The sequence below is a fragment of the Pseudorca crassidens genome, chromosome 14 (assembly GCF_039906515.1).
Source record: "Pseudorca crassidens isolate mPseCra1 chromosome 14, mPseCra1.hap1, whole genome shotgun sequence".
Taxonomy (NCBI): Eukaryota; Metazoa; Chordata; class Mammalia; order Artiodactyla; family Delphinidae; genus Pseudorca; species Pseudorca crassidens.
In genome coordinates this window covers 76,560,117-76,682,353 of record NC_090309.1, presented here as the reverse complement: position 1 = coordinate 76,682,353, position 122,237 = coordinate 76,560,117, and the positions used below count along the sequence as shown (strand labels likewise).

The 122,237-nt window shown below is 39.5% G+C and overlaps 1 protein-coding gene and 2 pseudogenes across 3 annotated transcripts; all 3 read right to left on the bottom strand.

Annotated features, from left to right (window-relative positions):
• Positions 1–9,975: 9,975 nt before the first annotated feature.
• Positions 9,976–105,051, bottom strand: LDAH (lipid droplet associated hydrolase). 3 transcript variants are annotated; one of them, XM_067703610.1, is made up of 8 exons: positions 104,960–105,031; positions 98,590–98,658; positions 93,485–93,640; positions 82,980–83,123; positions 70,983–71,152; positions 38,376–38,610; positions 25,688–25,770; positions 9,976–12,513 (listed from the first exon to the last, which is right to left on the bottom strand). In XM_067703610.1, exons 3-8 carry the CDS (start codon positions 93,636–93,638, stop codon positions 12,322–12,324), a joined length of 978 nt encoding a protein of 325 aa, XP_067559711.1. In that variant the 5' UTR covers positions 93,639–93,640; positions 98,590–98,658; positions 104,960–105,031; the 3' UTR covers positions 9,976–12,321. The 3 variants fall into 3 exon arrangements, with proteins under 3 accessions (XP_067559711.1, XP_067559710.1, XP_067559712.1); XM_067703609.1 differs by lacking the exon at positions 98,590–98,658 and having other exon boundaries at positions 104,960–105,051; XM_067703611.1 differs by lacking the exons at positions 82,980–83,123; positions 98,590–98,658 and having other exon boundaries at positions 104,960–105,051.
• Positions 41,190–42,464, bottom strand: LOC137205770 (nuclear pore complex protein Nup88 pseudogene; annotated as a pseudogene).
• On the bottom strand, positions 42,547–44,235 carry LOC137205769 (nuclear pore complex protein Nup88-like; annotated as a pseudogene).
• Positions 105,052–122,237: the final 17,186 nt, after the last annotated feature.

Below are 122,237 nucleotides of genomic sequence, written 5' to 3'. Positions count from 1 at the left end.
AGGAGTGGATTGTGTGATTGGCGAGTCACCCGTCAAACCCCAGTGCGATGACTTCCCCCTTGACAGCTCTCAGAGGTGTCGGCCGGAGTAGAAACCTCGCTTCTACCAGTGCTCAAGGGAGTACCGAGCACCTTGTGGATGTGATCCCAGTGTAATTCAAACCCTACAAGTCACTTATCCTGATCTCAACTTCATTCAAACTCAAAGCAGAAAATAGCTATGGACTGTAGACAGATCTTCTTAAAGCAGGGAGAGGAACCGAATGCTTTTCAAGAGCAGCTTGTGCACAGAGTCAGACTCTTCCCCTCTTGAATGTGCTCTCCAGAAAATCCAGTGAGAGGAAGAGAAAGCACTGCAGCCATCTCTGCGCCACAGATTCTCAGGACACAGAACCTCCTGCAGGTCCAGAACGCAGGGCTGGCTCAGTGGGCTGTGGGCCCGAGGGCCTCTGGGGGATGCCGGGTGGGCTGGGAGGCTCTGGAAGGCAGCAGTTAGAAGGGGCCAGGGGCCGGCATCGTCCTCTCAGAGAGGGCCTGGCCTGGGCAGGGAGGAGTCAGTGGCTGAGTGAACCTAACAGCTAGAGGACAGTGGGAATGGGAGGCAGCTAGACCCCTCTGAGGGGCTGTGGGTGGCGCTGGCGGCCGAGCCCACCATGGCCTCCTCACGCCCAGGACTGAACTGCCCCACCCGGCACGGCCACCGCAGGAAGCCCGCTCCACAAGGCATCTCTGCAGAAGCCACCGCCCTGCTCAGAGCTTCAACTTCTGCTCCTATAAAATGAGGAGCGCTCAGGTCCCATGGTACTGGGATTCTCCTTTGTCCCCAGAGCCCACTGACGTCATTCAAAGGCAGAGCAGATGTGACTTTCTGGAGAAGGTTCCCTCAGAGCCAGTCCCAGAGCCGCTCTCACAAGTGCTGCAGCTTTTGCCTGTGTGTGTGTGTGTTCATTACACTCTTAGCCTTTGCTGGTGCTTCCTGGATGGTGCTTTGATTTCCCCCTGGGGCAAGGCAGGCGCGGGGGAGGCCACGATCTTGCTGGGGGGGGGGGGCAGGTTGGTTAGGGCTCAGCCCACCAAAGTCACGACCTTTCTCACGTTGTGTCCCAGCTGAGGGGCGCTGCCAGCGCTGCTTGAGTTCTGCCTGGACTCACACGGGGTGGGTAGAGCCGCACTCGGTCTTGGGCAGGCGCCCATGCTGCTGGTGCCTCTGTGGGAGCAGAGGAGAGAAGAGGCTGTGCCTTGTTGGCGAGCCGGACTGTCCCAGAGTCCCTGGATGAGGCAAGCCAGCCCGTCTGAGGATGAACTGCTCCGCCAGGCCCCCACCCGCCCCTCAGCTACCTCCCTGCCATGCCCGTGTCCGACCCAGCTGCCGGGGCTGCCACCCAGGGCCAGGTACCAGAGAGCTACTCTTTCTCTTCTTTTCTAGGCCCTGGAAAATGGTGGCAGAGTTAAACACTAAGGAACACTAGAAAGGAGGGGGCAAAAAGATGTTACTTCTGATTTTTCAGATAGCTCGGCCTTCGGTACCTGGAGCCTTCCGGGCCTTTACTGGAGCAGGCTTCTTCCTCCCTTTGTGTTGTCCTGGACTTTAATCTGTGCCCAGAGCTGAAAACTGCACGAACAGTTAACTTGCAAAGAGGCGTTAGGCGAGAGAAGCCTGTTCTTTCCAGGAGGGCCACCATCGCAGCCTTGCAGAGAGCCACCTGCCTGGACGCAACTGCAGGGAGAGGGATGGAAGTCAGCCTAGTCAGTCAGCGGGGGTGATCGAGGATTTGACCTTTGTGGCACGGGCTGGTCACTCATTCAGGGCTGCTGTCTGCTCGGGCCGTTTGTGCACCCGGAGCTCAGCCTCTTCCCACCCGCCCCGCAACTGCCGGCACCCTGGGTGCCCCGGGCCTGGGGCTTAGCCATAGGCAGTGTTCGTGTTGGGGCTTCATGGCAGCAGCAGCAGCTACAGCAGAGCCATCCAGGCCTCCCAGGGTGGAAGCGAAGAGTGTGAGGTCGTTGAAAAATTAGTTTGCATTTCAAGTCATGCTTACAGTTGTTGAAAAGTACAAATGCATCCCCAGAGCAGCGCAAGCAGTGAGTGGTGGTCCGCTTTTTTGCCTGTGCAGACCTTCCGGGAGCGGGCCTGCAGGCCCCTTCTAGTACATTCTAGTATATACTGTGTGTGCCGTGCTGGCAGAAGAAAGGACTGGCTTCTCTCACACGCACCCCGCCTCCAACGTAAGAGGGCTGCAGTGTTCGCAGACGCTTCCTGAGAGGTGTTTCAGCAGGCAGGTAAGTCTGTAAGCAGGGCAGCTTAGCCTGCTGGTGTATGAAACACAGTTTTCACTCTTTTTTCCTGATGAACTTCCTCCTGCTAGTTTAGGGCAGTGCAGAAATTTTTATCTTCTTTCTAAGTCAGTAATGAGATGTGAAATAAATTGTCTAAAAAAACACGGAGAAGCTTCTGATGGTCAAGTCCCAGGCACCTTTAGGCCTGGTGGCACAGTGTAGCTTTTGCATTTCTTTTTCACTGTCTTTTAAGATGCAGGCAAGCAGGAGTGTGGTGGCGCTGTGATTGGAGATCTGGCCGGGCGGGGGCAGGCCAGCGGCTGTCTCCTTTGCAGCCACTTCTTTTCGTCTCTGTACTGTTCCACCTGACCAGCGGTTATTGCATCAAGAGGCGGGGCGAGGTGTCTGCTCCCAGCCTGGACTCTGCTCAGACACTTCCAGAATCTAGAACCTCAGCTGAGCCTTCTGGGGCTGAGGTGTGCTCGTGGCTGACCGGGACCAGACCCCACCCTGCCAGGCTTATTCACAGGAGTCCTGCTGAATTAGAGGTAAACACAAACCCGTCGGGAGCACCCAGGCTGAACCTCCCTTGAGCACGTTCCCTGGGCCGCAGGATGCGGAAGGGCAGCCTCTAGCTGGTGGTTCAGTGCAGCTGCACACAACGTGTGCCTGTTGTACATTCTTTCTGATTAGCTTGCTTTCTCTCAGACCTCTCACCCCTGAGCGGCCCTCACCCAGATTTTTCAGTGGGGTCAGTGGGTCTGAATAGCACTGACAAGGTGTGTCAAAGGCCTTTCCTTGTCTGCATGTTTATCTCTGAGTGACTGAAGGCTGCCAAGGGCAGAAAAAGATGCACGTATCCCCGTGGCTCAGGGCAACAGCAGCTTGGCTTGAGGTGAGCAGGCTGGCTTGAGGAAGGGGTGCACGCACGAGTCGGGCTTATTTCTTTGCAACTTATATTTCCGGGTCAGGACCTTTCAGAGTCAGAGCAAAGTCAGCCATTCAGCATCCTGTTTAGAAAGTGATGATACAGTTCAGGGAGAAAGCAAGCTCGTGATAAAATGTGTTTTCTGGCTGGGAAGTACTCAAGTTCCAAGCCAGGAACAGAGGCTCTGGAAAGGGGAACTTCTCGGTCACGCTCCACCTGGATCAATCATGGATTGAATACGAGCATCCTTAGAGTAATTGTTTTGTTTTTGGTGTTTCACTTTATGCTGTAGTGTGAACAGCTTTTATGTTCTTTACGACAAAGAATCATAATCGAGTCACTTTAGGTCTTTTAGCTGCAAATATTTCACCCCAAATGAAAAGTTAATGATTTTTTACAAGGATTTTTTTTTTTTTTTTTTTTTTTTTTTACGATTTTTACTTGTCCTTTAGCAGATGACAATAGGGGATTCTGAAAAGTTTGGATAGAATTTTTTTTTTAATATATGAAAGCAGTTCTTCTCACCATGAAGGCTTCTGCAGAAGTCCTGCACCAGCTTACCTGCGGTGCTGTTTAAGCGGGCCCTGGGTGGACAGTGGCATCTGACGTGATGGGCACCCTGCCCCTTGACAAACACACACACTCCAAACTCCAATACTGTGATTTTAAGGAAATGGGCAAAACTCGAAGTGACGGTGATGCCATCACAGTTCAATGACACACCATTCCCTCAGCAGCTGAAGACAAAATTAATTATTGGGGGGGAGAAGTCCCTTTCATTTTGCAGTGACACTTAGTGTTTCTCAGCTTGGCTTGGGAGTAAGGTGGGAAAGGGGGAGAGGTTTTTAAACTCATTTAACACAAGCTGGAATCTCCTTTGTCACCTGTTTTCCAGCTCTGGTTCGGCCAGGGCAGAACTCTGAGGCTTGGGGGCTGGAGATCGGGCCAGCTCCCTGCTGCCCTGCTTGGCCACTTGGGCAGTGCAAGCTGACGTCGTGAACGCTGCCCCCGTGCCCAGGCCGGCCAGCAGGGAACTCTTTGAGGGCAGGTACAAATCCACTGTGTATATGTATTCTCAAATTTAAATAGATGTACATAATGAAATGTAAATGAACTGTAAAACAACCGTCTCTATTTTTCTTGACAATGATATAGCAATATATATTTGTTAAACATGCTTGTGTACTCTTCATTAACCATTTTAATATTTTGTACAGATAAGTTGATTAAATATTTTATTGATAAAACTGCTCCTGACTGGTCTTTAAAGAACTACTTTTTGAGATCCGGCCTTCCCATGTTAATAACAGCCAGCCAGCCACTGAGGCATTAGGAGTGACTGCATTGAAACAGGGGTTCCGGGCCCATGAGTCTTTAAGGTAACCACTCCCCCTTGAAACACCTCAGGCTCTAAGTCCAGGAGGACGGGGGCCCCAGGCATGGGGCTGCTGCTTCCTGGGTCTTTGTGACTGGTGTGACACTGCATAGGACGCTGTGCAGCCCCATACCGTATGAAGACACTGCATGGGAAGGTAGAAGAATCCAGCTTGGGTTCGGGGGAGAAGAGGCCAAAATGCAGTGGAAAACATTTTCTCTTTGGAAAACGAGCGCCGGCGTTTGTCATGAGTGATCGTTGCCATTCCAAGCGCAGTGTGAGTGGAAAGGTTTTCTGTTTTCAGACATATCGAGCTGCTGCAGGATCTAGAAAGCCTGGGCACTCCCACTCTGGAGGCTGCACAGTTGTGCCTTTGAATTCCAGTGGCAGAAGCCCAACTGCAGCAGCGTCCTCGGCGAGGCCAATTACATATTCTAGGGAAACCAACAAAGTCCTACAGCGAATTTGGCAGGATACCTTTGCTCAGTATTCTTCTGGACAAGTACAAAGATCTGTGCTGTGTGATGCTGTCTTGGCTCCTTCAGCATCTCTCCTAGACCAGGCAAGAGAGGACCGACCACACGGCCTTGCACTGCTGCCCTGGCTCTCACACCTGTTTCCTATGGTTGAAGGAGAAAGCTATTTCATCCGTTCCCAAGTATTTCTGGGAGAGGATAAGTGATGGAACAGCAGTTGTGGGACGATGACAAGGACTTGCCCTCACTAATGACTTGTTACCAGGATCACCTCCTCTGGGATATGGATCGGGCCAGTGTGACACACCTTTTTGCAGAGCGATGGCAGCACACGTCCGCTGTAATCCAGTGTTCCTGCAGGGTGTTAATGCCTGTCCCCTTGGTCATGTGTCCTGCTCTGGTGAAAGGTAAATCAAGAAAGTCTGCTCCTTTTTGCTTCTTACTTTCATTACTACCAAATAAAGGAGTCTCTTTCTTTGGAATAAAAATGCACCTTGTAACTCCCTTGGCAGGTTGCTGTAAACATAAAAGCTTTATGACTCTGCCATTGAAAAGCGTACAGTCTTACATTGCTTTGCTTTAACGATCCTTGGTCAGTTCTTCATTTTCTTATTTTTCACTCTCCACTTGACCTACCCTGGAATTCTGTGGTTGGAGGAGTACACTTTCAGTTGAGAAGGGCTAGTTACAAGGAGAAAGGAAAGTCAGGGGTGGCACTTAAAATTTTATCCTATTTCCCGAACACTGATGCGAGACGGTCTATACGCCCTGCACAGACTGATGCTAAAAGGAGGCGAAGATTGACTTCTCCGCTCCCCCGGCCCTGGTGTGCCCTGGAATGCCCGCTCTTTGCTCACTCCAAGGCAGGTCAAAGCAACGATGCCACCAACCGCTGCCCTGCTGAGGGCAGAGCTGCCTGACCTGGTTGTGGATGCCTTGTGCTCCTGTATCCCTGGGAAGCTCTTCTGCTCAGAAGGAACAGTGATCTGGGGAGAAACTCATCCGTTGTGATGTGTCACCAGTGTGCAGCCACCGACCGTGAGGCTGGGGGCGTCTGCTGAGCCCTAATCGCATGCAGGTGCGTGGCCCTGCAGCCGCGGCCAGCGGGAGGAAGCCCAGATGTTCTGCAAAGCCCGACGAGAGTGGGTTTGCAGAGGTGGGATCCTGGTTCCTCTGTGAGGGAGGGAGGCCCTGCAGGTGCACCGCACTCCTGGCTGTCATGGACGCCCAGTCACAGGGTCACATTCCCATCCCCAGGAAGAGGAATTTTCCCATAGACTCACCCAGCAAGGAAGTCTGTCCCAGTGTGGGGCGGTCAGCACAGCCCCTCTGCCAGAGTGTCTGAGGAATGCGATACAAAGTGAAAACGCTCTGCTGCCCCGGAGCGGGCTCTCGTGTACGGTTGCTGTGATTCCCACTTGGGGTGTTACACAGGGCTAGGGCTCAACAAGTAGTAACCGCATACTTGGTAGTTGCTAATACCCAAACTCCAGAGGTTTTCTAATCATAGAAGAACGGAAGTAACAGTTGCAGCCGGACGGGCTGAAGAATGGGCCGCGACGTGCCGTGGCCTTGCTAGTGCCAGATAGTGAACAGTCTCTGTCCTGGAATCTGTCTGACCCAACTGTGCAGAGCAAGGCTGAGGAAATGCTTAAGGGATAGAATAGCAAGTCCATGTCATACAGCCAGTTACATATTCAGTTTTGAGGAACAAGGAGTCCCAGCGACGTGATTCGCTGCTGGTCTGACTGAGGGAACTGTATTTCTGAAGACGTTGCCTATTAGGCAACCTATGCTATGTTGCTGCCTATGGCAGGAACTTTTATTAATTTAGGAAACAATATTTATTGACTATTCTGTGTGACAGCCCTATTCTATAAGCCCTGAGAACAGAGAGGTGACTAAGATACAAGTCCCATCTCCTAGGACTCTTTTTAAGGGCAGGAAGGAGTGTTGATAGTGGGGCAGGGAGGATAAAAATCTAATTCCTGAAATAATGGCAAGTACTTCAATAAAGACATGACCAGGGGACTGTGAGGGTTCAGACGGAGGGAGGGAGGGGGAGAGATAGAGACAGACAGACAGAGAGACAGAGAGAGACAGACAGAGAGACAGAGACAGAGAAACAGAGAGACAGAGAGAGACAGAGACAGACAGAGAGACAGAGGACAGAGACAGACAGAGACAGAGAAACAGAGAGACAGAGGACAGAGACAGAGAGAGAGAGAGACAGAGGACAGAGAGACAGAGACAGAGAGAGAGAGGACAGAGACAGAGAGACAGAGAGGACAGAGAGAGAGACAGAGAGAGGACAGAGACAGAGAGAGACAGAGAGAGAGGACAGAGACAGAGAGACAGAGAGAGAGACAGAGACAGAGAGAGAAAGAGAGAGAGGAGAAAGAGAGACAGAGAGGACAGAGGGACAGAGAGAGACAGAGAAACAGAGAGAGACAGAGAGGACAGAGACAGAGAGACAGAGAGGACAGAGACAGAGAGAGACAGAGAGAGAGGACAGAGACAGAGAGACAGAGAGAGAGACAGAGACAGAGAGAGAAAGAGAGAGAGGAGAAAGAGAGACAGAGAGGACAGAGGGACAGAGAGAGACAGAGAAACAGAGAGAGACAGAGAGAGAGACACACACACACACACAGAGGACAGAGAGAGGACAGAGAGAGAGAGAGAGACAGAGACAGAGAGAGAGACAGAGAAACAGAGAGAGGACAGAGACAGAGAGAGAGACACACAGAGAGAGAGGACAGAGACAGAGACAGAGAGAGAGAAAGGACAGAGACAGAGAGACAGACAGAGAAGACAGAGAGACAGAGAAAGAGAGAGACAGAGGACACAGAGAGACAGAGAGAGAGAGAGAGACAGAGACACAGAGAAACAGAGAGAGACAGAGAGAGAGAGACACAGAGAGGACAGAGACAGAGAGAGAGGACAGAGAGACAGAGAGACAGAGAGAGACAGAGAGAGACACACACACACAGAGAGAGGACAGAGAGAGAGAGGACAGAGAGAGAGACGGAGAGACAGAGAAACAGAAACAGAGAGAGGGAGGACAGAGAGAGACAGAGAGAGAGACACACAGAGAGAGAGGACAGAGAGACAGAGAGGACAGAGAGACAGAGAGAGAGGACAGAGAGACAGAGACAGAGAGAGACAGAGAGGACAGAGAGACAGAGAGAAAGAGAGAGAGGACAGAGACAGAGACAGAGAGACAGACAGAGAGGACAGAGAGAGACAGAGACAGAGAGAGAGAGACAGAGAGAGAGGAGTGGGGGAGAGAGAGAGAGAGGCCACTCTGTGGGGCAGAAGCGGTTGTATTTTGGGGAGGGGTCGAGGCACGGGCACTCTCAAAGCTGGAGCGGTTGATCCCAAAGGTTCAGGGCACAGCACAAGTTTGGAGGAACAGAGGGAAGTAAGTGCGTCTGGAGCACCCGGTGGCCGTAGCAAAGCTGCCTAGACCTGAACGCGGGACTCAGCCCCCGCTCTGACCCGCACAGGCCGCTGCCTGATACGCACCCCGCACCCCAAAGCCGCATCTGTTGTATCCTCTGTTCTTCTGACGCTACTCAGTTGTTCCCAACGCTCTCCTCTTCCCTTCCCCTGACAACCTGGCCTTCGCCGGCCCTCGCGTGACCCCTTCCCCAAGCCTCCACTCCTCTGGCCGCCTGCCCGCTGTCCCCTTCAGGAGGCAGCACGGTGCATGGGAAGGGGTGAAGCCGTGTCGCTGGGGCAGAGCCCCGCTGTCACTCAGTAGCTGTGAGGTCTTGAGCACGTCACCTGCTTGGCACCCTCGTGGTAACACACGACTGTGAGGCCTGAATGAGACGCTGTGAAAGTGCAGGGTGAGCAGCACGCTCTTTCTCTGGACTTGTTCTCTTCTCTTCCAAACCCACCCAAGTTCCACCTGTCCTCCTGGCACCAGGAGCAGCCCTGCCACACCCTCCCTCCAGCAGTTTTCTCTTTACAGAACTGTGGCAACCCGGAGCCTTCCCCGGCCCTCACCGTTTTGCTCTGGAGATGCCTTCAACCTGCTGGAGAGGACAGACCCATGTCCCCCATTGGCTCCCCACGTGGGCCACTGTGATCACTCACCTACACCTCCAGGGCACAGAGGCAGGAATCTCAGCCCCTTGGGAACGGAAATCTTTCCTGTCCTCGGCACTCCTACAGGACAGCTTCAGCCTTAAGTCCTCAGAGATGTACTAGTTCACAGAGCACACTCAGGCCCAGGCACTGCCTGCTCCTTAAGCCCCACCCAGCAAGGAAAGGAGAAGCCCAAGGACATCTCTTCCCTCTGGCAAGAGGGGGCCAGGAACAAAGATGATGCCTCGTGTTATTTAAGAAACACTTTGCTTCCTACATCTTTTCAAAGGACTGTAAGCTCCTCGAGGGGATGTTTGGGTGTCCTGGGCTGTGTGTGGGAGGCCTGCAATGGCCTGGGGTCAGAAAGCTGTGTCGGGTGAGCGAGTGGCCTCCTCCTTCACCAATATGAACCAGAAACGCTGAGACGATTAGAATCAAATTTCAGGCTGGGTGAAACACTGCAGAAGCTGGGACATCGAGGAGTCCTCCATTGCACCAAAGAGAAGAGAGTGTAGAAGACGAGTTTGCTATCCTTCTCCTTTAGGTACCATTTAATAGAGCATCTACCAGGCAGGGTGCTAAATACTATATGCAAGACCTCGTTTGACCCCATTAAAGACAAACAAAAACCCTTCCGAAGTCCAAAAGCTAATGCAAGTACTTCTGTAGATGAGGGCCAGTGGGGGAGCGAAGGAGAGGGCTCGGGGAGGTTAAGCCTCTGAACATCACAAACCTGACAAATGACAGATTCAGGATTTGAACCCCAGTCTTCATTTACTTCCTAGAAGAAGTAATTCACTTTCTGTAAAAGAAGCAATAAGAGACAGATGCAGAAGGAGAGTGTATTTTTTTAAAAAATAATTATTCGTATATATTTCAAAATCATCTCAAACTTACAAAAATGTTGCAAGAACAAAGAACTTATTTTTCTCTGAACCATTTGAGAGTAAATTGACATAATGCCCCATGGTTCCCTGGCACTTGTGTGTCTTCAGTACAAATAAGGACATTTTCCTACTTGTCCACAATACAACCAGTGAAATCAGAAAATTAACACTGGTCTCTTATTCCCAGCTAATCTTCAGATCCCATTCAATGAAGTTCTGCAAACTGTCCCAACAGCTTTTTTTAATAACAAAAACATCTAATCCAGAATCAGGTATTATATTAAGTTGTTGTGTCTCCTCACGTCTGGAATTAAATTTAATTTTAATATAATGTAGGATAACGAAAAATCAAGCCTTTGGAGGTCACTGGCTCTCCAAGGGTTGAGTGGAGAGGCCAATGGTGAAAGGGCTGCTGCCTTGGACACCTGGCCACAAAAAGCCACAGGGGCTGCCTCTGGAGATTCTCCCCCATGGTCCAGAGCAGACTGAGAACAACTGGTCATGATTTCCAGTTTAGGCCTTTCAATCAGCCCTAGATAACCCCAGATGAAGTTATTAAATCTTTGACAAGGGCCATTCAAGTGGCTGACCGGGATATACAGGCAGAAATGCTTCTGGAAAATGGATTTCATCCACTGCTTACCAACTTTAGTCTTTTATTTTTTATTATGATGATGTTTAATAATAATTATTATTAATATAGCCAGTCTTTATTGAGAAGATACTCTTGGTCAGGCATTGTGCTAAAGGCTTTTATTTAATCATCCCATTGAATTCTTCAACAATATGAGGTACATATTATTATTAATCCTATCTTATAAATGAGGACATTGAGGCATGGAGAAATTAGATGAAGTTGTCTAAAATCACACAGACAGTAAGACCTCCAGAGTTCGCATACCCTATCACCTAATACATATGCACGGAAACATTTTTGCTTAATTCCTAATGAAATACAATGAACTTCAATCTCCTGAAATCTGATTCTTCCTTCTCTACAAGAAGCACTGAGAAAGTGGCTTTTCAGCTTAACAGAGAGACTCTGACCCGAGTCTAACTCAGGAGGATGCTAGGATTGTACCCCTCCTCCCCCAACACACAGAGATCAGGCCAGGCAAGGTCAGAAAGTGGGGGTAAAACACTTATTTTGAAAATTCATTTGGTGCTTAGATGATAAACAGGAAATTTACTTTATCATTTTACTTCTTATCATTTTTTAAGCTCTGGTAACCTTTGGTTTATCAGACATAATTTCATACATGTGGACTCCTGAAATAGGAAGCAATGTTGTAAGGTCACGCTAAAAGGAAAGCTGGGCGTGTTACTCTTCATTCCAGCAGCATGACGTACCCAGTACTTGCTTAGTACTACTGAGCATCTCCTATATGCAAGGCACTTCAAGCCATGAGACCGAGCTCCTAACATCAGATTTCTAGAAGGCTTCCCTACACAGTTGCCAATAAGGACTCTGTATGCAGCCTTGCGCCAGAGGCTTAGGCATCTACCGGCTCCTTTCCGGGGCCAAGAGCACTGCTTGCCTGGAGCGTGGCTCCTCCCCTCTGAGAAGTCATTTGCTCTGACATGGCAGCCACGCCAAAGGGTCATAACTCATACAGTGCTCACCACTGGGCTGGCACATATCAGAGGTGAATCTTTCATCAGGGGGCTTTAGGGTTTGAGAAGAAGGACAACATCCCATTGTCCTTAAGGAATGGGACACCGTGAGGGATTTCCTCTAGGAGAAAATGGAATGTTTCTATCTATCATCAACCATCTCTGCAGTCAGCGGGACTTGAGTGTATCCTTCTCATGATCTCACATGCTTCACATATCCGACAACACACTTAACATTCAGCGGTCTCTTACATTTTCTAGTAGGTCTTTCATAATTTTCTCTAGGGGAGCCTATTCTACATCGTAACTCAATTAAAATCAACTAAATTTAGATTTCCTTTTGTCTGAAAGGATCTTGCCTACCAAAATAAACTGTATGGTGCCACTGGGCATCTCGTGCAAACATAAGAGACTTTGTTTAGATCACTGTGTTCCCTGAGTCTTGGAAAATGTGTTGTTAATCCTATGGAATATTGATCAACTGTGTTTATTTCAGTCTGTAGCATGGGGAGCTGGGAGCTGATAGTTTTTAAGCCAAGAGGGTCTCACTGTTTTTCTCTTCTAATATCCAACATTCAAATTAAACATTTACCTACTAAGTATACTACTTACTACTAAGTACACCTACTGCCTTTATGTACTAGCTGTCAGTGCTTGCTCCTTGTGTCAGTATTTATATTTTGGACAGATCATCCTTTAGCCAGTCAGCTACCATATCTGCCATTTCCTGGTAAAAATAGAGGATAAAATCATGAGGTATTTTTTTCTCACAGAGTCGAATATCTCCTTCTGGAAAATCTTTCTTCATGTCTTCATAGTACTCTTTTGGACACCAACCATCTATAGTACCATAGTAAAATGTAAGCTAGAAGACAAGACAAAAAAATTTATTAGAAAACACTTCCCCTCCCAACACGGATACGACACCAGCAACCTGTAATGCTTTGAAAACAGCCCCTGCACCTGGCCCTATAAGCGAGTCCCAAGGCTCCCTCCGGAGAGTGGCTCTCAAGGCAGTGAGCTTTCATGGTTTATGGGAGCGAACCTTGGCATCTGATGGAAAGGAACTCATGCAGGGAGAGCCTGGTGTGATACATCACCCATGATCCACTAAAAGGACTCGCCAGCAAAGTTGTGTATGTTGAGGTTGAGATGGACACTGGAGAGATGGCCGATGAGGGCAAGGAAGAGTTATTGAGACATAATCACTGAGTAACTAGTAACCATTCATTATGCACTTAATAGTTTTCATACAGCCACATGTAGGCATATGGGACATGTTTGTTGGATGTATGCAAAGATGAATCAGATGGACTCTGCTTCTTAATGTAGCAGATGAAATGTTATCAGAACTCTGAGTGTCTATGACATTTCTAGGAATAGGCTCCAGGTAGTAGGAGAGTGTGCTGATTCAGTGGGAAGGTGTTACAATCCTACTTCAGGTGAAAGCAAGCAGGCTGGATGGAGACAGATCTTCCTTTGAGGCATCACTAAGACGCTTATTGACTATTGATCTGTACCAATCTCTGATACACACACACACACACATGTTCATGCATACACATATATGTATATACACATACAAATGTGTACATATGCACACATATGTGTACATATGTATGGGCACATAAGCATATATACACCACCTATGTATATATAAATATGTATATATGTGTATGTATGTGTATATACACATATACATTTATAAGCGTATACACACACACATCTTTATCTCTACGTCTAGCTCTAAGCTGCTGTTCTTCACTGAAAAACTATGTTTTACTTCTGTATTTCTGACAAAAAAAAAAAACGCAACAAAAGTGAAATCCTATTCAGAAGGGTACATACTGGTAATTTCTACCAAAAACCCCCCAAAACGAAATTTTAAGCCCCCTCTGACATCTGTTATCACTGAAAACAAAGAGTTATGCCATAAGTGGCTAGTTACAGTCTCTTGTAGTTTCCATAACACACCAAATTTGTTCACTCATTCAAACACTTAATCATTAATCTATTCAGCAAATACTTACTGAGCATCTACTCTGTATTAGGAACCTGGAAAACAGATAATAAGACAGTCTCTGGGGGAGGGAGGGACTGGAGGCACCACGTCCACAAGATAATTAGCCCAGATAAGGGCATCGGGTGGGAACCAGTGGGCAGGAAAGGTTCCCTAGAGCACTGATGTCCAAGTTGAGTTTTCAAGTTGGGGGAGCACACTGTGGGGAGTATACCAAGCAAATAAAAAGTATGAAGGAGCATGGCACGCTTGGGAATTGGAAGTAATTTAAAATGGCTGGGCTTCCCTGGTGGTGCAGTGCTTAAGAATCCGCCTGCCAATGCAGGGGACACAGGTTCGAGCCCTGGTCTGGGAAGATCCCACATGCTGTGGAGCAACTAATCCCGTGCGCCACAACTACTGAGCCCACACGCCATAACTACTGAAGCCTGCATGCCTAGAGCCCATGCTCCACAACAAGAGAAGCCACTGCAATGAGAAGCCCACGCACCACAACCAAGAGTAGCCCTCACTCGCCGCAACTAGAGAAAGCCTGCACACAGCAACGAAGACCCAACACAGCCAAAAATTAATAAATAAATAAATTTTTAAAAAAAGGCTGGAATATCGGAGATAAGTCTGGAGAGCTGGTGGAGAGAGATGAAATCATGAACAGCCTCTGTGCCCCACTAGGGAGGTGGTACCTTGTTCTGAAGTCCACAGGAGCTAACAAAAGACTTCACACAATGAAGTGACGTGATTAAGTCTGTATGGTAGGAAACTTACTCCAGCTGCAGTGACGAAGAGATTGGAGGGGATCAAGCAGAGGCGGGAGGAGGATATGGGAAATACGTGTTATTGCCCACTGGATAATTTTCTACTTGTATCATTAAATCCATTATCTGAATACGGACAGGTGAGATCACTCTTATAAAAATACCAACTTTTATTACAGTAATGTTATGATGTAACCAACATTTAAAGAGATGGTTAATTAAAAAACACTTTAAAGAGGAGAATATTTAATGTAGTACTCCAGAGAGTCAATTACTGACAAATAAACTTTGAGTTGTAGACTTATTCCAAAACACTTCATAGGGATTTTTCTGGCTTTCACCTGGGCTTTGGTTTTGAAAGCTGCAAAGGATCTGTGGCTCACAGATTTCTCACTGAATTTCCTCTTCCTACTCTCCTGTTTTTGTCACTACAACCATTCCTGGGCATGCCAAAGGTCCCAAGCCACACTTCATCTTGCTAGGGCTCTCAGCAGTGTATGAAGTTCCTCTTGATTCCTGGAGAACAGGAGAGCCTGGCAGTTGCCTGGTTCCTTCTTCCTGGTGCCGGTCTCTCTGTAGCTCTAAAATGCTGCAACCTCACAACCAGTGGGTGACTATTCTGGCCAGTTGTGGAAAAAATAAATTTCTCAGAATTCCTCAGCAACCACCCTGCCAGCTTCCCCTTGTAATACTGCTGGGAGTACAAGCTGTCTGCAGGCATTAAGGATCTACCAATAGGGCTAATAACTTTAGATTCTCTCTAAACCACTCCCTACTCTTAGCACCAAGAATCCTTTAAATTATATCTAGGAAATAGCATCTGGAACAGTCATTATGCACAGCTGTTCAACACTTCCTCAGAGTATGAAACAGTGTTGAGAAATCTAGAAATGCAAAATTCAGACTTGGGCTTGTGTCCATCAGGTCTGTTCCTCTGCTCCACTGCACCCTTGCCCGAAGACACTAGGACACTGAGAAGGGTACTGTGGGAGTCCTCACACCAGTACAAGCTACGGTGGTGAGGTCTTATGAAAAACCCTAACACAAAAGGGTCACCTAGAAGGAAAGCAAGGCAGGAAAGACCTCCCCCAATGAAGTTGCTTTGACAAGGAGGAAAGCATCACTGTGGCACCTGCTGTTACTTTCCGCCTAACTCTTCAAAGACGATTTCTATGGAGCGTTTCCTTTTCAGTGAGGCGATTACAACTGGAACCATCTCTACTGAGAAATCCAGCTTGATAAGCCTGAGCACTGGGGAAGCGCCATTCCTCCCCTCATGCATGAAGGTATCAGACAGTTGAGCAGGAGTAATAAATATGGATTACAGGAACCCACCCCTACCTTCAGGTATCAAGAGACAAGTCCTGTCCAGGTAGTTATGGGGCATGCGCTGCCCAAGGCATATGCTAGGAACCTCAACACAAAGTGATGTCAGTGTTCAAGACGGCATAACAGTGAGGATCATAGGTTTCCCATATGTTCATCTGATTTCACCTCTCAATCCTCCACACTGTAATCATTTTGAGGGGGCTGTATTTGGTTACATTTCTAAGTGATAGTGGGGTAAGGTCTTTTTGTTTTGTTTTGTATTGTTTATTTAAGTTCTTCTTCAGAAGAAGGGCTCTGTAAGAAAATCTTGGCTTACAAGTCAAACACGTGGTTATTTCTATTGCCTTTACATAATACACTGGCTCAAGATACTTCCTGATCCCTACAGATTATAAGTCACAGGCAATAGATCCGAACAGAGGACTCTGCACCTGTAACCTGAAACAGGAAACTGGAAAAGTATGGGGTGTGTGGTGGTAGTGGTGGGGGAGGGGGAAGGACAGGTGAAGTATAAAGAAAGAAATAATCGGACACCAAAGCGTAGTGGTGAAGAGTGTACACTACTACTATGTCGATATGTAAAAATGATTCGCAACAAATAACGATGACCTGATGAAAACTGAGAATGATTTGCCAGGCTCTATGCTAAGTTTTGTATTCACTGAGTCCTTATAATAATATTCTGAGGAAGGTATTTTATTCCTGTTTTACAGAAAAGAAAACTTAGGCTTAGAGAGACTAACTTGCTTAAGTTGAAGCAATTAGTGAATATAACCCAGTGAAAAACCGAGTTATAAATCCAGAGATGGCATTCCTAATCAGTACCTTTTACTACTATTTACAATTAAGAATAAACTGAACCATGGTATGAAAACACAAACCTGAAGACTGAGAGGTCTTAAACTGGTTATGAAAACTACCTGCATGTGACAATCACCGACACGCACAAAGTTGATGTATACAGTTCTGGGGTGCTGCATGCCACAGGGGTGATGGAAATACTGGAATTGTTAACCAAGAATCTCAGGCTATCAGAAGGATGTTTAAATCAAATGTTTACAAGAAAATAAATTATTTCCTATAGCTTATTTCTCCTTGGCACTTGCTTTGATATGCATGAGAGTTGATAAAGAGTATACATTATTGAGATGAAAATTATTCTATTTCCAAATTGTTACGTTAAGTAATCGTTTCTCTATTAAACACAACATTTAATTTTCTCAATTCTAGGTTTTAATTGCCCAGGATTTTGCTTTTCTCTGTGTACCTTCTATAGTAAGGTGGAATTATGGTTACTGTGATAACCATAGTTATCACAGATAGTCTCTGTGCTCACAGATATATTTTCCTTTAACTCTTCAGTTGCCCCTAAGGATACATGTCCCTGTTAAAATGTCCCTGCAAATTGCTGCAGCTTGCCCCCATAGAGCAGCCACAGTTGTCTTTTCCAATGGCTTTTTTTTTTTTAACTTTTTGCTCCTGAAACTGCAGATTCCCAGCATTTCCACCCAAAATGACTCTAAACCTATCTCCCATCTGGCAATGGCTAAGTGGTTGAAATTCAGAAGTAAGACAGCTCTGCCCTGGAGAAGCTCCAGAGTAGCGAAGAACTCAGGCATGTACAAGCTGGCCCTTAAACACAACAGGCAGAGAGAGGTACGAACAAAGTACTGTAGGAGCCAGAAGCAGGAAAACCTGACTTCTGCCCTGATTGATGCAACAAAGCTTTGTTTTCGTATTCACTGAGTTGCTGGCTTTTATGCATTACTAATAGAGGATTTATTTTAAGAACAAAAGACATATTAGAAACCACATTATGGTACAAGTTTATATATTTGATTTAGCTAATAACTAACAAAAATCACTTCCAATGATATAACAACATCGTAAAATATTAAACATGAAAAAAGCCATACACAGAAGTCTCTATCTGGTGATAATAAATATCATTCAGCTATAAAAAAAGAAGGAAATCCTGCCATTTGCGACAACATGAATGGACCCTGAAGGTATTTTATGCTAAGTGAAGTCAAACAAATAAAGACAAATATTGTATGATCTCACTTACATGTGGAGTCTAAAACAAAAAACCGAATTCACAGAAACAGACTGGTGGTTACTAGTGGCAGGGGGTAGGGGGTGGAGGAAACGGGTGAAGGTGGTCAAAAGGTATAAACTTCCAGTTATAAGATAAGTAAGTTCTGGGGATGTAATATACAGCATGGTGACTATAGTTAACACTATACTGTAATATTTGAAAGTCGTTAAGAGAGTAGACATTAAAAGTTCTCATCACAAGAAAAAAAAATGTAATTAAGTGAGGTGATAGATGTTCATTAAACTTGTGATAATCACTGGGCAATATATACATGTATTAAATCATTATGTTGTACACTTTAAACTAATACAATGTTATGTGTCAATTCTATCTCAATAAAACTGGAAAAAAAATCTCTATCTGAATTACTTCTTTCTATTCAGTAGCTGACTAGGACTACAGGCATCATAGGAATTGCTGGACAGGAGCAACAGGCTGCTGCTTCTACCCTCCCCGCGAAGTCAGACACTTAAGCCTCGACCCTGCAACCTTAAAGGAAACCTATTCTGTAACATAAGCATCTCCTTTCAGTTATTTGAAAATCCCAGCCCTCTCAGGAACAGAGAGGTAGCAGTCACAAAGCTTTAACAGTTCACTGCAGCCTTTCTGAGCAACCATTTTTAAGAACTTGAACAACTGCTGAAGAAAGGGAGATAGTTCAGAAAATTCATTTTCCGATTTACCTTGTTTCCTTTCTTTCTTTTATCTAGAACTGGCTCAATTTCCATTCTTAAAAAAATGAGAATCAGGGCTTCCCTGGTGGTGCAGTGGTTAAGAATCCACCTGCCAATGCAGGGGACACGGGTTCGATCCCTGGTCCAGGAAGATCCCACATGCTGCAGAGCAACTAAGCCTGTGTGCCACAACTACTGAGCCTGTGCTCCAGAGCCCGTGAGCCACAACTAATGAAGCCTGCGCACCTAGAGCCTGTGCTCCGCAAAAAGAGAAGCCACTGCAATGAGAAGCCTGTGCACCGCAAGGAAGAGTAGTCCCCGCTCACCACAACTAGAGAAAGCCTGCGTGCAGCAACGAAGACCCAAGGCAGCCAAAAATAAAATAAATTTATTTTTTAAAAAAGGGAACTAAAATCCCTAAAAATTAAAAAAAGTGGCTGAGGACAGAGGTGAACACACAATCCTTCACAAGCACCAAGCCCTGCTCCCCCTGAAGGCATCTAGGGGAGCAGTGGGAATTGGGTGCGAAAGGAGTAGGAAGTCCAAGCAGGTTAGGGACTGGGCTACTCTCCAGTAACTGGAATAGTCATGCATCAAAAGCCCTGCAAAATGGGGCTCTCTTCTTTCTGCACGATCCAAGTGTAAAGGGCCAGAACCTGTTCATTCCCAAATGTAAGTCACTGCTCCTTCCAGAGCAACTAGCTTCGTCTCTTTCTTACCTGGGTCTGGAGTGAGAAGCTGACCCAAGGCATCTATCTTCCTCTGGTGAGGCAGCAGAGTATGAGGCACTGGGAGCAAATTTATCCTCCTGTGCTTCTGTTTCTCCCTGGTTATATGCCTCAGGAAACTGGCAGACGTGCTGGGAAGGGTCTTGCTTAACTAACTTAGAGAAATGGCCAATTCCAGCTCATCTGAATTCTCCGTACTGGGCCCAAGTCCTGGTAAAGTTTAAGTACTACTGTGTCTTCCTTCACTGCTGTTCCTATACAACATCTCCCTTAGGCATTTTATGGGAAGCAGTGGCCAGAATGGGATTGGGGCATTCCAGGGTCACTTGGCTTCATATTTAATATTACCAAAATCTTTCATTAAAGAATGAAAATATCTGAAGGGGTGCGCAGGGGGAGGAAAAGATAGCCAAAGTCTTTTTAAAGTACTCAGAGGCATATCTAGGATATAACTAACTTTGTAATAATAAACTTTTATTGAATGCTTAGTACATGGCCAGACACTCTTGCAAGGTCTTTATATGAATTGCATATAGCATTATAGTTTTGGAACAACTGCGTGAGAATAGATAGTATTATTAAACCATTTTATTGATGAAGAAAGGAGACACAGTGAGGTCAAGTAAATTAACCAGGGTCACATAAGTAAGCAAATGGTGGAGCTGGAATTTGAAGCTCATGCTGTACCTCTGAAGATTCTGCTCCCCGATCACGCTCCACTAGAAAACTCAAGGGTATGCTGCCACAAATGAGTGCCTAAAATGAAGCTCTCAAGGTCAAAATGATTGAGATACAAACAAACCTATCTATTTCCAGGATGATTATGATATTCTGAACAGACTTCAAATTAAACAGGCAGAACTAACCATCAGTTTCAGACCGAGGTTGGCGGAAAGGCCGTCTTGGTTAGCTGGTCCAGAGAGCACATCCTATGCTCCACTAAGCGGGACGTGTGCATGTCCGAAGGATTTGCATGCCCAGATCTGCAAACAACTGTGCAAGGTTTGTTTGTTCCCAAAGGCAACATGCGCCTCTGGGCTCAGGCGGGCTAAGCAGGATGGGGAGAGCCGTAGCAGAGGGGTCTCTGTTCCTGAGGACACGCTGCCCCTTTCCCAACCACACTGTTGGCCCCAGGCTGGCCCTCTGGGGGCAGGGGCAGCACCACTTTGCAGGAAGTCCTTCCACCGCTGCCTACCTTCATCAGAAAGCAGCGTCTCATGTGCTCTCGCTGGGAACAATTGCAGACCCCTGTTGACTGATAGTGATGTTCAGATTTGGTCTGGCAGTAGCACACACCAGCTGTTTCCATAAGCCTAGGCCAAGGATGGTCACGGCAGTTTAGAATTTCCCTCCTAAGTGAGTTTTAAATGAAAACTTCAAGTTTCTAAACCAAACACTAATTCACTTTTCTTTGAATGAGACTATATCCCCTTATAGCTGAGAACAATGACAGAATGGGAATGCTGACCTCCTATTTGCCTCAGACACACCAGGTGCCTCATAACGCACAGCATACCCCAGCGGCTCCCGGAAGGACTGGGACCGGCGTGGTGAAAATGCACAGTTGATTCTCTTACTCTGCTTTATTCCATCCTGGTTCTCATTCCCGTCCCTCCCCCCTCCATTTCCGTCTTATTCATTAGTTCCTCTCCTTCCTCCCAACCTTTAAATGTGTTCCCCAAGGGTCAACCTTTAGATGTATTCTCTCCTCATACTACATACTTCCTTGGGTTACTATTTCCATGCTCATGACTCCAAATATATCCTCATCATTCCCAAATCAAAATTCAGCCCAGATTCCTCTTCTAGGCTTCACACCCATATATCCAGCTACCTGCCAGACACGTGTCCCCCGGATGTCCCACAGGTATCTCAAACAAAAGTACCAAAATGAACTGCTTTCTCAACCAGCTCCCACAGCGTGCTGGCGCTTCTTCTCCCATATTCCCTATCTTGTTACAAAATCCAAATACAGAGAACTAACCTTAGACTCCATCTCCATTCTCTCATATCCTATGGGTACTAAGTGTCTTTGATTCTACTTCCTAAATCTTTCCAAATTCTACCCCTTCTTTATCCCCAATTCCACTGCCTTAGTTCTTGTAAAAGTCTTCTAAACAGTTTTCCCACTTCAAATTTCATTCTTTTCCAACATTCTGATACACATTTCCCCCCAAATAATCCCTCTCATTGGTTAATCTAGCCACATTCCTAGGACTAACTGATATGAACTGGCACCTCTGAACTGGCTGTTCACAGACGGCATATGTTCTGATGGGTCAGTGGTTATGTCATATGGTTGTCAAACATTCTGAGTATCACCCTGATTATTACCCCCTTCCTTAAATCCTTCAATGGTTCCCTAACAACTCAAAATAGTCTCTTTAGTGTAGCATATCATGGCTTCTTGTTCTCAGGCCAGTGACCAAACCACAGTACGATACTCCCTAACCTTTTCTAGTGCCTCAAAGCAACTTCTTCACCTGGGATCTACAGGTCCACGCAGTTTCATGGGTAGATGCAGTGGCAGTTGAGGGGAGCGGAGTAATGTAAACTTGGATGGGAAAAAGAATATATCATTTTTTTTGCTAACCTCTAACAATAATTTAGTATTTCCTTCAATTATGAACACAGGCAACAAACCACAGAATATTAGAAATACCTATCTTTTGTCATCTATAAAATTACTGAAAATTTCAAATTACAGTAAAATTGTTTTAAGTAACTAAAAGTTTATGCATATCACTACATATTTACAATAGTAATTCTGACTGCTATTATATCTCATTATTTAGTTTGTTAAAGATGCACAAATTATATATCACAAATTTGCTTTTAATATATTTTGATAACTATACTTCAATATAATTTTTTTTTGGTAATCTCATGTATTTATTTCATGCGCTTAAAAAAATTATTCTGAGAAGGAGTCCACACACGACACAGCTGGAGAGATCCACGGCACAAAAAGGCTTAGAATCTGTAACAGCGTCCCTGTCCGTTCATCTAGTACACATCTATTGATGGTTCACCAGGTATCATGCATGGTGTTATGCCACAGGGATACCAAGATGAGAAAAACCTTCAAGGTGGGTGAGAGGGGAAAACCGACTGTTTAAATACTGTGTGATAAATGCAATATGATAACTTTACATATGGAGCCATGGGAGCCGAGGGGAGGGACTTCTAACCAAAACCAGGGGCTGGGGAAGCCCTCTTAAAGACGACAATGGAGGGCTTCCCTGGTGGCGCAGTGGTTGAGAGTCCACCTGCCGGTACAGGGGACATGAGTTCGTGCCCCGGTCCGGGAGGATCCCACGTGCCGCGGAGCGGCTGGGCCCGTGAGCCATGGCCGCTGAGCCTGCGCGTCCGGAGCCTGTGCTCCGCAACGGGAGAGGCCACAACAGTGAGAGGCCCGCGTACCGCACAAGAAAAAAAAAAAAAGATGACAATGGAGCCAAGTCTTAAAGGACAGGTAGAATTTAGTCAGGTGAAGAAAGAACACAACCTATGATGCCACAGGCCCTACTATATTCTTTTGGAAACAACTGAGTCTGACATATTTGCTTCAAGAAAGGGAAATAACCTTATGTAGTGCTGCAGCAGTGTCTGACACTGTAAAGTCTCTAGACCTTGGAAAGAAGGAAGGGAGACAATCAGCTCCGGAGATTTTTCAGAGTTAAAAAGGCACATTTCCCTCAAGAAGATAAAAAGTTCTCTTCATGTGGAAATTCAGTGGTAAAAAATTTGAATTTAGAACCAAAGTCTGCTGATTATGATATAATAGTTTTTTAGAGGAGGAGAAAGAATCCAAAGCCATCCACATGTGGTAGCAGAATGACTGTTTTTAGACTAAATCTCCTGTGGCTTCCTGGCTGGATGGCACAAAGATACATTTTCCAGAACCGTTTTAAAAGTTGAATAATAGATACATTTAACGATTCTTGCAACGAAATGTGTGGCTCAAAACATCTTTACAATGGACAGTCCTGGAGAGGCACAAGGTTTCTGAATGCTTGTATTTGGGCAGAAATGAGACAGAGTATCCTTGACTAGAATATTTAAAGTAGGGATATGTCTAGTCTTGGGAACTGATTTTCAAGTCTGACTAATTATCAGGGTTGTTTGGAATGCAGGGGAAAATGCCCACTATTTTGCTAGAACTATGTGCCCTTTTAAGTTTCCTTACTTTCTCAAGCAGACTGAGATATATGTTGATTCAACTTTTACCAATATTAAATTACAGCATGTTTCCATTTTTTTTCATTACAGAAACAAAAAAATTGCAATAAACTTCTTGTCTTTCTATACCTCGTTTCACTTAGGAATTGGAATTGTATTATTCTAGTGGAGAGTTCAAACTTAGCTGGTAGAAAGGACATTCAATTAATCGCAGGTAGTTGTGCATCATTAAACTAAACAATGCCTTGCTTTCCCAAACTCCACAAGTACGTGTCATGTTATCTTAAAAACAAAATAAAACCATTCCCTGTAGTTGGAAAAGTTTAGTCCTGTGACCGTGTGTTAATATTAACCTTGAAATGCCTGCCATCTACCATTATACCCCCATATTTCTCCCACAAAAGTGTCAGTAAAGTACGGTCCTGACACAGTTACCATGAGCAGCCCTCTATCTGGGAATGATTACACTTGCATATGGATTTAACTTAGGACAGGAATAAGTTAGCACCTTCCTTTGACCTCCTTCTGAGCACAACATACAAACAGAATCCAGGAATGATGAGTACTTTACAGCAGCTGGCTTCCACAGGTGGTAAGACAGGCTTTGACACATGACGGGTCTAGTCATTCAGCAAGTGTGAATTTTGGAAATGAGCATCTGCCAGTCTTATTATTAACTGGGAACTGAGTTGTTTTTATGAACTTCCAGCCTTGAGAACTTAAGCACAGCTTTGAAACAAATTCACTTATAATTTAACTAAAAAATAAAATACTGTTTTTCTTGCATTTTCACATACGTCAATGAGTGGAAACAGTTGAAAGCCCTGGAAAGAGGGTCCTTATGAGGCCCCAACCTCCCCCATTCAGGTAATGAGGGTTTCCTCTGTCTTCAAAATTTCAATCTCTGGCCAACTGCTATTTTAGAAATATGATGACCACTATGGCCGTAAGACAAACACAGACTGGCACTTTCAAAAGTCCTCTCTGGGTGAAGCTACGATAGATCGATATTCTAAAAATATTGTTTTAAGAACATATATATTTCTTGCTTTAAGATAATTGTATTGGGAGGTTATAGAAATATGAATTAACACTATAGGCAAGTTTAAGTCAAATGTCTCAAAGTTTATGAAGAGATTCTAAACCCAGCAGGATATCTAAGATTTTACTTGCAGATTGTAGGTTCCTGGGCCCTGTAAGAGTTGGTCACTCAGTGGGGCTCGTTTCATTGCATCCAGCAGATGTCACGGTTCAGCACTGGACTGCAAAGCTCTATATTAGCACAGTCCAACAGAAATACAAAGGCACACTGGTAATTTAAAAACTTCTACTAACTGCATTTTAAAAAGTATAAAGGAACGAATGAAATCTCTTTTAATAATATATGTTATTTACCCCCACGTATCTAAAATATTATCATTTCAACAGGTAATCAATATAAAAATATTAATGAACTATTTTACTTATTTTTTCGGTACTAAGTTTCTGAAATTCAATGTGTGTTTTACACTCATGGCACATCTCAATTCAGAGTAGCCACAAATAACCACATGTGGCTAGTGGTTACCGTGTTAGATGGTACAGCTCTATCCTATTCAGCTGTACAGACAGACAGCTGTATGGACAGACAGACAGATGATGCCATGGGAGTACCAGGGCCACCTTAATTCTAGGGTGCTTAGACATATTCTAAACCATGGCCCCTCACAGTTTCAGAAACTGTGCTTCCAAATACGCCTGTGTTAAGATTCTAGCACTTACAGCAGCAACTCAAAAATGCTAAATATTTCAATTGTTGCCTTTCTGCACCTGCTTGTATAGAAAACTCGCCTTGGTGTCAGCTGGGCATTCCTACTCTAATGCATTGGAGAATAAGAGAGACGGGCTCACTGGATCATCAGATCATAGGCATGTTAGTTCTTTTCCAATGTTTCACTTATATTTTAATATAACTCATTTCTTCCATAAATATTATTGAGAGTCTTTTCAGTACAAAGCTCTAGAGAGAAGTATCGATCCTAAAAATAAACCCAACAAAAACAGGTGGCAAAACATATTTAAGTAACTATGTAGTCAGCTTTACTTACTTTCTATGCAACTTTCAAGGACTGCCTTAATGTTAACTAGAAGTAGAACTTGATCTGAAATTTACAAACCCATGAGGTCTTACAGAGTCTAACCAACTCTAGCCTTTCATCCTCAGTAAGTATTGCTGCCCATCTACTTACCTCCTTGTAGCACTAAAGTGATTACCTTAGATAAATGTTCCTTTATGGTTTCATTGTCTCTCTTCACCACCTCCATCATTTCTTGGCTCCCAAGGTAGGCAGCATTAACTACATTAAAAAAAAAAAAAAAAGGCAAACAGTTAAAATATATAGAACAAACACAAATGTCAAATTAATTGTAGTATATTCCTGTTTTACTCTTTTCTTTTGCCAAATGCTATGTGATGTGAGATATTAGTGAGGCCAAGAGAGGCATGTGAGTCAGCAACATGCACTGTCTCTGGAAACAAGAGCATGCCCTGTGGAAGAACCTCTCTCACCCTCGCCTGGCTTTCTCAATAGCAACGTTAGCAGGATGATGGCCTAATGTCAGATACCACAGCAGATGTGTGTAATCATACCTGATCAACGCATTTTTATGATTTAAGGATTAGAATCACAAATTTTGACAGATAAATCATGTATACCAGGGAAACCACACATAGTTATGAACATGAAACCATCTCGATAATTTTTTAAAAAGGACACAACTAAAAAGACTGTTTATTTTAAAACAGGTTTAAGTGATCTTTAGGAGTTGCTTATGAGGGTTAGTTCTATTATACTGACTGTGGAATGAGCAGAGTGACCCTCATTTTCGAGATGTCAAATAACTGAGAAAAAGGAAGAACGCCAGAGATAACATGAATTGATGTGATTTTCTGGTACTGCTACACAAATTTTCATTTGATTCTTTGTGCCTTGAATTCTACTTTGATTGGTGTTATTATTGTTACTTTGCTTTCTTTTTGGCATCATCTGCCTATTTGTCTTTTATTTTTAATCTTTTGTCATATGTTATGTCTCTTGAAATCATAAGTAGATTTCTTTAAAAACAAAATTTAAAGTCTCTCTCTCTTAAATAAAGGGACTTAACATACTCACGTATATTGATATGAAAGATATTTGGTCTGACTCCAGTCAGTAGGCAGAATAAAGTAAATAATAAAGTTCACAGCAGGAATTAATGAAATAGAGACCAGAAAAACAATTGAGAAACTAAATGGAACTAAAATTAAGTTCAATAACTGATAAATCTTTAGGCAGACTGATCAGGAAAAAAATGTGAGAAGACATAAAACATTACCAGTATCAGGAAAGAGAAATGACAACCCTTCAGATAATACAGACATCAAAAGGATAATCAAGTAATTTTGTGGACAACTTTATGTCATGAAATTCAATAACTTAGATGAAACAGCCAGTCTGCCCAAAGACACAAATTTGAAGCTTACTTAACAATAAATAGATAACCTCAATCGTCTTATATCTATTAAAGAAATTAAATTTGTAATTTAAAGCCTCTGCACAAAGAAAACTCGAGGGCAAGATGAATTCATTGGTCCACTCTACCAAACATTTAAGGAAGAAATAATATTGATTTTAAATAAATTCTTCCACAAATGACTACACATATATAGATATTTAATTTTTGACAAAGGTAGCATTTCAGAGCAGCAGAAAACAGGTGGTCTGTGGTAGGCAGAATTCCCAGATGACACAAATACTCCTTGCCCTTTACAATCCCTCCCTTCTGAGTGTGGGTGAAACCTGTGAGTGTGATGACATATTACTCCCATGACTAGGTTATGTTATAAAGTTGAGACGACTTTAAGGGAGATTATCCCAGTGGACCTACCCTGATCACACGAGTCCTTCAAAATTTGAGTTCTCTCTGGCTAGTGGCAGAAGAAGTCACAGATTCAAGGCACTAGAAGGATTAAATGCACCACTGTTGGTTTGAAAATGGAGCTCATGTGAAAAGGACCTGAAAGTGACTGACCTCCAGGAGCTGAGAGGGACCCCTGGCTGACAGCCAGCAGGAAAATGGGGACTGCAGTCAAAAAGCCACATGAATTGGATTCTGCCAACAACCTGAATGAGCTCAGAAGTGGATTGTGGGATATGCAGGGGTATAAAAGAGGCTTCTGAGATCCAGGCAATGGTGATCCTTGAGCTGGGAGGGAGTTATATGGGAGCTTGCTTTCTGATAATTCATGGAGGTAAACATTTACATCTTAAGCACTTTTCTGTAGTGTTATTCTTGAATTGGAAAAAATATAAACATTCAAAAAACTTGTAAGGAATCTTACATTTCTTAAAGTAAATTTTTCATCAGGGAATGTACCTCACCTCACCTTTATTCTTATTCTTGTTTTTCCTGGTAGTTTCCCATCTAAGTGTACTTTTTTGTTGTTTTTAGAAAGTAGAATACCAGTTTCATTTCCAGTAATTGCTCCAAGGAAGCAATTATCTTTTTCTTTCCTCAAAAATGCTCATAGGGCTTCCCTGGTGGCACAGTGGTTGAGAGTCCGCCTGCCGATGCCGGGGACACGGGTTCGTGCCCTGGTCTGGGAAGATCCCACATGCCGCGCAACGGCTGGGCCCGTGAGCCATGGCCGCTGAGCCTGTGCGTCCGGAGCCTGTGCTCCACAACGGGAGAGGCCACAACAGTGAGAGGCCCGCGTACCGCAAAAAAAAAAAAAAAAAAAAAAAGCTCATAACACAGCACAGTGGCCAAAAACAATAATACTAAATAGAAGTGTAATTTCCTAAGGGGAAAACACATTTCTCCTGGCAATGACTATCAACAGCATTCCTGGAAACCTAGCAGAATTCAGTTTCAAGCACCACAGTGAAGGAAATATCTAGTAGCAGGAGTAATGGAAACAAAACACGAAGGGAAGAGAATGGTTTAGAAGAATGGTACTTATTTACTTTTATTTCCTTAAAAATCTAAATACAGGTGTAATAAAAACCTCACTGAGTCTAATGTTCTATTTTACTTGCTACCATCATCTTCTGAAATCTGCTTAGCGTTTAAAGATCACTACAGGACATCAACTCCCAGTGGAGTGGCTGAGGAACGAAATGAGTGAGGGCTAAAGTTGGAAGACCAATAAGACATTCATCTCCCAGGCTAAATGGTGCCACTAAATTCTCCAAGTACACATAATCTACAATAGAAGGCTGCCTTCTGTTTAACTCAATCACCTATCTTGATGCCATTTTGTCTGTCTGGAAAATTCCCAACTGATCTTCAAGTCCAAATTCATTTGTCTTCTCCCTTACTTATCTAGATAGAACTAATTTCTCCTTTTCTTGGTACCATTCCTGACCTGTATCTGTATTTATAACAGTCGTAAGTGTGATATGTTAAAATTCTTCACATTTATCTCCCCTACCATGCTATATAAATATATATATATATATATATAAATATAGCAGCAGCTATATTTCATTTATTGTTCTCTCCAGTGATTATGCAAGTGCTTGGTTCATGGCAGCTGTGAGTTAAGGGCTGTTAAATAAAATAAATGGGAAGGGACTCGGCCAGTGTTTTCCTTATTTGCGGGCGTAGGAGGGAAACAGGTCAGGAGGAAATACCTGCTGCCTTCCTTGAAGTGGTGCAAGAGCTGACATCACAAGAGAGGCCAGAACACTGACATGGTAAGCCAAGCTGGCAGATACTCGTATAAAACTGGGACAAATCATTGCAGGCAAGAGTGGCAATCTAAGAGCTTCTGTTGAGACTGGCCCCAGACTAGGCCACATAAAGCACTGGCCATAGCAGTGAGGGAAAATGCAGAGGGAAGAAAAACCACAATGAATGATACAATAGGAGGTCTGGGGGAGATGTACGAACAGTTTTCTGAAGTAGAACTTGGGGGTTGGAAGCCAAGTTGCCCTGCTGTTTTGGTGGCATGTGATCCAATGCCATTAGCACAGTTTCACAGTAGAATGCCCCAGTTTGTTCAGTTTTGCCTTTATATTGGGGAGGGAGGATTGATGGTGCTGAAGCAAAGGGAATTACTTGAACTGGGCACAGTTTAATTAGGGCAGGTGAAATTTGGAGGTAGGAAATCTCCCATACATGGGTGTGTACACTGCAGTGTAAAATGTTATTGTTACTCCTGGTCTGTTCTGACCAAGATATTATTTCTAGTCACTTTAATATTCTTTAAAATGGCTGTTAGGTTCTGTATGTCCAAAGTATGCCATAAGGTTTAGAAGAAAAAAACCAGTCTCTTAAAAAAATGCTCCTTACAAGATTTGCTGGATTAGAAAGAGGGTTTGGTATATTTACCTCCATGATGGGAGGGTGGCTGAGGACAGAAGCCACTAGGAAGCACACAAATAGAGGTAAACAGCAAAAAGTTTTCATTTAAATTCTCTTTAAAATAATAAGGGTACTACTAATAATCACGGGAACCAAGACAGGCTCTCCTGTGGATAGGTGCATCTAGACGTGCTTCCAAGAGGGTCTCCCATAAATAAACTGCAGACCCCAGTCTGAGGTGGTCTTGTCAGGGCTTGAGAAGCCCAAAGACATTCTGGAGGGGGCATGGATGTGGTAGACTTTAGTTATGGTGAAGAGGATGGAGTTAACTGTCTAGGTTACTAGTTAACTAGTATGGATGGAGTTACTAGCTAGGTGTTTGGTAGGTCCATGGAAGATGGGTAGGTAGGTAGGTCCAAGACCATCTTGAAGTAGGGATGTAGTAAATACTAGTACCTACCCAAAAGCCAATACAAACCCCCTCATTTCCTTGACTAGAGACATGGGAAAGTCAAAACATATGGCTTTTCCACATCCCTTATAGCTAGGGATATGGCCTAGTGTTGGCTACTAGAGGCAATGGAGAGGCAAGGTTCCTGGGGGAGGACTTCTCTTCCTACATAAGCCAAAGCCTCATCAGGAATAAGCCTCTGCTTTTGCCCCATTTTCCTTAATTCCATCTGAATGTCAGGCATGAGGCCTAGAGTAGAAGTCATCATGTGATCACGAGATGACGAGCATGAGGATAAATGTGCTGAGGACAGAGTGGAAATCCAGAAAGAACGCACATCGTTGATGGCACTGTTGAGATACTATTCATCTCTGGACTCTCCCCTTTATATTTCTTGGTGCATGAGAAAAATATCAATAGATCCCTATCTGTTTAGGCCACTGTAATTTAGTTTTCTGTTATCTGTAGCCAAATTCAGTCTTAGCTAATAAAAGCAAATAAAAATGGGGTCTCTCGATTTTCTGGGTGTTTTTGGTTAACAGGGGTTGATGTTGTTGTCAACTTCCTATCAGATTCTGGTACTTGAGTAGGGGAGGAGGGTGGCATCAATCTTTATCTATACATACTAGATCCTCCCTATAGGAGGGAAGAGGTAGGAGCTGACTGCAAAAAGGCCGTTCCAAGGATAGCCCCTCCTAGCACATCTTCTAACTGGTCCTGAGGCTGGCAAGATGTTACCAAATGTAGAGGAGTTAGGTGCGAGCCAAGCAGGGCTGCATGGTAGCAAAATTCTTGGGGCCGAGGACAGACTGTGAAACTGGATAGTCCTGGAGATGTGAGTATCCCACGCTCCAGCAGAGTTCTGTCCAGAGCTGCTCAGGCAAAGTTCAGGCTAGGCAATCAAGAAGCATAAACCAGGAGAGTTTGTCAGAAGTTAAGCAGGATTACACATGCTCAGAAACCCAGATGAAGTCTTACAAGGGCCAGTTCTTTGGTAGGTCTTTATTTTTTTCCCCGATCGTTTTCTACAGTTTCTATTTGTGCCAATTGTGGCTTTTAACAATGTAAAAACCAGATCTAAAAAAGTAATTCTCCCATTCTAAAATTTCTGCGTAATTTGGAGTAATGTTTACTATTCACGTGTTCCTCCATAAGCCAAGACCTTCGTTATTATAACCATTGATTTAGTCTGCAAACAGATAGTCTTATCTATGTGATATTGAGTTCACCAAAGTGAAACACACAACTCAAGGTGTATGATTTTTTAAAAAATAATACAACTTTTAGAGTGGCAGATAATTTAAAGATATATATAAATTTCTATAGAAAAAAATAATAAAACCTTCACTGAGTCATTTACTTCTAAACCAGAGATGATATTCTAGTACTGTATCTAATCACCTTTTGCCCTAAATCCTGATACTGACCACACACACACAAAATCTTTTCCTTCATTGCTGAATTTTAGGCTAAACTTCCATGAATAACTAAAGCTGAAGTTGGCTTTTATAAATGGATTTTCCTAAGCTACACACATAAATGAGAGAATAGGTAACATGGCAGTCTGGTTTTGTCTTATTCAAAATATTATTCTGGGATTAAGTCAAAAATATGCTGAGAAGAAATTTGTGATTTTTTAGTGAAGCTTATGTGTCAGTTCATTGAATAGTTCTGTTCATTTCATATCACTGTATATGTTTTTAAAAGTTATTTCCATATTTGATTAAGGAAAGGAAAGATTAGGAAAGTGTCTTTTACAAGAATGTATGCAACAGAAGTAACGTAATCTACCAGGAATGCCCTTTGTCTGCACTATGTTTTTCTAGTTAGGTAACTGAAAGGAATTAAAACATCAATTTGGCCTAACAAAAAGACCCTAGAATATTTTTTAACATTAATTATCTTGACCTGTGATACTGCTAAGCTAAAATATATTTGCTTTTAGCTTTGATCAGAAAATCCAATTCAGCTGTCTCCCTCAAAAATTTATTTCTCATGAAACAGAAGAACATCTATTCTAAAGAAAATGTGTAGTAGCAAATATTCCAGATTTAAAATTAAAGAAAAAAACCATATATTTTCTTTAAAAATAACATTCAAAACAATCTAGTTATATCAATTGATCTAATGAACACTGTGGTAAAGTTTATGAAGTACCCTAATTGAATTAGGGCTCCTCTATCCTGAATGCTGGATAGGAAAGGATGTTTCACTCAGTCTGCTGAAGAAGGCTAACACATAGCATCTCAGCCTCTAAGAAGCACCATTTCTGCCAAAAGGACAACAGCATTTGAAATACTTGAATAATTTGGTTCCTTGAATTTTTCAGACCTTACTACAATAAAAAAATATGTGTATAAACTAAAGGATACAGAAAATCAGTTTCTATCCAGATAGGTCAGGATTTATTATCCACTACTTGGACTGGCAAACTTCCTCCATTTGTTTCCATAAGATTTCTGCTGAAGCACAGACATTACATAATGTGAAAACACCCCAAGTCCTCCTAAAAGTCAAACTGGTACGCTAAAGGTCATTGTCTGGATGACAGTCAAGCCACAGAGAAGCAGGTCTGGAGGAGGAAGGTCCGGACGGCATAGATTTGACCACTGAAAATGATCTCAGACCTAGTATTCCTTTCCCCTAATGACCCCTATCTTTGTGTAACATGAAAATCATGTCACCAACTCAAGTGACTGGTTTGAGTATCGATTACCCTTCACCATTCATGGGATATAAGCTCGGGAGGAGCGCACTAATCATCCGCAAGGGCCAGGGTCTTATCTGATGAGTATCAGTCCCTCTCCGCAGGGGCCTTCTTGCATTTGTCACAAGCAAGGGAACAGGAATCACTAGAGGCATGGCCAGGGCAAGCCTGGGTAAAGGCAGGTTCTGTGGTAGCTGTTGCAAGAGGAGGCAGGGGCGACACGGGACCCAAAGGGGAGAGGTATAAAGAGGCCGGCTAGGATGATTGCAATGCTTGCTTAAGGGTTAGCCTATGGTCACTACTAGGAGACTGAACTAAGTTCCCATGCAGAGAATAAACCAAGAACACAAAGCAGCAAGAAGACAGGTAATTCTTGCCTCCTTTCTCTTTACCCAAGGTTATACAGACAGGGTGGGTAATGGGGAAACAAAAGAGACTACTGAAGTACTAGTTACTTGGATATCAGAAAGGCAGATCCAGAAGGAAGAGAAGAGAAAATCAGAGAAGGAAAGGATGTCAGAAACATAAGGGCTGTGCTCCAAAAGTTTGTTTGCAAGTTGGTTGTTTGGAACAGAGATAAAGCAATGTGGCTGAGTGTTTAGTCTGGTCTAAAAGTCTATTTTGCACACAGTATAACTCTACTATGAGAAAGAAATCCCAGGGTTCCCCAAGCAACAATGCAGCTGGAAGGCTCTGGTTGCCTTGAGTCAGGGAGGGGACTGTGTCCTATGCCCAAACTGTCTTGCTCCTTGATGCCTGCACTTGCAGCTCCAGGAAGACTCAGTAAGAGGTCAATCACTGCAGCTGAAAGGAAGATTCCCTTCTCTCAAGTGCAGCCTATGGAGCCTACTTCTTCAAGAGGGTGTTTACAATTCTGTTGTAGAAAAATTGAAAAAAAATCTTTATATAAGTACCCATTTTAATGAAAAAACATTAAACACGTCATATGTCATATGTGATGTGTTACATAGTCACTAAATATATATAGAAAAACAAATAAAACTTTCTTATATCCCATGTGCTGATTTGGGTTTAGAAAATATTTCCCTATCTAATGCCTATCAGAAACCCAGATGTTTTGGGTGGAGTGTTCTATAAATGTCTATTAAATCCTGTTGGTTGATACTGTTGCTAATTTATGTATATCCTTGCTAATTTTTTCTGTTCTATCATTTGGCTGATTGTTGAGAGAGGGGTGTTTAAGCGTCCACCTATAATTGTGCATTTGTCCATTACTCCTTTCAGTTCTATCAGTTTTTGCTTCATATATTTTGCCGCTCACTTGTTTCATGCATACACATTTAGAATTGCTATGACTCCTTGGTAAATTGAACCTTTCATTGTTATTATTATGTATTGTCACTCTATGTTCTTGGTAATTTTCTTTGCTATGAAGTTCACTTTATCTGATATTAATATAGTCATTACTAGTTCCTTTTGATTAATGTTTGCATGATGTATCTTTTCCCATTCTTTTACTTTCAGTCTACCTATACGATTATATTTTAACCAAGTTTTCTAAAGACAGTATATATTTAGGTTCTGTTTTTTAATCCACTTTGTCAATCTTTATCTTTTAATTGGTATATTTTGACCATTTACATTTAATGTAATTATTGGTATGTTAGAGCCTGTATGCCATTTTATTATCTGTTTTCTGATGGTTGTCTGTTTTCTATTTCTCTGTGTTCTTTCTCTGGCCTTCCTATATTTTTTAATAAATGTTTTAGAATTCTATTTTGATTTACCTATAGTGTTTTGGAGTATGTCTATTTTTATAGATTTTAAAGTGGTCATTCTAGGTATTACATTAGATATGTAACTTAATACAGTTTACTGGTGTTGACATTTTACCAGTTCAAGTGAAGTACAGAAGTATATTACTTCCCTTTATGTTATTTTACCCTCCCCTATTTATAATATAATTGCCTTAAATACTTCTGTATACACTTAGATCATATCAATGTTATAATTTTTGCTTCAACTGTTAAACATAATTTAGAAATCTCAAGAGGAGAAGGAAAAATGTAATTACCCACATTTTTTCTTTCTGTTCTTTCCTTTCTAAACGTTTCAAGATTCCTTCTTTGATCATTTATTTTCAGTTTAGAGAACTTCCTATAGGTATTCTTTTAGGATAGGTCTGATAGTTACAAATTCCTTTAGTTTCCCTTCATTGGAGAGTGTCTTAATTTTCTCTTCCTTCCTGAAGCACATTTTTGCTGGATATAGAATTCTGTATTGATGGTTCTGTTCTATTTACACTTGAAATATATGCCATTTCTTTTGGCCTCTATAGATTCTGAAGAGAAAGTAGTTGTCACTCAAATAGATTTTCCTCTATAAATATGTATCATTTCTCTCTGGCTGCTTTCAAGATATTTTCCTTACTTTCGTTTTCAAATGTTTATGTGTCTTGGTGTGGATTTCTTTGGGTTTACTTATTTGGAGTTCATCTAGCTTCTTGAATTTTGTAGGTTTATGCCTTTTACCAAATTTGGGAAGTTCCTATTTTTATTGTTATATCTTTATGTTCCCTGGTTCTTTCCTCTGTCTGCTCCATTTTATTGTTGAGCTCAAACACTGAGTTTTTAATTTGGCTATTATATTTTTCAGTTCTAAATTTTCCATTCAGTTTTTCTTTAAATCTTCTCTTTCCTGAGACTTTTTTTTTTCATTTTTTCCAACATGTTTATTAATTGCTCATTGAAGTATTTTATAATGACTGCTTTAAAATCTTTGTCAGAAAATTCTAATATCTCTGTCATTTGGTATTGGCATTTATTATCTTCTTCCATTCAAATTGAGATTTTCTGGGTTTTTGGTATGACAAGTGATTTTTAACTAAAACAAGGACAATGGGATATTATGATACTCCTGATCTTATTTAAACTTTCTATTTTAGGTGGGGTTTTTTTGGTTTTTTTTCCCTGACACTTCTTCAGCAAGGGAAGTGGGGAAGGAGAAGTGCCATCTCACTACTGCCAGGTGAGGCAGAAATCCAGGTTCTCCATTTGGTTTCTATTGACAACCAAGGGGTGGAAGGGCTCCTCATTATTGCTGGGCATGGGTAGGAATTCTGACTCCCCACTAGGCTTCCATTATTACCATCCCAGCCAGGAGAGGCAGAATTGCCTTACTGCTTTTCCCATATGATCCCCACTGATCTCCTAGGAGTGGTGGTGGTAGTGGCCTCATTACTGCTGGGCAGTGGTGAAAGTCCTGCTTCTCCAACCAGCCTCTTCTGGACACCACGCTAGTGAGGAAGGAGAGGTGTGCCTCATTACTGTTGGGTGTGGGGTAAAGTCCAGGCCTCCCACTTGGCCTTTGCTGATTTGGGTAGGGATAAGGCCACGGTTTTTACTATGGTGCATGGCTAGATTAGGGCAGTCATTATCCAAAAGTTTCTTTTAGAAAGGCTGTCATTTTCCTGGTCCTCTGGCTATAGAGTGCAGGTTTTTTTCAGGGCTTTTTAAAAATCCACACCCATTGGTATTTCTGGGTCACTGGCTCCAAGTCTAGGATACATGTGGTAAAAAGAAAACCCAGGGAACTTACCACTGTGTTGCTCTGTGGGTCCCAAAGTCCCTACATAGTCTGCTTTCTTCTCCACCTTTCAGAGTCTTATATTTGTTTTACATATAATATGCAGGATTTTTAGCACTTAGTAGGAGAAACAGGGAGACGAATACATCTATTTCATCTTCCTGGAAGCAGAAGTCCTTGGAGGAAAATGGATTCCTTAACTAGAGAATGCTTTTTTAAAATCCTTTCTAAGGGTAAAAAGAAAAAGATTAAAGAAGGGGAAAAAAAAAACCTTGTAAACTGTAATGACTTATTGAAGTATACGTGGAGTAGTTTTATATATGTTTGCCAGAATTTCAAATGATTTCCATTTGATCTCAATTTCCAAATGTGTCCAGTCTAACTCTTGATTGGATCAATGACTGAGAACCAGAGAGGGGAAGGGACTAAATTGAGGCCGCAGAGGGAGTCTGAGGCAAAACCAAAATGAGAGTTGAGGGTTTCTGACTTGTAGTCAGTGCCATTTTCACTTACTAGGCCATTTCTTTCTCTTCTATGAGGGAAAAATAAGGGGCTGGACCAGAAGGTCTTCAAGGGACATCTCCAACTTCAACGTTTTGTGATTTTTATGACTGTCCTGAGCCTTGCTTCCCTACTCCCTATCTCATCTTCTGCTGCTACTGTGCTAAGCCTATAACAAAGAATGAGAGTTGGGGAGAGCATAAAAATCCACAAATACAGAAAATATATTGAACTTTGTATTTGTGATGACTGCTTCTTGCTACACATTTAGAAAAACACCTCCCATACAATCTGTAGCTGTACGATTCTAAAGGCAGGGCTGTGACTTGCTTCTGGATTCACTGTGCACATGATCTCATGGCACTCGACGTAGGTGAGCATGGTAAACTTTACTCAGGAGTCCTGCTTTTATGACTGAAAGGAGCAAAGAGACAATAATAGCAGCAGCTATGGTAAAAGGAAGTTTAACACCGTGGCATATTGCTGGAGTTCGAACACTACCCACTAGTTGTGTGACTTCAGGCAAATCACATAACTTCTCTGAACCTCAGTATCTTTATTTGTAAAATGGGGACAATAATAATACCTAAACCTTATTAGTTCTTCTGAGGACTACAGGTTAAAGCTTAGAACAGCAGCTATTAGCTGCTGCTGCTGCAACTGTTGTTATATCATTCATTGGAGGCTTATTATAAATAAAATACTAGATAGACACTTTGCATATATTATCACATTTAATCCTATAATAATCTTTTGAGGTATGGGATATTATTATCCCATTTTATGGATTAAGAAAGTAGCATATTTTATTATTAAAATCATTTGTAAATATATAAATTAGTATTAACTAAACAGATAAATTACATTTAAAAACAGCATTTGAAGCCAAGAAGTAAAGTAGCAAAAACATTCCCTGGCACATTCAGAAACCAAAATCAGTAACGCATCCAGTGTTACATTACCATGACTATTATTTATTATTAGTTTTATAACTCAGACTTCTCCAAAAACTTTTAAAGAGCAAAGTAAAATCATAGCCTGTTCACTCTATGGGAATATTAGGCCTGATTTCCTTGGGCTGATTTTTGCAAAGTTCACATACTGAGCTTAACAGGGCACACCCTGGATTCCTGTAAGGACTCCATATATACTCGATACAGAAGAATTCTTTCTCATCATCCTGTAGCTAGAGTGGAGAATCAGAAGGATAAGGTTTAAAATTAAAGCTTGATGAGGCTTTTCTGTCATTTAGAATACCCCCCACTATTTTCTTTTTATTTCTAGTTTTAAACTTTTGGGAGAAAAATACAACAAATAATTCCTTGCTTGATACTCATCTACTGTCTGAGCTTATTCTCTTAACACTTTCTGATACAAGAATAAACATATACATTTTAAAATGTGCTTACTGAGGCAGAACGGTTCCAACATATTCAGAAACGAAAATTCACTCTGTAGGTTCATCCTTCGAAGGAGCATTCTGATCACCAAGGATTTGATTTTCTCAGGCCACGGTTTAAGTAGTAAGTAGCCAGGAACATAGAAAGCATATCGAAACCAGCACAAAAGTGGAGTGGCGAGCTTGCCTCTGGGTGACTCAGACATTCGCTCAATTGTTGGAAAGAGCAGAAAAGAGCGAATTACCTACAATAATAAAAAAAAAACAAACACACTTTGATGAGACGTTTTCTTAAGGGATAAGTCATTGCTTTATTGTTTCTTCTATATAGTATCTACAAAGGACTGGGTTTTATAATATGGCTAACAATCTATTCAGACTGAGAAGAAGTACCACCCACTGCCTTCTCAGCCCTCAACCAACCTGGGTAGGATATAAGGATGCCCCTTAAGTTGCTGGGGTTAATTTTCAGGGTGAGGAGGAAATCAGATTCCTAGATAAGTTATTGATTGTGACGGCAACTCACAATCCCTTTGAAGGATTGCTGAAAGTAGAAATGAATGTACCATTTCAGTAGTTATACCAACTTGACTGACTAATGATGTCAAAAGAGAATAAAGCTACATAAAAGACTCCATTTCTGGTCAGAATTTCTTTTATTGATTATATTTGGAGATAGTTCACTTTTGAAAAGCTCCTCTATTCCTTAATCTTACCAGCCAAAGATAATCTTTCATAGGACCAAATATATTTTTAGCAACTGATTCAACCTCAATAAAGTGTAGGCCAGGGACAAAGGAAGCTGGGAATTTCTACCTATGTGGGAAAATGTTTAAGGACAAAAATATCATTTCAACTCATCAGAATATCATGAAATATATTTTAATAATACACCAGATGAAAAGAGCATCGCTAAAACATTTAAAATTTACCATTATTTACCATATTAATATTAAAAAATTAATATATAAAAATAATTTATATGGGGATCAGAAAAGTCAAAATAGTTAAGTATAATCCATATTAATAATAGGATAACATAAATGGAACAGCTCATCAATGTTAACAGATTGTAGAACAGGAAATGAGAATGGACTTTAAAAAAAACCTTTTTTTTTTTACTTTAAAAAAAACTTTAAAAAACTTTTTTTACTTTTTAAATTGTTTTAAATTGTTAAGTATAACATACAGAAAAGCATATGAAACATAAATGTTCAATTTAACAAATAATTTATAAAATGAACAGCTGTGTGGGTCAAGAAAGAAGACATTGCCAGCATGGCATCTTCCCATCACAACCCCTTCCTCTGCTCACATCTTAGGTAATCTCTATACTGATTTTCTTACTTTACTTTATATCAATACTTATCATTCCTTAATACTATAATCACTTCCTTATTTTGCTTTATATTAATGCTTATCATGCTGCTATAGACTGAACTGTGTCACCCCCAAATTGATATGACGAAGTCCTAACTCCCAAGGTGACTGCATGTAGAGAGAGGTAATTCCGGTTATATAAGGTCATAAGAGTGGGGCCCTAATGGATAGGATTAGTATCCTTATAAGGACAGACACCTGAGAGCTTACTCTCATCCCAAGAACACACAGAGAAGAGGTCTGGCGAACACACAGACAGAAGGTGGCCATCTACAAGCCAGGAAGAAATTTCACTGGAAACTGACCATGCTGGCATGCTGATCTTGGACTTCCAATCTCCAGAACTGTGAGAAAATACATGTCAGTTGTTTAAGCCACCCAGTCTATGGCATTTTGTTATGGCAGTTCGAGCAGACTAATACCTATCCCTTAATATCATAGTTAATTTTTGTCTGTTAATGAACTTTATATAAACGTAATCATGCAGTATGTTTTTGTATTTTACTTGCTTCACTCAACATTGTTTATAACATCCAACCATGCTGATACATGTAGCAATAGCTCACTATCTTTGCTATACAGTTTTCCACTGTAAGAACATAACACAATTTATTTTACTGACAGATATTTGTGTTGTTATTACAAATATGCTGTTATAATATTTTTACACACGTCTCTTGTGCATGTGTGCGTGTATATCTGTTGACTATATCACCTCGAAGTACAAATATGGGGTCATATGGTTGCACACGTGCAGCTTGAATAGGTAGTTCCAATTTTTTTTTTGAATTTTATTTTATCTATTATTTTATACAGCAGGTTCTTATTAGTTATCCATTTTATACCTATTAGTGTATATATGTCAATCCCAATTTCCCCAATAGTTTTTCAAAGTACTTATACCAATTTACATACAGAAAAGCATATAAAACATACATGAGGGTTCATATTGTTACATTTCCTCACATTTGGTACTGGCAAACTTTGTAATTATAATTGACTAACCTGGTGTTTAGAGGTATTTCATTGTGGCTGTAACTTGTGTTTCTCTGATGACTGATAAGGCTTTTATATGCTTTTTGGACATTTTCTATATATCCTTTGCAAATGTCTTATTTAAGTCTCACATTTTTCTATTAGACTGTCTTATTTTTTATTGATTTGTAGAAGTTGCTTTTTATTTTAGATACCAGTCCTTTGTCATGTTGCAGTTCTTGGCTTGCCTGTTCAACCCTTATTCTTTTTTTTCTTAATGGAGATAAGTTCTTAAGTTTGATGCAGTTGAATTTAAGTCTTTTCTCTTACAGTTATTGTTCTTTGTCTGTGGTTTAAGAAATTCTAGAAGATATTTTTTCATGCTACCTCTTATCTGTTCTACAGTGTGGATTTAAGCCTTGGGCTGTGTTTAACTTCAGCTGTGAGTCTGTTCCTTTGATTTCAGGCATCAGTGATTTGCCACTTCCCTTATGTATTTACATTCTTCCTCCTGGATGAACTTGATGCACTTTTCCTGGTAGGCCCCGACAGTAAAGGTGGGGTTTTGTGGACTCAGTCTCTTTTTTACCTTCCACTGTTGACAGTCCTTTTTCATAGTAACCTATTTGATGGCACTGACCAAATGTTAAAGTTGATCAGGTAACACCTGTCATTGTGCCTTCATGTCTGTCTCACTAATAGAGAACAGGGATTTGAGGGTGAAAACTGTGGAGGACTCTTCTTTCTAATCATGGTATCTTCTTGTTCTTCCTTGGTCGTATCTATCAGCTAAGTGCTTAGCCATTTCCTGCAGACCTTTCCTTTTCTCTCAACAATATATGAGATATTTTAGTTGTTTATTTTTGGTCACAGTAATTTGATCTCTACTAGATCTCCTCCTCTGTCACATAAGTAGGGTACTGTTCCCCGTGGCCTTGGTGTTCTCTGGGAGCAGGGAGGCACAGCCTTTTCAGATGATTTTAAAATGCTGGGTCAGTAACAACACACGACAAAGCGCTCATAATGTGCTTTTTGAGTGAACGCTGAGTTTCACCCAGAAGGTGGGAGTTTCTGCCACCTTGGCATCTTCTCAAGCACAAAGCAGAGGAGATGCTGCACGGACTGTGCTTAATAAAGGCCTTTGGGGCCTTTATGGGGCATTCATGGGCACTTGTGATGCAGATCTGTGGGCTCCAGAATGTCAGGGATGATCCAGAATCTTCCAGTCAGAGCCAGCTGCCTGCATTACAATGGGTTTATACAAAGGTTATATATAAAGATTCACACAAAGGTTACAGGATCTCTGGGAAGTCTGACTGGACAAGAAAAGTCAGTTAAAGGAATCATTCTCCCTGGATGCCAATTTCAGTGTGAACTCTAACTCAATGCATTTGTCTTGGTTTTTTTTTACTTTTATTTTATTTTTGGCTGCGTTGGGTCTTCGTTGCTGCGCATGGGCTTTCTCTAGTTGCAGTGAGGGGGGTTACTCTTTGTTGTAGTGCGTGGGCTTCTCATTGTGGTGGCTTCTCTTGTTGCGAAGCACGGGCTCTAGGCACGTGGGCTTCACTAGTTGCAGCATGGGGGCTCAGTAGTTGTGGCAGGCAGGCCCTAGAGCACGCAGGCTTCAGTACTTGTGGCTCATGGGCTCTAGAGTGCAGGCTCAGTAGTTTTGATGCACGGGCTTAGTTGCTCCGTGGCACATGGGATCTTCCCGGACCAGGGATCGAACCCACGTCCCCTGCATTGGCAGGTGGATTCTTAACCACTGCACCACCAGGGAAGTCCCTAACTCAATGCATTTGAACACAAACACAGGAGAAATGAAATCAGCTTCGGGATCCAGGGACATTTGATACTTGGTCACCTTCTTCTTCCCCTTCTAGCATAACACAGGGACACAGCATTCCTGATTCATCAGTGATGCCTATGGTGTTGAGGACACAGGATAAGCAGAGTATGTAGCGTGAGCATCCTGACTGTAGTTACCTTCAGTCTTGGGAAGCATAAGTAAAGAACCTGATCGCTTCCTGATGTCTCCAGGGTTCTTGAACAGGTCTCTGTATTCTCGTATTCCATATAGAGTGGGTATGCTACTGCTTCACCTTTGCCTTTTCTGTCCAAAGATATTCTTCAGGACTGCTCCCAATGGCTCAAAGTCAAATAGGGCTGCTGTCTCTCTTGGAGATATGGAATATACCCTTCAGACTGGCAAAAAATAAGAAATCTAACAATACCAAGTACTAATGATGTGGATCAGCAAGAACTCTTAAACAATATGGCATTAATTATTAGCCTTTCTTCTTCTGTTTTCGAAAGTATGATCCCTTTGGTGGGTGTCTGGAGCTCACATAGAAAGTAAATTTTATCATATCATCTAATGTTAGCAGTTTAATCCAGGGATCTGGCATTTCACTTGGATACCAAACAGCACGCTTTAAGACTCTGAAGGGTAGAAACAATAAAAATCTTTTAGCAACTGGAGTGGTACTACAATTAACCACTGACTTTTATACCTTCAAATTCAGATTTCTTCCTCTATCTCTTGACGTAATTCTAATATCATGAGTCCTTTAACTCCTGTAAGTGCTACCAATGTTCTATGGGACTTAAGTCTTGAGAGATTTCAAACAGGGGTGGATTTGTATAAAGCAATCTTTGGTATTGAGAGAGGCAGGGTTTCTCACTGCCCTGCTGAGGCCTCCCAGCTGAAGGGCTAAGAAGGAGCTCCCTTCCCCACCCCACAGGAAGAGTTCTCCCTCGATGCTGAAGAGCAGGTTTCTTGTTAGCAGCTGCAGTGGCAGCAAAGACAATGATGAAGAAACTGAGTTCTCAGCCTCAGCTGGGCTCTCCTTTGTCACTCCCACCTGGAGCTATAGGAACACGATACGGTAAGAAAGCCAGGTTGGCCGCAGTTCACAGTCACTGCAGGCTCCTTGGCAGCCAATGTTCTTCAATAATATCTCTAAAAGCTCGACGGCTTAGTCTTTCACTTTTTGGTTCATAATCTACCTGAAACTGATTTTTATGTGTGGTGTGAAATATGGGTCTAATTTCATTTTTTTCCATATGGAAACTCAACTGTTCCAGCACTATTAACTGCAAAGACTGCCCTTCTGCAGTGACATTTCTGTTGTAAATCCTGTGTATATGTGAACAGGTCCTTTCCAGGGTTCTATAATCTGTCCTACCGGCCTACTCTTCTAACTCTGTGCCACGAGCACACATCTTATTTACTAAAGCTTTATATTTTGGTATTTGGTAGAGTAACTTAAACCCCATTTTCTTGTTTTTCAAAAATGCCTTGAGTATTTTTGGCTCCCTGCATTGGATACGGATATGAGTTTTAAATGGATAAAACCCATATATGGATACTGAGTTTTATAAAATACCTTTTCTGTCCCTATTGAAATGATCGTATGATTTTTCTCCTTTCATTTATTAATGTGGTAAACTATCAATTGATTTTCTAATGTGAAACTAACTTTCTATTTTTGGGATAGACCCACCTGGGTCATGATACATCCTTCTCATGTTACTATATTACTATATTTGGTTTCCTAATATTTTGTGTAGGACTTTTGCATGTTGATAAGTAAGCCTGGCCTATAATTTGCTTTTCTTATATTATTTATTCCAGGTTTGCATGTAGGTTTTGTTAGTTTGAGAAAACAGAGTTGGAGACTATGGTTTCCTTTCCCATTATTCAGAGGATTTTGTAATATAATAGAATGATTTATTCTCTGAATATTTGATAGAACTCACCAGTGAAGCCTAAAGTTTGTTTGTTTTGTTTTGTTTTGATTTTGCCACACCACACAGCTTATGGGGTCTTAGTTCCCTGACCAGGGATTGAACCCAGGCCACAGCAGTGACAGCGCCGAGTCCTAACCACTGGACCACCAAGGGAAATCTCTAGAGTTTTATTTTTAGAAAGATTTGACTATTGATTGATTCAATTTCTTTAAAGGCTTAGGACCATTCAGGCTTTCTATTTCTCCTTGAGAATCTGTTTTGATGTTATCTTTTTCTAGGGATTTATCCATTTCATTTAAACTTCTAAATTTATTGACATGAAGTTATTTATAATATCCTGCTATTATACTTCAATCTCTGGACCACCAGTAGTGATATTACCTCTTTTATTCTGTTATTGACTATTAGTACCTGATAGAGTAAACCTTTTATAATTATGAAGGAACTCTCTTCATCTCTAGTAATGTTTTTCCCTTAGGGCTTATTTTGTTTAATGTTAACATAGCTATACCAGCTTTCTTTTGGTTAGAATTTGCAAGATATACCCTTCCCACCCTTCTACTGTCTACCTTTCTATAGCCTTATATTTAGAAGATAGTTGGATTATTATCTCTATCTAATCTGACAGTCTATGTCTTTTAACTAACATGACTAATACATTTACTACATTTTCACTTAAAAAATACCAATATTTTGGAGTTAAATCTAAAATCTTATTTTGTGCTTTCTAGTTTTTGTATCTCCTTACCCCATTTTTTCTTCTTTCTTACCATGTTTCGCATGAGAAAGATATAAGTAATAAAAACATAAGTGACAGTAAATACTAAATAAAGAATTGAGTAAATGATATAACAATGAATAAAATGTGTATGTTAGTAAGTCACAATGATTAAATAATTAATAAATAAATAATAAAATGATTAATAATTTTAAAATAATTATATGACAATCTAAGGAATGAATAATTATAAAAATAAAATAATAATAAGTAATTAAGAGATGTATAATACTAGTAAATCTCAAATCCTATGGTGGGGTAGGAAAGAAATAAGATAATGAAAAAAGACCAGGAGTTGCTGGAAGTGGTGGTGTAGCTCTAAATAGGGTGTTTACAGAAGGCTTCAGTGAAAGGTGACATTTGTGCAAAGGCAGTTATGGAGTGGGCTGATGATATTTGGGAAAAGAGTTTTTCTGGGAGAGGGAGGAGCAAGTGCAAAGGCCATAAAACAGAACCTAATTTGGTGTTTGAGTAAAAAGCAAGAAGTACAGTTGGAGCCGAGTATGTTAGAGGACAGCAGCTCAGGCTGCGGCAGCTGTGATCACAGGGGCAGCAGACAATGGACTGTCCAATAGGCCTCTGGTTTTCACTCTGAGTAACTGAAAAGCCTTTGAAGGGTTTTGAAAACAGGGGTGATATGTTTGACTTCCATCTTAATAGGATTACTCTGGTTATTGTATTGTTAATACTGTCCTAGAAGTACTATATCAATGAAATTTGACAAGATTTTTAAAAAAGTAAGAAATATTGGGAAGGTAAAATTACCATTATTTTCAGCTTATGTTTTAAACATTATTTTCAGCTTATGTTTTAAACATTAACAAAATCTCATGTATAAAAATAATAGCTAAATACCACTGTAAAAAGAAATGTACTACACTTATATAAAGAAAACTTTAAAATCCAAAGGGACATTTGTTCTTCCATTGCAAAAGAGATATAAATTCTCCCACAAAGTTAATCAATTCAGTTCATTCAATACCAATTAAAATACTAAAAAATGATCTTTATTTTGAAATTTGACAAATTATATTAATGTTCATCTGGAAAATGAAAGGCACTAAACCTAGAAATTCTGAAAAAGAAGAGAAAGAGGGGAGATTAGCTCTACTAAACATTACACATATTATTAAGCTACAGTAGTTAAAACTGTATGATCAGAAAAGGATCACACAGCTCAACAGAACAAAAAAGAGTCTAGAAACAGACCTGAATATATATGAGAATTAAGTTTATGATAAAGGTTATCAGTGGAGAAAAAAAAAAAGAGCTGTTCAATAAATGCAGTTGGGAAAACTGGAAAACAGAATTATTTAGAAGAGCAAAAGACTGGAGATGAATGTCCATAATTAGGACTGGTTACATAAATTATGATATATCCACTTAATGGAATACTACGCTATAATGAACAGTAGGCAGATTCGCATGTGCTGACAATGAGGGTGTCCAAATTCTGTTTCTTCTTGGAAACCAAATAGTTGGAATTATGAATAAAAGGGAATTAGCAAGCTTCAAAGAAGACATTCTAAGCCTTGGGGCTCATATGTTCTCCGAACTTTTTATTCTGAAAGGGCAAAGGTAATTTTGCTTATTTTCAGGTTCTTCAACTATATCCTATAAGTGATACCTGGAAAATTAGATGTCACTGAATAATGCAGTCTCCACTGACTAGAATTTAACTATTCAACTCTCAAACCTTCTGCATTTATAATGGCACCAGAGATGATAAGAGAAAATATTCATAACTAGGACTCTTAGGTGTTACAAATTCTTCAGGAAAGTAAAACTAAATTATGTTCTATTGTACTCTGCTTATAAAAGCAGGAGAATATGCTAAAACACATTACAAACACTTAAAAGGGGAAAGTTCGAAAGAAAAAGTTTTTTTTTTTGCCTTTTTTTTTCCTGGCCAATCCACAGTTAACCAGAACAATCAACTAATGAAAATAGTCTGTTTTCCAAGAAGTCTGGTAATTGAGTCCGGTATGGTAACTCATTGCTCATTTTAGTTTCAAGTTTATTCACTTCAAAATAACGGGCTTCCTTGTGTTTATTAAAATGTCCTAAAGGATTAAATGGTTAATACAGTTACTGTCATACTAAAAAATGTACCATACAGATTCCATACTAGTTATGTAACCCACAGTATCTAAGGAACTTCAGGCTGATCAAATCAGTTGGCAGAAAGAGGAAACAATCCGTTACTTTGTATAAACGATCCATTACTGTGACCTGTGTTAAACAAAACTGCATGCAAGGAAAAACTCTAAAAATACACGAGGAACTACAGGGTTACATTTGGTTGATCTATATCAATAATAAATTGAGAATTGAAGTGCACTCTGAAATCATGGGAATGTACTGAAACAATAAGGAAGTTCTAATGTGTACTCTGAAGGCATCATTGCCTCTCAATAATACAAGAAAACCAAAGATTGTTTATCACAACTAATAGTTGATGAAACTGGTTTTCCTCTCTTGCCTTTGGAGAGCAACAGTTATTACCTGTTGGGTGAAACTTATACTTTTCCTAGATACCATAACAATAATTTCAGTGAAATTTATAGTCCAAATATGATAGGTTAAAGAACAGTAATAAAAATTTCTTTTATTCATATAGACACCTACTGGCAAAAAAATCACTGAGGTCAAGGAAGTATACCCAATTTTATAACACAGCTGTGCAGAAAAAGTTTCCAAGTCTGTGTACATGACAAAACGTTTTCTTATGTTACTGTCTCATTAAAGAAAGAACTTCTAGGCTGGCCAATTCATTCTACTCTAAGGAAACATTTTTATATATTTCACATTCTCATTTGAAATCTGAGTCACTTTTGATAATGAAGTACAACCATGTTTTCTTGACTAGTATGGGAAAGCAAATATACACAGTGGGACTTTTTATACAGGGTACGTTTGGGGAATTGGAGACAGTATTTTGATGTTTATTTTTCCTGAATTTATTATTATTATTAATCATTTTCCAGAAAGGAAGTTAGGAAACAATCTGAAGTATAGCCATAAAGTAAGGAGTATGATGTTCAGGTGTGGTTTTTGTACAACCTGTTTCATTAAATAGGCATTTTATTTTTAAACAGAGTAAAATCTAAAAAATATCTTCAATACACTTATACTGTTCAGATAGCTTACTTTTCTGGGGTGCAGCAATTATGCCTGTATGTTATGACTAAATGAAGCCATGATAAACAGTACTTCAACATCTTTGAAAGAATGGCATCACTGCTACTTTCCCTATTTGCTTATCAGCTGAGCCCACCTGCTGCAGTAATGGCAGGATACTTCCCTACTATAACAAGCTGAAAACAAGAAAACACAGCACATAGTTTTTCCTTTCGTATGACTGCCAACATTGTTAAGACATGTCAGAGAACATGCAATATAAACCAGGCAGCCTTCAAAGATAAAGCTGTTGGTAGTCAAAACGCAGACCTAGGAATAATCCTAGTTTAGTTTATCTCTTCTCCCCAAAAGGCCATGTTTTCCTCTCTTTAGGATGAGACTATTCAGCTTATTGAATCATATGTATTCAGTTTATAAACTGCAAATTCCATTCTATTTTAATGATCAAGAGCTTGCTTTTTGAGATCTTCTATTCTGTCTTAACAATTTCATACATTAGTAAGACAGGAATATGCCCCACAGTAGGGAACTGCTTGGAATAACAGTAGTAATGATAGCTTACTATCTTCTAGGAACTAGGCTGATGTACTTTATATACATAATCTCACTTAATATGCATAACCACCTCATCAAGTAAATGTCTTCATTCTATAGATGAGAAAAGTGAGGTTTAGCTACTAAGTGATAAAGACGAAGTATGGACCCGAGGAGGGTAACTTCAGAGCCCATGCCATTAACCATTAATTACACGGTATACTTGCAGACAAAAGAATTTCTTAATAATTATTATTGTTTGGTGACATACTTGCAAACAAAAGAATTTCGTAATAATTATTGTTTGGTGACATAATTCCCTGTGGTTTAAACAACTGCTACCATTATTGTTAGAGATAAGCCAATATTTCAATATTTATAAGTGTTTCAAATCATTCAGCTTCAGAAATAACGTTAAATCCTAAGAAGGAAGATCCTTCAAAATTGATACTGAAAAAAAATTATGCCACTTCAATATGTTTTGCTTAAGATAGATGGCATTCATGAAACTGACCACTTTTACCATTTCCCATTCATGTGAATTATACTCAGATCTTCTGGGGCAGAGGTTTTTCTACACTTTAATTACCTGAATGTAAAAAAAAAAAAGCCATTTCATGCATTTAATCTACATGTCAGGGTTGTTAATTACAAGGAACGCTGCATATTTGCAGAGATATTTGCATATGATTACAGTTAAATATTTGAAACATAGCTTCAAAATCTTCCTATAACCCATTCTTCTCAAGCTTCTGTCATTTTATACACTTCAGATTTATTTTATTTTGAAAGCAAAATGCTCTCCTCAGCTTAAAATCTCTTGTAATCTACTTCCTTTTGAGTCTTTCAGATTCAGAATCACTAAGAACTCCAACAGAAAATTAAGGAAGCTCAGCTGCTCTGGAGTGCAGCAATCTACTGCAGAGCAGCTGTTATTCCGCATCGACCAGTGTTTTCCAGGCAGCCTCAGAATTCAGCGAATGGTGGCAATAACAAACCCATCCTCACGTCTACAGCGCTGATATTCTCATGTAGCTACTATGGCCTTCGGCAACATCAGCTTTCTCTTGGTTAATAATGGCAAAGCTACACAGAATCTGAAGGAATAGCTTTGCTGATCAAGAAACTGTTATCTGGCAATTCCTTAGACTTGGAGCTGGAATGCTCTGTGTGAGTCAGGAAGCAAGAAACATGAATTATTTGACAATGGGGTTGGGACTTTTCTAAGGTAGAAACTCCAGTCTTTAAAGGTTAAGCCACTTGAGAGGGAAGAGTCGTTCATTGGGTTTACTGATTGTTTGTTAGTTTGTTCATTTGTTCATTCATTAAAGATATATTGGCACCTACGATACACCAGATGCTGTGGTGAGTGCTGGAGACGAAATGGTGAAAGAGCCTCTGCTTTTAGAGAACTTAGAGTCGAATGGGAGAGGTATCTACAGTAACGCACGATAGGTACCATGCTAAGGGAAATAAAGAGTACCATAGAAACATATAAAATGGGCACGAGAAACCTCTTATTCATCGTGGTGTATGTCAGCTACAAATTGGCACTTGCCATCTACCTCTACATGGATTAAATCATGTGCTGCCGTAGCTGCTGACTTCCAACACCCCCTGAAAGGAGTTCAGGGTGGAGAGCAGAAATGAGGCACTCTGTGCTCTGGGAAAAACTGGCAGGACAGGTCTGCAGATAGTTAGGTATTTTCAGGAGCTGATTTTATGAGCCCAATTCTTGTATCTCCTCAAATCTAGAAAAGCACTAAAATCCTTCATGGTGACGTCTGCTCCTTGTGACTAGCAGTAACCTTCACGAGACTAGCAGAAACCTTCTGCAAAAAATATGTGCCTGATTGCATGTACTCCCCCATCACCAAAATCACATGTATACTGACCTTCCCCCCTACCTCTTTGGAGCAGTTTCTCAGAGCTATCTGAGATGCTGTTTCCCGGACTATAGTCCTCATTTTGCCCCCAATAAAACTTAACTCACAACTCTCATGTTCTGCAATTTTTTTAAGTTGGCACCTAGGAACCTTTGAAAAGGGCCATGGAAAGAGAAACTGTTTGACAAACATTCACTGAATATCTACATAAGCAAAGTGCTGATGACAGACCTCAGGGTTATCCAGGGAAATCAGTAAAAAAGATTCTTCCCTGTTTAACTTTGCTGAAAGACACTGTGAAATGTATATGCTTCAGTTCAACACACTAAAATACCACTTTCATACCTGTACGAAGACCAGGCAAAGTTATCCATCACAGGGCTTCAGACTAGGGAGAGTGAGACAATGAAAGGGCCCATGGCAGAGACACACACTGGGTGCAGGCCAAAGCACCAGATAACGAGGGGTTTCTGCCACAGAAGTTGTCCCAGTAAACACTCCTAGCTTCTCAGAAGTCAAAAGCAAGGCACAAAGTACGGCAAAGTATGTCCCATTTTATCTGACAGCAGGCAAATCCAACAGTTAGGGAAGCTAAGACCCGTGAGATACAGATTAAAACTTGGGGAAAAAAGTAGTTAACTCACAACAAAAAGTTAGGCCCAAATAATTGAAGAAAGTCCATAAACCCTAATACCAGCTATGATAATGAAACAGGTAAGAATCTGTCCTCCTTTCAATTCAGGAAAAAATAAAGATGTATCAGAGATGTACATATCTTAACATATCTTTTCCCTCACAGGTCTCTGAAGGGGGTGCTTCCTCTCCCACTGTCACCCAGACGCACCAGCTCCCTGAGGGTAGCAACCCTCTTGGCGCTGCTATGATAACTCCTAGGCTTAGCCGAACACCGCACTCGCTCCTGAGTCTTACCTCTGCCTCGCTGGGATTCTGAGGCCTCGGCTTCTACAGAGCTCAGAGAGTGGCCAAATGCCCCTGGGGAGGCCCTACCTTCCCTAACAGGATTGGCCTGCATTCCCGAGAGCCTTTAAACATCTCTGCCAACTGTTACGCTGCACTTGGCATACAAATATGACAGTCACTAATTTATCAACTAAAAATGTCCCATGGTATCTGAAAATACTGTATGATGAAAATGGGAATCATATACTCTGTTACCAGTTCAAATTTTAGCCACCAACTAAAAACATTCATTCAGCTCAAAGGACCATGATATATTTAACTTACTCTCAAGTAGTTCAGAAAGAAATATTATATATATATACATTTATATATACACATATATATACACATATATATACACACACACACACATATATATTATTTATATGTATGTGTACACACACACGCACACTTACTCTCCCTACCCCCCTCATATATATGCATGAGAGAGACAGAGAGAGCAGTAGGGGGCAGAAGACGGAGAGCAAATAACAGGTAAGATGAGGTAAAATATTAACAACAGCCAATTGGGATCAAGTGTATATGGTGTTCTATGTACTATTCTTATTCTTGCAACTCTTCTGTAAGTTTTAAATTCTTTCCACATAAAGTATTAAAAAATAAAGTCCAGTCCACCACTGCCCTCTATCCCCCAGCCACGGCACTTCTAATCCCCGCACCTTGCTCCACTTTTTATCAAGGCAGTCTCACCTTTGAATGTATTAATTTTTATGTTTATTACCATCTCCCCTTAGCAGACTATGACCTCTGAAAGGTCAGGGCTTTTTTCCTGTTTTGATCATGGGTGCCTTCAAGTCCATACCAGGTGCTCAGTGACAGTGCAAGGACACAGCAAACTGAATAAATGAAAGCCAGGCTAAGGGGCAGGGTCTCCATGTTGACTGCCTCATCCAGTACCCCCAAGCAGCTCCTCCTCCGGAGCTGCACCTCGGGAATGGAGGTTTATCGTGTACAGAAGTTGAAGGCATAGGGAATGGCTGGGGAAAAGGGCCATCAATGGAAAGGAGGATTAAGTGAAAGCCCAACATGAATGCTGACACTCTCACAAGCAAACACCAGCCTCTTATGGTTCACTTAGATGATGCTGCTCTCAGGCAGAAGATCTGAAGATTTTAGGGGGAGAAACTGAATGGCTCTAGAGAAAAAACATACTAATAGTGACACTGGGAAACAACACCAAAAAAGAAAGTCAGGACCCCTGTCCCATGACCCTGCGGTGAAGCTGCCTAGCTGACAAGGCCCACTCCCCCACACAAACCTCCTAGGATTTCCAATGCTTCATTCCTTAAATGTGAATAGATAAAAAGGAATGTTAGACATCTGAGAAACCTTCTATTCTAGATCAACATAAGCAAAACGTGAAAAAGAAAATTCAGAATGAATAGAGACAGCGCAAGAATACAGCAAAACGCCCAAAATTTGCTTTCCTCAGAGACAGAGAGGGAGAGAGAAATACCCATGAATAAAAAGGACTGTACAAAAACGGAACAAGGAACAAGAAATTATCTTAGAAACTGTTTGTATGAAGGCTTGAAATAAAAAGTTTAATTAGATGAATTCCAAGATAAGGCTGGGGAAAATATCCATTTCTCATCGTATAGAACTTTAAAGGAGAAGAGAAAGATGAACAACGGAAAATGAAATAAATCAAGAGAATCTTTTCTGGAGGTTTAACACATGAACAATCAGAAAACAAGTAGAAAAAAATACGAGAAAAGTTTTCAGTACGTAAGGATGCCAGTTTCCAGATTAAAAAGGATAAACAGTCCAAGGAGTATCACCACAAAATATAATGGAGATAAAGTGAAGATTCCAAAACTGTCCAGAGAAAAAACAGGGCACATAAAGAACAAAAAACGCGAAATGGAATACTTCTCAGGGCAAAGCCTGAAGAACTGGAAGCTAGGCAGCAGTGGTAACGGTGGCCATGGGGAGTGGGCGTGGCAGGCTAGCCTACTGCAGAGCCATCTGCCTGCCAAGAACAATTAGAAAAGCTGGAAAAAGCATTTTTTTAAAGTCTCTTTGGAAGCATCAAAGGCAGAGGAGATTTGAAGGGCCAAAATTCTAGAGAAAAAGGAAACTTTGAGAGGTGTGCTGAAACAGTTCTTCTCAGTTATTTACCAATTTGCAAGCAATGGCTATAAGGCCAAGAAGCTGAACAGTTTCTGAAAATCTTCTGTGGCTCAAGGGTCAAAACTCGGGCGTTTGGTGCCCATTAAAGAGAAGGCACCTGGGCTCTCTGTGGGAACTACTAAAGGGTTATCCCTTAGAAGCAGTGATGAACCAGGCCTCACAAAGATAGTTTTGATTCAGTCCAATTCCTTATCACATTAAAGTGATGGATCCTCACTATAACTGCTAGTCAAAAGCAAAGGTAAACCCTCTCTGGAGGAAGACAGAAGCCTCACATTGTCTTAATAATTTTTCGTATATAATATCAGGTATTCAATTTAAAAAGAACCTTACCAAGCAGTGATGGTTTATTTTCGTTGTCAACTTGACTGGGCCATGGGATTAGCAGATATTTGGTCAAAAGTTATTCTGGGTGTGTCTGAGAGGATGTTTTGGATGAGATTAACATTGAATCAGTAGACCTAGTAAAGAAGATTGTCCTCCCCAGTGTTAGTGCACCTCATCCAATCAGTTGAAGGTCTGAATAAAACAGAAAGGTTGAGTAAGAGAGAATTCCTTCTGCTGACTGCCTTTGAGCTGGAACACCGTTTTTTTTTCCCTGCCTTTGGACTCCAACGGAAATACTGACTCTTCCTGGGTCTCGAGTTGGCCTGCTTTTGGACTAGAACTTACACCATTGACTCTCCTGGGTCTCCAGTTTACTGACTACAGATCTTGCCTTTGTCAGCCTCCATAACTGTGTTACCAATTCCTTATAGTTAGTCACTTTCTATGTATACACACATCCTATTGGTTCTGTTTCTCTGGAGAACCCTGACTAATATACAAACATACTGAGGGACAAGGCAACATGACCAAAAAACAAAGAAGGAAAAAGCAGAAAAGAAATGTAACTGCAAGAGGCTTAGACACTAGAATTATCAGTTATGATTTTCATTTATTTTTATTTCAAATATGTCACCTCTGAATTTTATTTTTTAAGAGTAAAATTGTACTTCAAAAAATTGTTGACAGTACAAAGGAGAATAAAGTCAGACATGAACTTCAAAATAACAGTGATTAATACGATCAAGAAATTAAATGACAAGGGCTTCCCTGGTGGCGCAGTGGTTAAGAGTCTGCCTGCAATGCAGAGGACACAGGTTCGAGCCCTGCTCCAGGAGGATCCCACATGTCGCGGAGCAGCTTAGCCTGTGCGCCACAGCTACTAAGCCTGAGCTCTAGAGCCCGCAAGCCAGAACTACTGAGCCTGCGTGCCAGAACTACTGAAGCCTGTGCGCCTAGAGCCCGTGCTCCGCAACAAGAGAAGCCACTGCAGTGAGAAGCCCACGCACCACAGCAGAGTAGCCCCCGCTCACTGCAACTAGAGAAAGCCCATGCACAGCAACGAAGATGCAACGCAGCCAAAAATAAATTAATTAATTAAAAAAAAGAAATTAAATGATGAGATGTAGAATTTTAGGAAATGGTTAACTATAATAATAATAAAATGGAAATTCTATAAGCAAAAAATAGAATGAATGAAATTGAGAATTCAACAGATGGGTTTAAAAGGAGTTTATACATAGCTGAAGTGAGGGTTAGTGAACTGGAAAATAGGACAGAATAACCAGATTGAAGCAGGGAGAGAAAAAAGAGTTATTGTGTGAAAGTTACACCTTAATTTTAAAAAAGAAAAGCTCAGGGCTTCCCTGGTGGCGCAGTGGTTGAGAGTCCACCTGCCGATGCAGGGGACACGGGTTTGTGCCCCGGTCCGGGAAGATCCCACATGCCGCGGAGTGGCTGGGCCCGTGAGCCATGGCCGCTAAGCCTGTGAGTCCAGAGCCTGTGCTCCGCAACGGGAGAGGCCACAACAGTGAGAGGCCCGCGTACCACAAAAAAAAAAAAAAAAAAAAAAAAGCTCAGCGATCTAATAGGGAGAATCAAATAAATATGCAATGCCTGTAATACAAGGTAGAATTTTGAGAAAAGGGTTATAAGGGAAGGACAGTAAAAACTGGGAAGAATCAGGAAAGAGCTCACACAGAAGTTTGCACTGAGATGACTTGAAAAGGTGGATAGACGCCATCTGTTAGGTGGTGGTAGGAAAAACAGAAAGGAAGTGGACGACAAGAAATAATAATATTTAGGAGGAGTACTAGGTATGTACAGGGCAGGTGTAGGGACTACGACCGAAGGGTACAAGTTGAGGCCATCTCCCTCAGAGGACCTTGAGGAGAGCTCCCCTGGCACCCAGATAATCAGAATCGTCCCTAAGATTTTATGAAATCACTTCTGAATCACTTTCAATCAACATTTGTGTAATATTACTGAAGTCCTAGAACCTTTCTCCTCTGCAATAGGAACAAGAAACTCCTCAGCATTTTTCTGAAGGTAGTACGTTCAGAAAGAGGAAAAGCCTGAATCTCTAACACTCAGTTTGGCTTATACAGAAGTTCCCACAACTATACTGGTGAGGAGATAAAATTGTTGAAATGGAGTTTCTGGACTGTCTACAGACTTCATTCATGCATGTTTCCTCTGGTCTCTGTATGACTGATAATGGGAAGTGATTTATTGTCTGGTTTCCTAGGAACAGGTTGTCAGAAATGATGCTGGCTTCAGTCTTCATCCGTTTGTCAATATACCTCCCTGATACCTGATAATCTGGCTTCTTCCCAACCAAATACAATGGCTCTGAACTGGCTCGGAATGTAAGGTCTCAAAGCAACCACATTTCATTCTTGTGAAGCATCTTTCATTTAGTGCCTGCTAGGCTTTTTCCACTTCAGGGAATTTTTTGTGGCCTACATTGCATATTGTTCACAGATTTTCCATACTAGCAAGAAGGGAGGGTAGAACAGCCTCATGCACACAGGGTAACCGTGTTAGAGAGTCTTTTCCTTCCTTAAAGATCATATTCATAGTTCTCATCTCCACAAACTGATAGGCCTGAAAAGAATCTTCTGGCTGGAATCAACAATAGCCACAAAAAAACAATTTCACAGAATTCTGCTCATCTGTTTCTACTTTCTTCTATGTTATCCCTTTTCTGACTGCTATGCTCCGTCCACTGAGGCTCTGAGAATCTGCTCTTCTGTGAACATCCAGTTCATTGGCTGAACAAGGTCTAAATGTAGCAAGGCACAAGCTATAGTTTTCAGACCTGTATCCATCCAACTGCCAGGGTATTCACAAATACAACATCTCTGCCTTAGCATGGGCCACTCACTCACTCACACCCCAGACCCTCTTGAAGTCCTAGCCACTATGAAACTTGTAGTCCAATGAGATCTGAATAAGGTCTGCTTCACCCTAGCAGTAGGATGAATGATGATGCTAATCCCAACCTGTGGGTTTTTTTTGTTTGTTTTATTGTTGTTGTTTTTTTTTGCGGTACGCGGGCCTCTCACTGTTGTGGCCTCTCCCGTTGCGGAGCACAGGCTCCGGACGCGCAGGCTCAGCAGCCATGGCTCACGGGCCCAGCCGCTCCGCGGCATGTGGGATCTTCCCAGACCGGGTCATGAACCTGTGTTCCCCGCATCAGCAGGCGGACTCTCAATCCCTGCGCCACCAGGGAAGCCCCAACCTGTGGTTTTGTTATCACATTCAAATAACAATCGTGAGGCAGGCCATCAAAATATATACCTAACGACAACCCAAATTATTTTGTGAAGTGGGGGAAGGCAGGGTTTATAAAGAATTGCAAGGAAGGGGAAAAGCCTCGCTAATTGAGTAGAGAAGGATGAGTTAAAAGGCTAGGATGGCTGCTACTGCCAAAGATGCTGCTACAGACCAAGGGCCACTGCTGGTCTCAGGGGTGGGTTTTCCTGCAGAGAAACCGTGAAGCTGACATTACATTACCCTTTTACTTTCCCCTTGTGATTGTTGTCTCTTGCTGTGTAACAAGTTACTGAAAACTTTCTCTCTCCTGAACCAACTTTCTGTTATGAAGTCATAAAATCAAACTGCTTTTTAAAAAAGGAAAGAAAATACATAACCATTAAATCATTATAAAAATATATGCCATTAAAAGAAATTTAAAAAAAAAAAAAAAAGAAATTTTAAGGACAAAAAATAAATAGAAAAAAATCACTCCAAAACTCACCACTCAAACATAACCACTGTATTCATTTTGGTCATTTTATTTTCAAGCTTTTAAATGTATGTTTTCTTTGACATATAGTTGTACTCTATATTCTCTTTATATTTTAACATCCTTAATATTCTACAATTAACTTTCACGTATTACAATGTCTTTTGAAAATATAATTTTAATAGTTGCAAATTCCATATTCAAACTTTCCTTTAGAGTTGGACATTAGGATGTTTACAATTTTTTGATACAATAAATAATGTTTGTACACAAATGTGTTCTTTATTTTTGAGATTAGTTTCTTAATATAGATTCCAAAGAAAAGAATTAGTAGGTTCAGGGCTTCCCTGGTGGCGCAGTGGTTGAGAGTCCGCCTGCCGATGCAGGGGACACGGGTTCGTGCCCTGGTCCGGGAGGATCCCACCGCGGAGCGGCTGGGCCCGTGAGCCATGGCTGCTGGGCCTGCGTGTCCGGAGCCTGTGCTCCGCAACGGGAGAGGCCACAACAGTGAGAGGCCCGCGTACCGCAAAAAAAAAAAGAGAATTAGTAGGTTCAAAGGCTATGAACACTTTTTATAGGAACTTTTTTTTTTCTGGTAACACATGGTCATTGTAAAAGAGTAGAAACAACGTAGAGTCTCCACCTCCTACATATACCCTTACCTCTAACCCCCAGAGATAACCACTGTAAGCCACCTGGTATTCACCTGTTCAGACTTTCTAAAAATGCATAAAGTATACACATACAACACTGAACTTCTTCAGTTAATAGGCAGACATTATTAACTACTACCAGACACTAGTTTATTAAGCACTGTGTCATACATTGTGCTAAGTACACATTTTTTGATAGACTTTATTATCTAGCTCTTCTTCAGTGAATTATCTGTTCATGTCCTTTGCATCTTTATCCGAGAAGCTGCTGTTCTTTTTACTGATGTCCACAAATTCTTTATAATAAGAAATTAACTTTTAGCCTAGTGGCTAAGAACATGGACTTTGGAGCCAAACAAATGTGGATTCAAATCTCAGCACAGCCCCTTATTAGCTGTCTAGTTGAACAAGTTACTTCTGTCCTTCTAAGTCTCAGTTTCCTCATGCATAAAATGGGAAAAGAATAACACCCTTCAAGAGCTGTTGAAAGAATAAGGTCCTTAAATTATAATTATAGTAATATAATAAATAATAATTATAGTAAAATAGTTAATAATAATTTAACCTTTAATTATGCTAAATATCTATAAGGGAATTAAGTATCTTAAATACACCCTAATAAATAATAGTGCAAAAACATCCCACATTTTCCTTTTTTTCTTATTAAATAAAAACAAAATTGAAAGGGGTATTGCATTATCCTCTCTGTTCTAAGCATGAAAACTCAAGGAGCAAATTAATTACTTTTAAAATCATGAACTCTTACATCAAATTTCTTTGTAACAAATTATTCTCAGACCCATTGGTACTTCTTTAAACAATTTCACATTCTGTTTTAATAGGCTACTTGTTGTTTTATAAAAGCAATTTGTGGTAAGTATGTTATGTCTCTCTGGATACTACAGCAATCCTCAAAGGCACATTTACTTTTTTTTACTGCTTTTCCTACCTTCCTGAAATTTACAAATATATTAACTTTTATAATTGGAAAGAAAAGCCTCTAATTTAAAGAAAGATCTCACAAACCAATTGTAAAAAGACATTCTGGGGACTAAGAAAATCTGAATATGAACTGTATTAGACAATATCAAAGAATTACCATTAATTTTGCTAGGTGTGATAATGACATGGTAGTTATATAAGAAAAAGTCCTTTTTAAAAGATGCACAATGAAGTTTTTAAGGGTGAAATATTATGAGGGCTGTAATTTACTTGAAAGTATTTGAGGAAAAAAATGAGGTAAAGATAAAATATTAGTAGCTATGTTAATCTAGATAATGGGTGTCTGGAGATACATTAAACAATTTTTTTTGTTTGTTTGAAACTTTTCATAATAAAAATTTTAAATGATCAATTAAAAAAGATGTCTCTTTTTCCTTTCCATTGATATTAGCTTAGATAGCTATATTCATGCTTCTGTCAAGATGGGTTGCAACTGAAGACATAAACCTTAAACTGCTTAAACACCTCTCCCAGGCTATACCTAAGCTTCACCCTTACAAGCTGGGGCACCAGTGATCAGCCAGAAGTCCACTTCTGTCATCAGGAGAATATTCTTAAAATTTGTTACAATGCCACATACACAACTACTTCAGTGCCTAAACACAAAAATACTGACACTGGAGTTTGCTGGAATGCAGAGGGCCCTTAACGAAACTTAAGATTAAGAACTTGCCCATAAAAGAGCAGGGCTTAAATCAGCTTCCACTGACAGACCTCTGCTACCTTGCTGCTTAAATCTTGGATCGTAAGACTTCAAAGAAATGAGAATGAAATATATGGTCCCATCCCAGGCTTGAATTATGGAAATGAGAAAATACGTCTTGGTAGTGCTGTTTCCCTATATCAACATCTTTACTCAAGGGGGCTCACTGTGCTTGTGGTAAGGTCATAGGTGCAAAGAGCTAGAATACATGAAACACAGAAAAGAAGATCTTTCTTTTAGAGAACTTGATAAGTATTCCTCCTGCTTCCAAGGAATGATATGAGAAGACAGAGATGACATGCATGGAAAGACCGAGGACAGATTTAATTGTCCATAACATCTCAGAATATTCTACGTTCCAAGCTTTTGGAAAAAGTTCTAGTTCTCAAACTAGAGCATGCATCAGAATCACCTAGAGTACTTGTTAAAACACTGACTGGTGAGTCTCAGTCCTAGAGTTTGATTCTTAAGTCTGGGTGGGGTCCAATAATTTGTGTTTCTAACAGGATCCCAGGTGATGCTGATACTGGTTTGAGAACTACTGGCTCAGATATATGAATCAAATACCTTATGTCATCAAGTATACTCTACTCACAACTACTCCTGGGCAAGGAAGAGGTGGTGATAAAATACGTTTAGGCAGTTAATGTAAGGCTTTCTCTGGCTAGTAGCCACTTCACATCATTTGTCCTCCTACCTGTCCCTTTAAACACATCTCACTAACTCCCAATATATACTGAACCTTTGAGAGCATGGGGGGAATTTTCCATATCTAACAGTCTATTACGGATACACATATATTAAAATGGCTCAATATTTAAATCTGAAAAGTGTTCAGAAATTCTCAGATGAAATGCATTAGATAAAGTACTAAGTATTAACATGCATGAAGAACGTTCTATTATAAACCACTGTTTTCATTTTCTTGCAGCTTTCCAAAAAATTAGCCCTTTGTGGTGAAATTTTCCATGCTTGGTTTCAGCCCAAAGGTGATTTTTTTTTTTTTTGCAAAGTTTGAGAAAAATATATTAAATAGTTTTTGAGTTATGAAAAATGAAAAAGCCCACACAATTTTTCCACTTTCAAAGCAATTTCAGGATCTTTCTTTAATATGCAGATAACTAAAAAATGGCTGAAGTTGAAAAGTTGAAACTTTCCATGTGTCTAGTTTTCAATAAGGTAGTCTGTGGGTAATTCAGAAAAGATAATGTGTTTGTGTGTACACATAAACAGATAACATATATATAAATAAATGCATAAGTGATTAGAAAAATAGCATTTCATCATATTCAGTACAAACTTTCCTCAGAATAGGGGATTTGTTGTTTTCTGAAATGAAGAGTCTTTCACAAACCAGAGTAGTTGTCAACTGCCTGACCCCTGTGGTTTTCGCACACTGGGGTTCACTAATGGGTTATGCAGACACAACTGTAGACTATTGTGCACTGTGTTTGCAGAATCTTCCAGTTCCCTTCACATTCTAATCTTCCTTCTGCCCCAGCTCAATTCTAGGATTCTGATTCACTGTCTTCGGAGTTTAATTTCTGCCCTTGGTCCATACCTCACTACCAGCTCCCTTGATCTTCTATGCTCCAGACACTCAAGACATGTTCTCGTTTCTCCCAATTCTCTCTGACCTCCCCCGAAAGCATGCACTCATAACTGCTAAAACCCTCCTTGTGTATCCGAAGACCTCAGTTCTTAAAGAAATAACACTAGAAACCTTAAGTTTAGGTTAAATAGGTTTTGATCGTTTGTCGAAGTAACTTGCTCTAATTATTTATAATCGTAACCTTCGTAACTAACTCACCTGAAGGCTGATGTTGGAAAAGTTAGAGAACAGAATAGAGAGTCCTAGTTCTGCCATTTACTTAGCTAACTGACATATGGATAAGACACATAACTACTTGGAACTTCGGTTTCATCTGTAAAATGGGAAAAAATTAGGTTGTTAAATAACCTTGTTACATATGAACATGTTTTATAAATTTCAGATGCATGTATAACTGTTAGTAATGACACTAACCTCAACTTTTAACTGTTTCAGGTTTCTGGGCTCAAATGAAGAACCAAGTATAAGGCACCAAAACACCTTTGCAAGGATGTGAAGATTAAGAAAAATCCAATTTTCCTGGTTTTCAAGTGTGCAGGCTTAAAGGACAAAGAGAAGGAAATCTGCTCCGATAAACATTTCTATTTCTTTTTCATTTTCAGCATCTCTCTCTCTGCATGGGTTATTCCCCCCAGCGTATGCTAAATTCTCTCCCACTTACAGGGAAAAGATGTTCCTTTAACCAGCTTCTTCCTTAAGTTATCTTCTTGTCTTCTCCCCTTCACTGGCCAATTCCTGGATCACCTAACTTCCTGCAAGCTCCTTCTCCCATTATTTCACTAAAAATGTTCTCTTCCAGGCCATTAATGGGCTTCCGATCACCAATAACTGTTGGCAGACCTGGTTATGTGACTTGCTGTGTCCAGTGCAGTATGAGGAGTGACAAATGTCACTTCTTCCAGGCAGAGGTTTTAAAATGCTGCATGTAGTTCACTACTTCCTTTTTATTCTCTGCCACGAGACTGGAATATTCCAGATAGAAGCTATTCCATCAATCTGGATTCTGGAATAAGAGTGCATGGAGAGAACTACACAAGGGCAGCCTACCCTTAAAGGACTTATATCATGAGCGATAAACAAATCTTTGTCGTTAAAAGCCACAGACACTGTGTTACCATGGCACCGTCTACTGCATCTTGACTAATCCACTAGTTGCAACCCACTGAAGTGAATTCAGGACCCACCAATAGAGTGCAGCCAACAGCATGGAAAATTATTATACCTTTTGCCTTTTTCTCTGCTTCCTCTTCTTCATCCTCCTTTCCACCAAATAAAGTCACTCCCCTAATATACATCTATGACCTGTTTCTTTTCTCTCTTAACAATTTCCCTGGGCAAATCCCATATACTGTCTTCATTATTTCTCATTTGGACTAGCAAACTTGCCTATCACTTGGTTGTTCACTTTTTACTCTATACTCTCTCTCCATTTTATTTTCCTTTTTTTTTTTTTTTGCGGTACGCGGGCCTCTCACTGTTGTGGCCTCTCCTGCTGCGGAGCACAGGCTCCGGATGCGCAGGCTCAGCGGCCATGGCTCATGGGCCCAGCTGCTCCGCGGCACGTGGGACCTTCCCGGACCGGGGCACGAACCCGTGTCCCCGGCATCGGCAGGCGGACTCTCAACCACTGCGCCACCAGGGAAGCCCTTATTTTCCTTTTCAATGAGACATTAATTTACCCAATGAATGACTATTATTATCACAGATCCTTCAGTGGCCCCTTGCTGTCCAGAAAACAGAGTGCAAACTCTCTTGCCTTTCCACTCTATCAGCCTAGGTTCTGCTATCCCACTGCTCCCTTCACACACACTGTGCTGCATCGAAATCCGACCACCCACTGCTCTCTTCATGTGCCCAGTGGTAAAGCCCATTTCTCCTCTCTTCATACATTTCCTACTGCTTAGAAGGCATAGCAACCCCCACTCCCCAAAAAAACCCCATCAAATTCTGCTTATAAATACTTCTAAATACTGACTCATCCTTCCTCTGTTCAAATACCAGCTCTTTAATGATGCTTTTTTTGATCTTCCCAGTTAGAAGCCATCTCTCTTTTTAAAACACTCAGAGCCTCATGGTACTTCCTCATTTTGCCTTTGGCTTCTTATCAATTAATCTAGGGACAGGACTCTGACAACAGTTACCCTGACAAATGAATTATCTCCTATTCTTCCCTCACCTCCAGATTATCTTGATTGTTGAACACAACTTAGTGACGTCATATAAATGTTTCTCACAAGCATGTCTAACTTTGCAGATACGCAGGTTCATCAGAATAGTGTAAGTACACCACAGGCTCAATGATCTCATTACTTCCAGAATATTTGAATCTATTTTTTTCCTAATTTAGATGAGATGTACTCCTGACTCAACACATACATGATCTAACATACTATTTTGACTCTTTTGGTAAAGTTTTTCAAGCTTCTCAGCTGTACTTATGGTGTGTTTTGAGTCTCTAAAATTCTGAGTATGTACAACACCACTGGGGATCCCAAAAGAAACAAAAGAAAATTTTTTTTTTATTGCTCTGAACAATAACAAAATCCATTTACTAAATTTTGTAATTTTACTCTCGTATCTTCATTTAAGACATGTTCATTCTTACCTGAGACAAAATTCTAACACGGTTATCTGTTTTCTCTATCTGCAGCAAATTAGTAGCAACAAGGTGTAAGTAGGGAAGAGAAATGTCACCTAACACTAGGAGAGGAGATGGAAAAACTATAAAATAAACAGACATGAGAATTCTTTTTTTTTTTTTTTTTTTTTTGCTGTACGCGGGCCTCTCACCATTGCGGCCTCTCCCGCTGCGGAGCACAGGCTCCGGACTCGCAGGCTCAGCGGCCATGGCTCACGGGCCCAGCCGCTCCGCGGCATGTGGGATCCTCCCGGACCGGGGCACAAACGCGCGTCCCCCGCATCGGCAGGCGGACTCCCAACCACTGCGCCACCAGGGAAGCCCGAGAATTCTTTTTAACGAAGCACTATCACCTAAGAAATTTCAGGACATAGGCAAAATCCCTTTAATTGTATTTTACCGTAGTATAGTAACTATCAAAATGATGTCCTTGAATCATTAGGGAAAAATTCTTCCATAATCAACCTACATTGTCGAAGAAGGCAGATAAGTAAAAAATATATTTTAGACAAATTTTTACCCAACTGGATAAAATAGTCTGGGGCTTAAAGGAGTCAGTTTAAGTAATCTGGAAATTTCATTTAGGGAGAAGATATTTTTGCCAACCAGACAGACAAAGGAAGGTCTATGTTATTGTGCATCTTCCCGAAGGAAGTCCAAATAATATAAAAAATTAAGTTTTGAAGGATCTGATACCCCTGGAAGGGGAGGAAGTATTATCATTAAATGCCATATAAATTCTTAGAGGAAAATAATAGTTAAGTTACTTGAATTTCACTTCATGACTTAGTGCAGTGCTCAGTTAGGAACTGAGGGCTTTCACAACTACTGAAGCCCGTGCTCCGCAACGGAAGAAGCCACCGTGGTGAGAAGCCTGTGCACCACAACGAAGAGTGGCCCCCACTCGCCACAACTAGAGACGGCCTGCACGCAGCAACGAAGACCCAATGCAGCCTAAAGTAAATAAATTTATTTAAAAAAAAAAAAGAATTGAGGGTTTCAACGCGCAACCTTGAACTTTATGCAATTTATTGGCAAAATCAGATGGCACATTTTAAACATATAGAGGATTGAGGTTGAAGGAAAGAAGATTCTAGATAGTGGGGGTAAGATGATTACTTTTTTATTCCCATGTCACCCCATCTGCCCCCAACTGCTAGAACAGTATTCATGGAGTCTCCTACTCCCTGAGCTGCAATGTAATGAGTCATGTGGAGCTAGCTGTGAACACTCCAGGAACACGCCATACTATCTAGAGTCTCTGCCATCATCCAAAGGTTGAGAAGACCATCAGATATCTTTGTAGACTGTCTTTATATCCACAGCTAACATAACCATACCCCACCCCTAGATTAAGACAGAGCCTTGGCTGGATCCTGGCAAGGCACTTTTCTCTCAGTTTCTACCTATAAAATTAAAGATGGGACTAGACTGTCTCTAAAAATCCTATGAATCTGAAATTGTGTTTATTATTTTAAGTCATGACAGTACTATTTAACAATCTTCCGATTATCTATTTTCTTAAGTTTCTTTTTTAAGTTCTTTATTCTGGACACTACTGTCAAAATATATGAAGACTTTCTATAATTCTATGTACCAAATTTGCTTAAAGAAACAAACAAAATTTTTAATACCAGATTTTTAAGAGTCAATTATTTTCTTCAGAATATGAAAAAATAGGTCAGACATTATGTCTAAAATACGCAGTAAGTCTCTTAAAATAATTTTAAGACCAAAGTTTCCTATAATTAGTTACAAAAATATTATAAAGAATTAAACCAAAATAAAACCAAATAAACCAGCTACTAAACTACACATATGTCCTTAAAATCTTATAGGAGTCAAATATTCCAGTAAAAATAAGAGAGAGATGGAAACACAAGTTTCTTATTATCACACTTCATATGTTGTAAAACCTAACAGCTAACTTATTTTTGGCAAAATGATTAGGGATTGCAACACTCTGGCTAATACAAACTTATTTGATTGTCAAATGCATCTTAAATGGAGTATGTCATGGTAACTTCAGGCATGCAGGCACTGTGCCATCTTAGAGTAGCCCAGAGACACTGAAATTTCAACACTTCAGCAGGGGTCACACCACCAATATTAACTGGGCCAGGTGTTTAAGCCGGGCGGCGGGGGGGCGGGCGGCGTGGACTTCAATAATGTAGTTAACTGAAACCAGATAAAGCTTTTGAATAATAAAAAAATCATACAGATGTTCACCCTCCTCCCCGGGTAACCTTTGTGGACAATTTATTATATGCGTTATTTTCTAGAGTACACCCTTTTTAAGAAAACACACTTTCTCATGTCTCTCTGAAAACTCTATAATCACAGTATGACTTATGTCTTCACAATTAGACTAGGTTAAGCTCATGTTTCATCTGCCTTTTTCCTTTTCACCACTATTCCTGCCTTAATTAGAAAGTTATAGAGCTGAGGAAGCTATAAGAAGCTACATTAACCTTAAGATGCATTGTACTTCTTTCCCAACAGACGCTGTGAACGCGAGCCAAAAAAGAGAGATGGGTTCAAAACAAATGTGTTGAACAACTGTTTTCAAGTATGCATAAGAGAAATTACACATTACATGCAGAATGGATGTGGAGCAAACAAACGAAAACCAAAAGGAAAGATCTCTGATTAAGTTAACAAACTGAAGGACTCAAATGGTTACTTTCTTCCCTATGTTTAGAGTAGTGTATTTGTCAGGGTTCTCAAGAGAAACAGACTATATATACGGATATAGATAAAAGGACACTTACTATAGTAATTGGCTCACACAATTATAGAGGCCAAGAAGTCCCACACGACATGCCATCTGCAAGATGGGAACCAGGAAAGCCAGTTGTATAATTCAGTCCGAGTTCGAAGGCCTGAGAACCAGGGGAACAGATGATGCCGAAGGCTTGAGAACCTGGAACTCCACTGTCAGAGGGCATGAAAAGATGGCTGACTCAGCTCAAGAAGAGAGAAAGAATTTGCCCTTCCTGGGACTTTTTGTTCTATTTGGACCGTCAACAGATTGGATGATGCCCGCCCACAATGGTGAGGGCAGATCTTTTTTACTCAGTCCAATTCAAACGCTAATTTCCTCCAGAAAAGTACTCACAGACACACTTAGAAATGTTTTACCAGCTATCTGAGTATCCCTTAGCCCAATCAACTTGACATGTAAAATTAACCATCACAAATAATAATGTTATTATTATTTCAAACATGCAAGTACTCTTTTTAAAACACCTGGAACAACTAATAGCCAAAAATTATATGTCATATCAGTTTGCAACATTTTATTTGACAGGACCAAGTTACTTCCTACACCAGGAAATAAATTCAGTATTTTAACTTATATATTGATATATACCTATATATCTACATGCTTGATGGTACATCACACAAGTGAAGTCCTAACTGTAGTAGTGGTGGGGTAGGCAGCCTCTGACATGGCCCTCAGTGATCCTCACCTTCTAATATTCATGCTCTAGTCTAATCCCCTCCCCTTTAGTTTGGGCTGGAGCCAGTGATTTGTTTCTAACAAAGAGAATACTGTAAAAGTAATGAGATATCATTTCTGTAATTGGGTTACAGTCTGTGACTTCCATCTTGCCAGCAGACTCTTTCTCTGGCTCTCCTCCCAGACTTGCTCTCATGGGGCGAGTTAGAAAGGCCCACATTCTAAGGAACTGAGGGTGGCCTCCACCCAACTGCCAGTGATGAACCAAGGCCCTCCTCCGTCCAACAACCCTTGAGGGAGTGAATTGAGGCAGATCCTCCTCAATTCAGATCTTCACGTGAGACCACAGCCCTGAAAGACACTTTGATTACGGTCTTGTGAGATACCCTGAACCACAGAACCTAGCTAAGTTGTGACCAGTCCCAGGTCCACAGAAACTGTGAGAGAATAAATGTGTATTGTTTTATGCTGTTAAGTTTTTTCTTTTCTTTTTTTTTTTTCTTTTTTTAACATCTTTATTGGGGTATAATTGCTTTACAATGGTGTGTTAGTTTCTGCTTTATAACAAAGTGAATCAGTCATACATAAACATATGTTCCCATATGTCTTCCCTCTTGCGTCTGCTGTTAAGTTTTGAGGTAACTTGTTACACAGCTGTAGATTACTAACACAGTAGTTAACCTAATTACTGAGTCATTTCCATTATAATAATAATAGCTAATACTTATATGGAACTTTTAAGTTCTAGGCACCATTCTTAATTCTTTATATAATTCCTCACAAAAATCCTCTGAAGAACATATTACTATCCCCCTTTTACAGATGAGGAAACAAAGGTACAGAGACTCAATAACTTGCCCAAGGTCACCAAGACAAAGTATGACAGCAAGTATCTGAACGTAGGTGTCTTGTTTCTAGAGTGAGGACTTGTGGCAACTGTGCAAAGAGAACCGCTAAGGGCTAAGACTGGACACTATGAAAACAGTAACCTCATAACGTGGTACCAGAGGAGCTTTAGAGGCACAACAGAGATTAGAAGCCATGCAAAATGCTAAAAACAAAAAAAAATGCTAAAAGGAAAGCCCGTTTTCTTATTAAGATGCCTTATCTAGGGGGAAAAAACCAGAGAAGAAGCAATAATATAGTGAATGGAATGCAATCTAGAATTTATTGAATTCACACTTAGAAATGAAAAATATACTTTCTGATACCCAATGTAAGAAATTAACAGCCTCCATTTGGTATTAAAAAGCACACCCAAGGACGCTATAGTTGTACTTTTCCCAAAGGCAATTAATTATAAGTAAGAAGTAAGTGTGTCAAGCTGGAGGGGAAAGAAGCAAATTCCTTGTGAGCTCCAAGACTCCACTGAAGATATTTTACCACATGGAGTGAGAAAAGTCAATATCCCAGGATAGGGAGATTCCAGGAAGGAATCACTTCCTATCTTGTATTCAGATTACCAGGTTAAATAGCACTCCTTCATGACCTCACACACCCTCTATTTACATAAGAAGTAGGTATCACACCTATGGGTTAGTCTGTGTCCTCCCTTAGACTTCAGGCTCTCTTACCTCAAAGACTATTTTATTCACTGGGATGTCTTCAAAACACAGCACAAGGCCTGATACATGGCAAGTGCTTAATATAAGTTTGTTGAATGAAGAAATAATTTATGCTGTGAATCACATTCATTTAATGGGTCATTTCAATGGTATATGTCAGTGAAAGTATGAGGTTTTGTTTTGTTTTGAAGTGTTGTATAGTTCACTAGCTTTCCTGGCACTTTAAATAGGTCTTTTTTTTTTTTTTGCGGTACGCGGGCCTCTCACTGCTGTGGCCTCTCCCATTGCAGAGCACAGGCTCCAGACGCGCAGGCTCAGCGGCCATGGCTCACGGGCCCAGCCGCTCCGTGGTATGTGGAATCTTCCCGGACCGGAGCACGAACCCGTGTCTCCTGCATCGGCAGGCGGACTCTCAACCACTGCACCACCAGGGAAGCCCCTTAAATAGGTCTTTATATCTCCAGTGTCTCACTTAATATCTGGCACATAGTGGCACCCAGTAAGTATTTGTGAATGAATGAATGAATGAATAAATGAGTGTCTCAAAAAGGCTGCCAAGCTATAGAACAGATAAGGATTCAGACTTATGACTAAATAAAGATTTAATGTTCCTTAAGAATAACTGTTTGCCTATCAACAATGGTGATAATAATAATTTTTCTTCCTTTTGAGAGGAGGCATGAATATTTGCATAATACTCTCCCTAGACAAGATTATTGCCTCAGCCCTAGTTGGTGACTGTTTTTAAATATTCCTTTACAGGGACTTCTCTGCTGGCCCAGTGGTTGAGAATCTATCTTGCAATGCAGGGGACGCTGGTTTGATCCCTAATCAGGGAGCTAAGAGCCCACATGCTGCGGAGCAAATAAGCCCACGTGCCACAACTAGAGAGAAGCCTGCACACCGCAACGAAGAGCCTGCGTGCTGCAACTAAGACCCAATACAGCCAAAAAATAAATAAATAAATATAAAAAAAGAAATATTCCTTTACCAAAGACAGCAAGTTGTATGTAATTTAAGAACTCCAGATAACCCTAGATTAAAAAGCATTTGTTCAAATAAAATACTGTAAATTAACTATACTTCAATTTAAAAAGAAGAGGCATTTATTCAGAAAATTCCCACCTCCTTCAGCGTTATTTTTTGAAACATTATGGGAAATGTATGAACATACGCTCACACAGGCCCACAGTAATATAGAGATAAGGATAAAGGCAGCTAACAAGTATCCCTCTCTGTGTTTTATTTATCAATTCAATACGAGACAAAAAAGCAAAGGAAATCTGGGAGGATTTGTGCAAGTGCACAATCGAGCACCGACAGTCCCCTCCTGAGGCGTACTTACTGGGAGCTCAGGGGCATGCTTCAGAACCTGAAGGGAGAAATAGCAGCCTATGGAATGGCCAATGACCACAAGTTTCATTTCCTTTGGCACATGAGTTCTCAGGAAAGCTAGCTTGTGTTCTACTTGACCACGGAGTCCATAGATGTCCTTAATTTCTTGAGCATTTGGATCTAAAATAAAAAATATAAGTTATGTTTTCATTCAATAAGTGAAAGCAATCACTTCACTGGGGAAAATATCTAAAAAAAAACAAACCAATAATAATAGCAGTTGCTATCATTTATTGAAAGCCTACCATGTGCAAGCCACAGTGTTGGCACTTTATTTAAATTATATCTTCACAACAACCCTGGAAAGGAAGTATTCCTATCTTCATTTTATAGATGAAAATCCCAAAGCTCACGGACGTTAGGTGATAGATTGGCAGTTACATACCTGTTAAGTGCGACAGGTGAGATTCAAACCCAGGTGTCTGTCCTCAAAGCCCATGAACTCTCAACTATTCCATCAACTACTACAGTTTAGGCCACTGGTTCTCAAACTTGAGTATGCATCAGAATTCTCTGTAAGGCTTGGTGAAACACTCATTGCTAGGCCTCACCATCAGAGTCTCTGATCCAGTGGGTCTGGGCTGGAGCCCGAAAATTTACACTTCTAAGCCTCCAGAAGATGCTGATATTGCTGGTCCCAGGACCACACATTGAGAACCACTGGTTAGGCTAGGTTACATGATTAATATATAACCAAGAAAATCCATGACACTGCTTCATTATTTTAGATAATCTTTGTTTAAAGAAGTCAAGACTGAAAGGCATAAGTAGAAATGTTTTAAACTGTTCCTTTTAACCAGCACAGTCCTGACCTGAAATATCCTTTCTTCCTTTCACAAATGAACGTCTTTAAGATTCTTCAAGACCTACTCAAAACTTTATCTAGCTAATCTTCAAGAAAAATGAATGAGCATTCCTTTGTGTTTAACTAGTATTCACTTCTTATTATAGCACTTTATCATATTTGTATAACTGTCTGTTTCCTCCCTGAGACTGCGAGCTCCTTGAAGGCAAGGTCCATCTTTCATTTCTGTGTCCTCTGTGACTAGCACACAGTAAATATTATTGTTGAATGAAAATATGAAATGACTAGACAATCTGAGGATGCTGCCAGCTCCAATATTCTATGAGCAGAGAAAACTTCAATAGGCTTTCCCTATGAACATATATACAACCCCAATGACAGGGTGTAATATTTCAAGATATCACAAGGTAGTCAATTGCCTTCAAGGTACTGACGCAAACTATAACAAAGGTACCCAAAACTCATTAGGAAGAACTGCTCTTCAGTTTTATCTGTACATGCTGGTTTTTCTTCCTTCAGTGCTCAGCTCCCCCTTGTTAATCTGGCTAACTCCTCTTTATCCTTCAAACTCTCAACAAGTGTTACCTCCTCTGAGAAGCCTTTTTATGATTCAGTAGATGAGGAGTAAAGTGGCCTTCCTTTCAGTTTCCACCACATCCCATATTTATCTCACCACACTACTCCTAATTTACTTCTGTACTTCCTGTCTTGCCTATCTCTTTCTCCAATGCCTGGCATACAGTTATTGAAGGCTTTTTATTGAATTAATGAGGCTTAGTTCCCCGTTTCACTGGTACTACTGAAACAGGAGATTTCCCAGGTGAGACATGTTCTGCTTTAACCCTTCTTCCCAGGTCAGCCTAGAATTCATTCTCTATTTAACAAGGAAGTTCCCCATAAAACAGAATTGGGAAGAGACAGAATCTGGAAATTTGATTTTCGTAGGGCCTCCGATGGCTCCAAATCCAAGCTTTTATTTATTTAATATTCTATTTAAGTTTGAGTTGTTCATATTCCACTACTGTCATATATCTTCTCTGATCACTCTATCCAGGAGTGATCGTATTGTTCTGATACCCCAAATACCTATAATATTTGCAACCCAAGTTCTTTATTTTTCAAAATATACAGCTTTTGAAAATGTTGAAGTCTTCCTTTCTTTGGGACGGTATGGTATAGTACAAAGATCAAGGGCGTTGGAGACAAGATAAACCTGGTTCTAACTCCCAGCTAAGCACCTTACTATGTGACTCCGTGCAAATACTTTAAACTCTGGCTTCAGTCTCCTCATATATAAAACAGAGATAGTAATTCTAGCCTCCGAGGAATGTTGCTTGCGTAACACTTTAAAGCACATAGGAAGTGTCTGGCATAAACTATTTGAGAAATGAAACTTATGACTGCTATCATTTCAATTCCTGTCATTTAAGGCCTCCCTCAAATACACATTTATATGGTTAGAGCAAAGAGAAAGAAAATGAGCTAAATACAATAAACATTTAGAAACTTCATTGATTCTAGAAATAAGGCCCTAAAACATATTTCAGATGAACTTTAATGACCATTATAATTCAAATCATTATCGAAGTGAATATTTCAGAAGTAAGTCTGGCTTTACCTCTGGGAATTGCTCAGTAGATTTCCAAGATAAACACACTACTTAGTGTTTTCTGAAGTAATGAGATTAATGGGGAAAGTACTTTCTATAAATAAATAATCTATGATAGAAAATTTCAATGTGCACTCTGGATATTATTTTACTAGCAAAAACTAAAAGCTAAAAGAATATCTATATACTGGACTGTATACTCTATACTTTCTCTCCTATTATGATTTTAATATACTCTGAAAAAAATTCTAGGAATCATTTATTTACTCTCCATAAAAATATTGTAAAAAATTCACATTCAATTGTATCAAAATCAGAGTGATAATATGGAAATGATTTATACCGTTCTTTTTATAGGGAAAATGTACTCCAAGTTACGATCAACTAAGTATATTTGGAAAGTAAACTGTTTCTAAACTGAAAACTGCCTGAATTGATAGATGGCAATCCAATTCACCGATTCTTTACCAATATATGGTCCTGAATATAGTACTGACAATTGCCTTTCAGAACCCGAGCCTGTTTCTTAGACCCATCTCAATGGAATTCACTTCATAGATCATTTACTGATTCTGGAGTTTATTTCAAAAGGTATGTATAATCTGTTCCTAAGTAGTTCTTTGGGGAATTAAGTAATATCAGTACTTCGCATTTACTTTTCATCTAGTTGTTCAAACTGATTCATCCAGTTATTAAAATTCTGTCAATTCTGGATCAAAATATCATGCATCCCTTATAGCTTCAGGAGACAGGTAAATCTGATAACTATTATTTTCTTCCATTTCTCATGAAGTAAATTGACCACTCTGACAGAAAACAGTGACTAATTGGCCCATGATAATATTGAAAACTCAGATATAAATACAATATACTCCCTTGTCTTCAAGGAGCTCACAGTCTAATAAGAGGAAACAGAAGTAGATAAAAACATTATTATAAAACACTGAAGTAAGTATAGCTCAAGCATCTCCTTGAGAAAATAAGAGGGTTTTATTGGGTCAAAATAGAAAGGTAATGCCCCTTTGAATTCATAAAAAGTACTATGCCTTTCTCCAAATAAACCAAGAGAGATACCTGGAAAATACTATTTACTACATGCACATTACTATAACTGTGTAATCTTAACTACACATTTGAATACTATCACAATGGTCTAAAGTTAACAACACATTTTAACAACACATCCACATATATGTTTATCTAGATACACACTGAATATAAATGCATAAGTTTTTCTATATATTTTCACACAAACAGTATTTACAAGTCGCCAATGACCACAGAGCTAACAAGACCAAAGATTAGTGCTACATGAGCCTTCTGCTAGGACTGAGTCTGCACACAGAAACTCTCTAAATCTTACACCAGAATTTTCTCAACTAGTGAAGTCTTCCATCCTGCTCCCATCATTACTCCAAAGCTATACCTTAATAATAACTTTAATTAAACAACTTACACGTGGAGATTAAAAGGCTAAAAATAGCACTTCATATTTTAAAGAATGCTTTGAGCAAGATGAATATACAGTTTACTCTTTAGGTCAAGCTTTGAAAAACACACAAAACAATATCATGTATTGTTTAGCATTACATATACATAACTAAAAAAGAGAAATGAAATTTACTCTAAATTCATTATACTAGAACATAAAGGCATAAAAGTGTGAGGTGTAATTTTGGACACTGCGATGAGTACTGTGCCTGTTTGTGGTTATAAGAGAGATGGAACAAATAAGGTTAGAAAGGAAGGTTGAGACTAGATCAAGTAGGACCCTGAACATCACTAAGGGATCTGGACTCCACTGTGTGAGCAGTGAGAAGATGCCCAAGGATCTCAAAGGGAGGGACAACGATCCGGTCTGTGTTATAGGACATCAGCTACAATGCTTTTCTCCCTCCTCTGGTCTGCTTCTTATTTCTGTCTTCCCTGAGAATCTAACAGTTTGCTCGATTCTTAACTCTTCTTCTTGCTCTACCCTTTGGTTTTCTGCTTCTTCCCACCTACTGAGAGACTTACTTGTTTATTTCTAGTGACTGAGAGCCCTGAGACTTGACTAACTGTCCCTGCCTCAGGAGAATCTTGTCGTTCCCTGTAGCCTCCATGTTCTTCTGCCAGAGTCCTGGAAAGAGAAAGCCCTACTGTTTTTTCTCTTTCTTTCAGTTTTGGGTACTAGAATGGGAGTGGTTTAATGATTCTCGGGATAAACATGACGCAAATTCATCATTAGTTGAAAGACTACGTAACTTTTTTAGGTAATGTTTTACCAGTTGAAACTAAACCACTATGATTTCTAGCTTTTCTGTTACACGTTTGGAACAAATGACAAAATAGTTGATAATGAATCTGCCATCAAGTAAGCTGACTCCATAGTAAATCAAAGCCAGAAAGAGTTTATACTTCTAATTCCTCAAATTTTCTTTTCACACTTTTTTTTTCCTGAGTCACCTCCTTCTGACACTGGTGAACATCTGTTCTCCCAATTATACCCAATTTATGATTGTGATAATGTGGTGCAACTAGAATATTATTTCCAACTGTTCATGATTTTAACATGTGCTAATATGAAGCAAAACGTACTTTCAACATTTGATGTGTGGTTATAGCTTATGTCTTTTCTCTCAATGATTACGTATTTTTCACACCATATTTTGCATGTCAGAAAACCTGTACTTTAGAACAATAATCTTGGATGATGAATAATATATCTGTCCTGCCTATCCATTTCAGTCTACTGTAGCATGCGTTTATAAACATAATCTTCAATTTGTAAAACAGATGAAGGCAGAACTGTCCTGGTTCAATCGGGGGGGGACTAGTGAAGCTCAGAGCCCCATGTGCCCTTTACAGAACTTTTGGGATACTCACAACACAGATGCAAAGTCACTAAAAGGCAGCATTTTCATTTCTTTGTATACCTCTGTAGCACCACACATAATAATCTAGTAGGTTGTCGATAAATCCTTGATGATGGATGAGTTGCCCTTTCACCCCCCTCTAGAAACCACAGCTTCCTATGGCCCTGTGGTGGCCCTTTGGGCTAATGCCTCTAGATGGCACTGTTCTCATTAACAGCAAAGGACCCAGGCTCTAATTACTAAGTCATTAACTCAACAGCACACAAGCAGCCTAAGCAATAAGCATACTCAAAATAAAGTTATAAATAATATGTCAATTTAAAACAAGAATTAAATACATTTCTCAGAAATTCAGACACAATAGATAATTTCTGCTGGTTTTCCCTACCAGTGTTTACTGGCGAAGATCTATGGCAGGGCTTCTGAAAATGTGGTACCAGGACCAGCAGCATCAGTATTACTTAAGAACTTGTTAGAAATGCAAATTCTCAGGTCCTACCCCACTTGTAGTGAATCAACAACTCAGGAGGTAGCATCCAGTAATTTGTGTTTCAATAAATCCTCCAGGTGATTCTGATGCCGGCCAAAGTTTGAGAACCCCTGATGTAGGGTTGCTCTTTGAGTCTATTTTCAACTTTCAAAGTTGCTACTCATGTTCTGCTCAACATTTGTTTTGTCTTCAAGTACGACTTAAGGGCTTACTGTGATAACTGAGTTGGATGTTGCTTTCATTAGGTAATTCAATATATAGCTTCTATTATGATGACCTTTCTCACTGAGGTAAGAATATAGGAATAAGACATTTTAGCTAATCATCACTAAGTTTGAACACCATGAAAGGAGAGGTATTATCCTTCATGAGTACTATGCGGTATTTCCACTACTTCCTAGCTTCTCCTGTCCTTGGTTATCTCTTCTCTTGCCAGAGTTAAGATAACAGGCCAGCAAAACTGGTAGCTTTTCGAGATTTAGCAAGTTAAACAAGCCTGTTTTCTAAGAATTCTTTTAACACCTCTGTTTTCCAATACCACATAAGATAGCCAAAGCACATTCTAAGCAGACGTACAAATTTCCTGACAGAGGAAAAACTGTGGTATTAAAACCCCCAAATTTCTTTGGGTATATATGAAGAAATAATAAATATGTACCTTTTAAACTATTTCAAGGTAAAGCAAGTATATACTATACATTTGATTCACATTCAGCCACATTTCTGTGACAGCTGTTGAAATAGATGTTTTTAATCAAGGCAATAAAATCTGTATATTCGGTTTCACTTCACAAAATCTCTCACTGCTAGGTAATCAATAGTTGCTTGCCTTTCAAAGCATACCCTAGTCTTTAAGAGAAGTGTAAAAGGCTCGAAAGTAAATTGCATTCACAGAGGAACACACATACACGTAAACAGATAGAAAAAGACACTATAAAAAGAGGCACTTTGAGGTATTTAGGCAAGACTTTGCCATGAGTTACATAGTTTCATCTACACTCCATTTATCCTGTCCCCTTTACAAGTCATAGCAGGAAAAGGGTGACAGACCAGGTACAATCTGTGACCGTGGAAGGGCTAATCACTAGCACTTTGCACCAGCCACCTGAGATAACCTACCACAGGACTAGAGCACTGACCTCAGGATCACAAGTGCTGGCTTCCTGTCCGCGTCCTACCACTCACCAGCACAAGGTCATTTAGCCCTTTTGGGCCTTACTTTCCTTCCTTGAAAAATAAGGGTTCAAGATGGAATTTAATGTAAATACTTTTGTTTTTTAGGTTGATTTTTTAAATTAAAATATACTTGATTTACAAAATTATATTAGTTTCAGGTGTACAACATAGTGATTCAACATTTATATAATAGATTATACTCCATTTAAAAGTATTATAAAATATTGGCTACATTCCTCATGCTGTACAGTATATTCCTGTATCTTATTTATTTTATATACAGTGGTTTGTACCTCTTAATCCTCTGCCTCTGTGTTGCCCCTCCCCCATTCCACTTCCCACTGGTAAGCACTAGTTTGTTTTCTATATCTATGAGTCTGTTTCTGTTTTGTTATATTCATTCATTTTACTTTCTGGATTCCACATATAAGTGATAACATACAGTACCTGTCTTTCTCTGTCTGACTTATTTCACTAAGCATAATACACTCCAGGTCCATTCATGTTGCTGCAAATGGCAACATTTCATTCTTTTTATGGACGAGTAAAACACTGTGTGTGTGTGTATACACACACACATCACATCTTCTTTACCCATTCACCTGCTGAAGGACACTTAGGTTGCTTCCATTACCTTGGCTATTGTAAACAGTGCTGCTATGAACACTGGGATGCGTATCTCTTTTCTAATTAGTGTTTTCACTTTCTTTGGTTATATACCCAGGTGCGTAATTGCTGGATCATATGGTAGATACTTTTAGCTCTAAGATCCTATAATTCTTTTTCTTTCTTTAAAACCTTTTTTTAATAGTGGAAATTTTGAAACATACACAAAAGTCCAGAGAATAGTATAACAGACCCCCATGTACCCATGGTCCAGCTTCAAAAATTATTTTCTTTTTTCTTTCCAGCTTTACTGAAGTATGACTCCAAAGAAAATCTGTATATATTTAGGTTGTACAACACGATGGTTTTTAAAGGTGTACAAGGTGATGACTTAATATACATATACACTGTGAAATGACTACCACAGTCAGGCTGAGTAACACATTCATCACCTCACATACTGAGTGTTAAGTGCCTGACAGTAAGCTTTTGATTGATGAGACATCCACTTTGAATAAACATATTGCCAGCTGTAATGACCCAGCTACTAGCAAAACAACCAGATAAGGAACTAGGCCACCCCCACCCATGAAGGCTTTCCCTTTCAGAAAGCTTTGGGTAACCTAAATAACTGCTCAAGTGACCTTTTCTCCAAGACTTGTTAACTTCTGTCTTTTTTGAGAATAGCCATCCTAACAGGTGTGAGGTGATAACATCATCGTGGTCTTGATTTGCATTTCCTTGATGACTGATGACGTTGAGCATTTTCCATATACCAGTTGGCTATCTGTATGTCTTCTCTGGAAAAATCTGCCCATTTTATAAATCAGGCTATTAAGTGTTTTTGCTATTGAGTTGTATTAGTTCCTTATATATTTTGGAAATTCTCCTTATCAGATATATGGTTTGCAAATATTTTCTCCCATTTTATAGGCTGCCTTTTCATTTGGTTGCCTGTTTCCTTTGCTGTACAGACGCTTTTTAGTTTGATACAGTCCCAACTGTTTATTTTTGCCTTTGTTACTTGTGCTTTTGGTGTCATATCCAAAAAAATCACTGCCAAGACCAATGTCAAGGAGTTTTTCTCCTATGTTTTCTTCCAGGAGTTTAATGGTTTCAGGTCTTAAATTTAAGTATTTAATCCATTTTGAGTTAATTTTTGTGTATGGTGTAAGATAAGGGTTCAATTTCATTCTTTTGTGTGTGGATATCCAGTTTTCCCAATACCATTTATTGAAGATACTATCCTTTCCGCATTGTGTATTCTTGGTGCCCTTGTCAAAGATTAGCTGACCCTATATTTGTGGGTTTATTTCTGGGCTCTCTATTCTGATCCACTGGTCTGTTTTTATGCCACTACCATACAGTTTTGATTACTAGCTTTGTAATATAGTTTGAAATCAGGAAGTGTGATAACTTCACCTTTGAACCTTAAATTCAATCTTCTTCCTCAAGATTATTTTGGCTATTTGATATCTTTTGTGGCTCCATACAAACTTTAGGACTTTTTTTCTATTTCTGTGAAAAATTGCAGCTGTAATTTTTGTAGGGATTTATATAGGGATTGCACTTAATCTGTAAATTTATAATTCTAAATAGAAGATAATTAGGGAAATAAAAAAGATAAAGTAGGTGAAAGTGGTAGTAGAAGAAATCTGAGCAACTAAAGAGCTGAAACAAAGTCTGGATGATCCTGCTTATCAAGGGCCTGATCACTGAGAGTGGAAACTGTTTTAACAGAGAGGAGGAGATTAGCCAAGACAAAGGTAATCTTACATGTGATGCCTTAAAAAGAAAGACACAGGAAGTCTGGGTGGTGAGATAACCTAATAATAAACAATGTAAGTGCAACAGATTTGCTTTAAGCACAGAGGTATTTTTCCGTTAAGTGCTAGCAAAGAGGCAGGTTCACAGCAGGCACTCAAAAAAGATTAAATTGAGTAAATGGAATTAGGAAAAAAGAAAGCTTAAATTCCATTCTCAAGAGTTGGCATCTGATGTTAAAGTCAATCTAAAATTAACACAGGATTCTGGAACCAGAACTAACATTTCAGGAAGCTGATATATACCACGATATGTGAGAATTAAGAGATCAAGAGCCAGGGAGTTGTGATGTTCACAGTGAGATGACACATGAATAGTTTGAGCTATGGCTTCAGGAGGGAAAAGAAAAGAGAACCAAATCCCATGCTAACTACAGAACCAAAGAGTATCTATCTACTCTGTATGGACAGGGTGATTTCATTTCTTAAATTCTGTAATAACTACATTGTGTCCTGACCATATGTATCAGTTAACTGCCAAAAATAGGACATGGATAAAAATAGGAATCACCTCTTAACTGTCACCCACTTCTTCAAATAAAAAAATTATTACAATTTAGCTTGCCTGCAGATGTTCATGAATGTGGAAGGAGCTGCCACTTAGAACAGAAACTTTTCCTTTGCTACTCAACAGGATCGAGGCTTCAAAGGGCCTGCTTCTAACAACCGTAAGGTAATACTTCTGAGGATGGACCAAAGGTAAGCTAACAAAAGTTGAACAAATATTTAGCAAAAATGTTTTAAGAGATAATTTGTATGTTCTACTATTGCTCAGGTACAATGTCATATGTATATGCTGACCTATACCTGTGATCAGATTTAAAATGTTAATACATAACATTCCCATTCATGATTATATGGACTGAATATTTGTGTCCCCTAAAATTCTTACGTTGAACAACCCCCCTGCCCCCACTGTGATGTTATTTGGAGATGGGGACTTTGGCAGGTAATTAGGGTTAGAGGAGGTCATGAGGGTGGGGCCCTCATGAAGGGATTAGTGCCCTTATAAGAAGAGACACCAGAGAGTTTGCTGGCTTGCACTCCTTCTCGCTCTGTCATGCTCCCTCCCTCTCCCTCTCTCTCTCCCTCTCTCTCTCTGTCATGTGAGGACTAAAAGAGAAGGCAGCCACCTCAAAGCCAGGGAGAGGGTTCTCATCAGAGCACAATTATGATGAAACTCTAATCTTGGACATATAGTCTGCAGACTATGAGAAAATAAATTCCTGCTATTTAAGTTACCTAGTTTATGGGTTTCATTATGGGAGTCTGAACTAATACAATGATAAAAAGTATAATGTAAATATTAAAATTATTAAAAACCTCCAGTATTTTTTTGTGTGTGTGTGGTACACGGGCCTCTCACTGTTGTGGCCTCTCCCGTAGCGGACACCAGGCTCTGGACGCGCAGGCTCAGCGGCCATGGCTCATGGGCCTAGCCGCTCCATGGCATGCGAGATCTTCCCGGACTGGGGCACAAACTCGTGTCCCCTGCATCGGCAGGCGGACTCTCAACCACTGCGCCACCAGGGAAGCCCTCCAGTATTTTTTTATTAGCAGATTTTATTTTTTAGAATGGTTTTAGAGTTGCAGAAAATTTGAACAGATTAGTCCAGAAAGTTCCCATATCACCTACCTCTTTCTCCCTCCCTCCCCACACATGGTTTTCCCTATCATTAGATGTTCAATAAGTACAAGAAGATGCTCATACCATAGGAGAGGCATACCAGAACCAGGGGCAAACTAGGCAATGAAGCCATAGCCACCTCTCTCCCACCTCAGATTAACAAAGTGGAACCCTTAGGGAATGCCCACACAGAAATTATGTTTTTCTTTTTTCCTCTCATCTCACTTTTTTTTTAGAAGAGTGAACATGCTAGAATACTCATGAATTAGAAGCAGGTAATTTGCAACTCTGTGGTACTACTTCCTCCATTTAAAGGCTTCCAGAAATTTACCATGTAAAGTCCTAGTTCTCCCTTCAGCTTTCAAGGTTCCTCCCAATCTGACCCTGCCTAGCACTCAAGTACCTACTGAATCTCTCTTCCTGCTATGCTAATCCTTCTGCCTATTATACAGAAGGCACCCACCTCCACCCCTCAATTCCAAATTCTACTCAGCTGTTAAAACTCTTTTACTCTCTCCTTTTTTTACTCCTTAAGTATCCACATAATCAGCAGGCCAGAGTTTATCACTTAATCACTCTCTAAAGATGAGAATGAGAGCTTCTTTAGTGTAGGAACCGTGGCTAAGGAGCACGTCGTCTTATACTACTTCACTGTTCCTCTTAATACAACCCTGGAACTATAGTACATGATCGATAAACATATAGTTGGTTACTAGTAGGTAAATACAGATGGCAAGTCCTAGACAAACTGCTTGATCTGCCCAAACTTTTAAAGAAAATTACCTGCAGAATGATTAAAATGACCCCCCAAATCCTAAAATTACCAGAATGTGGCATCATGGGCCCAATGCCACAAGTGGAGGTTTCCACTGGTATAACTCTTAACCTTAGCAGGCTTTCTAGAAATATGAACACCCACTCACTGTAAAGGAAAGCAGATGTTAACAAACACATACCATCTGAGGTTGTAAGAATCTTCTTGTCTTTGGGGGCCAAGGCATGCCCAGCATGACTGATAACCCAAACTGGAAAGCGTCTTTTTGTTGAAGAATACAAAGCCTTTGCAAAAGGCACATAAAAGGCAGAAAAACCTGGGTTACCTAAGAAAAGAAGCAGACTTTTAGATTAACCAAAGCAATAAACTCACATAAGACAATGTGCTGACTGAAAAAGAAAGATCTATTTCTCCTTATACTTCCCTAAATGTTACTATACAAACGTAGTAACATTTACCCATACAACTCAATTTTAATATGCTTTATACCTTAAGTCTGGGAATTATCATTTAGAAAATTTCTGCTCCTGCTTTGTTCTCCAACTGCTTCAAATAAATTCTTCCTCCATGTTCCTCATCTTAATAAGTGGAGGCACCAATCATAAATCAAATACTCAAGTCCTAACAGCAGGAGTCATTCTTGGTTCCTTCCTGTTCTTCACATCCAATTCATCAATAAGTCCTGTCAACTCTGCTTCCAAAATACATCTCAACTTTGTCCAATTCTCTCCATTAGTGTTATCACTTCCCACTGGGTTTCCTACAACAGCCTCCTAACAGGTCTTCTATCTACTCTTGTCCCCTGGGAATCCATTCTTCAGGGTACCCAGAGAGATATCTCCAAACCTCAAATTGAATCAGAGCAGTACCCTACTTAAACACCTTCCAGTCGTTTCACATTGTCTAAAATCATTAATACTGCCTGTCAGCCCCTTCAAGATTTGACTATGATCAGTTACCAAGCTGCACAAAAACCAATCAGTGTCAGAATCGTTCACAAAGACAACTTTACGGAATCTACTAACTGTTTTCTGGTCATTTATCACAAGTACTTATATTGTAGAGATGTATAGTTTGATCTTTGGGGGAAAAGACCACCAACTAATACATGTAGATTTTTCTTGTGTATGTACAGAAGGTATTTTTGAGGTGGGTTTGCTATACAGAGACAGAATGAATAAGTGATCTTTTTTAAAAACAGTCAATCTGACACATCTTTGGGGGAAAAGAGTGAAATGGTGTTTTCATCTTACAATCATCATCTGTATAACACCTTCATAAATACTAGTCCATTTCATTCAATATCTATTTCTCCAATCAATTTATCTATTTCTTCATGCTGCTAGGTTTTCTCCTCTTTGCAATTACATGACAGGGTTTTGCTGTACTGATGTAACCTCTGCCATCCTTGTCAAATTTTACTGATTTCTTCTTCATTGTCTATATCTTTTAGTTTCCTAGATAAGCAATGTAGCAAAGTGGTTAAGGGCACAGACTCTGGAGCCAGACCGCCTGGGATGGTTTTCTTACCTTGCCACTTACCAACTGTGTGACCTTTGGCAAGTTATTTAACCTCTCAGGCTTTGGTTTCCTTGTCCATAAAATGAGGATAATAATCATACTACCTCATGTGAGAACTAAGTGAACTAATATATGTAAAATACTTAAACATTGCTCAATACACTGCTTGCTGTATAAATGTTAGCTCTTCAAACTTGTCATCAGTGTCTAGCCATGATGGTAATATATGAAGGCCTTATCACCCCTATTGTTACTTTGCTTCTGTTGCAGTCTGACCTAGTGACTCAAGTTCCAAATTCCTTTTTGTGATGGTGCTAGTGTCATCTTTGTTAAATAGGTGAAGACTTCCTCAAATACAGTAATGTGTTCTTTGGTCAGCTCATTAAGTGTCTGCTGTGCAGCTAGAGGAGAAAGAAGGGAAACAGGGTGTGTATCAGCACAGAGTTACTGTAACATCAATGGTGGATGTGATGACACTGTTTCATGTTTTATATTTAAATCTTCAGTATGGTTGGAATATTCTTGAGTGTAAAGTACAAAGCAGTAATCCAGCTTCTTTTCAAGTGAATAGCCAAGTGTCCCAAGAGCATCTATTATATTACCCATTCTTTCTGCATGGATTTGAAATGTCCTCTGATCCAATACTGAATTCTTACATTTGTTTGCTAATTCTGATTCCAAATAATTCCACTTATTTTTTCCTTTTCTTCTCTGCCAGCATCATACTGTCTTGATTACTACATTGTGGTTTTTTGTTTGTTTGTTTGTTTTTTAATGTTTCAGTAACTGGTAGGCCCTTAGAATTATTTTCAACAGTTTCAATTTTTAAAAATTTCTTTGGAATTCTGATTGAAATTTTATCTCATTTATACATAAGTTTAGAAATATTTGATATTTTCCACATTACTGAGTATAACCTTTTAGGAATATGTCATGTCTCATACTCAAATATTTTATGTCTCTCAGTAAAGATTTATAAGTTTTCTTCATAGGACTAGAAAATAATAACACTTTTAAGTACTATAACCTATTACATGCCAGGCAGTATTTAAGTGTTTTACATATATTAACTCATTCAGTCCTCACATGAGGTAGTACTATTATTATATCCATTTTATGGGTGAGGAAACTGAGGTAGGGAGGTTAAATAACTTGCCAAAGGTGTTACCAGTGTTATCATACAAATGATAAGTGCTCAATAAATATCTGAAGACTGAAAGAACATAAAAAGTAAATAATACTGAATTTTAAAAAGAACATAAAATTACCTAGTCTAGGATCTTCTGCATACCTTGTTTTAGTTAATCTTACAACAGCGCTATAAAGTAGCTGACATTATCACCAAGGATAATGAGTGGACAGCCATTATTATTATTACTATCATTACTACTATCATTGCTATTATTACTACAATTATTATTACATTTCTAATTTTTAATTTTTTAAGTTGAATAGATTTAACATGTAGCATTCTGTAAGTTTAGGATGTAGAGAGTGTTAAACTGGTTTAACTTTAAGGAGAATCCAAAGATAACAACTACATGATTTAGACACAATGGTTGCAATGACAGGATACATAAAACCAGAATGAATGAGTACTAGATAATGGAACTGCTAAAAAACAACTTTTTCTCTCTATCTCCGGGTTTAAGTCTGAGTTCTTTCCCTTAATGACTGTAAGATCTTAAGCAAATCCCCTTAAACTTTCTGATTTACTATTTTATCACCATGAAGTAAATGATAATGCCAACTACTCCATGTCCATTTATTCCATTCAGTAATATAGCTTCTTTTGTATACAGTAAGTCCCCTACACATGAACCTCCAAGTTGCGAACTTTCAAAGATGCGAACGTGTCCCTGTATGCCAGCTGTTGTACTGTATTACTGTATTTTTCAAGGTATTGTACTGTAAGATTAAAACTGTTTTCTTTTTTGTGTGTTTGTTTTTTATGTATTATTTGTGTGAAAAGTATTATAAACCTATTACAGTTTAGTACCATATAGCCAACTGTGTTAGTTGGGTATCTAGGCTAACTTTGTTGGACTTAAAAACAAATTGGACTTAATGAACGTGCTCTCAGAACAGAACTCGTTCATATGTAGGGGACTTACTGTATTCTTTTAGTTATTTTTTTGTAATTTATATTCTAGTAGGAGAATATATACACATAACTAAGTAGGTAAATAAGATAGTTCAAGAGTGTGATAATTTCTATGAAGGAGATAAACAGGATCATATGATAGAGAAGGGACAAGATTAGGATGGCCTGAGAAAAATGTCTGAGGAGGTGGCATTTAGCTATAACTCAAAAGATGAGAAGAAATCCACCATGTAAAGATTTGAGGGAGAAGAATACTAGGATGGAAGAAGAGGTGCAAAGGCCCTCAAGTAATAAAGGGCTTGGCTCCTGAAGAAAGTCCACATTGGCCACTAACATGGAGATCCAACATGAACCATGAACTAAACTTCCTGGTTAGGAGATCACAGAGAAAATTAAAAGGGTCTTGTTTATACAACTAAAATCAGATATATATGTATGTATATATATATCTACCTCCAGGTGTAAAGATGTTCAAAAGCATTCCAATACAGAAATGCAAGTTATACATTTTATCAAAGGATATCAAAAGGTGTTATAAACACATGGTTGAACATACACATAGTGAAATGCCTAAGCAATGTATAACAGAGGCTGTGGTGATCATCTCTAGACCCTGACTGCCAATAAACCCTTAACTACTTAACATTGCAATTGTAGACTTATGCCTTCTAGTTAATCTTGTATGGGACAAAACTTCCATATATCAAGTTAATGTGGCATGGCATCTAGAGAAGGTTGTCATGTGGACAGAACTTTGGGCTTCTCCATGGAGCCTTGTCTGCTCCATCTCCAATCACTGTACTCACAATACAAGACATGCCACATGATTCCATTAACCCCATATGACCACTTGAGAATTATAATGATTCAATATGTTCTATAGTGAGTTCTCATACTGCCTCCCTTTGCTTATTTCACTACTTAAAGGAAGTCCAAGGATGCTATTAGCAGAAATTCTACAACAAAAGTTCATTGGAAAAGATGAAACTAAATTAAAACCTCCTCAATCTGTGGCTTCCAATAAATAATTCCTCATTATCATTACTAACTTAAAAGTGATGAACTAATTTTGCTATGTGTATAAGCAAAGTGATTTAAAATACTACAAGCAGCTCATGCAGTTCAATATCAAAAAAACAAACAACCCAATCCAAAAATGGGCAGAAGACCTAAATAGATATTTCTCCAAAGAAGATACACAGATAGCCAACAAACACATGAAAGGATGCTCAACATCACTAATCATTAGAGAAATAAAAATCAAAACTACAGTGAGGAATCACGTCACACTGGTCAGAATGGCCATCATCAAAAAATCTACAAACAATAAATGCTGGAGAGGGTGTGGAGAAAAGGGAACGCTCCTGCACTGTTGGTGGGAATATAAATTGATACAGCCACTATGGAGAACAGTATGGAGGTTCCTTAGAAAACTAAAAATAGAACTACCATATGACCCAGCAATCCCACTACTGGGCATATACCCTGAGAAAACCATAATTCAAAGAGTCATGTACCACAATGTTCATTGCAGCTCTATTTACAATAGCCAGGACATGGAAGCAACCTAAGCATCCATCGACAGATGAATGGAAAGAAGATGTGGCACATATATACAATGGAATATTACTCAGCCATAAAAAGAAACGAAATTGAGTTATTTGTAGTGAGGTGGATGGACCTAGAGTCTGTCATACAGAGTGAAGTAAGTCAGAAAGAGAAAAACAAATACCGTATGCTAACATATATATGGAATCTTAAAAAAAAAATGGTTATGAAGAACCTACGGGCAGGACAGGAATAAAGATGCAGATGTAGAGAATGGACTTGAGGACATGGGGAGGGAGAAGAGTAAGCCGGGACGAAGTGAGAGGGTGTCATGGACTTATATATACTACCAAATGTACAATAGATAGCTAGTGGGGAGCAGCCGCGTAACACAGGGAGATCAGATTGGTGCTTTGTGACCACCTAGAGGGGTGGGATAGGGAGGGTGGGAGGGAGATGCAAGAGGGAGGAGATATGGGAGTATATGTAAATGTATAGCTGATTCACTATGTTATAAAGCAGAAACTAACATACCATTGTAAAGCAATTATACTCCAATAAAGATGTTAAAAAAAATCTACAAACAATAAATGCTGGAGAGGGTGTGGAGAAAAAGGAACCCTCTTGCACTGTTGGTGGGAACGTAAATTGATACAGCCACTATGGAGAACAATATGGAGGTTCCTTAAAAAAACTAAAAATAGAACTATCATGTGATCCAGCAATCCCACTACTGGGCATATACCCTGAGAAAACCATAATTCAAAAAGAGTCATGTACCACAATGTTCACTGCAGCTCTATTTACAATAGCCAGGACATGGAAGCAACCTAAGTGTCCATCAACAGATGAATGGATAAAGAAAATGTGGCATATATAAACAACAGAATATTACTCAGCCATAAAAAGAAACAAAATTGAGTTATTTGTAGTGAAGTGGATGGACCTAGAATCTGTCATACAGAGTGAAGTCAGAAAAAGAAAAATACTGCATGCTATCACATATATATGCAATCTAAAAAAAAAAAGTTTATGAAGAACCTAGGGACAGGACAGGAATAAAGAAACAGATGTAGAGAATGGACTTGAGGACATGGGGAGGGAGAAGGGTAAGCTGGGACGAAGTGAGAGAGTGGCATGGACTTATATATACTACCAAATGTAAAACAGATAGCTAGTTGGAAGCAGCTGCATAACATAGGGAGATCAGCTTGGTGCTTTGTGACCACCTAGAGGGGTGGGATAGGGAGGGTGGGAGGGAGGGAGACACAAGAGGGAGGAGATATGGGAACATATGTATATGTATAACTGATTCACTTTGTTATAAAGCAGAAACTAACACACCATTGTAAAGTAATTATACTCCAATAAAGATGTTAAAAAGAAAAAGTGATTTAAAATAAAATTTTACGTCAGTCTATCAGAGATGGACTAAACATGAGGTCTACAGTGGTTTAACAATCTTTGAAATACTGTCATCCTAATTTTCCCCACAATATAAAAGTACTAGCTCCCCAAATAAAATACAATTTTGAATTCCACAAACTAAAGAGCAGCAAGAGCCTACAGCTTGCACAAAGCCCACAGAAACGGGCCAAGGGCAGCAAGGAGAATAGAAGGGCAAACATAAAAGAACACCAGGAAACAAAATGATCTGAAAATGTCAAAGCCACTATAAAACAATGACACTATTAAAAAACAAGTGTTGGGGCTTCCCTGGTGGCGCAGTGGTTGAGAGTCTGCCTGCCGATGCAGGGGACGCGGGTTCATGCCCCGGTCCGGGAAGATCCCACATGCCACGGAGTGGCTGGGCCCATGAGCCATGGCCGCTGAGCCTGCGCGTCCAGAGCCTTTACTCCACAACGGGAGAGGCCACAACAGAGAGAGGCCCGCGTACTGCAAAAAAAAACAAAAACAAAAAACAAGTGTTTTAAACTTCCCTTTCTCCTCAGTGTCTTCAATGAATGCTCCTTCTATCTCTTCATCATATCTTAAACTTGGCTCTCCGCTATGATAGACTCTCTTCCTTTCAAGGCCCTGCAGAAGAGACCTCACTATTCTCTAACACTTCATATACCTCAATGAGAGCAAAGGCTTTTGCAACACACCACTCCTAGCACCTAATATCAATGAGTGAGTGAAAACACCTCTGACTGGGGAAGTATAGAGTGGGCTGTTTGCTCCACTTATAGTTCATCCTACTGTTAACAAGCTCTCCTCCTCTAAGATTGAAGCCATCTGCTTCCATCTATCAACTTTCTAGTCATTCTCACACATTCCCTGAAAACCTTGACCCTTAAATGTCAGTTTCACTTGCCATTCCATAAGTTAGGTGATTTCAAAATCTGGGAGGCCTGACTGAGCCAACACCTTTGTCCCATAATTCATTATCTCGATCAAATTCAAAGAACTTCACCTATATCCAATTTAAGCAACGAATTCCAGTAGCCACAGCCTGGATCAGTGGTGTGCATATCAAAATCCACTAGAGGGCTTCTTAAAACCCAGATGCCCCACCCCCAGAGTTTCTGGTTCACAAGATCTGGGATAGGGTCCCAAAACTTGCATTTGTAACAAGTTCGTAGGTGATGCTGCTGATCCTGACAACAACTTTAACAATGACAGGCCTATGTCTTTTCATTACCCAGAAATGGTTTACATCCAAAGCATCCTAACTCTGATAGCGCTTCTCCAGCTCAATCTTTGACCCTTTTAGACTTCACTCCCAATATACCTGCTATTTGATCACAGCCCTGCTCAAAATCTATCTACTTGTTTTTGGTCAATAATTCCTTTCATCCTGCATATCTGCTATTTTCAATGCTGACCAATTTCCTTAAGGCCCCAATCCACCCTCTGCCATCCTTACTCTCCACAGATCACCTCAACTCTTAACTAACAGAGAAAACAGAGGTCAGGAGGCAGGAACTACTTTATTTCCTCTGACACACCTTCACACTTCTCCATTTCAGTAACCAACGTCACCTCCATTCTAGCCTCAGAAAGATATTCCTTCTCCAGTCCAAGATGTTTCTAATTATTTTCTCAATCCCACACTCTACCATTGCCTCCAAATCTCGGCTTCATCTAATAGCACTTATCATGCCTAGAATTTCAAACTCTCCCTCACTATTGGCAGAGCATATGTTTTCTTTAAAAAAATAAATTTATTTATTTATTTTTGGCTGCATTGGGTCTTCGTTGCTGCGCATGGGCTTTCTCTAGCTGTGGTGAGCGGGGGCTACTATTCATTGCGGTGCACGGGTTTCTCATTGTGGTGGCCTCTCTTGTTGCAGAGCACAGGCTCTAGGCGCGTGGGCTTCAGTAGTTGTGGCATGCGGGCTCAGTGGCTGTGGCACACAGGCTTAGTTGCTCTGCGGTATGTGGGACCTTCCTGGACCAAGGATCGAACCTGTGTCCCCTGCACTGGCAGGTGGATTCTTAACCACTGTGCCACCAGGGAAGTCCCTGTATTTTTAATTTTAATAGATGCTGACAGGCTGCTTTCCAAAAACACTGTTACATCATGGCAGAACACTGGAAGTTTATTTTCAGAACAGGTTAAACCAAAGAGATTCTGGATCAGAAGTCTTAGCCCAGTTGAGAACAAAAGCACTATACTGAGAAAGCACTATACTGAGAAGAAACACTGAAACTCCAACCTCCTCTCCCTTGTTCAGCTCTGAACATTAGCAGACAGGCTTCCATTCCTCAAACAGGATACTTGGAAGATTCCTTCCTGGAAAACTGAACAATCCAAGAAACAGCTACAGATACTGAAAGCTGGAAATCCTCCAATGAAATGCTGGGTCCCTACCCAATCACCTTAAGGTGAGGATTACCTAAGGTAACCAACCACTCCGTTTTGCCTATCTGTTGTCATGGTTTTAGTACCGAAAGTCATGTGTCCTGGAACACCCCTCAGACTAGGATGGCTGGTCACCCTAGGCATACCTGTGGACAAGCCCCACCCCTGAATACAAGCTTCCAATAAATTTTTTACATCTTCCTCTTCAAAATGAAAGGGTAGTCAAGGATTATCAAACATTTGAGGAAAAACAAACACTAATAGAAACAGAAAAAGGAATGCAGCAAAAACTCTAACAATGCAGGAAGCCAAAAAAAAAGATAATGCACCCACAAAACACACGAAACAGAAGACTATAAAAAAGAAAGAACACAGAGCTCTGAGAACTGAAGTGAAGTTTCTGGCTTAAAAAGGTCCACCAAAATCCAATGTATGAAAAACAGCCATACCAAGGTGCCTGACTATAAAATTTCAGAATCTTAGAACAAAGAAAAGATCTAAAATATTTTTTTGCTGGGGGAGGGGGGGAGCTTCACATACAAAAGATAAAAAATCAGAATAATATCAAGACTTCTCAAAAACAGTCTGAACCCTGGAAAACAATGAACATGCCCTCTAAATTCTAAGGAAACCACGATCTCCAACCTAGAACTCTAAGACATTTTCTGACATGCTAGAACTGTGAAAGATCACTTCCCATGCACCTCTTCTCAGGAAGCTCCTAGAAGGTATGCTCCACCAAAAACAAGGGAATAAACCCAGAAAAAAAAAAAATATGGGATCCAGGAAACAAGAAATCCAACCAGGAGAAAAGCGAAAGGAGTCCCCAGGATGGCCTGTGTAAGAAGCCTAGAGAGCAACCAGTCTGGACTGGAGCCAAAGAACACAGAGTTCTGGGAGGGACAGCCCCCCAAAAACAAAACAAAACAAAACAGAAACCCTATTACTCAAAAAATGAGAAGTTTTTTTCACTTCTGGAGAATAATTTTAGGATAAATTACCAATTGAAACATAGAAAACTAAGCAAATAAAAGGGACAACCATTAATCCAGGGAAAACAAACAAAAATGTACAAGAAAAGAAACCATAATACCCCATAGGCCTAGCTGTGTACATGAGATGATATAATATGATACATATTAACAGTTTCATTTTCAACCTTTAGGCTGATATATATATATATATATATATATATACACACACACACACACATACTTCTCAAGCTCATATTTTTAAAAACTGCTTCGAATACCTACAATCAAGCATCTTCCCCTAACATTCTATTGATACTGATCCAGCATAAATCACAAATGACCCAGTTGACAAATCCCAGAATAAATAAATGTTCTACCATAATCTTATAATCATTTTGAAATGAGACAGTAAAAATTATTTTAAAAACTATCAAAAAATATTATTTGATAAAGTTCTAATTATTCTAAATATTGTTAAGAAATTTTAAAAAGCAGATTATAAAACTACTTATGGTATACATTGTGATTTAAAAAATGTATATAATATATATACTATTAATGCATAGATAACAAAGAAAACGTCCAGCCACTAAAGTATCAAGGGTGGTTGTTATCAATGGTGTGAGTGTATTTCCTTCTATAAGGATTTTTATATTTATCAAATTTTCTTAAAATCAGAAATAGTTACAAGTATCTGTGTACAGTCTTCTCATCCAGATTTTTAAACTTACCAGGAATAATGAAAATAAGCAGCTTAGGCCTGTTGGCAATTTGATCGCTAGTGAGGTCAGTCCAGGGCCCACACTTTAGAACCTGGGTTTCAATTCCACAACATAGAATGAATTCCTCGTGCACAGGAATTTCTTCCTTGATTTCTGAGTCCATTTCTAAATAAGGCGAGAAGAACAATATGAAGAGTCACTAAAATATAAAACTTTGAGCCAAAGACAATATTCGAGAATAAAAAAGACAAAATTCAATATACCTAGAAGGAAATGTCACAAAGAGATATGAGAGATATATGACTATTCAGCTATTCTAGATTACAGGATTGAAAAAAAAATTAAACCACAAGACAAGAGAGAAAGAGGGGCATGTCTTTGGTGAAATTAAAGACTATAGAGGAGTGTGAATCAAAACAAAAATCCCACCACTCTCCTCTCCAGTCTAAATTGACAATATCCATGGCTAACTTCCACTTTCCCTCTGCTGGAATTCTTATATAGCTATATGCTCTACCAGTGAGAGAAGTCCCCCTACCTTCACCTGGTGAAAAAATACAGAGGCTATGGCTGCCCTTGTACTCTCTCAGATAGAACTGTAAAGAGGGACAGTGAACTTGATGAGCTCTGAGTTTTCTCCTCTATTAATCCTCTCATCCCAAATTCTGTAAGTATATTTTTATACATTATTAAAGCATTATACCATTAAATTATGAAATGGATAGGTGGAAGAAAACAGAATATGAGATAACATCATGAACAATTTTCTGAATAATCAATATATGTGCAAAAATGCAGTCCCAAATTATTTATATTACCCCTCCTCCTCTGTCTTCCCTGTGTCTATCAATACGACCATGTCCCAAACTTTCATTGTTCTTTCTATCCTCCTCTTCAGCTATCCTCCTTTCATTCAGAGCCCTCTAGAGTCTAGATTATAAGTACCCCTAAAGCTTTTTCTCCTCTTTCCACTTTATGCCAAGCTTGTCCTCTGGTCTATCTTGTCCCTGCATTTCCTCAGTGTCTTCATGCTTTTCTGCTCCTATACCTTTGCTAATGGTTTTACTCTGCCACCGCTTCTGGAATGCTTTCCCCCTTGTGCAACTTATCAATTTATTGCCTCCAAATTCATCCTTCATTGCCTTCTCTGGAAAAATGGATCTGGGTCTTTTAAATATTTTTCCTCTGCCAACTGATATGATGTTAACCTTGAAGAGTGTGCTGAAAGAGAGACCCTGCAGGAAGAAGGATTTCTCCCCTGGTTTCAATGTACCCTCTCAGAAGATTTCTGGAGCACTTGTCCCCTCACCCCCGTGCTCAGGCTGTGAGGTCTCTCTAGAGCAGTGACTTCCAACCAGAGACAATTTTGCTCCCAGAAGACATATGGCAATAAATAAAAATAGTTTTCAATGTCACAACTTGGTATCAGGGGAGGTATTACTACCAGCATCTAGTGAGTAGAGGCCAGGGATGCGGCTAAGCATCCTACACTGCACAGGACAGCGCCCACAACAAAGAATCACTAGCCCAAAAGGGCAACAGTGCCAAGGCTGGAAAAATATCTGGAATGAAAACTTTTCACTTAAAAAGTGGGGACTCCTTTCAAAATTATATTAAAAATATACTGACTGACTAAATAAATAAAAGTATCATCTCACCTTTTCTTGTGGATTGATTTTTAGTTCACTTATAAATGTCACTGTAGCCCAATCTTTGAAACTATCACAAAATACAGTATATTTATAAAGGTCTTATGACATTTGTAAAGTGTTAGAAACAATATTAGATTTAACTGTTATACACAGTATTAAATTAGAGCACTGACAGAGAGAACACTGGCTAAATTTAAGATCTGCACCACAAGAGAATCCGAAGTTATTAACTGTATTCAACTCATAAATACTTAACTTCAAAGTAAATGACATCTTAGGAGTTTGATTAGCCACAAAGTTAATGAGAATGCAAGTAGATATGAAACTTAAACAGTCTATGAAAATTAGAAAACAAAAAAGCAACAACTCTAAAACACTTCAAGTAAAATACAGCTGAGAAACACTGAGTTAATGTATGTATTTGTAAAGCATCTTTTTATTTTACTTCACTCTTATGTTTCTGAATCTCACACAGCCAAATAAAAAAAGTAAAGAAAAGCTTTACTTTCTTCCTTACCTAAGAACCCAAGGTAATTCAATGCTGCCAACAGGAGGCAGGTTAAGACAGGACAATGTGTTCTAATATATATTATTAAAGGCTGATGGCCCCGCCTTCAGCTGCCACCTACAAGCAATTTTAATGATCAGTTTTGATAAGCAGCAAGACTTAGCCTGGATAAAAACCATGTGTACAGTGTAGATATAATCTGTACAACTTAGGCAATCCTTACTCAGCTAAGCATAGGTGTTCATCTGCTTATATTAATGGGTTTCTAACTTCTTTTAGAAAAGAATTTTTTTCCAATTAAATCTTATACAAACCTATACACAAAACTGAAAAGCAGCATTTGACCACTATAAATGAGTCCCTCACTCAGCTTTAGCGTCCAAGTAATGTCTGCATTTTATTTTGGCTACTCCGAATTCTACTTTATCCATCATGTAAGAACTGCACATGATAAAAAAATTTTTTAAAGAACTCGTTGCAATGTCCAGGTAGTCTTCAATGAAACTACATTACATTTGAAAAAGAGATAGTAAGATACTTTTCTTTCAAAGTTAAAGCACAAACAAAATCTATAAATAACTTGTATTATTTATCATGTATATAAGGCAGATAAGAAGCTGCTGAAACTTCTTCAAATGACAAAAATTTTATATATATTATTATCAAATATAAATTGTGACCCGTGTTATTGTCCCACAGTTACACAAAGCAGAGCGTACACTCTGCATGTACTGCACTTTGACTGGCAATTAATTAGTGGTATTCCTGGGCATAGTACTAAACCTACTTGTAAAGTATTTAGTGACTAGACAAGTGAGCATTAAATTTTTAAAGGCCCAGGGAAGAGATACAAAATTTGTAATTGTTATCAAAACACAATATAAGAAGTACAAATACATACAAAATTGGCAGCAGAAGCTTTATTCCAAGTTTTTTTTTTTTTAATTAGGCTGGTAGCAAACTTTGACATGCTGGTGATCTCTGTAGTATATTAAATGTTTGGTATATAATAGAAGTGAGTCTAGGAGTTGTTTTAAATTAGAGAGGCTTTTTTAGTTTAAAATGTACATTAGGGCTTCCCTGGTGGCGCAGTGGTTGAGAGTCCGCCTGCCGATGCAGGCGACACGGGTTCGTGCCCCGGTCTGGGAAGATCCCACATGCCGCGGAGCGGCTGGGCCCGTGAGCCATGGCCACTGAGCCTGCGCGTCCGGAGCCTGTGCTCCGCAACGGGAGAGGCCACAACAGTGAGAGGACCGCGTACCGCAAAAAAAAAAAAAAAAAAAAAACATTAAAATTAAGTTTGATCCTGAAGTGGGTAGGAAGGTGGGTGAAATAGGTGAAGGGGATTAAGAGGTACAAACCTCCGGTTATATAATAAATAAGTCACAGGGATGTAATATGCAGCATAAGAAATATGGTCAATAATATTGTAACAACATTGTATGGGGACATAAGTAAAAAGAGAAATAGACAAATCCACAAGCATAGTGAAAGATTCTAACACACCTCTTAGAATGATAGAATGAGCACAGAAAAAAATCAACAAAAATATATAAATTTTGATTGACATAATTAATATTTATGTTAACATAATCAACATAACTGACATATATAGAACTCTACACCAAATAAGTGCAAAATGCATATCCTTTTCAAGTGTACATGGAACATTTACCAAAACTGACCACATACTTGGCCATACAGCAAGACTCAACAAATTTCAAAGAACTGAAATAATATAGAGGATGTTCTCTAACCACAGTGGAATTAAGCCAAAAATAAATAACAAAAATAATAAGAAAATCTGCCAATTTTTGGAAATTAAGCAATATACTTCTAAATAACTGATGAGGGAAAGAAGAAATCACAATGCAATTTAGAATAGAATAATGAAACAAATAATGAAATATGATATATCAAAATGTATAGGATACAGACAAAGGCATGAATGCAAGAAAATTTAAAGTCTTAAAATACTTTCTAAAATATTTTCTAAACTAGTAGGAAAAAAAGGCTGGAAATCAAGGATCTAACTATCTATCTTAGGGAGTTAGAAAAACTAAATGAATCCAAATAAATAAAATAGAAAAAGTAAAATAACAAAAAATAGAAATTAATGGGATAGGAAAAGAAAGTTTACATTTGAAAAGATTAACAAAGCCAAAAGTTTGCTCTTTGAAAAGACCTATAAATAAATAAACAAATCCCTGAGAAGACACATCAAGGAAAAGGGCACAAATAACCAATATAAGAAGTGAAGAGAAGATATCACTCCAGATTTTATGGACATTAAAAAGATAATAAAAGAATATTATGAGGAACTTTATGCCAATAAATTTGATGTGGGCAAATTCTGAAACAAACACAAAAAGGCTAGAAACATCTTTATAGTCCTATATCCAGCAGACATTGAATTCATAACTCCTAGTCCAGATGAGAGTCAACATTTAAGGAAGAAATAATACCAATCTTACAGAGTTGGCCAGAGAACAGAAAAAGAGTGCCCATTTATCAACTCATTTTATGAGGCCAGTAAACCCTTGGTATAATACCTGACAAGGGCATTATAAGAAAGGAAACATATGGGACAACCTCTCTCAGAAACATAGATGCAAAAACTCTATTCAAAATATTAGGAGACCAAATTCAGTGATACATAAAGGGTACACACGACAACCAAATTGTGTATAGATCAGAAATGCAAGGTTGTTTAAACATTCAAAATGTAATCAATGTAACACATTAGTAGAATAAAGGAGAAAGATATATAATCATCTCAACCAACAGAAAATACACTTGATAAAATAAAATACAGTCACGAAAAACTCTTAAAAAAGAAGAAATAGAGGGATTATCTTTTACAGAATCTAAGAATCTATAAAAAACCTACAGCAAAAACAACAACAACAAAACCTACAGTAGATATTTTACTAAGGGTGAAATACTAAAGGTACCTCTGAGTTTGACATCAAGACAAGGAAGTCTGCTGTCAACACTTCTATTCTACAGTGTACTTGAGGTCTCTACCAATGTAATAAGACACAGAAGAGAAATAAATATATATAGATTGGATAGGAAGAAAGATAGCTGTCATTAGTCACAAACACCAAGATTATATACATTATATGGGTGTTCTAGTTATGCCTGCTGCATTATTCCAAAACTTGGTGGCTTAAAACAACCATTTTATTATACTCATGGATTCTGTGGGTCAGGAATTAAGAAAGGGCATAGCAAGAATAGCCTATCTCTAATCTGTAATATCTGGGGCCTTAGCTGAGGAGACTTTTTACTGTGGGCGGCGGGGGGGATTGCACCATTATGTTTATTAGAAGTTGGATTTCAATGTGTGCTCTAGACAGATTACAGAATAAATACCCACAACTTGAGAAAAGGAAGTCCACAATTCATACAAAGTGCTCACTACAGAAAGTTGCTGTGTCAAAATCCAGGCAAGGACCACACTCAGGGCAGCCCCTCCTCTCCCACTGCTCTCAACGAGGGCTGTACTATGGTTTTTAATTTTATTATTTCTTTTATTTATCTTTATTATTATTTGCTTCTCCTGTGGTCACTGGTGGGTGTGATATGTTCACTGGGGGCAAGAGTCTTCTGGAAGTGAGAGTCCTCTGGAAGTGAGAGTCCTCTGGAAGTATCTTTATTCACAAGTCTGATGACTGATGCTGCTTTCAGATAGGTTGCTGGCCAGGAATATCTATACATGTCCACTCTGTATGGTCTCTCCACATGGACTATTTTGGGCTTGTTCAGAGCATGAGAACTGGGTTCCAAGAGCAATTGTCTCAAGAGGAACAGACTGAAACTGCATCACCTTTTAAGACCTAGTCTCAGAAGTCACACAGCATTACTTGCATGTTAGCCACAAGCTCACCTATATGCAAGGGGAGCAAAATGGACCTCTCTAAATAAGGGAAGTATCATATCATATGAATAGTATGTGGTATGGGAGTTATTGTTGTGGCCAACTTTGGAAAACATAATCTGTCAAAATAGGTTAAACAAAGATTTTAGTTCTGCAGACGCTTTCAAATTATATTACTAAGAAGATTGTGAAAGACAGAGAAAACACAAGATTTCACTAGAGTTTGGAAGCTATCAAAATAACCTAAGCAAGAAATAAGGGCAAGAGTGGGAAAGGAGTGAATGAGAGACTGAAGTCTTGGTAATAATTCTGTAAGGGAATCCAGGGAAGGGAAAGTGACAAAGATGACTTGGATTCTGATGCTAAAGATGAGGGGAATGGAAACACTACAATCCTATCATCAGTAAGCGGTACCATTACTTTTAATTCTTGTAGTCTTTGGGTATAAAATATCTCACTCTTTAATTTGTATTGCTCTCACTTCTAGTATACTTGAATATCGTTTCATGTTTGCTGGCCTTCTGGACTTCCTTTTCTGTGAATTGTCTATTCATATCCTTTGCCTGACTTCCAAGTGGGTTATCATTTTCTTATTGGTTTGTGAGACAACTTCGTATATTGCTGATACTAACCCTTTTCTGGACTCCTATATTTAACATATAGCTTCCTAGATGTTTATTGTAATTTTTATTATTCTAGTTTTTACATTTTAACTTTTAAGCCATCTATATAAGAATTCAATTTTCTTTTTCTTACAATAGAGAGCTACTTGTGCTAATCCTATTTAATTTTTAAAAACCATCTTTTCCCCACCTTTTCATATATTAAATTTTCATACTTACTGGGAAATACGTTCTTAATCACAGTGCTATAATGTCAATGAATCTGGCAATTGGGTCCATGATTAATTTTTAATTATTTGGTAAGGGTAGAAATCGAACCAATAAAACCAAGAATCAACATTACCTAAATCTCAAGTATGGCCAGTGAAAGTTACCTGTTGTACTTAAAATCGTCAGTGTTATTCAAGGGAAAAAGGGGGAAAGGAGGGAGCTTTCTGAATCTGGAACTATATCACAAAACTCCTTTAAAAGTTTTAGTAAGCAAATGTAAATTTTTCATTTCATTTTTCCTTCTTGGTTTCTTTTTTCTAGAATTCCAAAATTCCCACTCCACCTGCTAGTGGGATACTACAATTTGCCATTTACCAGGGCCTAAATTTCCTTCTTCATTTCCTTCCCCATTTCCCTTTTATTAGGTTTCTGATAAGAAATTAACTGAAACAAGGAGAGAAAAATTACATGTGTTCACTTTTCTTCTGCTAATTAAAGCAATAATTCTGCTGAGAAGATTAAAATCTTGAGTAAGATGATTAGTTTATATGCACAAATAATCCACAGCTATCATTAATTTTGCTCAGAAATTACAGGGATATTCAAAGTAATTATCCTTAAATAATAAAATACTTTATAAAAGTAAGAACCAAATGTAATTATAGAATTGAAAAATATAATACATTTCTAAAAACTTGGTGGATGGGTTCACTAGTAGAGTTAAATTGACAGAACAGGATCAGTGAACTTGTAGACACATCAATAGAATTTACTAAATCTAAACAAGACAAAAACAGACTTTTAAAAAAATGAGCAGGATCTCAGGGACTGGTAGGAAAATAACAAATGGCCCAACGTTTGTATAACCAGATTCCCAGGGAAATAGAAGAAAGAGTATGGGGCTGAAAATGTTATAAAAAACCTCTTTAATTTGGCAAAACACATAAAACCTACAGATTCAAGAAGCTGAGTTAACCCCAAATAGGATAAAACCAAAGAAATACAATACAAAGCATATCATAGTCAAACTTCAGAAAACTAAAAACAAAGAAAAAAAATCTAAAAAGCAGCCAGAGAGAAATGACATATTACCTACAGGCGAACAATAATTTGACTGTCAGCAGATTTCTCATCAGAAACCAAGGAGGCTAGGAAGAAGTGGCGAACGTTTTTCAAGTGCGGAAGGAAAGTAACTCTCAACCCCAAATTCCTTACCAGAAAAAACTATCCTTACTGTCCATCAAGAATGAAGGAGAAATAAAGATATTCTCAAATGAAGAAAAACTAAAGGAATTTGTCACTAACGTATCTACCTCTCAAGTAAGATCTCTTAAAGGAAGTTCTCCAAACAGAAAGGAATAAGTGAATAAGGTTTAACTTCAGATAAAAAAGAACAATGGAATAGGTAAAAGCAGTGGTAAATATAATGGATTATGTTTCTCGTCATTAGCTTCTTCAATAATATTTCATGGTTGAAGCAAAAGTTTAATGTGGTATTCAGTGTATGTAGAGGAAATCTGATAATTATATTTAAAAAATGAAAAGGGTAAAAAGATGTAAATGTAAGTGAGTTTTCTACACTTCACTTAAGGCAGTAAAATGTCAATACAAAAGTAGGCTGTGTGATGTTATGTATTTATACTGTCATACCTAGGGCAACCATGAAAAAAAGAAGTATACTAAGAGCTATACTCAAGAATGTAAATAAGTCAAATAAAATTCTAAAAAGCATTTAAGTAACCTACAAGGAGGCAAGAAAAGAGAAACAGAAAAATGATAACAGAGGAAACCAACAACAACAATAAATAATAAAATGCCTGAATTAAGCCTTAACATATCAATGATTATTTTAAATACAAATTGTCTAATTATACTGGTTAAAAGGCAGAGACTGGTAGAATGGATTTAAAAAGAAACATGACCTAACTATATGTTGCCTAAAAGAAACTCACTTCAAACATAATGACATTGGTAGGTTGCAAATAAAAGAATGGGAAAAGATATATCACGCTAATATTATTATTTTACAAAAGCAACAATGGCTATGCAACTATCAGATAAAGTAGACTTTAAAGCAAAGAAAATTACTGAACAAGGACATTTCATAATGATAAGATTAATCCACCAAGAAGACATCCTAAATATATATGCACTGAACAACAGACATTCAAAATACAAAAATCAAATACCAATAGAGCTAAATGGAGAAACAGAAAATTCCACAATTATAGTTGGAAAGTTTTAGCAATGGAAACATCTACTAGACAGACAATCAATAATATATGGAAGAGCCTAACAATACCATCAACCAACAGGATATAATTGACATGCAATTGACATCCAACAACAGCAGAATACACATTCAAGTGCCCATGGAACATTCACCAAGATACACCTCATCATGAGCCATAAAACAAACGTAAATTTAAAAGAATTAAAATCATACAGCTTATGTTTCTGACCATTATGGAATAAAACTAGAAATCAGTAACAGAAAAGACAACAGGTAAATCTCCAAATACTTGGAAACCAAAGAGCACACTTCTAAATAATCCATGGGTCAAACAGGAAGTTGCAAAGGAAATTTTAAGAATACATAGAACTCAATGAAAATGAAAAGACAATACACCAAAATTTGTGAGATGCAACAAAAGCAATGCTGAGAGGGAAATTTATAGCACTATATGCTAGCATTAGAAACAAGAAAAGGTCTCAAATTAATAATCAAGAAAGTAGAAAAAAGAATAGCAGATTAAACCTAAAGCAAGCAGAAGAAAATGATGGAGCAAAAATCAATAAAATTGAAAACAGAAAAATTAAAGTGCTAGTTCTTTGAGAAAGATCAATAAAATCAATAAACCACCACTGAAAAAGAGAGAAGATGCAAATCACTAACATCAGGAATGAAACAGGGGTTATCACTAAAGACCCTACAGAATACTATTGCCCTGATACCAAAACTGGACAAAGACAGTACAAAAAAAGAAAACTACACGGGAATTTCCTGGCAGTCCAGTGGTTAGGACTTGGCACTTTCACTGCCTGTGCCTGGTTCAATCCCTGGTCCCTGGTCGGGGAACTAAGATCTCACAAGCCATGCGGTGTGGCCAAAAAACAAACAAAGAAACAAACCAAATAAACCCCCAAAACACAACTACACACCAATACCTCTCATATCTATACCTTAACAAAATATTAACAAATAGAATCTAGCAATGTATAAGAAGAATTATGTGGGATCTATTCCATGTATACTCAACATTCAAAAATCAATCAGTGTAGTCCACCATATCAAGATGCTAAAGAAAAAACATATGATCACATGAATTAACTAAATGCACACCCTATGACACAATAATTGTACTATTGGGCATTTTTCCTAGAGAAATGAAAACATATTCACAGAAAAACCTTCAAGCAAAGATTCACAGCAGTTCTATTTGTAACAGCCCATAAGTGGATACTACGCAAATGTCCTTCAACAAGCGAATGGTAAAACCAACTGTGGTACAACCATACCATAGAATACTACTCAGCGATAAAAAGGAACAAACTATTGACACACTCAACAACTTGGATGCATCTTAAAGGAATTATGCAACCTGTCTCGTGTAGAAAAATAAAAAAAAACCAAGGGTGACAGTTTACAGTAAGGCCTATATGTGGATGAAAAGCAGCATGAGCACTAGGTGTCTGCTGCAAAAAACTTCAAGAGAGCTGTGAAAGTCAGTGTACGGGTCATTCTTTAAGAGTTGATGTTTACTAAGTGCTTATTACACATAAAGCACTGTTCCAAGTGTTGTATGAATTATCTCAGTTAATAAAATAATCTTATCAAGTGGCTACTAATGTACCCCATTTTATATATGAGAAAAAATGAGACAGACTATTTCTGAAAAATACCATGATGCATGGCACTCAGTAGAGGCAACAAGGCCCGCAATTGTTTCCCCAAAATGCTGCACTCCAAATTCAAGGGAGCAAGCGCCGTTTTGACCTTGGCGCCACGGAGAAATATTACAGCAGCTAGAGTGAACCTCAAATAACTGGCTAGGGGAGTGTCAAGTTCAGAAATTGGTGCAAGAGTCAGTTCTCAAGGATACCTGGTGTAACAAATTTGGGAGAGGCGTGGGGGAGGAAGTTGATCCTGATGAGAAACTCGATTCCAAATCAAAAGAGCCCGTTAATGGACAAGGTTGGAAACTGAGACCCAGGGAGGGAAGAGAGTGACTTGCCCAGGGCTACAGGCTTGGTTGGTACAAGAACTCAGACCTTTGGAGTCCCCGGCCCAGACTCTAGTCACTTTTAGTCATTTCTGCCCTGCCAGTCGCCCAACGTCCTGGACCTTACCCCCCAGAGGAGCCGCCATAAGACTCTCCACAGGCGGGCTACAGTTAGCAGAACAAATGGTACGTTCCCGCTGGGCAAGCAGCCAAAGGGGCTCCCGGCCAAAGTGGCCCCGAACCCCCGAGCGGTCGCAGCCGTTAGGCTAAGGACAGCACGGGCTCTGCGAGGAGCCACAGAGATGAAGGGTTCCAGCTCCCGCGTGCCTGCCCAGCCGTCCTTTCTCCTACAAAGTCACCCCGAGCGTGGGAAGCAGGTCCTCACCTGTCAGCCTAGAAAGCAGCTGGCTCTACCGTGGCCGTCTTGGTTAGGCGTCACCGGGACGGGAAGTCCCGCCTCCCTCTGACGTCACAGCGCCGCGCCGCGCCGCTCGCCGCTCCCGGGAACTGGTTCCTTTATCAGACGTGGGGTGTTGGGGGTTGGAAGGTTCTTCACCCTGGGTTAGGCCCTGTGGCCCAGATCCAACGAGACCGCTGGGAAGCTGTCGCTACGCTGAAACTTTCTCTTCCCTTTCATATGAATTTCATCCGCCTTTTATTTTAGTCATCCTTGATACACTTCAGCTTCCCTTTCTCCAGTTCTCCCCCATGCCCATGTTTCCCTTCATACGTTACTGGTTGCATCTCTTCCCTTCCTTTCCCCACATTCACAGGCAAGCTGGTTCTCAGTTGCCCTGTTTATTAGCATTAATATGCCCAGCCTCTGCTACTCGGCCCTTTAGCAAAATGCTGAAAATGCCGATTCCAGAGGTATTTCGAGCTTACCACATCCGAACTCCATGAAGACAAAGGTCATATTCATCTTGCGAACTGTTGGCATCTTCAGCACCTGGCACGTAATAGGTGAGCGGCATATATCTGTTCAAAAATGCAATAGAGAAAACAAAGTAGTTTTATAGCCAGGGGTCGAAGCGGACTAGTAAACTGGCAAATCAGTAATCTCCCCCACACATAGAGGAGAAGACTTGATGCTTTTTCATTCAACATGTCAGTGATAGGCACCACCTTCCAACCAGTTGTTGGAAGTTGACTGGTACCTCTTATAGGCACCACCTTCCAACCAGTTGTTGGAAGTTGACTGGTACCTCTTTATTACCTTCCCTGCTTTCACTTAACTTCCTAAATATAATAGTTAACGCAATGAGTTTAGAAGATGCCACTCACTGTGCTAAGAGCTTGTCATGAATCAACTCATTTTTAATCCTCACAGCAACCCCAATGAAGTCAGTATTAACGTGTGACCAGAGAGTCTGGAAACATAGACAAATGCACAAAATAAGTGAATGATTACATTGCAGTGACATTACATGGTATGTTCAAGGTGTTGTCCCTCGTTACTAATGCACAGCTCAATGTGTGCAAAATTCCGATGAGTGTGGTTCAAATGCAGCAGTTCTTTCAATTCTTGCATATGCATTTATGGTGCATTGCTCAAGTGATTTGTGTCTCTGATTTCATTAAATAAGACTGTGCCAGAAAAGTTAACCAAAGGGGTTCCATTTTTTTTTAAATCTATCTTTCCAGACCTTTGGCCAGTCTGTATTATTATCTCCATATTATTTGCTGTTCATATAGTTTCTACTTTCTACCTTCTAGGCACTTATTAGGATCACATTTCCCTTATAGTTCAGGGATGGGGAGTGGAGGAAGGGAGGGACCAAGGGGATGTGAGTAATTCTGGCCAATGAGTTGTGAGGAGAATGCTGTGTAACTTCCAGCTGAGCAGTTGATTTCTTGTGTGAGATGCTCCAAAACTTCACTTTTTCCTGGTGAGGTGATGGCAACATTTGAATGATGTCTGTCCCAAGAGCCTGTGTCCTTCAGTAGCTGCTGCTACATAAAGCCTATTGACCATCCTGTGACGAATACTTTGGAGAAAGAAAGAAACCTCTCTTGTTACTTTTGGTGTTCTTACAATGTAGCCTGTCCTAATTGATACACAGGGACAGCCACACACAGAGGATCTTTTTTCTCAGGCTCTTGATTTTTAATTCTAAATACTCAGGGGAGACTTTCTGATTGCCTCATCTTGTGTCTGGTTGTCAGCAGTTGTCCAATCATCAGTAACAAGCACTAAGGGTCATACTGTACCTTATAGACAGGGACCCTCTGCTACAGTTAAGGGTATTTTAGTGAGCAGGCAAACATTCCACAAAGGTGTCTACTACAAGCAGACATGGCTATAAAATTAGACCATTGTATACTGATTTAAAAACAATAAATGAAATTGAAACAGTTTCACCTTTTACAAGAATTTTAGACTCTCATTACTCATTCAATGTTTATTGACTACCTATTACATTCCAAACACTCTTCCAGGCACAGAGGACTCAAAGGCAACCCAGAGAGAAAAACACTTGCTCTCACCAAAACCCAAAATAAACAAATTAAATACATTGATATATAGTGACAGTGGAAGAGGAACTAAAAGGCAGGGTAAAAGAGAGTGAGGAGTGCATTCATTACCTACCGCTGCTTAACAAATTACCCCAAAACATAGCAGCTTAAAACATTTATTATCTCGCACAGTTTCTGAGGGTCAGGAATCCCGGAGAGCCTACCTGGAGCTCAAAGTCTTTGAGGTTTCAGCCAAGCTGGTTGGTCAGGGCTGCAGATATCTCGAAGCTCCACTGAGGCTGGAAAATCCAGCACTAAGCTCAGTCACGTGATTGTTAGTCAGCCACTGTTCCTCACTGGCTGTTGGCCAGAGGCTGACCTACTCCAGGGGCATCTGGGGACTCATAAAAGCATTCAGGGGCTGACTCCACATTTCATTAATCTAGCAGTGTCCACAAAGAGATGCAGTGCAGGGTCTTCTGACTGTTTAACTTCATGACTGCATGGCAAGGAATAATTTACAGAAAGAAAGCTTCAAAAGGTAAATTTAGGCTTATGTAGAATAATTATTCTAATTATGGAACTCTAAGGAATGTAAATTACTAGAAGGAGAGACTTTTGTCAAATGAGAGTAATGGCTAATATTTCCTGAACATTTACTGTGCCAAGTTTTGTGCTGAATGCTTTACATAGGTCTAGAAGGGAAAGAGAAGTTTGAGGACAGAGTTCAGAATGATGGTCTCAGATAAATGGTCCCCTCTTTGCCCAAACCATATGGATTCATGTCTGAGTCCTAGCAAGAGAAGGATTATGGCAGGAAGCAGAAAGAAGAAATTTCCCACAAAATCTCTGAGAGATTTTGGCATCCCAAGGCAATGCAGCTCAGGAACCACTGTGACAGAGTACCAAGGAAACCTGCCTTCTGTTGAGCAGGGAAGCTGTGCAGTGTCCCGTGGACAGGGGATGATTTAAGGAGACTGTCAACCACATGTAGCACTTACAGGGAAGAAGTTGCAGGGGAGGTAGTGTCTCAGACTCCTGCCATTTCATGGGCAACATCATTGAAGAGGAAGAGGAAAAAAATAAAAAGTTTGCATTTCTGATATGGCCCAGATCAACTATGCAGGGATCTTTAAAAACAGCTCCTAGAAACTGCCACAGCTGTTGGGGACACTTTAGCAGAGGTAAGAGAGTAGTTGGGGACACTTTGCAGAAGTGATTGAGGGCCCACAATAGCATGAGAGTGAGACAGAGTGGTAGGTAACACTTAGATCTTTATGATAGGAAAGAATATTTCTTTTGTGTATGTGTGTGTGTGATGAGAACTTTTTAAGATTCATTCTCAACAACTTTCAAATATGCAATACAATATTATCGACTATAGTCACCATGCTGTACATTACATCCCCACAACTTATTTATTTGATAATTGGAAGTTTTTACCTCTTGACCCCCTTCACCCATTTCACCTACCCCCAAACTCCCTCTCCTCTGGCAACCACCCATCTGTTCTCTGTATCTATGAGTGTGGTTTTGTTTTGTTTCGAAAAACAGGAAAGAATATTTCTGGTGGATGTTATGAGAATGTTAGAAGGACCTGTACTTATTAATAAAGTATGTTCCCATCTTATTATTTCATTACACAGAAAGTTGAAACTCTTAGTTTAGACACCCTTTGAATTAAGATATGTAGATTGAATATTATATAAAAAGGAACAAGAGAAAGAAAAAGAGCAAGGAAAAAAGAGAAAAAAATATTTATTTCTAAGTGTAGAAGACAACTAAGATTTATCTTCAATATATATTCTAGAGAGAGTATCAGTGAATTTTGAATTGTTGGTTGTAATAGTGAATTGGTTCTAATAGTGAATTTTCTCATTTGTAAATCTTTAAGTGTAAATAATTCTAAATGCTTGTAAAAATGCCATTGCTCCATGCAGCCTCCTTATGATGGCTCTGGTGTACCCTGCGATCTACATAAATGTCTTTTTTCAAACATTTTAGGTCAAGAAGTCCACATAATGATTCTCTTAAACATAAATTTAAAATCAGTAGCTAAAAATCGACAAAACCACATTTAACCCCCATACTATAGTTATACTGTTCCTCCTGACCAAGTGATAGCTGGTCCTAAAAGCCAGCACCCTTGAACTGTGAGACTTGGAGTGTCTCACTATAGGACTGTTCACTGACAGCATTGCCTTCGTAGAGGCACTTGGCTAATAAAAAGAATGAACTAAAAAATATCTGGCAAACATCAACATTTAGATGTTCAGGCCATCAAAAATAATACATATATATGTATATATATACATATATATGTGTATATATGAAAGAGACTAGAATAATATTTTTATTTTAAGACTTTCAAGGTCATTCACCACATGTTATATAACTGCAACTCCAAATGTTTTACTGTTATCCATTGATATGATCAATTAGTCCCCCTCAATGAAACCATACCATAAAGAAGCTTTTAGTGGCAGAGCACGGTACGTTAAGGATGAGAAAAATATGGGAAATGTAGTTCAACTATCTCTATAAATTAAAAACAAAGTAGAGATTGGGACTAGCTACAGATGAATATCCCCTTAGAGGATAGTATGTTCCCACTTTATTGGATTCCTCGGGAACTAATTGCTCTTTTCAACAAGGTTTTTGTGGGCTAATTATGCTGCTACAGAACTTTTACACATCGTCCCTTCTGATTTTTTAATGGAGACTTTATATTCCCCAGTAAAATAAGTATGGAGTTTTTCATAAATCAAAATGTCTATCTGTATTATCCATGTGTTCAACCGTCATAGACTGAGTAATGGCCCTCCAAAGATGTCCTTGTCCTAATCCATGGAATCTGTAAGTATTCTGCATTACACGACAAAAAGTGCTTTGCAGATATGGTTAAAATGTGTTATGGATCTTGAGATGGGGAGAGTAGCCTGGATTATCCAGGTGGGACCAATGTAATCACAAGGGTTCATGTAAAAGGGAAACAGGAAGACCAGAGTCACAGAAGCTATGTGACACTGGAAGCTGAAGGAGAGAAGAAAATGTGATGGTGAAAGCACTAGTCATAGTCAGAGAGAGATCGGAAGATGCTATGCTGCTGGCTTGAAGATGGAGGAAGGGGCCACAAACCAAGGAACGCAGGCAGCCAATAGCTGGAAAAAGCAAGGAAATGGATTCTCCCCTAGGCCTTCCAGAAGGAACACAGGCACGCCACCACCTTGATGTTAGCCCAGTGAAGTTGATTTTGAAGTTCTTACCTCCAGAACTGTAATATAATACATTTTAAGCCAATAAATTTGTGGTAATTTGTTTCAGCAGCAATAGGAAACTAATATACCAACTAAATAAAGGCTTAGACATTTCTGTTTTGTAAACAAGTGAATAATATTAGCCAGGTAGAATTCAGTCTTCAGAGTACAGGCTGTTACCCAAATCCTAAGGCTTCTCTTCTTCCAAACATGACGGAAGCCCATTTCTCTTTCATTGTTCCTCCGTTCTGCTATTTGCTGAATAAGTGCTACATCATTTTATATAAGAGACTTGAGCATCTGCGTATTTTGGAATTGGTGGTGCCGGAATCCTGGAACCAATCCCCTGTGGGTACCAAGGGACGACTGTATTCCTGTTTCATGTGACTTTTGATAAGTGTTTAATCTTGATAGAGAGAAAGCTAATTGACTAATATATGTTTTCCTCTAACGTTTGGGTTTCTTTTGGCTTAGCCATGTGTATTAGTTTTTAAGTTTATAGCTTAAAAATTCATTATGTTGCGTCCTTAAAAACTGCAAAGGAATTCTATTCTCAGTCCAAACCAACCAGACTAACATATTTGTTTCACACTCTCAGTAACAACCTTAATGAGGCCCAGGCCTATGGTTTAGCTCTCTGTGAATTATCCAATAGAGATATTGTTCTCCACAATGCTGGGTACCACACAACAGAGGAACTAAAATGTCTACAATTCTCTTGTTCTGTTATGTTTTTTCTGTTCAACTTCTGCTCTCTTCGATTTAGATCCTTTTAAAAGAGTCTCATGCTTTCCTATCTTTTCATAGTCTAGTTCCTGAAAACTAAAAAGTAGTCATGTCATTAGCACAGAGTACATTTTCATTTATGGTCTTCTTTAGAATTCCTTACTAAAATTGATAGCGTTAAACAACAAAAAATTTTTTAATGTTGAATTTCTGACATTATTAAAGCATCTTAACTTTTAGTTTAAGCATCATTGATTTTTGTAACATTTCAGAGAGGACAGAGAACCACATTCATTTTCCTTTTCTCTCGCTTTTTTTTGGATCTTTTTTTCTCAGATGGTAAAATTGAGATATGGACCACAAAGAGTATCTCTGGGGACTGAGTGGATGCCCGAACTTTTGGCTGCCCACATCTGGCCTTCTCCCAATGCTTGGGGAAATGTTCCACATGATAAATTTTATAACATCCTAAGCATTGTGCTGGGCTTGGTTCAAGGTAACTCCTTCTAGCTGAGGAAATGAGAGTATCCTACCGAAAACTGTCCTGATATTATAGACAAGCTCATTATCAAGTGCCATATTGAATAGCATGCTTTTAAGAGTTAGAAGAGGGGGAATTCACTGAACTACAAATGGGTAAGAAGAGCTTTTGACTGAAAGGAGTTCTTGAGTCCTGCCTTGAAAGATAGCTACTATTTGCATAAAGGAGAAAGAAAATGGCATTCTAGATGAGGAGATTGATTTAACAAAATATAATAGTCTAAATTAAATGGTCTAAGTGGCATGATCCTGTGGAGAAAAGTTGACTCTAGTCTCAACTTTGCACAATCAAACTTAATAATGCTTTTTTGTACATCTTTATTGGAGTATAATTGCTTTACAATGGTGTGTTAGTTTCTGCTTTATAACAAAGTGAATCAGCTATACGTATACATATATCCCTATATCTCCTCCCTCTTGCATCTCCCTCCCACCCTCCCTACCCCACCCCTCTAGGTGGTCACAAAGCAACGAACTGATCTCCCTGTGCTATGTGGCTGCTTCCCACTAGCTATCTATTTTACATTTGGTAGTGTATATAGGTCCATGCCACTCTGTCACTTCGTCCCAGCTTACCCTTCCCCCTCCCTATGACCTCAAGTCCACTCTCTACATCTGCATCTTTATTCCTGTCCTGCCCCTAGGTTCTTCAGAACCATTTTTTTCTTTTTTTCTTAGATTCCATATATATGTGTTAGCTTACGGTATTTGTTTTTCTCTTTCTGACTTACTTCACTCTGTATGACAGACTCTAGGTCCATCCACCTCACTACAAATAACTCAGTTTTGTTTCTTTTTATGGCTGAGTAATATTCCATTGTATATATATGTGCCACATCTTCTTTATCCATTCATCTGTTGATGGACGCTTAGGTTGCTTCCATGTCCTGGCTATTGTAAATAGAGCTGCAATGAGCATTGTGGTACATGACTCTTTTTGAATTATGGTTTTCTCAGGGTATATGCCCAGTAGTGGGATTGCTGGGTCATATGGTATTTCTATTTTTAGTTTTTTAAGGAACCTCCATACTGTTCTCCATAGTGGCTGTATCAATTTACATTCCCACCAACAGTGCCAGAGGGTTCCTTTTTCTCCACACCCTCTCCAGCATTTATTGTTTGTAGATTTTTTGATGATGGCTATTCTGACCGGTGTGACGTGATATCTCATTGTAGTTTTGATTTACATTTCTCTAATGATTAGGGATGTTGAGCATCCTTTCATGTGTTTGTTGGCTATCTGTATATCTTCTTTGGAGAAATGTCTACTTAGGTCTTCTTCCCACTTTTGGATTGGGTTGTTTGTTTTTGTGATATTGAGCTGCATGAGCTGCTTGTAAATTTGGAGATTAATCCTTTGTCAGTTGCTTCATTTGCAAATATTTTCTCGCATTCTGAGGGTTGTCTTTTCGTCTTATTTATGTTTTCCTTTGCTGTGCAAAAACTTTTAATTTCATTAGGTCCCATTTGTTTATTTTTGTTTTTGTTTCCATTTCTCTAGGAGGTGGCTCAAAAAGGATCTTGCTGTGATTTATGCCATAGGGTGTTCTGCCTATGTTTTCCTCTAAGAGTTTGATAGTGTCTGGCCTTACATTTAGGTCTTTAATCCATTTTGAGTTTATTTTTGTGTATGGTGTTACAGAGTGTTCTAATTTCATTCTTTTACATGTACCTGTCCAGTTTTCCCAGCACCACTTATTGAAGAGGCTGTCTTTTCTCCATTGTATATTCTTGCCTCCTTTATCAAAAATAAGGTGACCATATGTGTGTGGGTTTATCTCTGGGCTTTCTATCCTGTTCCATTGATATATATTTCTGTTTTTTGTGCCAGTACCATACTGTCTTGATTACTGTAGCTTTGTAGTATAGTCTGAAGTCAGGGAGCCTGATTCCTCCAGCTCCGTTTTTCTTTTTTTTTTTTTTAATTTATTTATTTTATTTATTTATGACTGTGTTGGGTCTTCGTTGCTGTGTGTGAGGTTTGTCTAGTTGCGGTGAGCAGGGGCTACTCTTCGTTGCAGTGCGCGGGCTTCTCGTTGCGGTGGCTTCTCTTGTTGCCAAGCACAGGCTCTAGGCACAGGGGCTTCAGTAGTTGTGGCTCGCGGGCTCTAGAGCGCAGGCTCAGTAGTTGTGGCGCACAGGCTTAGTTCCCCCGCGGCATGTGGGATCTTCCCGGATCAGGGCTCGAACCCGTGTCCCCTGCATTGGCATGCGGACTCTCAACCACTGCGCCACCAGGGAAGCCCCCAGCTCCGTTTTTCTTTCTCAAGATTGCTTTGGCTATTTGGGGTCTTTTGTGTTTCCATACAAACTGTGAAATTTTTAGTTCTAGTTCTGTGAAAAATGCCATTGGTAGTTTGATAGGGATTGCGTTGAATCTGTAGATTTCTTTGGGTAGTAGAGTCATTTTCACAGTGTTGTTTCTTCCAATCCAAGAACATGGTATATCTCTCCATCTGTTTGTATCATCTTTAATTTCTTTCATCAGCATCTTATAGTTTTCTGCATACAGGTCTTTTGTCTCCTTAGGTAGGTTTATTCCTAGGTATTTTATTCTTTTTGTTGTAATGGTAAGTGGGAGTGTTTCCTTTATTTCTCTTTCAGATTTTTCGTTCTTAGTGTATAGGAATGCAAGAGATTTCTGTGCATTAATTTTGTATCCTGCTACTTTACCAAATTCATTGATTAGCTCTCGTAGTTGTCTGGTAGCATCTTTAGGATTCTCTATGTATAGTATCATGTCATCTACAAACAGTGACAGCTTTACTTCTTTTCTGATTTGGATTCCTTTTATTTCTTTTTCTTCTCTGATTGCTGTGGCTAAAGCTTCCAAAACTATGTTGAATAATAGTGGTGAGAGTGGACAACCTTGTCTTCTTCCTGATCTTAGAGGAAAAGTTTCCAGTTTTTCACCATTGAGAACGATGTTGGCTGTGGGTTTGTCATATATGGCCTTTATTATGTCAAGGTAAGTTCCCTCTATGCCTACTTTCTGGAGGGTTTTTATCATAAATGGGTGTTGAATTTTGTCAAAAGCTTTTTATGCATCTATTGAGATGATCATATGGTTTTTCTCCTTCAATTTGTTAATATGGTTTATCACATTGATTGATTTGCGTATACTGAAGAATCCTTGCATTCCTGGGATAAACCCCACTTGATCATGGTGTATGATCCTTTTAATGTGCTGTTGGATTCTGTTTGCTAGTATTTTGTTGAGGATTTTTGCATCTATGTTCATCAGTGATATTGGCCTGTAGTTTTCTTTCTTTGTGACATCTTTGTCTGGTTTGGGTATCAAGGTGATGGTGGCCTCGTAGAGTGAGTTTGAGAAGGATAGGTGTTAGCTCTTCTCTAAATGTTTGATAGAATTTGCCTGTGAAGCCATCTGGTCCTGGGCTTTTGTTTGTTGGAAGATTTTTAATCACAGTCTCAATTTCAGTGCTTGTGATTGGTCTGTTAATATTTTCTCTTTCTTCCTGGTTCAGTCTCAGAAGGTTGTGCTTTTCTAAGAATTTGTCTATTTCTTCCAGGTTGTCCATTTTATTGGCATATAGTTGCTTGTAGTAATCTCTCATGATCCTTTGTATTTCTGCAGTGTCAGTTGTTACTTCTCCTTTTTCATTTCTAATTCTGTTGATTTGAGTCCTCTTCCTTTTTTCCTTGATGTGTCTGGCTAATGGTTTATCAATTTTGTTTATCTTCTCAAAGAACCAGCTTTTAGTTTTATTGATCTTTGTTATTGTTTCCTTCATTTCTTTTTCATTTATTTCTCATCTGATCTTTATGATTTCTTTCCTTCTGCTAACTTTGGGTTTTTTTTAATCTTCTTTCTCTAATTGCTTTAGGTGTAAGGTTAGGTTGTTTATTTGAGATGTTTCTTGTTTCTTGAGGTAGGATTGTATTGCTATAAACTTCCCTCTTAGAACTGCTTTTGCTGCATCCCATAGGTTTGGATTGTCATGTTTTCATTGTCATTTGTTTCTAGGTATTTTTTGATTTCCTCTTTGATTTCTTCAGTGATCTCTTGGTTATTTAGTAGTGTATTGTTTAACCTCCATGTGTTTGTATTTTTTATAGTTTTTTTCCCTGTAATTGATATCTAGTCTCATAGCGTTGTGGTCAGAAAAGATACTTGATACGATTTCAACTTTCTTAAATTTACCAAGGCTTGATTTGTGACCCAAGATATGCTCTATCCTGGAGAATAAGACGAATAATGCTTTTACCTCAGGTATTTTCACTAAGGTTGTTCACAACTTCTACTGAAGAATTGCCCTGTGCTCCTTCATGTCCATTTCAACATACTTTCCAAACCTTCATGAGCTTACGTATCTCACGTCCTCTGCCTGGAATGCTATTCTCTTCCCCAGTAACCCTACCCCATTAGCCCAGAAAATTCCTACACAGCTTTCAACACTCAAATATCACTGTCCTTACTTTCCTAGGCAGAATTAGACTACTTGGCTTTCAAGATACCTTAAACGTATCTGTAGTCTTACATTTATTACCTCTACAGTATGTTCACACAACTATTTGTTGTTGTTGTTTATTTGTTTTGATGGAACATTTAAAAGCAAATTCCAGACACTATATTTTAACCTTAAATACTTCAGTATGAATCTTTAACAGATAAGGAGTTTCAAAGAAAGAGCAACAATACCACTATTACACTGCACAAAATTAGCAATAGCTCTTTAATGTTTTTAAATATCCATCTCATATTCAATTTCTCTAAAATAGATCTAGCTGACTGTGTCCTCATGGTTCCAATCTGGGGCTTCTAGGACAACAGTAAGTGTTTGCATTTTACCACTGGAGTATATTAATGTTGTCATTTGCTCTCATTGCAGAGCCTCTGATGGTCTATTTTAGACTGTGTAGCAAGGACAAAATTTAAAATGGAAAATGAAATGTAGATAAAATAAAGTTTTAGCTTTGAGCATGAATCATAGCATGGCCTTGGATTTATTAAGTAATGTACTCTTAAGCAAGTTGATAGCCTTCTGGAGGCAAAATCTATCTTGTCCATCAGTGGTTCTAGAAGGACATCCAAAGAGCAGTTATTGGTAGAATAGCCTCCTGAGGCTGGGAGCAATACTCTCCTAATGGGTCTCTTGATGGATATAGACCATAGGCTAATGGTCAAACCAAATGAATTTTTAAAAAACCAACAAAACCAACAAGCTGGAATATAATTTTCACTCGCAATGTTTCTTTTCAAAATGAAGGACCTCAATTAGTTTAACAGTCCTGGCCTCTCTCAAGCCCCTCTGCACTCTGCCAAGGGAAAGTGGAGTGACTTGCCTGATAATGTAACTTTTGGAAGAATAAACTATTCATGCTTAACTCATTTCTGTTTTCTTTCTTCTTCTCCCTAGCATCCCATAGGGAGTAGGAGGTCTTTGCTCTTCCATGATATAACCTAGGCAACTCTCCACCCCTGTAGAAGATTGCCTCTGACTGAGTGGGTAAGTCTGTTTAATTCTGGGGTTCACTTTGCAAGCCCTTCTGATATGCATGCTAGCTATGGGCCCTAATGCAGCCTTTATCAGAAGTCGAGATGATATTTAGGCCTCCAGGTGTTCTGTAAGCATAAAGAAGACAAGGGTCTTATTTCTCAGTTTTTTCAGAATCTAGATGAAGGGTACTATTTTGGGGGTCTTGTCAAAAATATAAATAATAATAAAATGGTATGTTAATATGCTGCTATATTCTATTGTCTAATATTTTACGTAGAATTATACATTGATTTTTTTTTTTTTTTTTTTTTTTTTTGCGGTACGTGGGCCTCTCACTGTTGTGGCCTCTCCCGTTGCGGAGCACAGGCTCCGGACGTGCAGGCTCAGCGGCCATGGCTCACGGGCCCAGCTGCTCCGCGGCATGTGGGATCTTCCCGGACTGGGGCACAGATCCATGTCCCCTGCATCAGCAGGTGGACTCTCAACCACTGTGCCACCAGGGAAGCCCCATTGATATTCTTAAGTGGGATTAATTTGTGGCTTTTAGGGGTTTTGTTACCAGTATTACACTAGTTTTATAAAAAGAATTTAGAAGTTTTCATTCTTTTTATTTTCTGTGCTCTGGAACAATTTAAATAGTATTGGAACTATCAATAATTTGTATTTTCTCTAAAAATCACCCTTTTAATTCAGGCTCTCATATTTATTTGCTTAGAGTTGAGCAAAGTAGTCACTTATGAATCTTCCAGTTTTCTCTGTGTTTGTGGTTATTCCATCATCATTTTCAACTTTTGTACTTTTGTGCTATCTCATTTCCCCACTTGATCAGATGACCTAATGGTTTGTGTTTATATATTTCTACGGGTTTTTTTTGGAAGAAGCAGCTCTTGGATTTATGTAATAGTTTTATGTTTTTTCTTTTCAAATTCATTATTGAATACTTTTTATGATTCTTCCCTTCTGCTTTCCTTGACATTCCTTTTTTCCTACCTTGAGACTTGTTTGTAAATATAAACTTTCCAGCTATGAATTTTCTTCTGAGCTTTGCTTTGCTTCTATGCCGTATTTCTGATGTACTGATGGGTAAAGTCATTTGATAAGCAAGCAGATTTGCCCAGTTGAGAGAACTACTGTCCTGTGAAGAAGAGAGCTGAACAGTCCATTGTTTGGATAAACATGTTTCCAGGAAGTCTCTTAAGCAATAAAGTTGTTCCCAATAATTTTCTGCCCTTCCCACTGAGAGATTGTATTTTGTGTCCCATTGGTATCAAACTTGTGGCTTGTTTTGGACAATGAAATGTTAACAGATGGTCCATTGAGGGTTTCTACCCTTATGGGATTCTGTCATTCCTCTTACCTCTCTGCCCCAAGATCAGTATGTCCCAGATTGGGGTTGTTCATTTATCCAGGGTCCCAGAATGAGGAAGACATGGAATAGAGGTGGAAGCAACCAGTGAAGGATGTGTAATGGGAGAAAGAACTAAATCTTTGTTGTTGTAAACTGCTGAGATTTCTGAGTTTTTTTGTTATTGCATCATCAGCTGGCAAAAGTGTCTGACACAGCATATATTGAATATATTTACGTATATATATTCTTTTATATGTACCTTTATACACTATATTAGATATACATATAATAGATCATGCATACTCAAATATGGCATAATAACATCTTTTGAACAAATAATGTAGAAGTATATTTTATGGAACTTAAGATGTAATTTTTGCTAATTAAATTTTATCAAAATTTATAGTTGTGTCTTTGCTTTTATGACACATTTGTGGTCATAGTCATGATTTGTTTGATGCCAAGCCTTTGGTCAAAAAAGTTCCTCCATTACAGGTTTGTTTCTTTGAGAAAATCCCATTGCTCTATACCCATCAGCTTTGGGACATGGTTATAGAAATTCACTAATATGAAAAAGGACACTGCCTGTACTTTTTGCAATTTTTAAATTCTCATTTTATTACTCCTTAAAACCAGTGGAAATGACCTGTAATCATAGTGATATAATATATCTTTATAAATGATCTCTCTTATAGAAGGAAAAAAATGGTCTTCTATAACCATTAGATATATAAACAGTATGGGATATGAAGATAGTTTAAAAAATTCTTAACAGGGAAAAGAAAATACTCTATTTTTTTCTTGAAAACATAGTTAAGAAGTCAGGTAATATTTAAAGATTCCAAAATATGCATCTTATTTTTAACACAATAAATTAAGAGTTGTGCCTTTGATTTAGCAAGTGCTTATATAATTTTTTCAGATATTGTAATGTCTTATAGAATATTAAATATTTATTGATAGATCTAAGCAAAAATGTAAGATGTCAAAAATATTTGAATATAATGTTTTTGGTTCAGTGCCCCCTGCCTTACATTGTCATTATTTTACATGGCAAAGCTGGCATAAGTGAGAATTTGGTTAATTGTCTAATTTTGTTCTTATAAACCCCAATTCTCTATATGTTAGTACAAATCTGAGTTTTAGTATGCTAATCTCTGAGTAATCAAATATGCCTAGGAAAAAATAATCTGCAGGGGAACTGCAACTACAGACCATATGATTTGCATTATTAGTACTTTCCATGTAATAATTCTACACATTGTTATCATTAGCAGCACTATTTCAATCATGAATATCACCAAGTTCAGAAGAAATCATTTCTGAATTGTCTCTATTAGACCATGATCAAGAGGAAAAAATACAAGACCTAGTTTTCCTTTAGTGTTGTATCTGACATTTTTAAATAGACTCATTTTCTGTGGTTTCATGTAACCTATTACATTTGTCATTGAATGGCAAGGAGGCCTGTCTCTCATTAGCACTTCCGCTGGTACTTGAGAAAAATATCCTGGAAGAAAAAAGATTCAATTTCCCCCCCTGGATTTGGAGGCATTTGAGTTTTTTGAGAATTTCAGTGAATATCATCTCTAATTTTAGTTGAATACCCCTTACCATATGATGTTACAAGATATAACTAACATACTATCCGCCTAGAAATATGTTTCTCTTTGATCCTAAAAATGGCTTTTGATTAAAAAATTGGCTCTCTATTAGGTTAAGAGTGAGATAGGATTTAAGTGGTGGTGGGGGAGACTGATCTATAAAAGACAGAACAAAAGAATAGATCAGAATTAAGTGTTACTTTTTTATCCATCTCTTAATTTTTTCCCTCCTTTATGTTCATCTGAGCCCCAGGATTCCCTGTAAACTTCTGCAGATTTGGAATGTGTTTATATTGGGTTTGTCTGTAGTGTGTTGCGTGTGTGTGTGTTGCGTGTGTGTGTGTGTCTTTGGAAGGAAGTCTTGGAAAGTGTTGTGTTTTTTTTTTTTTTTTTTTGCGGTACGCGGGCCTCTCACTATGGTGGCCTCTCCCATTGCGGAGTACAGTCTCCGGACGCACAGGCTCAGCGGCCATGGCTCACGGGCCCAGCCGCTCCGCGGCATGAGGGATCTTCCCGGACCGGGGCATGAACCCGTGTCCCCTGCATCGGCAGGCAGACTCTCAACCACTGCGCCACCAGGGAAGCCCTTGGAAAGTGTTTTTAGCCCAGTTGTTTGCCTTGCTCCTCCTTCCTTTTTCTTCCAGCACTAGAGATGTTCTTAACATCTCTTAGTGACTCTATTGGGGTGAACCATTTAGGATGTGACAGAATTCCCCTTGCACCACTCATTAATGGATATATCCTAACGTGAGTGCTGAATGATCTTTGAGTTGTGAACATTAGACTGTGTCACTCCCATGCTTAATATTGCTTCTTGGCTCCCTCTTACCTAAAAGCTGAAACCCAGGGCTTCCCTGGTGGCGCAGTGGTTGAGAATCCACCTGCCAATGCAGGGGACACGGGTTCGACTCCTGGTCTGGGAGGATCCCACATGACACGGAGCAACTAGGCCCGTGAGCCGCAACTACTGAGCCTGCGCGTCTGGAGCCTGTGCTCCGCAACAAGAGAGGCTGCGATAGTGAGAGGCCCGCGCACAGTGATGACGAGTGGTCCCTGCTTGCCACAACTAGAGAAAGCCCTCGCACAGAAACGAAGATCCAACACAGCAAAAATAAATTAATTAATTAATAAACTCCTACCCCCAACATCTAAAAAAGAAAAAAAAAAACTTAAAAAAAAAAAAAAAGGTGAAACCCACACTCTATCGAGCATAATAAGGTCTTCACGATCTGGTCCTAATCATCCATTCTGGCCTCATCTCCACCCTCCAGGAGTCTAAACTTTCTAGAGTTTCCCTACAAGCTATATTCTGATCCCTTTGTCTTTGCACATCCTATTTGTGTGGCCTGGGATGTTCTTCACCAACTGGGGAAGCTAATTAATTCCTTTTGTTCCTTTTGCTTTAACTCAAATTCTGAACCTTTACAGTGAAGCCTTTCCTACCCTGCTCAGGCATTCTACAGAGTTCCCACTGTATTTTGTACACACCTGCTGAAGTAAAGATGGCTAATTTACAGCCAATCCAATATCCCTTCTCCCCTCTTCCATTCATAAGAGATTCCTGATTTTATTTGGAGTGGCAGTGTGCCCAATTCCTAAACTCCTTTTGGCCAAGTGATCAATCTCTGGCCAATAAAATACAAGTAGATGGTGACTGGGACTTCTAAGAAATCCTCTCAAAAGGCAAAAACTGGAACTGGCATTTTATATCTTTACATACTGCCTGAAATGTGGTTGTATTGGCTGGAGCTCCAGCATTCATCTTGGACCACAAGTCTCCCTTGAAGAAATACCGTGTGTTAGAGATGGTGGGGCAGAAAGAAGGAGAAATCTAAGATTGACACTGTGAGGTTGCCTTAACAGCCTTGGACTATGTACCTCTGAACTCTTCACATGAGAGATAGAGGTTTATTTATGGTGTTTTAACCTGGCCCTATTTAGGTTTTCTGTTACATGCACCAACTCTAATCTTGACTGATACATCTGCCTTACAGCAATTACCAAAGTGTATAATATTGGTCTATTTTCATATATATCTTTCCTGTGTTATTTCCTAGTAGGAGAGCTGGGGTTACTGTGTTGTGTCCTAATAGAAGGATCAAACGGAATCCCGCCAGAGCATGACTCTTGAATTCGTGGTGGTGGTGAGGGTGAGGTCTTCCAAAAGGTCATTCATTTCTTTTCTGCCTTTTTTTTTTTTTTACCGTCTGTCACTATACAAAGATATTACATAATTATTGACTATATTCCCCCACACTGTACATTTCAT

Bases quoted from the DNA above. Each gene is read 5' to 3' on its own strand.
- LDAH (XM_067703609.1), bottom strand. From the start codon at position 93,638: ATGGACTCAGAAATCAAGGAAGAAATTCCTGTGCACGAGGAATTCATT. The intron at 25,771-38,375 runs GTAAGCACATTT...TTTTTAATGTAG, and splicing joins GTTGGAACCGTTCTGCCTCA to TTAATGCTGCCTACCTTGGG. The intron at 12,514-25,687 runs GTAATCACTTTA...CTTGTCTTCTAG, and splicing joins TAAAGGAACATTTATCTAAG to CTTACATTTTACTATGGTAC.